Raw genomic sequence first — 144,179 nt, 5'->3', positions numbered from 1 at the left:
TCTAATAGGTTAATTATAAACCTTTGTTCCAGACTAGGAAGCCCGGTAAAAGCTACCACCACTTATCGTTTGTGACTTATACTTGCTCAGGTAAATACATTTTGACTTATTTTCCCTATACGGGCTTGGGGTACGGTATTTAAAATACCGCTTGATCGGGCGCACAAGTCCTGCGCCCTATGGGTGTACAGTCTTGAATAGCTTGTGTGATTTCGTTTAAACAGTCTTGTCTTACTTAAAGGCTTTGGGGGGTTATTGACCGTGTCCCGGATATCCTTGGCATTATCTTACGAGATGGCCACGACCAGAGCACGGGGTGTAGGCGTACACCCGTCGTGTATAACTCTTTGATGTGGTGTGTCAATTAAATCTCTAGCCCGGACAGTAGATCCCGGGCCACCAGAGATATAAGTGCATGTAATTCGTTCACAAGTTTATATTGCATAAATATCCCAAGTTAATAAAAATATTTATGCCTTGTGCATTTAAATAAATTTTCAATCATTTTCAAAATGAGTCAGTCGATTTGTATTTACCAGTGTAAACTGACGTATTTTCCCAAAAGATTAAGTGCAGGTACTATACGGAAATAGGCTGGCTGTTTCCTAAAGAGCGTCCACAATAGTCTCGCAAACTCGGACGACATATATCTGTTGAACTATTTTATTCTTATTTTATTTGATCCGCCTGTGGATCCATTTCAACGACTGTGATATTTATTATTGCATTTTAATTAAAGTTGAAATGTTTCTATTCTGCTTCCGCTGTGCATTATTATATTGTGTTGATTGTCTATGACGATGCCAACTACGTCACTGTACCCCACACCGGGCCCACCGGTGACACGTGGAAATGGGGGTGTGACAGCGACACTCAAACGACATACATTGAAGGGAGGAGTATCTTGGAAGGGCCACTTATGATAAATGAACTAGTGTCTTGGGGAAAGAAACACAAAAAGAAGATGCTTCTATTCAAAGTCGATTTTGAAAAAGCTTTTGATTCTCTAAGTTGGAACTTCCTCGATTCCGTTCTCTCGCAAATGGGCTTCCCCGCACTTTGGAGAAAATGGGTCATGGGCATTTTGTCGTCGACTAGAACCTCCATCCTAGTTAATGGATCACCTACCTCGGAATTCAACGTTCAAAGGGGGTCCGTCAAGGTGATCTGTTGTCTCCACTATTATTCATCCTTGCCATGGAAGCACTACATGTGGCTTCGGTTAGTGCCAATTTGCATGGTTTTTTCAACGGGATAAAAACGCCAAATAACAGTCCGAGAATCTCACATTTACTCTACGCGGATGACGTGTTATTTGTTGGCGAGTGGTCTGTGTAAAACTTTAATAATCTCACAAGACTATTAAGATGCTTCCATCTATCTTCTGGTCTTAAAATCAACTTCAACAAAAGTCTACTATTTGGGGTAGGGGTGTCAAACGATGAAATCACTAGTATGGCAGCGATCATGCATTGTACGACGGGGTCTCTTCCCTTTAATTATATCGGCCTACCGGTAGGGGCAAACATAGGATTGGTTAGAAATTGGAAACCCGTTATAGAAAGATTTGAAAACAAACTTACATTATGGAAGGCACAAACGCTATCTTTTGGTGGAAGGGAGACTCTCATCGAAGCGGTTCTAGGTAACCTCCCCTCCTATTACTTCTCACTCTTTAGTGCACCGGTACACGTGATTAAACAGCTAGAACGTATACGACAAAAATTCTTATGGGGAGGTTGCTTGGAGAAAACAAAATTAGCCGGGTTCCATGGTTCAAGGTGGTTGCCCCCAACGCCTCCACGAATAAAGCATTGATGGTTAAGTGGAGTATTAGATACAAGAACGAAAACTCGGCGCTTTGGGTTAAATTAATAACGGCATTGCACTGCGGGACAAGATGTCATTCTCATGTTCCTTTAAAAAGTTCAATCGGTGGGGTATGGAAATCCATTGTCAACATTGGTAGGGCCACTCACAACCTTACCGTAAACGTCAAAGATAGGTTGATACCGAAAGTGGGAGAGGGTGACAAAACTTTATTTTGGCCGGACAGTTGGGTAGGTAACAGACCTCTACGTGACATATTTCCCAGATTATACGCGCTAGAGACCGATAAAAGATGTAAAGTATAGCAGCGTTACAAATCAACTCATGGTACAACATAATGGTTTTGGGGCAGTTCGATAACTCTGAGTCGATCTGATCACCTTACGAACTGGGCTGCTTGCACCAGCCTACTCCATAATGTCGTGCTTGGGCCGGGCACCGATCTCTGGCTATGGAACTCTGGTTCAGTTTGTGAAGAATTCACCGTCAGTATTTTAAAGGCTGAACTAGACCATATAAATGTCATACCGGAAGCAAAGCTACTCACCTGGTCAAACTGGATCCCAAAAAAAGTGAATTGTTTTTTATGCGTGTCGTACAAGATCGAATCCCGTCTAAAGAAGCACTGCAAACAAGATGTATATCGCTCCCCTTCTTTGACTGCTTCTTATGTCACAATACTTTGGAAACGACTAATCACCTCCTAGTAACATGCGACTTTGCTCAACGTGTGTGGCTCCTTATTTTCCAGTGGCTAAAATTACCCCAGCCTCGGTTTGTTTTAAGCGTTGTGCAATTGCTTGAATATATCTCTTCACACAAATCTCACAAGGCAATGAAAAGTGTGTTTGGAATAGTTCTGGCTGCAATATGCTGGAACTTCTGGCGAACACGAAACGATGTCATTTTCAAGTACAAAACTCGCCAGTTGACGAAAATAATTGGCGACGTCAAGGTGGACTCGTTCTCTTGGGTGAAAGCAAGGGCTGGATACACACATATTGGCTGGGAGAAATGGAGGGGTTTCAAGTTCTCAAATTTTCCCCTCTAGCATGTCTCATTTGCTGTCTTTTGTAATTGTCTCTCTTTTTTCTCTGTACCGTGTTGTACTCTTGAGCATCTTGCTTAATCTTTTTGTGAAATTTTCGCAAATTGTCAAAAAAATATACTTTTATTTTTTTTTCTTTTCTTTATGGGGAAATGGACTGTATCACCCTCAACTAAGCAAAATTGGCCAATACCACGCCCAACTTTCAAGTTGGCTCCCACCACCCCTAACTGGACACTTGGGTTGCTATGTCACCCTGTCGTTACTTAGCCACTAACCTGGTTAGTTTTTTATCCTACGTGGCATGCTGACGTGGATCTGAAGCATATCATTTTAGCTATTTAGATTTTAACAAAACAATAACACAAGGACTAAACATATCACTTAAAACATACTACAAGGACCAAACAGCAACTATTTCCGTACATCTATTATTTCACCACCGATTTTGAGTTTCAAAATCCCTAAATTCTCTCACAACAAAATCCAATTTCTAGAGAGAGAAACAAACTGGTTCGTCCCCACCACCACGTCCTTCTCACCACAGCCACCACCACTTCATTCTCACCGCAACCACCACCACCTTTGCACCACCGCCACCACCATCTTGTCACCACCGCCACCACCACCTTGTCACCACAGCCACCACCACTTCATTCTCACCGCAACCACCTGATCACCATCCCCATCCCCTATTTTCCCCAAAATCAAAACCCTATATTCAACTCTCGATCCACCAAATCCGCCCAAAATCAAAATCCTAAATTCAACCCTCATCCCCATTTTCCCCAAAATCAAAACCCTAAAGAAAAAGCAACGATTTTGCCTGGTTTTGACTCCATCGCTGCTGCCGGAGAACGGAAGCAAAAGAGACCATTTCCTGTGGCGGTGATGGTGGTTGTGGCTGTCGAAGTAGTTGCCGCTGCCACTGCAGAACTAAAGCCAAAAAGACCACTTCCTGTGGTGGCCGTAGTGGTGGTTGAAGTAGTTGCTGTGCCTGTTGGTGGTTGATAAGGGAGCCATGGTGGTGGTGGTGGCGGTACTTGAACATGGGAGCATGGTGGTGAGGTAGATGACAGAGGAGGATGGTGGTTCTTGAACATGGGAGTATGGTGGTGGGGTGGATGGCAGTGGAGGATGGTGGTGGGGTAGATGACAGGATGGTGGTGTAGGGTGGGGCGGATGGTGGTGGTGCTAAGTGTGTATGAGAGAGAGAGAGATGGGTGAAAAAACATATATACACACCTAAACTGATTTGTGTGTATATATAAGAGTTTTTTTAATTTTTAATCACTTTTTTTATTTATTAAATATAAATAGCTAAAATGATATGCTTCAGATCCACGTCAGCATGCCACGTAGGATAAAAAACTGCCACGTAGGATAAAAAACTAACCAGGTTAGTGGCTAAGTAACGACAGGGTGACATAGCAACCCAAGTGTCCAGTTGGGGGTGGTGGGAGCCAACTTGAAAGTTGGGCGTGGTATTGGCCAATTTTGCTTAGTTGAGGGTGATACAGTCCATTTCCCCTTTCTTTATCGGCAAACACATATTCTCTATAATCATAACACTTGCACATTGTAGAATCTAAGTGTGGAGGGTATAATCAATCACCCTAGGGTGTTTGAGTGAAATCCTATCCAATAATATTATGTCATGTCAACTCCCCATTCCACTCCTCATTTTGCACTCAATCAGGGGATATGGTCAATCACCCTAGGGTGTTTGAGTAGGTTAAAAAATAAAAAAATTGTGATTGGTTAAAAGGGGTTGGGACCCACCATTTTCTCAATCACTCTCTCTCCTCCATTTTCGGTAAACACTCACCGATTTCCCCACCATCTCTCCAACTCATCGAACACCCTCAATCACTCGGTATAGTCACCAATCGGTGACTTATACTCACCGCTCAACTCCCCGCTTATTATACCATCCACCCTAAACCCATAAGCACTTTCCTACCTGAAGATTCAATAAGGAATTTTAAATTTTCTCTTGAAAAAGAAAACCAAATCGATTATAAATTTATAATTGGATATGTATATAAAAAAATAAAAAAATAGAGAAATAAAACCCATAAAATTGTTGACATTCCAAGATACATTGAATGATATGGACAGTTATTAGTTGTCTCTCGTAGTCTCGTACCTACTTGCCGAACTCTTTAAATTTATGACTTTATTTCCCCACCTGTATTTTGTGATTTATTTACTCATTTACCCTTTCTTAGCCAAAATGACTCACCACCCTACCTACACACTATAAACAATATAGTCCGAAGCGTTGGGTAAAGCCGTAAATGTGTATTAAATCATAGTGTGCTATTTCTTGGAATAAAAGTTTTTGAATTTAGTTTAACTAGTTTCTTCTAGAACCACACTCTTCAGTTTGGGTGGTCGGGTGGGCAAGTGATGGGACTTGTGATGAGTGATAGCACATCGCTGCGAGTGTGCTATCACACGTGATGGAAGGAAGCCAACCAAGTGATGGGTATTAGGGGTGTGCACGGTTCGGCTCGGTTCGGTTATTAGCATTATCCGTAACCGTAACCGAAGTCATCGGTTAATCGGTTCGGCTAATTTGTCGGTTTTCGGTTCGATTCGGTTAATTTTCGGTTAATAACCAATTCAAACAAAGGCTAATTTTTTTTTTTGCTTAGAAATACATGTAACGGAGATATAAATGTGTGAAATAGATGTATAAATACATGAAATGGATGTATAAATAAATGAAATGGAGGTATAAATGCATGAATAGATGTTTAAATACATAAAATGAAGGCATAAATAAATAAAATGAAGGTATTATTACATGAAATAAAAGCATAAAACATGAAATACATGAAATAGAGGTATAAAAGCTAGAAATATATAAAAAAAGAGTAAACTGCCATTTTGGTCCCTGAGGTTTGGTCACTTTTGCCACTTCAGTCCAAAACTCAAACCTTTTGCATCTGGGTCCCTGTGGTTTCAGTTTTATTGCCATTTTGGTCCAAAAGTGAAATCATGTCATATTTGTCTTATAAAATCCTACAATTTTGTCATTTTCCTCAGGGGCAAAATGTTCATTTTGATAAGGTAGCAGGATGGTTAGGAAAAATGGTCATTTTCCTCAAGGGCAAAATGGTTAGGAAAAGGACAAAATAGCAGGATTTTATAAGACAAATATGAAATGGGTTCACTTTTGGACCAAAATGGCAATAAAACTGAAACCACAGGGACCTAGATGCAAAAGGTTTGAGTTTTGGACTAAAGTGGCAAAAGTGACCAAACCTTAGGGACCAAAATGGCAGTTTACTCAAAAAAATAAATGATTCGGTTCGGTTTGGTTAATTTCGGTTAACCGATGGTAGAAAAAATATCCGTTAACCGACTTTCGGTTAATTCTGTTTCGGTTAATTTCGGTTTGGTTTTGTCGGTTTTTGGTTCGGTTTCGGTTAACGGTTCGATTATTGCACACCCCTAATGGGTATCACGTAGTGATGGAGGAACATGTGTGTGTTTGACTTTGGTGTTGAGGTGTAGGGCTGTAAACGAGCCGATTCGAACCGAGCTCGACCCGGCTCGAGCTCGGCTCAAACTCAATTCGAGCTGGCTCGGCTCGAGCTCGAATTTCAAATCGAGCTGAGATTTGAGGCTCGAGCTCGACTCGATTAAAATTCGAGCTAGCTCGGCTCGGCTCGATCTAGCTCGAACTAACAAAGAACCGCAAAATTTACTACTTAAAAAACCCTAAAAATGAATATTTTCACAGACTAAGGGTCATAATTGCAATTATATTTAACCAAATGGCTAAATATGCAAGTATAAATACTTAAATCTCTTAGTACATTTTCCTTACCTTCTTTTATAGGGGAAATACTCCCTTAGTTTTTGTCTTTTGAGCGATGTGAGACAAAAAAATGAAGAATGTAAACCTTATCGAGCTGGCTCATGAGCTCGCGAGCCGAGCCAGGCCAAGCTCGAGCTCGACTCGTTTACAAACCGAGCCGAGCCGAGCTGGCTCGTTTACAACCGAGCCAATTTCGAGCCGAGCTCTTTTCAAACTTTTTCGAGCGAGTTTCGAGCGAGCTGCGAGCCACGAGTTTTTTGAACACTCCTATTGAGGTGTGGTTGGAGAATGTGTGTGTGTTTGACTTTAGTGTTAAAGTGTTAAGTTATGATTGGGTGTGATGAGTGTGAGTGATGACCACCCCTTGTGTGATAGAGTGAATTGTGATGTAATGTGATACAGTGAGGTGTCAATTGGTGATTGGGTGTTGTGTGTTATGGATTATGAGGCTGGACGGTATGGTCCGTCCTCAGCCCCGTCCTCCCTCGGCGACGCCACGTCCCCATCGTCACCCCACGCCGCCCCCCTCCGTCCGGTCCCCATCGTCCGAATTCAGCCGTTTGCGACGGAGCAAACAGGTGGGCCCCCTTTCTTTCTTCTCGACGTCCTCTCCGTCACCCCATCCCCCCCCCCCCCCCCCCGAGTCTTCATCCCGTCACCATACCGTTCAGCCTGATGAGTGATCCACCCTTTACAACCTTAAGAAGCTTTTTGTTTGATTTCGGAGACCATCTTTTGACATGTGTACCAATATCAACATTCATGAATCTTGAGAATTTCGACACATGGTGACATGCCTAAGATTTTTTACTGGTATCCCTATTCGAAATGTTCGGTGCGTTATCATTCGAGTATCTTTTTTTTTTTTTTGAAAAGAGAACTTCATTAAAAACCACCTCCGACCCAAACGGGCAAAAGGCCAAACAAAACAAACCCCCGACCCAAACGGGCAAAGGGCAAACAATTACAACATATACAACGGAAATTTACACCATTCCTCCCATCTAATATATTTACAAGAAGATCTATTTCTAACCCAACTGTAACCCCTCGACTTAATTTCCCCTAAGATCTCTTGCGGACCCCTTTTAACTTGATTGAAAACCAACTCATTCCTTCCTTTCCATATACACCAGCACGAAATGATCACTAGACCGTGAATGATCTTCTTCGCTTTCTTGCTAAACTGAGAGGAATTGTGAATATCCATAATGTCTTTGAAATCGAAGATAAAAATAGGAGGGATGTTGCACCACACACTAAGACCTGACCAAACCCAGTTAGAAACCACGCAAGCTGAAAAAAGATGATCCACGGTTTCCTCATAGATGTCACAGAACGGGCACATAACCGAGGTTATGTTAACATTCCTTCTTCTTAGATTGACTCTCGTAGCGAGTCTATCCAAGTTGCATCTCCAAGCCATAATGTTACATTTTAGGGGCACCCAAAATAGCACGCAAAAGATACGTATTGGATTACGACTATACCAAAATAGCACGCAAAAGAGTGAGTATTGGATTACGTTAAATCTTTAATGTCGTTTCTATAGGTAAATAACTAATTAACTCCGTCAGTAGTAGCAACCTTTCATCAAATGTCGAATTTGTATCGTTAACTTTTTCTAAAGCAAAAATAACAATATCATGACAAAATTAGAATTTAGTTAATCTATACAAATATTATAATTAAAAAATAGTTTGATTTACTTGTAAAGATAGCAAATATTAATTTTTTATATATTTAATAAACAGTTGACATTTAATAAACGTTAGGTACAAAATAAAACATAACATATTTACTTATTGGTGTATTAATTTGGGACGTGTCAATTTATGATGACTCTAGAAAGTCAATTTCATCAAACTCTTAAAAAACTACAAAATGGCATCTTGGCAATTATCACAAGAATTAAGACCAATTATGCATCTCATGAACTATATAAGTGGCATAACCCCCACCATCACCCATTCATCCCACCCACACAAACAAACCAATAACTATATATTAATACAATATCCACATTCAAATCAAACCAAAAATGTCTCTTGTGACAAAAGCAATTAGGGAAAGTGCATCAGAAATTTATCATGGTGATGCAATTTGTCAAGAAAAATCAAAGGAATTACTAACCGAAATGGGACTACCCAATGGTCTTTTGCCTTTAGAGGACATTGTGGAATGTGGGTATGTCAAAGACACCGGTTTTGTGTGGCTTATACAAAAGAAAGAGAAGAAACACAAGTTTGAAAAGATCGGGAAGCTTACAACGTATGGAACGGAGGTAACCGCATATATAGAGAAGTTTAAGATAAAGAAACTCACGGGTGTTAAGTCTAAGGAGCTTTTGATGTGGATCACACTGAGTGAGATCACTCTTGATAATCCGCCCACTGGAAAGATCAACTTTAAGGCCACTTCTGGCCTTTACAGATCTTTTCCAGTATCGGCTTTTCAACTTGATGATGTGAAGAAAGATGTTGGAGGCGCGAGTGTGGCTAAGGATGCCCAAGTGAAGGAGGTTTGAGCTAGTGAAGAAGTTTAATATAATATATAACAATATGAAGTAATATTTATGATCACTTTCATTTTATGATGTACCATCTTATCAATAATTATAGATCTAATGCATCATGACTTTTGTTTCAAACATGAAGAGTAAATGTTTTTGTGTCACTACAAAATAGTTATCTTGCAAAATATGCTTAATTATCAAGAATCGGTCAAGTTTGGGTGGTCACATAAATCACTTTTCATCAAATGGTCTTCGGCCTAGCGGTATCCAGGTGTGTAAAATGACGTAGAAGTAGATTAGATTGTTGTTTAAAAAATATGATTCAGTTTTCGTTATTATTCTAACCCATTAAGCGGATTTCTTGAATATTGTGCATCAAGTGAAATGAGGAAACTCAAAACAAAGATTTTTAACGGTCGAAACTCTTAACAATCTTACCAAACAATCATGATAAGATCGATAATTGTTAGCAACGATCATAAATTATGATTCTGAGTGTTTTTATTTTCTGGATTCTGAATGATTCTAACTGATGATTCTCAGCATCTTCTAAGACATCTTCAAGATTTAACAAAGATATTTGTTGACAATTATATCTCCACCCCCCCCCCCCCTCCAAAAATCAAACAAACATGTTTGTTTTCAATTGTATTAATCTTTTAAATTTTGTAATTTAAAATATATTTTTGAAATAACGATGTAAAATACTAACTTATATTGTTACTATATATAAACCAACTTTGGATTTTTAAACTACAGTACACCATTTTTATCAATGTATAAATTCAATGCAACATAGTACTAATGTTATATCTATTTAGAACTATGTTGCTAATGTTTTATAGCTACTAGGTTCTTTAACGTTGCACGTTGCAGCGAAACAGAGCAAATGATAATGTAATAAAAACTTAATAATATTTTTACGTGCTTATATTTATGTACGTCAGGGCCAGCTCAACCTTTGTGGGGGCCCAAAGGCCAAAGCAATAACTAAAATAGAGACCTTTTAGAGAAAATAAAAATAGGTTTACTTGCAACCTGTAACAATTACAATATAAAGAGAGATTGTAGGCGGATTACACAAATAAAACTTAATGATACTTCCATGCCTTTGGTTTATGTGATGCTTGAATTGCCATGATTTGGTCTTTCTCAGCGAATTTCCATATGTATACTTACAAGAGATTTTAATTATTGTGGCCTTTAGGGAGGTTAGGCCCAAAGCAATGGCTTGGTTTGAATTACCCTCAAGCCGACCTTGATGCACGCCCCGATATAAATTCAAGTTAATTATGTTTCTTTGAATATGTGTATATAGTTCAACCTCTACGAAGATACAATATACACACATATGTGTAGTGAAATAAAACTATTATATGATCATGAACCGATTTAAGAAACCGCTTTTTAGCCCTTGGATCATATTTTAGTGGATGATTGAGATCTAGCTCTTGTTTCTTTTCCATATTGGAGAATCGCGACGATTGTGATATTGTATGTTTATCAAATTGGTTTATATAGTTCTAAAACTTTTGTGCGTCATAATTGAAGGCTTGAAGCATCACAAATAAAACTTATACATAATACAAAAACTAACACTAGTTATCAAATCTAAACAAATAACATGGGAGGACCTAATCTCATGTGGTGCAACAAACTCACCTTGAGTGCACGGAACACACAAATTCTCAAATCCTCTTGGTGACGTTTCAACTCTTTCCAAACATGTTTCCCCGATACTAAGCGTTCCTAACAAGTAGTTAAGACATGATTAAACGACAACCAGTCCACCTAAATGTTACTTAAATTTGTGTTCAAAGTCATGATATAAAGATTAAAATTTTGTTCATCAATCATCATAGTTTTGTAAGTGAAGCATCTTAGGTATAGACTAGTACATAATACAAAATTAACCCATGTATTGTTTAAACGAGTTTGAAAAATAAGTAACTATGGTGATGCATCATAGTTATAAAATCTAAATGGATAACATGTGAAGACCTAACCCTTATATAGGGTGAACTATAAATAATCAGTTACAATCTCCTATCTAAGGAAACTAAGAATCACAAAGATTACATAAAATAAATGCATAGTCTAATATTTCCCCGAAGTTCGAGTGAGACTTGGATGAACACTCAAACTGGCTCAAAAGGTTTGATAAGTTGGTGTGGCAAACCTTTCGTAAAAATGTCATTGTATTGAGCCGAAGAAGGAATATGAAGAACTCGAACGTGTCCAAGACGAACCTTTTCTCCGAACAAAGTGGATGTCAATTCCATGCGCTTCATACGCTAATATGCTGAACTGGGTTTTCAGATAAGTAGATGGCTGAGACATTGTCACAATAAACGATAGTTGCTTTGTGTAAGGTGCCGATTAAGGCACAGTCCAGAGAACCGTCGAGGAGTAACGCATGGTTTACTCGGATGTCATGCCAGCCTAATGTAGGATATATTTGGTATAAGATGCCTTATATGAGATAAAAACCTGCCTATCAGAGTGGAGGTAAGGCCCAAAAAATTGGTGAGGCGTGCCCAATCCACTCATGGAAATTTTTTTAGAGAGTGTCAATGATTGTTTCAAAAAGAGCCATATTATAATTTTTTTCGGATATTTAATAGAACTAGGTTATAACCCCGTGTATTACACGGGGTTGAATAAATAAATTTTATATACTAAATAATAAAACAATATATCTTTAAAAACCTCATTTATTGTACGGGTTGAATAAATATAATTTTATATATTAAATAACAAAAAGTTATATATATATATATATATATATATATATGAACCATATTTTACAGGTTGAATAAATGTAATTTTATATACCAAATAAAAAGATATCTTTAAAACCACATGTATTACACGGGTTGAACAGCTTGAATAAATGTAATTTTATATACCAAATAAAAAGATATCTTTAAAACCACGTGTATTACACGAGTTGAATAAAGGTAATATTGTTTACCAAATAATAAAATAATGCGTCTTTAAAAACTTCATTTATTACACGGGTTGAATCAATTTAGTGCCTATTGATCTCAACCATTAGATACACTTTAAACCCTTTTTATACTATCCTTACCCTTTATCCATATTACATAAGAATAGATTGCCAAAAAAAGGTTAAAACTCAACAATAAAATAACACATAACAATTATTATCTAAATATACTATTAAATTTATATATTTTTCTGGTTCACATTAATAGATAACTACAAATACATAAAATGAAAAATATAAAGCTGACTTAGTAAAAAAAATTTGGATTTATATATAATGTACAACCTAAGTTCTTCATTTCATTATTCAACATCTCATTTGACGTAAGTCAAGTTACATTATTTTGAATATTAACCCAATGTTTTAAAAACCGGTTTAAATCGCCTGGTTGAACCGGTTAAACCGGATGTTTGGCCGGCACGAATCATATCACTAAACTAAGGAAATAGCAAAGAAGTTGTACCGCCGGTAAATTGGGTTATACCAGTTTAAATTGGTATACCGGTACCTGTTCATACCGGGCAAAATGTCAAAATTTTGAACTTTTAATTTTTAGGTGCCTAAAAAATGTGACTATTTACCTTCTTAGTTAACGTGTAAAACTTAGCGTTTACAATTGACTATCCACATTATTTGAAGGTAAAACCCGGTCCTTTACAAAAAATATTCCGATACGATAAAATCAATACTAATACCAGTTCGGTACTGATACCCGATACAATTTGCTTATTGTGTTAATGTTGTCAAAACATCTGCCGCCGTGGACCAGTTGGTTGTCGCCACTACCATTGAACCGGTTGTTTTTTCTTCACCCAAACGAATCGGAACTATACGAATAAGGATTTTGGAATTAGGGTTTGTACATAGAAGATGAGAAGGGAAAGAGGATATCAATAATAAAAAATACACAATACTAAAAAACTTTCTACGGCTTATCATTAACAATATAATTAAATAAATAACATTAAATAATAATAATAATAAAGATAAAAGAAAAAGACTATATATTAACAATATTAATCCATAATATTTTAAAGTTAAAGTTGATAACTTTATCCTTATTGAGCTACTTGGTAATATAACGTGTAAATTATTATTTTATTATTTTATTTAACATAGATAAATAGACTATTATTAGTTTGATAATAGGTGAGAAATTATTATTTTGTTATTTAATTTGACAAAGATAAATAGGAAATAAGGTGAGAAAGCATGAGGAAGTGACATGTGTCCCAAAATAGGTTTCTTTTATTATAGAGTATAGATATAGATTATCATTATTCATTTAAAAAAAGCTACAATACCATTTTTGTCTATAATTTTCATTTACAGCGATTGATATTTAATAAATTTATTATACAACCCCTTAACTTTAATAAAGTTGTTTTTTTTCCTTTTGTTGAGTGTCGAATCCAGTAAATAAATAATATATAATTCCTACTTGACACACTAAGAATAGTATGAATAGAAGTAAGTGTCAGAAATAACCCGTTGATGTGGCCTTAGGGATCATTTGGTAACATTACCAATATGACATAACTAGTCCCCGACAATTACTTGATGGTAGTAATTGTAATTATTGATTAGTATTAAAGGGTAATTATGATTTCCCTTTAGGTACCATTAATAGAGAAAACATAGAGTTTTATAACGGATCACCATTCATGACCATTATTCATTGATCTTTATATATTGATAACAAGTGGTGATCAAAACTCTAGAGTAGAACACCAATACTAAAATACTAAAAAATTCTCTCTAAGGTAATCCATCAACCTAGGGTATCATAACGGGAATCATGGCCTTATCTTTGTCTTCAAAGATGACCACTCCCACAAGTAAGTGTCTCTAACTTGGTATCTATAATTACGTTATGATTGAATAAACATGATTAGGTTCTATATTTTGACCCATGTTTATAGATATAATCAACATGTGGTATTAGAGCAATGTCGATTATATCTATTCAATCATGTGATTTGATGATTAGTTTCTTCAAAATAATTGTTGAATCATTTTTTATGAATAAGGATATGAAATTGAAGAATGTATTTAATAAAATCCAATCATGGGATTCAAAAGTACACAATGGAAATACTATGGTTGACATTGTTGTCGTTTGTTATCTTCTTTTGTTGATAAAATCAACAGTGATTTAAAACTCAATTTCTTTTCAATTCATTACTCATTACCATGAATCAAAATTATTTTCCATGGCCCAAACTTAATTAATCTAATCATTTATTCAACTTGATTATTATTTTTCCATAAATGACCATCAATGATCAACTTAATGTTGAAACGTCTAATCATCAATTTGATATTATGGATAGTTATTTTGCCTTTACTATGGGCATCAAATAATGATATAGCATTGGTTGTCATATTTTGCAATAATATAGTCAAGAATTGTTTCATGCAAAATGACACCATACTGTATTTTAAATTCATGAAATTGTGTATTAAATAATCAACACAATATTTGGTTGATGATATGAATTTTATTTTTTTAAGTCATGATTATTTCTTTTGAATATATTTAAAATTTTGTGCCTTGCCTTATGTCGATGGCTATCAAAACTAAATCGTATATATTTGTTGGTGTGAATCCTATCTCGAATTTCGCATGGCTCATTTAATTTATGAAATTAATTAATTGATTTTTTTGTATGATCCACAAAAATTATATATTAAGCTTTCGCATGTGATATTTTGTATAAATTACTTCTACATAAATTTTCGCATAACGTTTATACGAATTCACATGCCTTATGTTAACTTTTGGAAGCCTTATTTTATTTGGTTTCGTATGACCATAACTTGCGAATGGACCAACTTTAATTTATGTCATTTTATGTTATTATGTGTATTACTGGATAATGAACCCAACAACTAATTGTTTAATGACATACATAATGAATTATTAGCCTAATTTACATAAATATTTCATTTCTGGCCCAAAGGTGTTATGTTATATTTATGTGTTTTACCTTATTGTGTATGTATGTTCATCATGATACATGAATTTTGGTCAAAGCCAAAGCGAAGCTAGAGTTCATGTAGAACATTGAGACAGTCTATATTTATGTGTGTTCATAATATGTGAATTTTGGTCAAAGCCAAAGCGAAGCCAGAGTTCATGTAGAACACTAAAGACGGTCTATTATTTATATCGTTCATAATGCTGAATTTTGGTCAAAGCCAAAGCGAAGCCAAAATTTAGGTAGAACATTAAGCCGAGGTTTATTATTTTATATCGTTCATAATGCGTGAATTTTGGTCAAAGCCAAAGTGAAGCCAAAATTTAGGCAGAACATTAAGTTGGTTTTATTTATTTATGTTCATAATACATGAAATTTGGTCAAAGCCAAAGCAAAGCCAAATTTCATGTAGAACAATAAGTCAGTCTATTAAGTATGTTCATAATGCATAAATTTTGGTCAAAGTCAAAGCGAAGCCAGATTTATTATAGAACATGAAGACAATACATTCTCTGAATTTTGGTCAAAGCCAAAGCGAAGCCAAAATTCAAGTAGAATCTTAAATTAGTCTGTTATTTTGGTGTTATAGTAGACTATATCTTCAATATAATAATTTGTGTATGCCTTACTTGATTACCTCATAATGTAAATCACTCCAAGTTTCTTCTTAGGTTTGTATCTCATCTATTTCATCCACTCTAATTTCAAAACCTAAAATGTTTTGCTTACTAAAGAGTTTCTACAAAATTTGCTCTTGTTGAATTGTTGATTATTTCTTAAGATATGAGAATCCTACTGCTCTTTTCTGATAAAAAGTATTACAGAAGAAAACTAGAGCATGACTAGTGGGATAAGTCAACCATTATATCTCTTATGATAATCAAGAACTCATTTCATTATTGCTATCATGGGAGCTATTCTAGATTCTAAATTTCCTAAGACTAATTTTTTTTTTTTTTTTGGAAGAATCAAAATAACTCCTAAGCCGCATGCATTACTCTAGATTCTTACTATAAAGTTTGTGGCATATGTGAATACATCATAATGTACAATACCATGACCCATAATTTAAAGGTTTACACATGAAAATCATTACACTTTTCCGGTGCATTACATATAACTTTTCCATTAATACCATAAGTTTTCTTAAGAATCAACTATAACACTCAAGAGTACCAAAGGAAAATGAGTGTGTTGATTAGCTGCATATGTACAGGAAAATGAATGCATGAAACTGGAAAATTAGATGATGTTCATCTCACCGCCACTAAACCTGAAAGGAGGATACTTTTAAGATTCAGAGATAGTGTACAACTACTACTTCCAGCTATAAGTTTCTTCAAAGGAAAGTCTCACAGCAGGTTTATGCCATTAAACTAGGCATGAGCATCGAGACTATCCATAATTCAATGAAACAGCTGGCTAAGATAAATAGTAAGATATTTATGATATTTAAGTCTGCTAATGGTAATATTCTAACCAACATATGACCGGTTGATTCTAGTTCTATGTGTTTCCTTACCAGAAATCAACAAATAATTAATATGAGAGTTAGTGGCAAAATTTTATGTTAAGACTATAAGAACCATAATAAACTGTTTTATAATTGGGCTTAATGATACCTTATATATTCTGTAGATTATTCAGAATTTAGTATCAATATAAAAGCTGCATTATGACAGTTGTGAGGTTTGCATGGTTAAAACAAAGTCACTTTTACCTTAAACTCTCATATTATATGTTATCTCAATCTGGATAGAAACCTTATAAGATAGAACTTGATGATTCTACATTTTTCACAACCTTTGTTATCATGAAAATGAAAATTTAACAAAAGAAAAATGAGACTTACAAATTCCATCCATTAAGACCAAATTTCATGAGAAATCATGACTAGGTTAATGAAGGATGAAATATTATCAAATCTCATTCTTAGTGACTTATGAGCATGTGTTATAAGCCTTAATATTTAAATGGCTAAGGGAATAAATTAAGTTCCATTAGAAGTTATATTTCATTGGAACTTATCCCAAAATGGAATATTCAGACATGATTCATTTATCATAATATTTACTTGTATTGTCTTATATGAATTAAGGTATTAAAGAAATTAATTTATATATACTATGATTCCTTCTAAATATGTCCCCAAAATTTTTATAACATATGGACATTAAGGAAATCAAGTCTAACATATATGACATGTTCCCACAGCACATACATCATTGAAACTTATCTTGTAGCATTCCTACAGATCTAAAAGGTTAGTGGGAGTATTAAGTGTCTTAATCTTAATTTGCAAGAGTTGCAAGAGGTGGGGGAGTGAAAACTTGTTATTACCTCAATTTGCACCTCTTGTACAAGACATTGCTCCTTCACAACTTTTTTCTTTAAGAATATACTGCTACTCTAACAAAAGTTTCATTGTTGCTTAAACGTGGGCACACTCAGATTTCTTGCCAAAATTGTAATCCTCAAACAGAGAAACTACAATGAGTAACTTCTTTAATTTGTTTCTCTATTAGAATTTGTTGGTCTTCTAATGTTGACCATAAGCATTCTAAATTGTTAAAGATTTCTAAGTCAGTGGGAGCAGTAAAAGTCCTTATCAGGATTTGCCAGAAGTGCAAGAGGCGGGGGGAAGAGACCTATTAAATTTTACTCCGATTACACCTCTTGCGCACACTTAGAATTATGAAAGTGATAGCAACTTAGGCAAGAGTTAATCCATAAAACTGAAACTCTTAATAAACCTAATAATCAACTAAGGAGGCCATCTAGGTTTAAAAGCCTACTAACTTTGATGATTATGTATCCTCCTTGACTGAAGTTGAAATGGATTTTAGAAAGTTTACTGATCCTACCTCTTCTAATTAAGCCATTAGCATCAATCAATTTTCGAAATGTAATAAAAATTGTTATTAGCAAATTTGATTTTATGTGTCAAAATAACGTTTGGGATTTGGTTGAATTACCTAAATCCAAATGCAAATGTTAAGACACTAAAAGCAAGATTGATTGTTAATGGTTATGCTCAGAAGAGAATTATTTATCAAAGAATCATCTTACCTTTCTTACAAAAGGTTTCTTTGAGGATCATTGTTGTTCTAGTAGCTTATAATCTTTTGTAGCTACATTAAATGGATATTAAAGCAATTTTCCCTAAACAAAGACTTACATGTTCAAAACAACCTGAAAGTTCTAAACTGAAAGGTCAAGAACACTTAGTTTCTAAGTCGATGAAATCCATATATGGGTTGAAGCAAACATCAAAATGTGACGAAATCTTAATGCGATTCTTTTCATCACGAATTAAGTGGATTTATGTGTACCAACCTCAGGGTGAGTGGGAGCAACTAATGTTAACTTGTCCTTATATAGATGATACTCTTTTGATAAGTATATGTTACATAAGTCAAATAATTTCTCACACATATTTTGATATAATGAATCTCGAAAATACCACTTACATGAGAGATATCAAAATATACCAAGATAGACCCATTGGGGCATTAGTTTCGTGCCATAAGCTTCACTCTAAAGTGGGTCCTTACATATGTAACAAATAATATTGCTCTCATTAAGAGGATAAAATGATAAATGAGATTACTTCCTTATGCTTCATTAATTAGAAGCCTTATGAAGGTTCAAGTCTATACTCATTTAGATATTGCTCACATTGATGAACATTATATCACTTTAGATGATTGTGAAGCATCTTACAATATCTTTAAGAAACGAGAAAGGCCATAAGAAGAGGTTTATTATTCTTACCTTGATTTTATGATGTTCAAAAGAAACTAAAAGTCAATTTGGGGTAATCCTTGTGTCTGCGGACAAATCTATATCATGGAGGAGTCATGAGAAACTGTTAACAACAACCTAAATTATAATGACATAATATGTTGTTAATTAACAACGCAATTGTCACTAAATGTTGTTGAAATTTTATCAGTGGACTCATAAACTTATTAACTCCATATAAATACTATATTGAAGACTTACTGTGAAGAGTCAGCTACCTTATTTTCTCGAACAGTAACAGTTCGAGAGGCGCTGCATTAAACTTCGATACAAAATTATTGTTCGTTTATGAACAAGAAGAGGAACCTAAATACTTGTATCGAATACATTTACATTCATGATATGCTTGCGGATCCGATAACTAAGGTCTGCACCCAAAGTCTTTTTAAGAGCTCATAATAAAGACGGGTTTTACTAAAGGCCTTACATAATAGCATATCGTACATATGAATGATTAGTTATTATTTTTCCTCAATTACACAATTTGTTTGTCTATAAATACGTATGTGCACCTGATGACGTATAGACAAGAATTATACAAATTAATTTCAAAGGGCTTACCTTAGTCATTTTGGTCTTAAATTTACGTATGTTTTGATTTGGGGTTGTAACATGATTAATGGGGGTCTTGAGTTGACAGTAACTCAATGACTGTATTTTTCTGTTGCAATTTCAATTTGAAACATTGATTAATGTTTTAACTTGGCCAAACTTACTTATACTTATCACAAATGATCACTCGGCCAAGTGGGAGAATGTTAGAAATAACCCGTTGATGTGGCCTTAGGGATCATTTGGTAACATTACCAATATGACATAACTAGTCCCCGACAATTACTTGATGGTAGTAATTGTAATTATTGATTAGTATTAAGGGGTAATTATGATTTCCCTTTAGGTACCATTAATAGAGAAAACATAGAGTTTTATAACGGATCACCATTCATGACCATATATTGATAACAAGTGGTGATCAAAACTCTAGAGTAGAACACCAATACTAAAATACTAAAAAATTCTCTCTAAGGTGATCCATCAACCTAGGGTACCATAACGGGAATCATGGCCTTATCTTCGTCTTCAAAGATGACCACTCCCACAAGTAAGTGTCTCTAACTTGGTATCTATATTTACGTTATGATTGAATAAACATGATTAGGTTCTATATTTTGACCCATGTTTATAGATATAATCAACAGTAAGATCATGTCCTCATAAACATAGATTAACTAAATAATGCCAAAAATGATTTTTATGCAGATACGATTGTTTTGAAGATGGGTTTTAGCTTCATTTGTAATATGAGGATTTGTTGGATTAAAAAAATGTTAATTAAAATGGTTGGAAAATTTTAGATAATAAAATCTAATTTCAACACTAGCGTAAATTCTTGATTCAATAAGGCTTACGATCATTAACGGTTACAGTGCAATCATCATTTAACTAATAGTTTGTATCCATACTAAACGTCACTACGTTCGGACATGCACTCAATCTAATGTCTAACCAAACACAGCTCGTAGATTAGAGTCAACCCGCTACTCTAAGCTCACGTCGTTCAGATCTTAGCATGTAGGTTGCGTGATAAAACTATTGATCATAATTAAATACACACGCCGTTCAGTATGTTGAACTAGATTGTATGATTCTATAATAATTTTGTGTTAACTCAAAATACTATTTGCTCACTCCTTATATCAACAATTAAAATCTGATTAGGGTTTTAAATATTAATAAACTTTGTTAGAAAAATTAATAAGCTGATCAAGTTTGTCAACAATCTAATAATTTTTTGGTTGAGTCGGTATTAAATAACAAGAATCATACAAACAAACCATTAAATAGTTGGATCGAACATAACCGTTTCACATCAGTTTGAATCAAATCATAGAAAATAAACCCTAATGTTGAAATCAAAAGGTTCTAACCGGGCATGATGGCAAAATCAATCAAACCAAATACAAAACAACACATAAACTAAAAAACTTACTAAAAAACTAATTCTTGAACTAAATTTCCAATGGATTTCTTGCTTTTGAGGCTGGTGGGCATGGTGACGGAGGGAAGCCGGTGACGGGATGAAGATGGAGGGGGCGGCGTGGGAGGACAGGCGTCGCCGGGGGGGAGGCCCACTTGTTTGGTCCGTCGCAAACGGCTAAACTCGGATGGGGAGGACGGGACGGAGGGGGACGGAGGGGGGGCGGCGTGGGAGGACGGTGGTGATGTGGCGGCGCCGGAGGAAAGCCGGAGACCATACCGAGCAGCCTGAGAAGTCATTCAAGATGTTCCCACGTGTGATCGAAGCCCCATTTAAATAACCCTACATTCCGTATCCAATTGCCGACTTCCATCTAGGTATCCCTCGTTGAGTCATGGGTCATCAGGTTCATTTAATTTATGCTGCAAAATTCGTCTCGATTTTTGCTTTTGATCTCATTTACGTCACCAATATGCTCTATTAAATATATATTAATTAATTAAACCAATTTAATTAATTAAGTCTCATGTGTAATATGATCCAATATAACAAGTCTTGACCCTTCGACTCCAATGTGTTGATCTTCTTGAATACTCATGAATACTTCTAAATCTTTTCAATGTTTATTGTGATCCTTAGTTATCATTCTGCTCCCCTACAAAAACAGTATTAACAATCCACAGTAGATTTCGTTCCACCAATACAAGTGTTGCACAAAATAATTGAATATATGGATGATAAATGCATAATACATAGTAAAAAATGGATGATAAACCGTTATAAAACGTGCCTAAAAATTCAAGTAACAAATCTCCCAAAGCTTAAACTTTTCCTTGTCCTTAGAGAAGTCAAAAACAAAAATAAACCACAAAATAAACATGAAAAATAAAACACATACACATGCTCAATATTTTTTTTTCAAACACGCTTCATTCAACCAGAAAATAAACTTGTCTTGAGATCATATTTGACATTCTTAACTCTTCATTTATACGCAGAAAATATTAACACGTGTAACTGCGATTGTGAATATTTTGGGTCCCTTTAAACCTATACAAGCTTAATCCCAACGAAATGTTTTCTGCTTAATAATATACAAAATTACCATCATGGTTCAATCGTCACTACATCTCAACCGTCGAAGTCATTCAAGATGTTCCCACATGCATTTGAAGTCCCAGTTAAATACCACTACATCTCGTATCCCATTGTTGAACTCCATCCAGATATCCCTAGTCTACTCATGGGCCATGAGGCCCATTTAATTTGTACTGCAAAATTTGTCTCCTTCTTTGCTTTTGATCTTCTTTACATCACCTATCCATTGGGTGTTAGCCCAGTGGCCACCAACCCCACTTTAATCCTGCTCGAGGACCCTGTGAGGTCACGAGTTCGAAACCTGGTAACCCCAGGCTCTTCAGTTCCCCTCGAGTTGGTAGGGGTTTCTCCGCCAGGCAGCGTTGTCGGGTCGCTAGCTTGGGAAGTGGGATCACTCCGCGGTCGGGGGTACCGTGCATCTACCTTTTTTTTACATGCTCAAAATAAAAATATATATTATTTAATTAAACCAATTTAATTAATTAAATCTTATATGTAATATGATTCAATAACCATCTCTTGACCATCCGTCTCAAATAGTCGTTTTGATCCAAATCTTTTCAATCTTTATTGTGATCCTTAGTAATCGTACCGCCCCTATAAAAACATTATTAAAAATCCACACTAAATTCCATTCCACCAACTCAAGTGTTGCTCAAAATAATTGAATTTACGGATGATAAATGCATAATATGTAGTAAAAATTGGGTGATAAATTGGTATAAACCATACCTAAAAATGCAACTAACAAATCTCACCAAACTTGAAATTTTTCCTTATCCTCAAGGAAGTCAAGAACAAGCATAAACCATGAAGTAAACATGAAAAATAATACACCTAAGCATGCTCAATATTTTTATCAAACCCGCTTCATTTATCTTGAAAAGAAACTTGTGATGAGATCATATCCAACATTCTTAACTCTTATTACATTCATTTATATGCGAGAAATACTAACACATGTAAATGAGATTGTTAATATTTGTGTCCCTTTAAACCCATACCAACTTAATTTCAACCAAATGCTTTCTACCTAAATAATATACATAAATACCGACATGTTTCAATCATCCCCACACCCGAGCCATCAAAGTCATTCAAGATGTTCACACAAGCGTTTGAAGTCCCATTTAAATACCCCTACACCCCGTATCCAATTGCCAACTTCTATCTAGATATCCCTCATCTACTCTTGGGCCATGAGGTCTATTTAATTTATACTACAAAATTTGCCTCATTCTTTGCTTTTGATCTTATTTAAATTTACATCACCTACATGCTCCATCAAGTATATATTATTTAATTAAACGGATTTAACTAATTCAATCTCATGTGTAATATGATTCAGTTTAACCATCTATTGACCATCTGTCTCAAATAGCCGTTTTGATCTTCTTGTATAATCATAAATACTTTCAAATCTTTCCGATGTTTATTGTGATCCTTAGTAATCATACCGCCCCTATAAAAAACATTATTAACAATCACAATTAATTCCGTGCCACCAACTCAAGTGTTGCACAAAATAATTAACTTTACGAATGATAAATGTATAATATGTAGTAAAAATTGGGTGATAAACCGGTATAAACCCTACCTAAAAATGCAACTAATAAATCTCACCAAACTTAAAATTTTCCTTGTCCTCAAGGAAGTCAAGAACAAGCATAAACCACGAAGTAAACATGAAAAATAATACACATTTGCATGCTTAATATTTTTTTTCAAACCCGCTTCATTTATCGAGAAAGTAAAATAGTCATGTGATGATATCCGACATTCTTAACTCTTATTACATTCATTTATACGCGGAAATACTAACACGTCTAACCGCAATTGTTAATATTTTGTGTGCCTTTAACCCCATGCTAGCTTAATCGCAACCAAATGTTTTCTAGTTAATATTACACATAATTACCAGCATGGTTCAATCGTCCCCACATCCCAGCTGTTGAAGTCGTTCAAGATATTCCCATATGAGATCAAAGTCCCATTTAAATTCCCATAGATTCCGTATCCCATCCAACTTCGATCTAGATATCCCTTATCCACTAATGCGCCATGTGGCCCATTTAATTTGTATTGCAAAATTTGTCTCCTTCTTTGCTTTTGATATCATTTACGTCACCCACATGCTCCATCAAGTATATATTAATTAATTAAACCAATTTTTTAATTATCTATATATCTTGTGTAATATGATCCAGTTTAACCATCTCTTAACCATCCGTCTCAAATAGCCGTTTTGATCTTCTTGTATAATCGTGAATACTTCTAAATATTTCCATTGTTTATTGTAATCCTTAGCAATCATTCCACCCCTACAAAAGCATTATTAACAATCCACAGTAAATTCCGTTCCACCAACTCAAGTGTTGCACGAAATAATTTAATTTACATATGATAAATGCATAGTATTTATTAAAAACAATATGATAAATCGTTATAAAAATGTGCCTAAAAATGTAACTAACAAATATCCCAAGCTTAAATTTTTCCTTGTCTTCAACGAAGTCAAAACATGAAATATAATACACAGATGCATGGTTAATATTTTTTCTTCAACCCCGCTTTATTTATCGAGAAAATAAACTTGTCAGGATATCATATCTGACATTCTTAACTCTTATTACATTCATTTATATATGGGAAATACTAACATGTGTAACTGCGTTTGTTAATATTTTGTGTCCATTTAAACCTATACCAGATTAATCCCAACCAAATGTTTTTTTTTTTTTGCTGAATAATATACATAATTACCAGCATGGTTCAATCGTCATCGTCCTTACAACCCAGCCGTCGAATCGTTGAACATGTTCCAACATGCGATCGAAGTTCCATTTAAATACCCTACATTTCGTATCCCATTGCCGACTTTGATCTAGATATCCTCGTCCACTCATGAGCCATGAGGCCCATTTAATTTGTACTGCAATATTTGTCTCCTTTGCTTATGTTCTCATTTACGTCACCTACATGATCTATCAAGTATATATTAATTAATTAAACCAATTTAATTAATTAATTCTCATGTGTAAAATAGTCTAATTTAAACATCCATCTCAAATAGTCGTTTTGATCTTCTTTAAAAATCTTGAATACTTCTAACTCTTTCCAATGTTTATTGTGATCCCCGATATGCATATAAATATACATATTTTTCATATCAAAATAAACCCAATTTTTATTGTTTTTGTTGGAAATATATTTGAAATAAGCTTAAATTAAATTATTTTTAATTTCCAGGACAAAGCCAACCAAAACGAACAAATGAAGAAGCAATTCTTGGTGAAAAACAGAGTTCTGCTCATAAGGAGTCCAGGAACGCCCCGTGCCTCCATCCAAAGACCAACATCATCTTCTAAAGATCTTTAGAGAAGCAAGCCATGGGTCGTGCCTCAACCACAAAATATCTTAGAAGATTTTCAAAAATCCAGTGGGTTCTACAATGCTGACCGCGGGTCGTATCTGGGAGACACGCCCCATGTCTGGCACCTATCTCTAGATCTGGTCATTTTGGCTAGGCACGGGTCGTGCCTCGCCACCAGCACTTTAAATAGAGCTCTTTGGCATCCTATTTCACTTGTTCAGTTCTTTCTTTCTTTCTTTCCCACAACACACTTTTTTTCTACCCACTTTCTCTAATCATTTTAACCATTAGGAATTGTAAGACCATAATTAAGTAATTATCAATCTTGTGATGATTAGTATAATCTTTCCATGTTTGTTAAAAATTATCTTTGAAGCTATGCTTGGCTAAGGTTCTTGTGGGTGTTTGGGGAAACAAACCCCTTGATGGGGAGTTAACTAGAACAAGCTTTGGATTAACAAGAGGTTTGTGTATGTGTTAATGACTGTAAGTACTTAGTATCATGTTGAAAGTGAGTTTACTAAATCAAACATTCTAATAACCTTGTGTTGTTGCTAGCACAAAAGCCAAAAACATTATTTCTAGGACTAATTTTTTGTGTGCTACCTTTTAGCCACTCTTCCCAAATAATACACGTCTTACCCCAAGCCTACGCTACAACCCAAATAAAAGACTTCTTGATGCTTGCACATTTTGGTTAAGCGGTTGAGGTTCGATCACTTGTCAAGATTATGATATTTGCTTTGTTCGTCTTGATTCAAATGTTCCTTTTGAGATAATCACTATCCGAGTTTTGAGCGAACAATCTTGTGAGGTGTGTGATCTTGAATAAAAAAATCTGATAGGCTTTATATATTTTTATATTTCTTTTTAGTAATAAAAACTAAAATAAATGGTTGGAAGTATGCAAAGGCCTTTAAAATGCTTGAGGTCTTGGCCCACGAATTTAAACGACTTTGGATGTACGTTAAAGCCCAATATTATAGAGTTTTGTTTGAGGATAAGCAAAGATTCAAGTGTGGGGATATTTGATATGTGTATAAATATACATGTGTTTTCGTATCGAAATAAACCCCCTTTTTATTGGTTTTGTTGGAAATATACTTGAGATAAGCTTTATTTAGCTTATTTTTTATTTTCAGGATAAAACGAACCCAAACCGACCAAACGAAGCAATTATGGGCGACAAAGAGAAGTTCTGCGAATAAGAAGTCCAGGCAAGCCCCGTGCCCCATCTAAAGACCAACAACATCTTTTGAAGGATCGTTCTAGAAGGTAGCCAAGTAGAAGGCGAGACACGCCCCATGCCTCCACACAAAATGACAAAATATTATCTTGGAAGATTTTCAAAGATCTAGTGGGTCCAACAAAGCTAACCACGGACCGTGTCTGGGAGACACGCCTCGTGCCTGGCGCCCATCTCTAGATCCGGTCATCTTAGATAGGAAAGAACCATGCCTCACCACTAGCACTATAAATTGAGCTCTTTGGCTTCCAATTTCACTTGCTCAATTCTTCCATTATCTCCCACAACACACTCCTCTTCTACCCATTTTCTCTAATGTTGTAATCATTAGGAATTGTAAGAACCATCATTAAGTAATTATCAATATTGTGATGATTAATATAATCTCTACAAGTTTGTTAAAAACTATCTCCGAAGCCATGCTTGGCAAAGGTTCTTGTGGGTGTTAGGGGGAAACAAACCTTTTGATGAGGAGTTAACTAAAACAAGATATGGAATTATAAGAGGTGTGTATGTGTATGTTGATAACTTTAAGTACTTAGTATCATATTGAAGGTGAGTTTACTAAATCCTTAAAAACATTCTAATAAAGTTATGTTGTTGCTAGCGCGAAACATTCAGGTTTTCTATGTCTATGTAGATTCAAACATTTTAATTGCTCGAAAGAGTTTTGCTTTTGGTTCGGGACTTTGGGTTTGGTAGAGTCTTGTCAAACCGTGGAGATAAGATCAAGACGCCGAGGACTTGGTTTATATTATCGCAACTAGTGTTGGGGAGATAAGATCAAGCAAAGAGGTACACAATGATGGGTTGTATAAACCACTTATGATATTTTCTTACTTAATACTAAACCAAAATGGTATATAGTTTCCTTGCAGATTCGGCACTATCGTTGTGGTTTGCTCCAACTTTGTGGTGCGGATTTAAACCAATATGGTTAAGTGTGAGAGGGTCCTTAAAAAAGAACTTCACAACTTTATGGAATTAATAGAATACAACTTCTCGCCTAAAAATGTGCTCTTGTGATCGATGGTAACTTTTAGTTAACAAAACATCAAGAGGTAAAAGATATCCCAAACACCCTGTTTCTTATCATTAATTACAAACTATCTTTTAATTTTATTTTATTTTTATAATCCACAAAACAACCCTCACATGCTCCATGAGGCCCATTTAATTTATACTGCAAAATTTGTCTCGTACTTTGCTTTTGATCTCTTTTACGTCACCGACATGCTTCATCAAGTATATATTAATTAATTAAACCAATTTTATTACTTAAGTCTCATGTATGTGTAATATGATCCAATTTAACCCTGTTTTAACCATTCGTTTCAGATAACCATTTTGATCTTCTTGTATAATCATGAATTCTTCTAAATCTTTCCAATGTTTATTGTGATCCTTAGTAATTGTTCCGCCCATATTAAAACATTATTAATAATCCACAGTAAATTATGTTCCACCAACTCAAGTGTTACACAACATAATTGAATTTACGGATGATAAATGCATAATATGTAGTAAAAATTGGATGATAAATTGCTAAAAAACGTGCTAAAAAGGTAGCTAATAAATCTCCCCAAGCTTAAACTTTTCCTTGTCCTCGAGGAAGTCAAGAACAAGATTAAACCGCAAAGTAAACATGAAATATTGCCTTTTTCCAAAGCTTAAGATGTAGCATCATCCTCCATGCTTGGAGACGAGTCTCAAAGGCATCTACTATTGTGGTGGAGGTTCGGGTCGACACATGTGATCAAGAAAGGATTGCAAGGTCATCAACTCATCATTTGTCTCATAAAAGTCTGATCCAAGTGTCCATTTCTTTGAGTATGGCTAACATTTCCAATTCGTTTGTATGGCTAAAAGATGTCCCATGGCTTGATGACATTTATTTGCACGCTTCCCTGATGATGACAACGAGATGGTTGTCACGTGTCATTTTGTTTTACGCATGTCCATGACCTGATTTCAAAGGCATTAATAAACCATCAATGAAATTAGTATTTAATAAATAAGAAATCATAAGGATTGTTTATATACAACCATTCTAGCATCACCATTAAACTTTTATACTAAAACGTGGTTTATTTTTTATTCTTTTGAACAAAGTGTTATAGAATTTCAAATATACCTTTATGACCTGTTTATTTTATCCATGTTTGGATAAAAGTTTTGTTCAAAATCAAACGTATAGAATTTAATTGATTTTATATTTTACTATAACAAACCGAACCGATATTTTCTGGTATAACATGTTCTGGTATAAATTTCATTAAAATCGAATATGTATTTATAATAGAATATTTTCTAATATCATAAATAATGTACTTATTCAAGAATGTTAGTTTTTTCACGATGTAGTGCATCACAACGTGCACAATTTTATTACTAGTTGACATCTTATAAACGTTATGTACGAAATAAAATATTATATATGTACTTATGTACTTATTGGCGTGTTTATTTTGGAAGTGTCATTATTAGAAAGTCAATTTCAACAAACTCTTTTAATAACTATAAAATTGGCATCTTTGTAATTATCACAAGAATGAAGACCAAATGTTTATCTAACAACTTATATAAGAAACATAGCCCCAACCGATCAACCATTCATCCCATCCAAAAAACAAAATAAAATAGGTTACAAAATTCAAATTCAAATCAAACAAAAAAAATGTCTCTTGTGACAAAAGCAATCCGGGAAAGTGCATCAGAAATTTATTATGGTGATGCAATTTGTCAAGAAAAATCAAGGGAATTACTAGCAGAAATGGGACTACCCAATGGTCTTTTGCCTCTAGAAGACATTGTGGAATGTGGGTATGTCAAAGACACCGGTTTTGTGTGGCTTATACAAAAGAAAGAGAAGAAACACAAGTTTGAAAAGATCGGGAAGGTTACCGCGTATGAAAAAGAGGTAACCGCATACATAGAGAAGTTCAAGATTAAGAAACTCACGGGTGTTAAGTCTAAGGAGCTTTTGATGTGGATCGCACCAAGTGAGATAAGTGTTGACAATCCACCCACGGGAAAGATAAATTTTAAGGCCGCTTCGGGCCTTCAAAGATCTTTTCCGGTGTCGGCTTTTCAACTTGATGATGTGAAGAAAGATGTTGGAGGTGCGAGTGTGGCTAAGGATGCCCAAGTGAAGGAGGTTTGAGCAAGTGATGAATCTTGATATAATGTATGACAATGAAGTAATATTTATGATCACTTTCATTATATAATGTTGTACTATCTTTTCAAAAATAAACTTCTAATGCTTCATGACTTGTTTTTAGCATGAAGAAATGTGTTTGTCTCACTACAAAATAGTAAGAATAAACCAAGTTTAGGTCGTCACATAAATTAATCTCTTTTCACCAAAGGGCTTTTAGTCTAATGGTATACAGGTATGTAAAATAGCACCAAGTGGTCAAAGGTTTGAGTCCCACTGTAGACAATAGTGTAGAACTAAAAGTAGATCAAATTGTTGTTAAAAGAGACATAAATCACTTTTCCTTATTATTCCGGGCCATTAAACCCATTTCTGTAATACGCTAAATACCGTTTAGGAATTGCTTAATATCCCGAATAAGCTGAGTAAGCACCAACATAATAGATGAGATTGCGTTTGAAGCATTTCATCGAGCAGATAGAGTGCATCGAGTGAAATAAGAAAACTTAAAACAAAGATTTGGAGTATGATGCGCACCATCATTTTAAAATTTGTTGTATCATAGTTATAAAACATTAGCATCAGAGTTCTAAATATATAACAACTATATTATTATGATGCATTGAACTTATACATTGATAAAAATGGTGTACCATAATTTAAATAAAAATATATAGTTACTTTATATATAAAAACATTATTTGTTAGTATTTTACATCCTTATTTCAAAAATGTATTTACATTAAGCATTCCTAAGGTTGTGTGTTATACATGCAATATGGCATTGAGGGGATGTTGACATGGAGGTGGGGATCAAGGGAACAACACGTCCCTGGTGCGAGAGAGAAGGGGAGCGGTGTGGAGGGGATGGATGTCCCGCTTGTTACGCACAACAAATAAGGTTTTGAAATGTTGTTGGGTAGAAATCTGATGTGGAAGTCGGAGATGGCGGGGAACACCACGCCCTTTGTGGGGGATACAAATAACATCTCACGAAACCATAACACATGGCCTAACACAACACCCAATCCACCAAAATCATACTCAAATATGTGTTCGAAGTCATGATTAAGAAGATTAAACTAGTATCATAATGTTTACCAACAACATAAACGCTTCTGGTTAGCCATTAATACTTCATACCTAACTACATGAAACTTAAAGCAACCAACACAAAAAGTACGTTGACAATAGTTCACTAGTAGCTTTTTGTTTGTTTTATAAGACCAAGTATTTTAATTCTTTTAGAATGGTCAATAGATGAGAGCAGCTATAAATTTAATCACATCAAACTCTTGATAGATGGTGCCTACAATACCATCTATAAGTTAGAAGCTCCCAAAAAAAAGTTAGAAATGGCATTTAGGTAATTACCACAAGAAATAAAACCAATTCATATTAACCTCATAATAAAATCCCAATGGCTATTAAAACCAAATAAAAAATGTCATAAAAAATGTCTCTTGTGACACAAGACAATAGGGCTAGCGCACATACATTTACCACGGTGATGCAATTTGTCAAGAAAAATCAAAGCTTCTACTCAAAGAAATGGGACTACCAAATGGTCTCCTCACTTTAGAAGACATTGAGGAATTTGGGTACGTCAAAAACACCGGCTTTGTGTGGCTTAGACAAAAGAAACCGAACAAAACCAAAAATGAAAAGGCCGGGACAGTTTCATCACAAGCAACTAAAGTAACTACTTACGTAGAAAAGTTCAAGATCAAGAAACTAACAGGTGTTAAAGCTAGAGATCTCATGATGTGTGGTTTACAATTAGTGAGGTCAGTGTTGACAATCCGCCCACATGAAATATCACTTTTTAAACGAGTTCTGACATTGGAAAATCTTTTCCTGTGTCGGATTTTAAAATAGATAACATAAAGAAGGATATACGAGGTGTGGATGAGACTAAAGGTGCCAATATTAAAGAGGTTTGAGCAAGTGTTTACATTTCATAAATAACAATGAAGTTTTTGTTGATGAATTTCATTTTAAGTTGTATCATCATATATATAATTAAAGATTAAATGTTTAGGGCTCTAATTTTAATAGAATCATGAACTTTTATAGTTAAGTTACATGTCACGAACTGATTCGAGTTATAAAAGAGCCGAGTTTGAGCATAACTTCTAGCTCAATGAGAGATTTGAGTCAAAAGTAACATGCTAGCTCGTATAGTAGTTTTGGGTTTAAGCTTGAGTTGAGTCTGGCTCAACTCGTATGTAACCTTATATGCGATTATTTGACAACTAAGTGTATCTTCTATGTATTTTATACATAAGGTAATACATTGGCCCTTGATTAAGAAAAGAACCATAATTTTTCGTTGTTGACTTAAGAGTGTGTGTGTTGGGGGCGAGTCATCTTACCCATCCTTGACACCCTCTTTTATCAACATCAGCGTTACATCATAGTTTTCCATTCCATATCTAACCATCTTTAAACCATGAAAATGTCCATCTTTCGCATCCCTCAATTTTAGGGTTATACTTGAGTTTGTTTGGTAGAACATCACTCTCTCTCTCATCCACTCCCCTCTCCTGCATTGCTAGGCATGCACTTTCCAAATTCATCGGTCTTTACCATACCCAACGGGTTTCGTTGTTGGTGTTCCCTAGTTGTGCCGTGTATCCACATAGGCCACCCACACCGTACCGCTCCCAATTCCCCGAGCCTAGACTCATAATTCAAACATTACTAAACTTATATCAATTTATATCCATCCCCAAACCAATCTAACTATTATAATAAAAGAAACCAACTTTTGGACACGTGTCATTCATTGAAGGTATCCTCAAATTTATATTTATCTAAATAAATAAATAATAAATTAATATAAAATCTTATCATACTTTAATAAAATATTATCCTCAAATCTAAATTGTTAATTTAATATATTTTTAAAACAAATACCTCTCTTATCTACTTATCTTATATTAAATATATAAATAATAAACTAATATTAAATGTTATCCTAATTATTTAAAAACATAACTTTTTTTTATTATTTGGTATACAAAATTATGTTTGACGTTTTTAGTATTTAATATACAAAATTACATTTATTTAGTATATAATTTTTTTTATTATTTGGTAGATTTTTCAACCCGACTATACATGGGTTTTTTTTAAAGATACGACGTTTTTAGTATTTAATATACAAAAATACATTTATTTAATCTGTGTAATACACATGGTTTTTAAAGATATAACTCTTTTTTATATCTATTCAATACGTGTAATATACGGGGTTTTTAAGAATGTAATTTTTTATTATTTGGTAGATTTATTCAACCCGATTATACACGGGTTTTTTTTAAAGATACGCTGTTTTTAGTATTTAGTATACAAAATTAAATTTATTTAATCTGTGTAATACACATGGTTTTTAAAGATATAACTTTTTTTTATTATTTGATATATAAAATTACATTTATTTAACCCGTATAATATACAAGGTTCATAAAGATATAAGTTCTTATTATTTAATATATAAAATTACATTTATTCAACCCGTGTAATACACGGGGTTCTAACCTAGTAAGTTACTAATTGAATTGATTTATAAATTTATAAATTGGTCCGTGGATGTAAAGTATTAGAAGTTTAGAACTAAAATCATTAAATGAATGAACTGAATCATAAGTTCATAACTAAATGCAAGTAACTGTATATTTTAATTTTATACGATAGTCAAAATTTTATAACTTATTACCTAATTTTCTTGTTTCAAATGTAATAAAAAATGGTGATTGATGATACGTTGATAGGTAACCTAAACAAGAGTAAAAATATACAACTTAAATTCCGATTTAGCTTCAAGTTTTATTACATTATTTTTAAATATAACTTGAAAATGAAATAAAAAAATTCCCACCAAAATTAGTAAAATCATTTTGCAATTGACTCACACAAGCCATGTCCCCTTATCCCGCCCGTCACCTTCTAATCTGTTGTATGTCGAAATAAGGGGTTGTTTGGCAATTTCTGAATGGTTAAGTGTTGAACAAGTAAGAGATCTGAATCATTAATGCTGAACCAGTAAGAGGTCTGAACCATTAAGATTCTGTATAATGCTTTACCGTTCAGAGGCAAATGTCTGACAAGTTCAGATTAGAGGTCTTAACCATTCAGACTCTGTATAAATCATAACCATTCAGAGGCAAATGTCTGAATCATTCAGACATCTGCTCGTGAAACAAACAGTCTGAACCATTAAGTGCTGAAGCAGTAAGAGGACTGAATCATTAAGAGCCTCATTAAGAGGTAAACAAACAGCCCCTAACATTCTAAAATAATATTTATTTAACATAGTGTTATCATAACAATATTTTTCTATGCGTCCAGGTATCTCATAGTCTATAGAGTTGTGCTAAACGTATTCATTTCATTCTATTTTTTTACTCAACCGATCCTCCTCCTTAGTTGTTCAACCTTTTCAAATCATTCATACGCTCATATACCACTTTTTATACGCTCATACACCACTTCTATATGCCCATACCCATATAAAAGTGTCATACCCGGTATACATTTGTTTATATAGGGGTACGTTTAGCCACAAATAATTACGTGGCTCTTCTTGGAACACAAGATCCCTATCTTTGTTTTCTTCTTCCGCGATTCCTATGATTCTTATCGAATTGATGGCGACTTTCGATCTCCTGCCTTCCTTTCGTTAGCCTATCTTCTTCATAATTACTACTTTCTTTCATAGAATTGCTTCTATGAAGACTATGAAGTATTGTTCTTAGTTAAGTGGAAATGTGGAATCCTATTATTGTTCGAACTAAGACCCTGTGTAATGGGGCGTTTTTTTTAAAAAAAATTCAAAAAAAACGCTTGAAAACGCCCATGTACCATTACATGGGGCGTTTTTTTAAGCAAAAAATCAAAAAATGCCCCTTTAGCGTTTTATAAACCACGCCCAACACCCTTTGCCTTTGTCCAATCAGATTTCATCCCCCTTGTCCTATCCAATAAGATTTTTTCTTTTTTTTTTCTTTTTTTTATTTAATGCCCCAATAATGCCCAATAATGCCCCATCCCCACTACACCCATTTTTCTAAAACGCCCAATAATGCCCCTTTGCTGACTGGACCGCCACGTGGCGTAAAATGCCCACACTTGGGGGCATTATTTTCCCCTTCCACTACACATGGTCTAATAATGGAACTAGTGATAGATGATATCAGCCAATCAAAACCAATGTTCAATTGGTGGGTCTCACTTTTGTCGGCCAGTAATAAAATCAAACCAAATGCCCCATTATAAAGACTACATTGGAAGAGTTTTTTTGAAATGTAGTTTTCAATGATGTGGTGTTGATCTAATGAATTATTAAGCTAGTTTAGAGATTTCTCTAGTGGAATGGCCGGTACGATACCAGGAGTCGAAAGTGCTCGGAGGAGGAGGTTCCATGGAGGGTCCGATTCTTCGTTTACCATTAATTTAGGTTATCGATCCACGAGGAGCAGGGACTTTTATAATACTCACCTCACCACCACTTCGTTTTTGGTAAAGATTAATGTTGTGTTACTATGAATTTACTCACTAGATGTTGTGTTTGATATGATTAATATTATTGTGACAAGTAATTAGTTTGTCACTTTGTCATGCTTGAAAATAGCAAACATGTATGATAAACAACTCAGATCAAGATGGGAAGCTTGGTTGTGTAGCTAGAAAAGCCAAAGAAAGACTTGATGAGAGGCTAAGAAGCCACAGGAAATCAGAAACCAACAGGTACAATCCTAACCACTAATTTTAACGGTCATGGCGTATGTTAGCATATCACTTCATCACTTGCTAACATGCGCTTGTGACATCAACAAAACTTATAAAAGTTGTCATCTTTGGTTACCCTTTTCTATTATCTGATATGGGTTTCCATTTTTGGAGCTGATTTTGTATCAAAAGTAGCCAAGAAAGATCTAGGGGTGCAAGTCTTGTTAAAGAAATTGAGAGAAAGCCAAGTAGTTCTATGGTGGTTGGAGATTTGCAAATGGAGGGTTTTGGCTTGAAAAGAAGTGGATCAAAGAAGTTCAGTTGGGGGAAGATGGGGTTGATTTGGAAATCATCAGAACAAGACGAGTGTGTTGTTTGTTTGGAGAAGTTTAAAGTCGGCGAGAAGCTTGATCGTTTGCCTTGCGCGCATCGCTTCCATTCCGTGTGTTTGTTACCATGGTTAGAGAGCCATGCACACTGTCCATGTTGTAGAATGAGTGTTCTAGGTTCAAATTAATTGGTTTGTTACTTTGTTGTGCTTATGAGTTATGAAGCTTGTAGTTTACTCTTGTAATGAGCTTGTAATATGGGTTGTAATGTTTGTGACACAAGTATCTTTGTTGTACGTGAATGTTGCTAAATGTGATAAGGAAAAGGAATTATCAAAGTGCATCATGATGAAAATTTAGAAAGAAAAAAGTTGAATTGTGAATTTGTATTGTTGTAGTTGGAGGGTAGTCAGTCAAGTGGACCTATAGTATTTAATTTAGTGGTGGTACAATAATGTATGTCCAAATCAAGAAAACCTAAATATCATGGCTGGATGATGTGTGGATCGATGGGGACGTTAGGGTAAGGCACTCACATTTTTTTCAAAACTATTATTATTCTGAAAATTAAGTATAACTAGTGGTATGAAAACCGGTGCGTTGCGCCGGTAGATTCTCCATGTTACGCGACACGAATCTGATTGGTATCACTTCATCTCGTTAGGTTAGAGTAGTGACGTTCGTTATAGCAACCGAAAAAGGAAAAATAAAAAAAAATAAAATCGTGATATGACCAAAAGAATATCAACATGTAATCTACATCGGTTGAAAACAATTGTTTGGTAGTAATCGGTTCGGTTCGTCAGGGTACCACCACAATACTGGCATGCACTCATATAGCATATATATAAAAAAACAAAATGTACATTTTCTTTTAAATGCACTCGGCTCTCAACAAAATTTACAACGAAACGCTTGAAAAAAAGTTACAGTACCGACGCTGTACCGACGCTCGTTATAGCAACCGAAAAAGGAAAAACAAAAAAATAAAATCGTGATATAACTAAAAGAATATCAACATGTGTTCTACATCGATTGAAAACAATTGTTTGACAGTAATCGGTACGGTTCGTCAGGGTACCACCACAATACTGGCATGCACTCATATAGCATATATAAAAAAACAAAATGTACACTCTATTTTGAATGCACTCTCCTCTTAACAAAATTTACAATGAAATGCCTGAAGAAGAAGCAAAGTTACAAATTTAGTTTTTTTTTAATTATATAGCACACATAAAGAAAATAACAAAAAAAAAAAAGATGACACGTGGCAACGTTTTAATGAGTCAACCGCCATGTAGCAACTTCTTAATAGATCTAATACTATTCATTAGCTTTGTTTTTTAATTATAAAATAAAAATAATAATATATCATTAATTCGTAAATCTCCACTGTGTAGAATTTAAAATCAAAATGGTATCAATCAAAATAATGAAACTATTATTATCGTGAAAAGTATATAATATCATTAATTCGTAAATCTCCACTGTATAGAATTTAAAATCAAAGTCGTATCCATCAAAATCATGAAATTTAGTATTATATCATTAAAGTTAGAAAGGGGTTCCAGATTAGTTTCAATACAATGCTTAATGGTTCTCGTAAGTCTAGACAAATCAAATTTTATTCATGTTTTAAATTGAACGAGTCCAAAAAACTCGTTTCTTTAAGCTCGTTCGGATTTAATTCAGAAAAAAACTCGCTCGATATGGCTCGGTTCAAAATTGAGCAAAGCCGGCTCGACTCATTTAGAAAGCGAGCCTAGCTCGGCTCAGTTCGTAACGAGCCGGATTGGATTGGTTTGGCTCGCTCATTAACTCGGCTCGGTTTGGTTCAAATTGTTTTACTTTTGATATATATCATTTTATATAATTAATACAACATATTATAAAAATAGCTATTATTTGGGATATTTAGGTGTGGAGTTGCATATCTATGACATATTCAGGGGTTGATTAGGATGATAATAAACTATTTTGTATTTCGTTGAAACTTATTTCGTATTTGGTTGAACTTTATTTTGGTTTGTAATGTATTAAATTAAACTTATTTTAGATATATTTATTTGAACGATTGAATGATATTTTAGATCACTGAATTTTAAAAACTATATATTAAATTTTCTTCTTAAATTTGAGTCTAATCAGACTGATCCGAGCTAGCTCGGTTAAAAACCAAGCCGAAGGTTTCAAATCCTAGCTGAGCCAGCTCAATTTATAATCGAGCTCAATTTATAATCGAGCTGATCCCGAACTTGCCCAAACTTGCTTCACCTCGGCTCATAAACAACCCTATTTCTAGTCATCTTGCTTTTATCCTGTTGAAACAAGTATGAATCCGTCAATTATTTGATCAACTCTATATCATAAATATACTAATTCATTTAAATCTATTTTTTAGGGGAATTAGTCTGTAATAATCTCAACTACAGGCCATTGGCCATTGACAGTTTCACATTTGAATATTCCCCCCACCAGTCTCATCTTTCACCTATTTTTCCTACACCGGTCCCCGTGAAAAAGACTTAATGGAGTTAAGTTTTTATCCAAATTACAAACAGATTTTTACGGCTTTTGATCAGAACAACGATATAAGTCCATTTATGTAAAACTTACCTCGAAATGGTGCTCTAAGATACACCTAAAATTTATACATAAAAAGTAACACTACGTTATATTGTCATATATTCTATAACGTTATGCCGATTATATGATTTGTCGTGGTAAACAACAAATGTTGATAGGTGCCTTGAATTATTTTGTCTCGTTGCTACACAAAATCACATAAATTTATAGATATATATTTAATTATTTGAAAAAACAAAAGGTCCTTACATATACCTAACGTCAAAGTAAAAACCCGATTTACATAAATATGAGTTTTACTGGTTTATGGCGAGTTTGATACGTCTTTCATGTATTGACTCTGAGACTGTTTGACGTTTGAAGGGGTATGGTCCCAAAACGACCATTACCCGCATCAAACAAACCCCTACCAGTAAGCAAACCGCACCCATGCGGTCACATCCTTCGAACCCATTCGGTCCGAAGATGAATAGCTTGACCTAAGTACAAAAGAAGATGAACATATCGATGCGGCTGGCACCGCATCATATGACCATTTTCGTCACGACAAGGGAAGCGAGCAAATAGTCTCCACATACGATGATGCGGCCAACACCGCATCTCGCGTGTTTCTTGATCACAAGCAGGAGACGCGGTAACTTCAGGCGTTACCGCATGCAGCGATGCGGCTCGCACCGCACCCTGCATATCCAACAAGTGGACTGACACGCCATGCAAGTGGCTGACACCACGAGGCAAGTGGCACCGGCGACAGTCCCCTGTCAGAGCTATTAAAGCAATGGGCTGACGTGGCGTAACCCCCACGGCCGGCGAGACTGACACACCTGCAACGGTGCAGCTCGTCGTCAGCCCATCCATCAATCTCCTCCTTCACTCCTCGGCTATAAATACCGACCCCAAACCAGGTTTGAGGTATCTCTTCACAACTCTCTCACTACTACTATCCTGCTTTGCTTCCCAAGCAAACTACTGATTCTCACGCCGGAGAGTGGTAACAAGGAGCACCCCTCACCCCATCCTCCTTGTTACGAGTCACGGCTTGTTTCCTTGTGCAGGAGATCATCCACCGGTGACCCAGCCAGCGATCTCCGAGAGGAAGGGATTAACCCTTCTTGACGAGACCAGTGTGTTAACCCTGCCCGGTTAACCATTGTTTCATCATTGGCGCCCACCGCTACTATTAGCACTTTTTAATCCATCCCTCTCCCTCTCAAGATCGTGACTGATAACCAAAACACCAATGCGGATAATCCAAATCCCCCGGTCCCAACAGGGGTCCACCCTTCGACCCCCCAACCCGTACACATTGGCACGTCCACCCAAAGGATCCCATCCTTTGCGTTCGGACACGATTTATCACAGGCCCCAACTGTGCTCCCACCAGGCGTAGACTTACACTCCTGGTACCAACAGCAGACTGACCTGCTGGTAGCGGCTTACAACCGCGCTTGTACGGAAGCAAACGTACAAGCTGGGCCTACTCCAATACAACACACACCTGCCAACCGTATACTCCAATACGATGGCAGGTTACACTCACGTCCGGCTTCCAGAAGCCGACATGACGACCGTGGATCATCTTACTGTTCGGTCAATACACTCAACGAGGATACTTCCTCATATGAGTCCCGCTCCAGAGGGCCAGTGCATACCCGCCTGGGCCCCTATGGCGAAGATAGGAGGCGGTCAGCCTCCAGGCGCGGCCCAGGCATCCAGAGCCGACTGGGCCCGCAACCTTACACGGAAGGGTACGGTCATACCGACCCTGACGATCAAACCTACCGTGGGGAGTCTCACGACACCAGCAGCAGACCGGGGGGACGCAACTATGTTCCTCCCAGTCACCCCCGCACTACATACCTCAGGGCGGCAAAGCGCCCTGTGCACGAACCATACAGGCCAAGGGCCGCGGCCGAAAATTCAAAATTCGTCCCGCACATCGCCAACGCCGATATCACCACGACAAAATTCCCAGTCAACATTGGGAAATACAGTGGCTCGACCGACCCGGACGACCACATGAACATCTTCACAGGCGCAGGCGTCAATGGCAGGTGGGACGAACCCACCTGGTGCAATTTTTTCCCCCAGACCCTCATCGGTCTGGCGAGGGCATGGTTTGATTCTTTGCCAGTGGGATCACTGGATTCTTTCGAGGACTTGCGCGCCAAGTTCCTCGCCCATTTTAGCCAGCAGCGACGCCACGAACGCGATTCGTTGGACGTCATGAACATCTGGCGAAGGGATGACGAATCGCTCGAGGCATTCGTCATCCGTTACAATAAAGAATGCCTAGAGATAGGCGACGTGGCGGACCAAATGGCGCGAAACCATTTTATTCGGGCCGTCAAAGACAGAGAGATGATCATGACCATCTCTGGCAAGGAGGGGTTGCCTAAAAAATGGGAGGATGTTATGACCGCAGTCAAGACATATGCCCAGACACAGCGGTCGCTCGAACCGCACGTTAAAAAGGCAAAACCCCAAGCCGAAACATCCCACCAAGGGTCCAAACGTAACAACAAACGAAACCGGGATGCAGGCAATCGGGATATTACTAAACCGTATTTCCCGCAACCCAACACGTTTGACCCACAATGCTACAACCCTGCCCGAGACACTCGGGCACCAAGAAAAGAATCTCGGGACCGCAAATGGACCGAGATCAACCAGTCGCCAAGAGAGGTCCTCCTCGCAGACCCACAATTCTTGCGACCGGCCCAACCAATGAAGTCCAAGAAAAGTCAGGACCTCACACTATACTGTGAGTACCACAAGGACTCGGGCCACACCACCAACAACTGCATCAGTCTCCGGCTGGAGATTGAGCGGGCGTTGAAAGAGGGGAAACTGCAACACCTTTTGCCAGGTGGACAAAAGCCCACCAAGCATATCACCCCTCACAACGAAGGTACCTCCTCCGGAAAGAAAGCCATGTACGTGGCTTCCACCCACATGATCTACGGAGGCAAGGGTAGGCCGCGCAAAGCGGCACGAAGACCGGACAATGATTGGAAAGACGAGCAAGTCGTCTTCCCAAAAGTCCGAGGCGGACCGCGTGATAGACGCGCCGTCGTCATTTCAGGCCAGCTGGCCCATTACTGCACCGAGCGTCTGTTCATCGACCCGGGCAGTACATCCGATATAATCTACGAGCAATGCTTCAATCAATTTGACCAAAAGGACAAAGATCGGTTGCAAGCCGTAGATTACCCGCTGGCCGGATTCGCAGGGTAAACAGTCTTTCCCCTAGGTCAAATTACATTTCCCGTGCGTCTTACCAATGGTAAACACACGCGGACAGAGGAGGTAAACTTCATGGTTTTACCCCACACCTCCAATTATGACGTCCTCCTTGGGAGAGAATCCCAAGGAGATTTCAATATGATCACATCCGTCCCCCACTCCGCGGTTGGTTTCCCAACCGCATCGGGGGTTGCAATCATCTACGCCCGCAAGGACGTCATGATGACAGACGAAGCACGTCCGACAAAGGTCGCAAGGCCCACCCCCGTCGACCAACCGGAAAAATGGGTTCTCAACCCAACGCATCCGGAACAGAAGGTCACATTGGGTCACGCCTTATCCTCGACCACCAGAGCGCACCTGAAGCAGCTCCTCTTCAGGAACCAAGACATCTTCGCGTGGACTCCCGCAGACATGACAGGGGTCCCACGCGAAATAGCGCAGCACTATTTGAATACCAAACCAGGTATAAAGCCAGTGATCCAAGGCCAACGCCACCTTGGGTCAGCTAAAAATCAGGCGATGCAAGAGCAGATCGAAGAACTGCTCTCCGCAGGTATACTGCGGGAAGTCAAGTACCAGACTTGGTTATCCAACCCTGTCATGGTAGAAAAACCATCCGGGGGCTGGCGCATGTGCGTCGATTACAAGGACCTTAACAAGGCCTGCCCCAAGGATTGTTACGCGCTTCCAGAAATCGACGAAAAGGTCGATAACCTCGCACCATTTAGGTGGAAGTGTTTCCTCGATTGCTACAAAGGGTACCACCAGGTACAAATGGCACTTGAGGATGAAGACAAAACAGCATTCCGGACCCCAACCGGAAATTACTGCTATACAAAAATGCCGTTTGGGTTGCGCAATGCGGGCTCAACCTACCAAAAACTGATGAACGACACTTTCCGCGGTCAAATAAGCAAAAGTGTCGAAATCTATATGGACGACCTGGTCGTCATGAGCATGGAGGAAGATACCATGCTCACCGATATAGAAAGAACATTCCAAACTCTGCGAAGCGTCAACATGAAGCTCAATCCAGGGAAATGCTCGTTTGGAATGGAAGAAGGCAAATTCCTTGGGTTCATCGTCACCAAAGATGGATTCAAGGTAAACCCGGAAAAAGTGCAGGCGATCGAGCGCATGCCATCGCCTGCATCGATGAAAGATATGCAACGCCTGGCCGGAAGGCTGGCGGCACTCAACAGGTTCTTGGCTAACCACGCAGCCAAGTCATACCCTTTCATCAAGACCCTGCGAAGCTGTTCAAAGAAAGAACAATTCCAGTGGACCACAGAGGCTGAGAAGGCCTTCCGGGAAATGAAGGAGTGTTTGATACAACTCCCAACACTAACCGCACCATGCAAAGATGAGCCACTCATCTTATACCTATCCGCTGCAGACAACGCAGTGGGCGCGGTATTAATAGTGGAACGAGCGGGGGTTCAAACACCCATCTATTATATCAGCAAAATGCTCAACGACCCGGAGACGAGATACTCAATAATGGAAAAATTGGTACTAGCACTGGTACATGCTTCAAGACGGTTACGACGCTACTTCGTAAACCACATCATCACAGTGCTAACCAATTACAGGATCGGCCCGATCCTGTCCAAACCCGACATCTCTGGGAGATTAGCAAAATGGGCAATTGAGCTGGGCGCACATACGATACATTACAAACCGCGCCCTGCCATTAAAGGCCAAATCTTAGCTGATTTCGCCGCTGAAGTACCAGCGGATCGCATCCAAGAATGCGAAGAATCCCAAAATCCTGCGCCCCCACCGCCCTCCTCAGAAGTATGGGCACTATTTACCGATGGTGCATCCAACGAGGAAGGCGCGGGCGCAGGTCTGCGACTCGTCAGCCCTGACGGCCAAGAGCTTACATATGCCATCCGCCTCGATTTCAAAAGCACGAACAACGAGGCAGAATATGAAGCACTATTAGCCGGGCTACGTTTAGCAGTCAAAATCGGCGTGCAACATCTGGAAGCGCACGTCGATTCTTTGTTAGTTGCGGGCCAGGTACGCGGCGACTATGCCGCCAAAGGGGATATCATGATCCTCTACCTCGAGCAAGCCCTGCAGCTAAAATCCAAATTCGCTTCATTCAATATTCGACACATTAATCGAAGCGAAAACAAATCCGCGGATGCACTATCAAAGCTTGCATCCACCAGCTTCCAACACCTGGCAAAGGAGGTACGTATCGAGATTTTGCAAAATCCTTCGGTTCCTCTACGCCAGGTCAGTGTCATCCAATACGGAACAACGTCATGGATGACACCAATTATCGCATACCTTCAGTCAGGTGTGACTCCCGAGAGCAAAACAGAGGCACGTAAGTTGCAATACAAAGCGTGCCACTATCAAATGGGAGACGGTATCTTATACCGAAAGTCATACCTCGGACCGCTCCTCCGATGCGTTAATCCACAAGATGCCACATACCTCATCCGAGAGATACATGAGGGTATATGTGGCATACATGCTGGACCACGCACGGTCGTGGCAAAAATCATGAATGCCGGGTATTACTGGCCCGGCATGCACCTGGACGCCGTCAAAGAATTACGCAAATGCATGGACTGCCAGCGCCATGCTCCAAAAACTTTGCGACCAAAGAACAATCTGGTCCCCGTCACTACTGCATGGCCTTTTCAAAAATGGGCAATCGACGTAGTGGGACCATTCCCGGACGCACCAGGTGCAGTTAAATTTATCATAGTGGCGGTTGATTACTTCACAAAATGGGTAGAGGCGAAACCACTTGCTTCCACCACTGCTATGATAACAAGAAAGTTCATTTGGGAGCACATCATCTGCCGTTTCGGTTTACCAATGTACATTGTTACCGACAACGGCACCAACTTCGCTGCCGACGAATTCCAAAAATGGCTAGAAGAGCTGAACATCAAACACATATTCTCGTCAGTCGCACACCCGCAAGGGAACGGCCAAGTCGAGAGTATAAATAAAGGCCTAGTCGAAGGAATCAAAGCACGATTGGGAACAGCCAGGCGTGGCTGGGTCGATGAACTCCCAAGCATCTTATGGGCTCACCGCACTAGCCCAAAAACAAGCAATGGGGAAACACCTTTCAGCCTCGTCTACGGGTCTGAAGCGGTGATACCCGCGGAAATGGGCCTCCCATCTCCTAGAATGTTGGCTATCGAAAAGCTAGACAACAACAGGGAACGTAGGATCGATTTGGACCTCCTAGAAGAAAGGCGCGAGAACGCCGCCATCAACGAGGCCAAATACAAATCCAAACTGGAAAAGTATTACAACGCGCGAGTCCGCGTTTGTACTTTCAATCCAGGGGACTACGTCCTACGTGACAACGAGGCATCTAACGCCGAGCGCCCAGGAAAACTTGCCCCTAAGTGGGAAGGACCCTACCTCATCAGCGAGGTCTTAGGGAAGGGCGCATACAGGTTACAAACACTAGAGGGCGAACCTATCGCCAGAACATGGAACGCACAACAGCTTAGACGCTGCTATATGTAAGCTATGTTCTTACACTCCCCATGTAACCTATCGGACCGCAGGTCATTTGCAAATAAATAAACAAGTCATTTTATACATTATTGTTTGTTTACTACTATTACAAATGCGTGTTTCCACTTCACGGTATCCAAAAAACAGATTGGCAAAATCTTCATTTACGATACCTATACAAAGTGGTAGCCACACGCAACTATTGTAATAGGCCAACACAAGGCAAAAAAGACTTAAGTGCTATCCAACCGGATAAACATATTTCTTACCTAATACAATTCCTGAGCCCAGAAAGGCAAACAATGGAATTGACACATGCTCATACCGCAATAGTATAGAGTATACTCAACCCCATTCACAATGGGTAGAGACCCGCATGCATACGTTTCAAACATACAGGAACTGACAATACTTGTATAATGGAACAAAACACCTTATATTCAAAAAATTCAGGCACCAACATGATGCTTACACAGATTTACATAAGGTTTCCTATTCTATACAAGAGGACAGCAAAAAAGGGGCACACCGGCCAACCTAAACCCTACTTTGTACCACTGGTCCCCGCATCATCTCTAGCGTTACCAGCAGCGTCGTCCTCTTCCACATCCGGATACAGCATCCGCAAGCGGTCTACATAGTCCGCGGCATCCAAACAACTGTCCAATTCCTGTATACAAGCAAGGGACGCGTCATAGAAGGAGGCCTCGGCTGCTTTCAGGTGCGACTCGGTATCCATGCCACGGAACCCCGATCGCTCATCCGTATGACTACCCTTGGTAATCACGTTCAGATGGCCAATGCAGCGGTTGTACCCTGCCTTAAAACCGGCATCCCGAGCGCGATCCCGGACCAGATTCAAACCAGCAGCAGTCTTAGGGGCATTCATAATCGCCTCGACAATCTGCAAATTCAAACCAACACGTAAGTCCCATGTGCTAGTCTACAGAAAGCTAAAACACGAAGATACTTACGCGCGAAATACCGCATGACCGCATCCATTCACGGTCAGCCTCCAACTGATTAAGGGAGGACACCAAGGCATCCTTGGCCTCCACAGCGGAGTCAGCACGTTCCTCCGCAGCAGACACGCGGGCAGTAAGATCTGTAACCGCGACTTCCCGGGCTTGAACATCAGCCTGTCAGCAATAGCAAGCAGTTCACAAGGGTAAACATTTACGAACCAGCGATGAAATATCAAGCACAGTTAAAGAGACATACCTGCAAGCTGGTAACGACTTGGTCTAAACGGAGGCGCTCTACATTTGCCTCCTCAAGGGCCTTCGCAGCACGAGCCCCGGCCTCTTTGGCCTCTTCAAGCGCCTTCAGGGCCTCGTCCTTCGCCTGCAGCGCTTTAGCCGATGCGGCCTCAGCCGCAGCTTTTTCATTGCCCAAGGCAACATTTGCCGCCTTGGCGTTTGCTAGCTCCTGCCGAGTATGAAACAGAAGATTGTTCTGCTTAGCCCAAGATTCGTTCCACTTCTTGCGCTCGTTGGATGAAATTTCCTCCCAACGCTTACGCTCATCAGCAAGGAGTTTAGCAAGGGTACGCACCTGTTTCAGTTGGGCAGTGGCAGCCCACTCAGCGGTCTGTTTCTGCTTCTCAAAAGCAGCTTTATCTTTTTCCAGCTGCTCTGCACCCGCACGAGCAGCTTGGACCAGCTTTTCCGCCTCCGCCCGCAGGCGGACAGCCTCTTCTTCACGACGGCTCAGAACTTTATAGTCTTCCAACATGGCATTCGCCACAATGGAAGTCCCTACCAACATGGTCGAGAACTGGTTTATACGCAGCTCCCGCGGTGCGGCACGAGCTCGCTCAACTTCAAAAGGGGTCCCCAGACCGCCCAAGATCTCCCTGCAGGCCGCAGGGTCGTTAGCAATATCATCCCCCTGCAATACAGTCCAGGGGGGTCGATGGTACACCACACTGCGATCCTGGGAGTAGGTGCGGTAGTAATACTCCAATTCAGACTCCCCAGGCTGAATTGAAGGCCCGTCATACCCCGCACCACCGGCAGACGAGCTGGTACCCTTATCAACCGCAGACTTCTGCGGCCCAGCATCATGCTGCCGCACTTCAGCGCCAGTTTTTTGCGGTTCAGCATCAGAATGTTGCTTCCCAGTAGCAGTGAACCGCAAACTCAAATCGTCTCCCTCATTGGGAGAGATCAGGTTGTTGGACGAGTCGACAGTATCAAATATCTGGGCCGCAGCATTCTCCGCGGTACCCTCCTTCTGCACGGTTGACTCAGGTACCACCTTGACGGGAGGCGTCGACGGCACCTCCGTTCCACCCGCACCCATGGCACGCGGAGGGGACTCCGGAGCATCGAAGATAGAAAAATCTTCATCTTGACGCTCTGCAAAAAAGTCAAATAGCTATCAGAACTAGTTACACAACAGTTAAGACTAGATAGCCTACACTTACCAACGACAACCGCAGGTTTTTTCTGCGCCGGAGCAGACCTTTTGGTTACTAGTCTCCGACGTTTGGTTTCAACACCACCAGCAGCTTTCTGCTCTGGCCTCCTCTTCTCACCAATCACAGGGGGACCCGCAGCTGTCCCTCCCGCAGCCGCCTCTTCTGCCTGCTTCTTCGCAGCACCAGAACGTGACTCCGCGGCTGTACTCAAACCCTCAAGGGTATCAGATACTATCACATAATCCTTGTGTCGACGAAAAGAGGAATGAGAGATACCTGCTGCCTGCGGCACCAGATGAGGCACAGTAGTGACCTCCTTTATCTTCTTTTGGCGAAAGCGCACGCCCTTCACAGTTTGCCTCTTCGGCACACCTTTCGCTTCAGGGTCCCCCAAGGCCCCAAGATCACCTGCATGGAATCAATACGTCAATAACACAACATGATCAACACAAGTAGCAAAGCTTCGATAGTATACCTTTGCCTACTGGCAACTCAACTGCCAGTGCAGCCGCAGTAGGCACCCGGAAGTTACTACGGATGATAGTGTTGTGATCCTGTTCACCATCCGCACAAACTACGGTCTCAACCGTACCCTCGAAATCCGGAGCAAACATCCTCCATGCGGGAGCATCTTCTGATAGTAGACACAAAAGTCAGTAACACACGTAAGGATAACGAACGTAAAGAAACAAAAAGTACGTACCACCGCTCTTTTCCCGCACCACGGGTTTCGAGTTCTTGCCCCTCCTCAACATCATACGCAACAGCCATAGTTGCGTGTTGGTCAACTTCACAGACTCAATAGTCTGCAGCTGCGGGAACCATTGCACTGATTTCAAACTGGGCATCGCAATGGTCTCTGCTATGATCGTCTCGGTCACATTCCGAAACGTCATATCCACAGCAAGGGCAGCAGACTTGATATAGAAGAACTTCTTCTTCCACATCGTCATCCCCTTAGGGGGAGTCATCAGCTTCGGGGTACCGTCTCGTTGACGGAAAGAAAAGAATCCCATGAACACCGTCATCTGATAAAACCGTCGGAAATCTCCGACGGTAGGCTCTATGCCAAGAGCACGAAAGGTAAACTCAAAATTACGAATCCGAATCATCCCAAATGGACTCACTTGAGAAATGTGGACCTTGTACCACTCCAAGATATCAACAACAAACACAGTCAACGGTAATCGGAGGTTACAATCTCCGAAGAAATCGGACCACATGGTCACGTAACCGGCCGGAGCGTCGGCACCAGTATCACCCTCTGATGGGTACCGAGCCCCATACTCCGAGGGCATTTGGACCTCAAGCATAAGGCGATCAAAGCTTTTTCTGGTCCACTTCAGCGCCGGTAATCCACCACCGGCAGCCCCCTCTTCTTCTTCTTCGGCCACTAAAGGCTGTTCAGGGTTTTCACCCTCCACATTATGTGGACTAGATGGTTCAGCCATCAAAAATATCAAAGAAACAGAAGATGGTGAACAGAAACACTAGAAACCTCACCGGAATTTCAGAAAAAATCGTCGGAGAAGACAGATGACAACTTTCTCTCAAACGGCAAATTTTTTGAATTTTCGACCAAGTGAGAGGAAACCACGAACGGTTTTCCCCTTATATACCCATCGCAATTAATGCGGAGGGAGAAAGCAAATCATCACGTTCAAAAAGAGCGTATCTTGCAACAACACGTGTCGAGCGCCGTTTTAGCTGACGGTTATCACGCGCGCGTGGCCGCCACGCGCCTGACAAAGAAGACGTTTACACTCCCTGCTACAGTGCATTTAATGCCTCGGGCAGTGTAAGTGTCCTTTCATTTCAGAACATGCAGAAACGTCTCACCAACTTCTACCAACTCACACGGGCGATCAAGCCACGTAGGCAAGAAAAAGCGACAACATTATCCATACAAACCATAAGCGGCATGCGGTTTCTCTGGTTTACCGCACCATAACCCATACCGCATGTCGTTTTTTTATATACCCTAAAAAATAGGTAGAAATATATCTATCTATACTATAAAGGGATATATTACCTTTTCCGCATCACTCACGAGCACACGTGAAATATGCGGAAGTGACACACATGAACCCATTCAGATGTGTCAGATGCTCAGAACCAGTGTTGTTCTTTGGACTGAACCGCATCTCAGGAACAGGCAAAGCGCATTGCCTTCATTCTCTTCAAGCTTCAAATCCCTCCTGTCCGGTTCACAACCACAGAGGGTGCATGAACAACTTCTTCAGAAAAAAGAAGGAACGGAATCTACGCGCCCGCACATCAGCAGCCCTGACTCCTGAACCTTCAAGAGTTACATCCGTGCAACAAGCACACTTTGAGCGAAAATGGGACTGCAACATCGCAGACACCCATGAAGAGCTACAGACATAATCATAGCTTCCGCAGAGTGGTTGCTACGGAAGAGCAAAGCTCACTCCACATCACCGAACGAGGCTACCTCGTTATAAACTCGGTATTGGAGCGTGAAGGAAAGTGGCTCCAGAAAGAACGCAGATACGTGCTCTAAACAAGCACTTATCAAGCAGCAAGTGTCCGAACAGCGGTAACAAGTCTGCCTATGACTTTGTTTACCTGCCAACGGACCGCGGTAACAAGTCTGCTTAGGACTTTGTTTACCTACCAATGGATCGCATGGAATAAACAACGATGGGCATCCCCTTGACTATGACCATGTTTATTTACCCATAGTTTAGATCCACATTGTTCGACCAAACAGGGCCAACAATGACGCAACGAGGTAACCGCAAAGAACGTACGGTTACTTGAGAGCTATCAAGATGAACACGAACACCCCACAAAAAAGGGATGGTCATCTCATCATAGGATGCTGAACATAGAACTTGAGCAAAGTTCTAACACAACATCCAAAACCTTCAAACCCGACCGCAAAGGTTGGTTTAAAAGCTTTTCTTTTCTTCTTCGTGCACCATTCTGGCAAATGGTTCGAAGAAGAAACCACCTCCAAGAGGTTCGAAACATGTGCAAACCTTCGAACCACCTTCCCAGAGGTTGGTTCGAAGTTTGTGCAGCATTACTATGAAGGTCCCTAACAGGCCTTCAACACAACAACAGGTGGCAACCCACCTGATGACATGCAACGGCTGAGAATTTCGCATCAAGCGAAACCCCTTCACCGGTACGGAAGAGGCATAGCCGGATTTTTTACCAGATCACCACCTTGATCTGGCCTAGAATTTTCTCCAGACTGCCAAACTACCTTCCTACACCATAAGTCCAGTGTTCCTCCCACGTGCAACTTGCACAAGGTAGCAACACTAGACTGGGGGGACTTGAAGGGGTATGGTCCCAAAACGACCATTACCCGCATCAAACAAACCCCTACCAGTAAGCAAACCGCACCCATGCGGTCACATCCTTCGAACCCATTCGGTCCGAAGATGAATAGCTTGACCTAAGTACAAAAGAAGATGAACATATCGATGCGGCTGGCACCGCATCATATGACCATTTTCGTCACGACAAGGGAAGCGAGCAAATAGTCTCCACATACGATGATGCGGCCAACACCGCATCTCGCGTGTTTCTTGATCACAAGCAGGAGACGCGGTAACTTCAGGCGTTACCGCATGCAGCGATGCGGCTCGCACCGCACCCTGCATATCCAACAAGTGGACTGACACGCCATGCAAGTGGCTGACACCACGAGGCAAGTGGCACCGGCGACAGTCCCCTGTCAGAGCTATTAAAGCAATGGGCTGACGTGGCGTAACCCCCACGGCCGGCGAGACTGACACACCTGCAACGGTGCAGCTCGTCGTCAGCCCATCCATCAATCTCCTCCTTCACTACTCGGCTATAAATACCGACCCCAAACCAGGTTTGAGGTATCTCTTCACAACTCTCTCACTACTACTATCCTGCTTTGCTTCCCAAGCAAACTACTGATTCTCACGCCGGAGAGTGGTAACAAGGAGCACCCCCCACCCCATCCTCCTTGTTACGAGTCACGGCTTGTTTCCTTGTGCAGGAGATCATCCACCGGTGACCCAGCCAGCGATCTCCGAGAGGAAGGGATTAACCCTTCTTGACGAGACCAGTGTGTTAACCCTGCCCGGTTAACCATTGTTTCATCAACGTTAAAATTTAACAAGGCATACAATAAATAATAAATGTCTTTGGCAATAACTTGATCACTTCAATGCCAATTATCACTTCACCGTACAAGTATTCCATGCATGATTAAACGAAGATCATGCTTATTTTTGTATTTTATGGTTGGTTCAATGTTAATTTGATTATATTGCACCAACTATTTAATGTACCATACTAAAGTAAAGGCAAACATCAAAGTAATAATTCTATGAAAAAAAGTTGTTATACGGATTACACTTGTATTTTCATTAACTTTAAATATAAAACATAACATGATGTGTAGCAAAATTTAAGGATAACGTATTCTTTTGTCATGGAGCTTTTCCTTTTGTATTGAAAGGTCTTTGTCTCTATATCTCCACCCAACATAAACAATTGTAACTTTTTTGTCATTAAATCTTCATAGATTCCACCATGTACATTTGATACACCCCTAGTGGAATATTGATATATAAAGTTATTACTTATATATATAAAGGCTTCTGATTGCGGTAGGTTAATCGTTCTTGACTACTAATAATACTAAAGGGAAGCGGAAATAAATCAACCTTTTTACGAATCCTGGTTGTATAACAAGCTCAACCAAAACTAGGATCACAATGTTCTTGATCATGAAACTTCCGAACGGCTACTTTGTTGTTGCGACCCTACGATTCACGGTGACAGAATTAGTGTAGGATCCGTCGCGTGACGCGTCGAGGATGAATCCGCAGAATGTTGTTTCTTGGTTGCAGGTTGGTCACATTTTCCACCTCTCTTCTTCCCCAATCACCTTATAACTCCATTAAAGCAAAAACCCTACTCACCCACTATATAAACAACCTTCCCACGCCTTCATTTCACTTTTTCAACACTCTAAACTCACCCAAGGCACTCTCAAAATACTCAAACATCAAGATTTAGGGCAGATTCTTGCAAGCTTCAAAAGTGAGCTTCAAACTCATGTTTCTTTCTATTTTTGATGAATTTTTGCTTCAAACTTGTTTGGAACACCTCTAGGAATGTTTCCACAAGTTTGTCATAGTAAACTAAGGCGGAACATCATCATTTTGAGGTCCAAACTTTCTGCTTTGACTTAACTTTTACAAACTGTTCACAAACTTGTTATTTATGTGGTAATCTTGCACCAACCTTGCTTCCAACCAAACCTATAGTTGTAGGGCTTGAGTGTGGTCAATTCCCATAAGTTTAGAGGTTCAAACCACTCCTAAACTTTCTGTTTTAACAAGGTTCCAAGCAACCTACAAGTGTTAAGGTCATCCAAGCTCACCACATTCAATGTGGTGAGACTTGTGATTTGATAATATGTGAACCATGGAAGCCTTGCCTTTCCAACTATGTTCCACTACCTCACTTGCTTGATTTGTTAGCTTAGCTTCATACCAATAAATCTCAAAACAATTTCCAAACAAAGGGACAAGGCTACATCACGTCCCCAAATACTCTCCATGTCTGGGATGCACGCATCTAGCTAGTTTACTTGGTTGGTTTTAGATTTAGTAGTATCATGTTCTTATTTCTACATTCATGACTAACCGAATTCATCAACAAAGTTGGTGAATTTGTACTTTGGTAAATCATATAATGAGGTTTAATGGATGGAAATCATCCTACATCCTTACATGACATACTTGATAATACTTGACTATAGGACTTAAATATATAAATCTATATATCTATACTAAAACACTTATAACCGAACGTTAAACACTAATCAATCCATGGATTGTTGTTAAGAGATACGGTTTTAATATCTTAGATTGAAACATCTCACGTTTGAACTTCCAATAGGCAAAATTGTGCCTATAAAGAACACATAATCATGGTGTCCAAATTTGAGTGTCTGTCAAGATGACCTTTTATGTATTTTCATACTAAAATTAAGCATCTGCATACTCATTCCTAATCCAAAATCCGTTTTACTCATACGCCTCATTTATCCTTGTAGGATAACTAGGCGGTCCTCTACACCTTTAACTCATCAACTCACTTTCGTGGAATTTCTACGCAAACCGTGAGTATACTCGAATCCTCTTTTACGTTTTAACTCACTTTTGGGGTGTAACATGTATAGAATAATCAAGCTCACATAAGCACACAATCAAACTTATGCAATCACTCAATCCATCAAACATGTTATTTTTTATGCTTAGGTTATTCATGCTAGATACTCGAATACTCATACATGCGAACTATTTGTCATTTACTTTGCGCAAGCGTACCTTAACATGTATAGCGCTATAGAATTAGTACACCGCCCGTTGTGGGTCATTGTTAAGTATTCAATTATTCTTTACGGTCTATTCATTGCGATGATAAGATTACGCTAGTGGACACTTTGGCTTGAGTTCTAGTTTTGCATGCTAGTATGATAGTTAACTTAGTATACAATATGTAGGGATGAGCATTTGGTACTGGGTACCGGTACCGAATTTCCCGTATCGATTTTTTTTGTACCGGTACCCACCTTTTGGCATTTTAGGTATCGGTACTGGTTCGGTACGATACCGGGAAAATATTGAATTTTACCTTCAAATACCGGTACCATACCATACGGAATAATTCAGTAGCGGTACCGGTACCCAGTTTTGACGAATTTCGGTACCGGTATTTTTGGTCCCGGTACCACACTCATCCCTACAATATGCCATGTTGGATCTGAGACAACCCTTTTTTACGTATGCTATAACTCGCCAAACTTTCGTTGATTGTATTTTAAATACATGTTGCAGGAAATTGATGATAACATTTGAAGGAAATCTACTTAGGGTGGAATATAAACACATTTATTAATTTATGTTTTGTATTTCCTTGCCGTGTAATTTTGATATGAAAAAGTTGTTGTATTTTATTTTTTCCAACGTTGTACTATGAGTAGAAATGAAATGAAATTTTAGTATTTAAATTATTGTCACAAGTTAGTCTTTATGAAGTCTCGAGCAATCTTGTTTTCGTCTCACTCCGATGTTTCCGCCATCGGTTGGGGTGTGACAATTTAATCATGACTTGTACCCGCCCATGTCATCATAACCCAACGTCACAACGTGACTTACATAACCATACAGTTAATGCCCACCACACCACACGAGTGAAGTATCGACAAATCCCACCGTAGCGGCACATATAAGGGATCACAAATATCATGTGTATGTCATGCTTATGTTATATACATGCGTACAACAGTCATGTCATATTATTACAGTTTAGGACAAACATATTCACATTTGGAAAGCATTCATAAAACTCATCTCTTGCTAGTTGTGTAACAATTGATAACAGTTGCTAGTATGTTCAGGCGCTATCTCAAGGTCCTGACAAAATTTACATAATCCTAAGTCAAGTAACAGTACACCGAACTAGTTAGTATCATGGTTGTATATTGGCTAACGTTGTCTTGTTTAAGCATGTGTGATCAGTCCATGCCTAAGCAAGGGTAGACTACCCAATACCCACCCCTAATAATAACCCTAATACCTAAAAATAACAAAACTAATACTACTAATAATAATAATAATACTAATATTAACTACTAAAAATAAATAATAAATAACTAACCATAAACTTAAACGAGAGTATACCTTAAAACTATCTACGACAATTTGATGTAGAATCGTCCTACTCGAGCTTCTACTCGTGCTCTAAAAACGACTACTAACAACACCCAACCAGGGCTGTTCAAATCGCTCGTCGCTCATAGCTCGCTTGCCGTTCGCTCGGAAAACGCTCGGAATATCGCTCAGTTTGGTTCGGTTTGCAAACAAGCCAAGCATGAGCAAAGGTCCGCTCGGCTCGGTTCGGCTCGAATTAATTTTTATTAGTTTATTACATATATAATTATATATGCACACAATAGTGTCATTTATGTTCATATTTTATACATACCGCTCTATTAGATTTGGACCACTATACTAAAATATACAATTATATTTATCCATACTAGCCTAATCAAACCAATAAAAGATTTAACACCAAATTTAAAACTAAAACTCTAAGTCGTGAAGCGACAATATTTGACATCTTTCTCTCATCAATCGTCTCTCGCTTTCACCATACGCCACAATGCGACAATTGTTCTTTGTTGTATATTCATCGCCTCACCTAGCTCAACCAGAGCCTCAATCTTAGTGTCATCCTCGGACAGTTGGACCTTACTCGTGACACGATAGCGAAGACATTAAAGGAAACATGCTAAATCTATGGTTGTCTAAATTACGCGCTCGAATATGCTTGTTCGGATTTCGCTCGGTTGTAAACGAGTCAAACACGAGCAAAGGTTCGCTCGGTTCGAATCGACTCGTGAACAACCCTACACCCAACAGGGTATCGTATGCTTAAAATTCTCTTATACTAGAGCGTTCACAAGAATAAACTTATACTCTAAAATTTTCATATGTAGTGCTATTCATAGAAAGGAAAGTTGGCTGAGTTTTTGATCTGAGGTTGTTGTGGAATAAATGACATGCCTGTTAGAAATCAGTATCTTTTCTCTATCATTTTCAATTAAATATTACTTTTTAATAGCTTTATCATTATGTTTTCTCTCTCTAACTACTTTCAAAATATATTAAAAAATTATAAGGGGTGAGCAATGTCCTCTTAAATTTACAACCACTTTTCATAAAATAAAACCACCCTCGCATAATTTGGGGTTGGATGCGAATGCTCATACGGTTCGTTCTGTTGTTTAGAATTATATTATTTTATTATTATAATTAATTCAGTTTTTTCACTCGTTTTTCTCGTATAACTTTTAAAATATAACATTTTATAAAACGGCGAATATGTCATTAGAATGAACATATTTTTATCTACGTTTCGACCTAAGTTTCGTTAAAAACGGAGAATGGTCAAGTATAATATTTTATTATCATTAAACAGTCTCTTATAACCCTAAATATCGTCTAGACATCTCACACGTTACTTACTCGTTTGATAATGCATGAAATAAAAATTTTATATATTTTTATCGTGTCTACAAAACGAGGTGTTACATTACTCTACAAATATACTCTACAAAAATTACAGATTTACTCTATTAGTCTAAAAGTATGAATTTCTTTTTAGATTGTGAGACTAAAATTGTAGAGTAGTCATAATTATGTTAAAAAATTAGAGAATTACTCAACTTGTGTAAAATTACAAGTTTTTAATTTGTTTTGAAACTAAAATACGTAATTAATAAAATGAGAAAAAAAAGTTAAAAAAAATCCTTTTCATTTCTCACATGAAACAAAACAGAAGTTAACTATTTTTACCATTGAAATTATGGAGGTAATGATCGAACTCAATGGATTGTGAAAGGCCCAATAGCCCGCTAACCTGAACCGACCCGTCAACCCGGTACCCCTGACCCGCTCATCTCTGTGTTTATACCCCCATGAAATCTACCTGATTTATGAAGCCGCACCGCCGCCGGCCCGCCGAGCACTCGTCCATAGCCACCAGAAAATCGAATCAACCAATTACGAGCACGGTATCTTCTTTTTGAATCTCATACGTCACATACATATAACGTTTGAAATAATTGGGTTTTTATGATTTTTGAATACCGAATCTTGGCTAATTTGGATTTTTAATCTTAGCGAGTCGTTTAGCATAAAAATACAGTTTTTAGGGATTTTAGACATGTTTTAGGCGGCTTTTTTTAGGCTAGTTTAAGTTGTTTTTGGTTGTTTCCATTTAGTGTTCTTATAATTGTTTCAAACATGTTTAAACCCAATGTTTTAAAAACCGGCCAGTTATACCGGTATTTCCGTTTTCGGATTTAAATCCGGTCCGAAACACCCCGGTAAGTAGGAGAAACGGCTACCGCCGGTAAAATCCGGTATACCGGTTTGAACGGTTTTACCGGTGCCGGCTCAGGTCTGTTTTTGGGTTAGGATTTTACTTTTTATCGGCCCATCTTAATGTTTACTCTCAACTTTAACCTAACGACTTTTAATATTTTATCTCCTTCGATCAAAATTTACATCAATCCATCATTCGTGACTTGTTCCTGACTTCCATCACTCCATCATTTGTTCGAGATTTACATCTACATCCAATTTTGGATTATTTTTTGAGTTGATGTTGTAATTTATGGAATTATACAGTTAACTAGTAAACCCGGTTGAACCGTCCGATACAACCCGGTTCAACCGGTGAAACCATTTTTGTGCGTAATCCGGTATGATTAAAAACCGGATTTTAAAACATTGTTTAAACCTGTTCAAGCGATTTTTGACTGGAATTTCGCTGGAATTTGGCCTGAAAAGTGGGCTTAGGCGCACGTCTGGGTGAGCCTTGACAACGGAGGTTTTAATAAGCCCATACCCTTGGTGCGACGCACGTTTTTAAAACCAAGGTTATAGTAACTATGATTATATTTGATCCATTTTATATAAACACGATAAATCTTCATAGCATGTACCATTTATCAGAGTCTTGATCAGTAATTCACCTTTTTATACAATTTGTTTGTGTTTTTACTTGTTATCTTTTAACTGTTAAGTATACTTTTATTGACAAACACATGCCTATGCTCACCTCTAATTGTCAGTCAGATTAAAAATGGATAAGAGAAAGCAAGGAAACAATAAGGAAGAAACTTCAACATACATGGATATGAAATCCACCAGGATGGAACTGAAATCGATATCGAAAGATATCGAGTATATGGGTAACAATTTCATTTCTTTGTGTCTGATGATATCTTTGCTAAAAGTTATGTTTATTGATTATTATCATTTGATTTTATTTGTATATGTATATCTAGGCCCCTCTCATATGACATGGAGGCAGAAAAAGGCTTTGGAAAAAAAGAAAGTAGTTTCTCTTGGTGGGAAGGTGAGATTTCTATATAAGCAAGTAGGGGGGTAATGAGCGGAGCCGCTTGTTAGCTAGTCGAGATAGGCTCACTCAAACCTTATATCGAATCGAGCTTAAACGAGACCGAGCGTAAAAATAAGCTTGTTTAATAGATGAGCCCGAACTTCGTTTAAAAGTGATTACATAATATATAGTTATATATGTATTCTAAGAAAATGGTTAATTAATAAAGGGAAATTGGATTTTAATAATCCCACATAGAGGTGGTCGGCCAATATTGGACCCACTTGTGAATATTGCCACTAGCAATCCCACCTTTTAAACATTTTTTTTTTCTCATTGCACCCCGGTTAAAATAACTTAACGTTGTTAAGTTTTTTTCCGAATTTCAAACTGATGTTTTAGGGCTTTTTTATCAGAACGAGGATACCAGTCGATTTATGTAAAATTTACCTCGAAATGGTGCTCCAAACGACGGAAACTGTGCCTCAATTAAGGTGTTTAAACTTCCAATTAAAAAAAATCAAGCCGTTTGGAGCATTGTTTCAAGGTAAGTCTTACATCAATCGATTTCGTATCCTCGTTCTGATTAAAAGCCCTAAAACGTCAGTTCGAAATTCGGAAAAAAAAACTTAACGGAACGTCAGTTCGAAATTCGGAAAAAAACTTAACTCCGTTAAGTTTTTTAACAGAGGTGTAGTGAGAAAAAAAATTATTTAAAAGATAGGACTGCCAGTGGCAATATTCAAAAGTGGGTCCAATATTGACCAACCACCTTTAAGTGAGATTATTATCAAAATTCAATTTCTCATTAATAAAAAGTGAGCCGAGCTCGAGTGTTGGATTTAGAGCTTGAAACAGCTGAGCTTGTTTACACCCTTGACTTAACGAGAGTGTGTGTGTGCGTGTTTTTTTTTTTTTTTTTTTTTTTTAAATGGAAACCAAATTATGCAATGAAATATATTTAATTTTTTTGATTATTCTAATGTCATAGCCTCCCAAGAAGCAAAGGCTGCCTTTAAGCGTAGCGCGAGTAGCAATGAAAAATCAGAAAGAAAGGGATCAAAAGATGTTACAAGAGGTTATTTAGTTTCTTATGCAACACTCATCAGTTTTTTAATAGATTAAAACCTTTATATACAGCATAACTGATATTGTCAACATTGTTTTTTTTTAAATAACAGAATATCTTACTTGGACTTGTTGGAGGGAAGCGTGGAAACCGTAGCAAACGGACGTCAGTCTCACGTAAACCCGAGGACAGAACACTGATGTCAAGTGCTGGGCGTTTTAGAAATGGTGTACTCGATGTTAAAGATTTGTTGAAATCTAATGCGTCTGCTAGTGACCGTGGTGGCTCAAGAAGTTATGGATTTGGTGGTGGTGGTTCTAGCAGCGACGGGTTTGGTGGTGGTTATGGGTTGGGTAAAGGCGGCAAGAAAGGTGGCAAAAAGAACCATGGAAAGAAAAGCAGTCGTCGGAAAGGACATTAGAATATAGGATGTATGGATAGTTTATAGGAATCTATAAGCTTCACAAGTTTGGAAATGAGGGTCAAATGGAAATGTAGTATTTTTTAGAGTGAGCAATTATATGTTTATAATCTTTGTTCATGTGTTTTGTTGCATACAAGGTCAGGGGCGGACCTACCTTAGGGGAAGGGGTAGCCTCCGCTACCGCTTGATGCTTCGGCGGTAGTGTAAATTTTGGAAAAATTTGACGTTTTTTCGATTTTGTTACTGTTTTTTATAAAACGTTACCGCTACGAAGATTTTCTAGATCCGCCACTGTACAAGGTGTTTGATGATATTTCTGAAAGAGTATACACTCAAGGATGCTAAATGGGTTGTGTTCATGGGTTAATCTCGACACAAACCTGAACACTTGGTTACAGTTTTTTTTTTTCGAAAATATTCGCAAACCTATTTACAATCATTGATTAAGGTCTACATTTGATCGTGATTTCAGTTGTTTACATTGACTGGCGGAAGCCACTAAACGGGTCATGTAGATGAGGGGAATGAAGTGGCAACGGTTGTATTGGTTCGCGAGTGTTAGAATACCAAGGACACAGATTTCATAATCTATTGATAGAGGAGAGTTGTCCTAGTATAATGCACATTAGTTGATTGTAAGGTCGACAGTGGCGGACTTATAGTACAAATAGGGGTAGCACGGGCTACCCCTCAACACCGTCTCCGTAGTGTAAAAATACCCCTTAACTCCATTTCCGTTGTGTAAAAATACCTCTGAACTCGGGCTAGTTCCGCCACTGAAGGTCGAATCGGATTTTATTCGTAGCGTTGCACATGTTGAAGCCGAATCACCCCACACCATTGTAGAACTTAATCTATGGTTGTTTTTTTTTTTTTTTGAACGGCAAATTTGGATCACTGACGGACCACTAGAGTATCATCGTGTCACCAGCAGAACCACCCGATCATATCCATCTCCACTAGGCAATAATGCCTATACACCAATTCAGGAGGAAACCCAATAAATCTGGGAAAAACCCCCTTTGTAGGAATCGAACCCATGACCTAATGGTCATAAGCCTTATCACACCACCAAGATACCACTAGGCTATAATGCCATGGGTAATCTATGGTTGTAAATAGCTTAATCCGCGATGTACATACTTAGGTAGTATTAAATTCACAGAATGAAGTGAATTCTTTATGTGCAAAAAAAATTATACTAAAATAAAATAAATAAAACTAAAAAATATAAACGGTCGGTTCACCTCCTTCTTTCTTGATACAAGATAGCTGTGTCATAAGATTCCGTCAATACCCAACAAACAAAAAGATTACATAAATCATAGGTTATGCCGGGTAGATGAGTTCCAAGAAGGAAAAAAGTTCATATATTTATCACAACTAATTGTGTCACACATACACATGAATTATGAATATATGATACACAAAAAAATAAGGCAAATTGGAAATAAATAATCCCGCCTAACTCAATTTGGCCGATAATAATCGTAAGTCAGTTATTGGCTGATAATAATCCGAACTGGTCAATTTTTTTTTTTTTTTTTTTTTTTGTAAAATAGTCCGTCGTTAAAATAGTTTAACGGAGTTCAGTTTTTTTTCCAAATTACAAACCAATGTTTTAGGGCTTTTGATCAGAACGAGGATACGAGTCGATTGATGTAAAACTTACCTCGAAATACTGCCCCAACCCACGAAAACAGTGCTTCAATTCGGGTGTTTAAACTTCCAATTAACGAAAATCAAGCCATTTCGAGCACAATTTCGAGGTAAGTTTTACATCAATCGACTCGTATCCTCGTTCTGATCAAAAGTCCTAAAACATTGGTTTGTAATTCAGAAAAAAACTTAATTCCGTTAAGCTATTTTAACGGCGGACTATTTTACAAAAAAATGACTAGTTCGGATTATTATCGGCCAATAACTGATTTGAGATTATTATCGGCCAAATTAAGTTTGGTGGGATTATTTATTTCCAATTTACCAAAAAAATAAAAGTATATAATAAAGTAAGGCTATATTGTGTTTATCGTAGCTTATTTGATTGAAAACATTACTTCAATAAAAATGCTATGTATATCTATAGTAAAAAAGTTATTTTTATTGCATAATAAACCAAATAAATATATTGGATACAAAGTTTTAGAGTTAATTGCCAGGATGGTCCCTGTGGTTTCACGTTTAGTACCCACCTTTTGAAAATAGCAGGTATGCTCCCTGTGGTTTGTCATTTTGTTACTCGGATAGTCCCCCAACATTTACTCTGGGACTATACGAGTAACAAAATGACAAACCATAGGGAGCATACATGCAATTTCCAAACTAACTGACATCTACTCAGGGACTATCCAAGTAACAAAATAACAAACCATAGGGAGTATACCTGCTATTTTCAAAAGGTGAGGACTAAACGTGAAACCACAAGGACCATCCGGGCAATTAACTCCAAAGTTTTATTACATTTTATTTTAATAAACCAAATAAATATAGAAAATAAGTATTTATTCAATCATTTGTCCTCATTCAATTATTTGTCCTCTTTATGATTGGTAGATGTGCCACCTAACCCATTAAACGTTGAAAAATTGAAATAACTTAATGATTAAGGACAACCCTTATATATTCAAACATTTCTCCAACAAGCCACAACCACAAAGTTCAAGATATCACAAAAGAAAAATGACTAAACCAACACCACCATCAAGCCACCACAACACCCCACCACCAGCCCACCACACACCACCACCACCCGTCGTTCACCACCCGTCTCCACCGGTGGTTCACACCCCTCCACCTCCCGTGGTCCACCACCCAGCACCACATGATAAACACCACCACTAATTATGAGATCTAGCAAGTAACACCATATGTGTTGTATAAGTCTTTTATCTATATGATTTGATCACATATGTTGTAATTTTCTTTTGTTACTTTTGGTATCAATAATTGTGGTGTTATGTAAGATCTTATGATATATGATGTGTTGTAACATGTATTAACTAATTGTGTACGTGTGTGTATTCATGCTTTATTAATGAAGTTATTATTGTTATGATTATGTTTGTGAAACATGTGATCTAAACTAGTTTCATATGGTTGGTGATCCAACAATGAACTTTTTTGTTTATGATCGGGTCAACAAACCAAACCGATGATCCAACAATGGGTTTCTATACGATCGGGCTTTTCAAGGTTATATATATGTTTTGGATATCAATTGATTGTGTGATTTGAAATGAACTGTCTGGTGAAAAAACATGATCTAATGTTAAAGCATGTTAGATAAAATTTATTTTTTTTCGATTTTTTTTGGGATAGAGGTCAGTAAAAACATGGTTTAAATTTTTTTTCAAAGATTTACATTTCTTCTTCACAATCCTTTATCTTTTGTGAGGTGTGTTTTGTTTCAAATCCATCTGTTTTATTCTACTTATTGAACATTTATAAAGAAAATAAGTGTAAACATTTAAATTAAAAAAATATACAAAATCAAACAAAACAAACCGATATTAAAGAATAATAATTTATAAAGTTGTTAACCATGATTAATCATTTAAAACAAGTTCAGAAATTCTAGACTAAGGATGTAAATGAGTCGAGTTGTTCATGAACACTACAATAAAGAAAGCTTCCAATGATATATACAACCGTCGCATCTCCTCAGTGAAAGAGTGAAAGAAGGTTTCGTTTGAAAAAAATGACGTGGGTTTAGAATTTACTAATGAGTTACCAAGACATCATGACCAACCGATGCTATCATCGACACATTGCCAAAGAAACTTGCTAGCAGTTTACATGGCTAATATCACCGAGGAGTCACACATGAATGCTTTAGGAGGGACTATCGACAAAAGCAAAATCAGCGTATTAGTGACGGGTTATCCATTAGTGTTTCTTGTAAATTGAAGTAACAAATTACAAATAGTATAAAATCAACACTGTAAATAAACAATCTCTCATTACACTTAGATTATTTAGTTATACAATAACAAACTATCTAGCTAAGTAGGGTGAGGGTCGTTAGGTGGTGATGGTCCTGAAGGATGTTAACGAAGTGTATATTTTTGACAGATCACCAACGGATAAAAGCCACTGCAACGTTGTTCGTTGAATGTTCAAAGATATCTCATATATGTGCATGAAGTACACCAAAATGTTGGCGCGAGGACATTTCTTCTAAGTCGTGCATTGTGTTAAGAGTCATTGATAATATCCTCCATTCACTCGGAAGACTCTTCAAAAACTTCACATTCACTTATTCATGGGTCTTTACAATTGTGTTTCTCTTTAGCTTGTTGACTAGAAGGCAAAAATGTTCATATGTAGCACTTAGTTACTATCCCACGGTTGCCTTGAATGATTCATATTATCATCACTTTCTTACTTGTTTTGACTTTTCTTTCAAGTAGATTTGCAATTTCTTATATTTTGGATATTTTTTAATATTAGAAGTATTAGATCATTTTGATTGTGGGCACTAACACCCCCTTACTAGCTTTGACGAAGATTGGTTGATCTCTTCACAAAATATAGATATACAAATCATTATTTTCTAAAACACTTCGAGGGATTAAGCCCAATTTTGTTAGCGTCGTTGGCTTGGTTAGGGTAGAGGAGGGCGCACCTCAGGTATGCATGCGAGGGTTGATACCTGTTTAGGGTACACCACCGTCACACCCTTGGGTAAGGCAGGTGGGTATGGTTGTTGAGTAGAGAAGCCACGTATGGGTGAGTTTTTTTGACCATTGAACGGTCAAATTACCGCTACCAACATAAAAAAATATCTATATACTATATATAATGCATATCCGAAGGGCAGAAATGGTCATTTGCCACCTTTTTAACATTTACAAGCTATTAAAGCATATTTTACAACTCTTTGTGCACTCAACTTCAACTTCAAAGGGTAGTACACCAATTTTGGTCGGCCAAATGTTATTCCAATTTTTTCACTTCCCGCTCATCCCCACTTCCCCATACATCATTCTTTCTTTTCATTTGAAAACCTTTCAAAATTCAAATCAGCGCTTTTCATCCCAAAACTCTCATTATCCTTCTCATTTGCAAGAGAGAACTAGAGAAAAAAGAAGAGTTAGGGCATGTTTGGCTAAGCTTTTTGTAACAACTTATTAACTTATTGGCTTTTTGAAAAGTCACAAGCTCTAAAATGGTGTTTGGCAATGAGAGTGTATGTGAGTGGGAAAAGTGACTTTTCCAAGAAGTCACTTCATATTCATACTGACTTTTCAAAAAGCCAATAAGTAAACAAACACTTTTCAAAAAGCTTAGCCAAACATGCCCTTAGAGAGAGAACCCAATTGGCGGCTAGGGTTTATGTTATCTTCTCAGACAGACAAGCTGCTTCTTGTGTGGAGACTCGATGAACATGGGTGGCCCGACATCAACAACATGCGGCGACTAGGGTTCCGATATAGGCTTAGATGTAGTGAAAGAAACCGTCTCAACTGAAGGATCAAGCACACGGTTTTTAGGGGGTGTTTGGCCTAGCTTTTTTAACAAAGCTTATAGCTTTTTTTAGCTTTTTTTACAAAATAAGCTTAATTTGATGTTTGGTTTAGCTTTTTAAGCTTATGCTTATTAGCTTATATAAGCTAATTTGAATAAGCTTATGTGATGATTGTTTTTTAGCTTATTTGAAGAAACCTTCTTTGTGTAAGGGTAAATGATATAAATAAGCTATAAGTTAATTCAAACACATTAAAAAGAGCTTATCAAATGATAAAAAATAAGCTATAAGCTAGTTTAAAATATAAGCATAAGCCAAAAAATAAAAAGTAGGCCAAACACCCCCTTATTACTCGATTGTGAGTAAGTTTTTCAAATTACATGTGGTTTATTTTCAATAGTATAACAAATTTTGCTTTTTTACACTATAGATCATTTAGGAAAAATAACATCCGAGTTTCATGTTAAATCTGGTGGTTGTGGTGGTGTTGCTTTTTGATTGTTCGGTTTTTTATGGTCTACAATGGTTAGGTAATTTCTTGAGCTTTTGATTTTACAGTAACTTCCCCTTATTTTGTAGACTCATTTGTTGTGATTATTGTTTGATTCTTGTGTTTCCTGTACTATTATTTCCACTTGTAGTGAAATGTTTGGTAAAAGTGGTTAATTAATAGAAATCCGAGATCCATTGATAGATGTCGCAGGCAAGTTCCGATTTCGGTGGTCTCTCATGGCAGCGATGGTGGTGTTGTGTGTTTCTCACCTTCATCTGTCGACCATCTTAGTTTTTGTTCAATTAGGTTTCTCACCTTTTATGATTTTTTGTGGTGTTTCTATGCATGTGGATGTTAGTACTATGCCGATCTCTGCATGGAATATTTGAACTTCTTAATTTTTAACATCGAATCTGGGTTTGCCTTTTTTAGCGTTGCTGTAAGTGGGTTGCAATTGTTAATGATATTTCGATGTGTCTTTTAATGCATGCCTGAGGATCTTCGGAGGCCGTTTGGACACTTTGGTCCTTTAAAGGACAATTACTTGCCAAGGGATTATTATAGCGGGTAAGCTGGTGGTTGTAGCCTTAATTTCTATAATTTTAGTTATATCGTCAGTTGTTTTTGCCGAGGAAAATCGAAAGAAACCAACTGATATGAGAATGAGAGGGCGGAGGTAAGTTATTGATTTGGCGAAATTTAGATAATGGGTCAAAAGGGTTTCAGGTTGAAGTAAGTTTTTTTTTTGGTAACGGGTCAGGTTGGTTTGACAGGTTAACATATTTTTCATTTTATATAAATAGTTAATGAGTGCTATATGGTTTTGATTTTTGTAACTGTTATTACTATAATTAAGTACTTAATTAGAATTGAACTTTGGTAGAATTCTCAACCTTTTGACCAGACTGACCTATTCGTAAGTTGGTCGAAATTGCTTTTATTTTTGTTTGTTTGTCTGCAGTTAATGTGGTAAAATATCGGATATCGGCGAAGGACCGATTTGACAGATATTTGAGATATAAGTTATCTTGGTGAGATCTCGGTAATTTTAATATTATGCAGAATTTACATATATAGCAATTTAACACTAACGATAGCAAGTATGAACTGATTAAGACATAAAACACTAGCATTAAACACTAATAATTAACTATTAAGACTTAAAACACTAATAGCAGCAATAAGAAGAAAGACAAATGGTAGAACTAAAAAGATAGGTACTGATATTGGTGATATATCGGTTATATAAGTTAAATATCTTATATCGGTCAATATCACCGATAATATCAGTACCAATATTCTGATCGATATTTGACACCGATATTTTACATGGGGATCGATAACCGATATATCACCGACGATATTAACTGCATAGGTTTATGCATTCATGAATTTTTGTATATATTGGTAGAAAGCCATTAATATATGCTAATTCACTAAAAAATTGACACGCTTAATGTTGTTGCAGAGGTGGTGGCAGATATAATGACCGCAGACGATCACGACCACGTCGCTACCCTCGTTCACCTTGTTGCTACTTGCGCTCTCCGCCTCCTCGACATGGCAGATCGCGTTCCCGCAGCCGTGAGTACTCGCCTGCTCCCAAGAGAAAGCATCACTTGAGGTAGGCGTTCAATTCTCTTCTATCAGTCCTTGTGGCTCTAAAAAAAACATATGATTTATTTGTTATCCATATTTATGAATTGTTTAGGTCTATTTCACCTCGCGGAAAAAGGTACAGTTGAGATAGGTCATATTCACCCTCGCCAGCGAGAGAGGGTTCTCCACCTTACCACGGTGGGTCCAGGAGTCGTAGTCAAAGTCCTGTTAAGGACAGGTCTCCTCCACCCTATAATGGCTCAAGGAGTCCAAGCCCGGGTCCCGAAAGAGCGAGATTGCCGCCAACGAGCCAAAGCCCAAGCAGAAGCCAAAGTCGAAGCCCTGATCTACGCGACCGAGGATAGGGTTTCATGATAAAGGAAGAGCGGTGATTGGCAGTGGTGTTGAGCTCCAGTAACAGCGGAAACCTCATGCAAGTATGGTTCTACCCTAGATCCTGATATTGTGCTGTGTTTGATCTTACTAAAAGTCTTCAATTATTTATTATGGTGATAACATAAACCCTTTAGTTTCTTTCATATGTTCTGTTTGAACTGTTTAAAAATTTGAGGACGATCCTTCTTCTCCGGAGGATATCTGTAAAGATTTGTGTTCTTGATGAACTGATTTGTGGGTATAATCTATGCTCTTTTGTCCTTTTAGGTGCAGCATTGTATGGACCCAATAAAAAACCGAACATAGTGTTTTTGGTGCTTTAGGGTGTTTGTTTCGCTTTTCGTGTTTATCAGGTAATTTCTATCTCTAGGCATAAAAAAAGGGGCGGGTCATGCAAGTTTAGTTGCGGTTCACATTAGGTTTCGGTCAGAAGTGAGCTGTTTTTTTTTTTTTTTTTCATAATTATAACTTCTTAAGTGGGTTGAATGGGTCAAAAGTGACCTGCAGTGTGGGTCAGATAATCAGATTCACAAAATTGTTTTAAAAGCTATCTTTTTTTCTATCTGGTTAATGATGATTATTGTGATTTTTAGCTATATATAATCAGTTTTTAATATTTGCTCTAACAGATGATGATATCAGACGAAGAAGCCTGACCTCGAGGATTGACGTTAAAATTTTCCTGATGGGTACATATCAAAACACCGTCCAGGTTAGTACATTACGGGTCAAGTTTGGATCTCGACTCATAAGTCACATGTTGGAAAGAAAAAAGATGGGGTCAAGTTTCAAAGATACAACTTTGTTGACCATTTGGGGTCAAAATCTGGCAAAAAAAAAAAACTGGTTTGTTCCAGAAAGATGATACTGGCGCAATGGGGTATCGTCTCTTCGCTATTAGAACCGAGTTGACTAACAGCGCCAAGCCGCCACGCAGCTATGACTTCGAAGTGTTAACAATCGGCGTCAGTAGTGGCGGCGTAAGAGCTTCTCGTTTTACCGCCAATTTTGGGGCTTTAGTTGCTGTTTCGAGCTTCCGTTTGCTACTATATCTTCTGAGACTATCGCAAATGTAGGCGTAGGCGGAACATAAGTTTCTAATTTTATTGTTTTATTTTTTAAATTAGTTATAGTTGGTGTTGTTACAATAACAGGGGTCTTGATACTAGATTTTATTAGGTTTATGATGCTTAAAAAGTATTGTAATCGAGTTACTATGATATTTATTGTGTTCCTATCAACGAGTTAAGACTATGTTGGTGATTACTTTGTACACGGAACATTAAACGGGCTTGTTGGAAATGACCCACTTATAGACAATTCTGGAACCGCTAATGCCATGGCTATTGGCTAGGAAGATGTTAGGTTTGGGCTTTGGAATGGCTTAAAGACTGGTTTTTGTTTCATGTTCTTATTGATTTGTTATCAATCACTTAACTCATGCATAGTTTCTAGCTTTTCAAAGAAAGAGGCAAACTTTGACTTTGAAAGTATTTTTTTTTAAAAAAAATTCCAGATATCAACGAACTTTGACTTGTCCAAATCATTTTAGATATGTCTACCGCAATAATGCTACAACAAATACTACAACCGTAATGCAATCGTAGTGTATCATTTTTTTGGTATTGGTGCGAACTAGCCAAAGTTAACTAAAATCCGGCTAACAGAAAAACGAGTGCCAACATATCACGAATAAGAAAACTAACTTAAGTACTATAAAATATATCACGAGACGACTGATAAACTAACGGTAAATGAGTATCCTATTGTAAATCGCCACTACCACTGCATCGCGCAGGTAAATGGCTTGTAAATAATAAATAATCAAGTTGATTGATGCCACTGATTTTATAGCGTTAGGGTAAAAATGACGTGCCAATCCAAGATTGAAGGGGGCTAGGGTTAGGGCTCACTAAATCGCTCGCTTGGTAAACATTTAGAAAATGGCTGTTCGATTTCTCGCTCGGTTGTAAACGAGCCAAACACGAGCAAATGTTTGTTCAGTTCAACTCGTGAACAACCCTAGCTAGGGCAAATGATAGGAGTGCCCCTCTACCCTAAGCTATTTCAATGTAACTCCGCACTATGGGTGCAAACGAGCTGAGTTACTCGAGCTCAACTCGAAAAAAAAAAAACCCGAAACCAGCCAAACTGAAACGAGCCCAAACTCAATCCTAAAAACAAGCTTGTTTACTAAACGAGTCCGTACTCGAGCTTCGCTTATCAAGCTCGAGCGTACTCGTGAGCTTAATTAATCATGAAATAACAATGAAAAATAATTAAATTTTAGGGTTTAAAAGTGTAGTTACTAGAAGGGGCTATAAACCGCCCAAAATTACACTGAAAGAGGCTACGAATCTGAAACCTCACACCTTAAACCCTTCTCTCTGAAACGAAACCCTCACACCGTCAGTCTCTCCGGCAACGATTCAGGTTATGTTTCTTCTTCATTATTCTTCATAATCATCCCCAATTCTATCTTCTTTCTTCCTGTAAATCCTCAAAGAAAACCTAATAATTTTAACCTAATTAACCCTATAATCATTCTTACACTATTTCTTCTTATAATTTCTGCTACTGTTTAATTTCACGTTGTTAAACGTAGTGTAAACATTAGTTTACTGTAACTATTTCATCGATTATTTTTAATTTTCCTTTAACTTCGACGAATTAGGTCAAATTTTAAGTTTAGATCTCATAAAGTCTCATAACAGATGCATAGTTATTCAACATAATTTTAGTTTGAAGTGAAAATTTAGCGATTTGTTGTTAGCTTGAGCTGAAAGTTTGAAACATTAGTGTTTTGGTGGTTTCAGGATGGATGATAGTTTATATGATGAGTTTGGGAACTACATTGGGCCCGAAATCGAGTCGGATCAAGAGAGCGATAGAGAGGAGGAAGACGAGGATCTTCCGGAAAAGATCGAGGCCGACCGGGCTGGTTCTGATGAGGAGAATGCAGTTGCGGGGCCCAATGGGTGGTTAATGAACGGTGAAGATGTCGATATGGAGAATCAGATTGTTCTTGCGGAGGATAAGAAGTATTATCCTACTGCGGAAGAGGTTTACGGTGAGGAAGTGGAGACGCTGGTTATGGATGAAGATGAGCAGCCGCTTGAGCTGCCGATTATTAAGCCTGTTCGGGATATTAAGTTTGAAGTCGGGGTTAAGGATTCGTCGACTTACGTTTCGACGCAGTTTCTGTTGGGGCTTTCTTCGAACCCGACTTTGGTTCGGAATGTTGCGTTGGTTGGGCATCTTCAGCATGGGAAGACGGTGTTTATGGATATGTTGGTGGAGCAAACGCATCATATTTCGACTTTTGATCAGAACAGTGAGAAGCATATGAGGTACACGGATACGCGAGTAGATGAGCAGGAGAGAAGAATTTCGATTAAAGCGGTTCCTATGTCGCTTGTTCTTGAAGATAGCAATTCGAAGTCGTATATGTGTAATATTATGGATACACCGGGGCATGTTAATTTTTCCGATGAGATGACGGCTGCTCTTAGGCTTGCTGATGGTGCTGTATTGATTGTTGATGCCGCTGAAGGAGTCATGGTAAGTCTTATGCATAGGGGTGTTCTTTGGGTTTTTAATCGGGTTTTGGGTTATTTGGATTTTTGGTTATATGAAACCCAAATAGGATTCGGGTTAATCGGTTTCGGGTTTATTTGGGTTGGGTTAATCGGTATGCGGATTTTTAAATACAAGTTGCAGTGCGTGCTTTACAATTTAACTTAACATGATTATTATCAAGTAAAAAGCACAATCTGTCCATAGTTGTCAATAGCGATCGTAGCGATCGCTATAGCGCGCTATGTAGCGTATAGGTATAGTGTCGCTATTAGGGTTGCAGCGATGGATAGCGACACCTTATTTTTATTTTTTTTAAATATAAATAGCAATTAAATATAGCTATAAAATAGCTGGATTTTAGGTTTTTGTTAAATATACGTGTAAAATAGTACATATACCAGGGTATTTTTATATAATATATACATATACAATTTTTAAATTTTTTTCCTAGTGTATCGCTATTTATAAAATAGCCGTCCGCTACTTGTCGCTATTCGCCATTAACAACTTTGATAACACACATCCAAACACCCCATAAATGTGGCTTAAATATAAGTGCAATAGGCTTTGACTTTTTATTAGGCAGTGCAATAGACCAAACCACGTAAAATTTGGTGTTCTCTATTTTTCTGTTTGTTGTGCATCGTGTTTGTGGTTGCGTGTGACTGTATTTCAGTGGAAACATCACAGAGCCGCAACAGACAGCACCCCGATGCTGCTGTGTTTTGTTTCATCCGTGATACCCAATCCTAGCACCTAGTTCTGTCAACAACCGCCAACCTTGGTTTTAAAATGCGCGATGCGCTCCGATGCGTTTTGATCCCAAAAGCCGATGGGCAATGCATGATGCGCGCGCATCACGTATGCGAGGCGTTTGTTATTTAAAAAAATATATATAGATATTATTTTAACTTGTTAACTTTAAACAATAAAAGTTTAGAGATTAAAATAAATAAATACAACAAAATAGCTCTGTTACCATGAAAGAAGTTCAATATAACCAAAGTAAGCCTTGAACTCTTAAGTGTACAAGTAGTCTATGCAAAAGGTACAAGTAATCTATGTAGGAACTCATTTAACAACTTCATCAGCTCATTGTACAAGCTTGTTAAGCACATTCTACAAGCTCCTTGTACAATTTTACTCAATATTGGTCGATTTCAGAAAAAAGCGCGCCCCAGGGCGCATCATGCGAGCGAATCAGGAGCGCATTACGCGATTTAGAGTGCATCAGCCTCGTATCATGTAATCGCAGCGCATCGCATCACCTGATACGATCTCATCAGCGCATCGTTCGCATCATGCATTATGCGCGTGTTTTAAAACCAAGCCGCCAACAATCGTCAGCCGCTGCCACATCAGCAGCCATCGCTGCAGCCGACAGCCCTTTTCTCCGCAACTGGAACAGCAGCCGCTGCTGTTCTTCTGTGTTTTCTGCTCCATCTTTTTCTGTTACAGCCGTAGTAACACCCAACGCTTTTTTCTAACGATATATAGATTGCGCTTCTGTGCATTTGAGCTCCGATTTATCTTTTTTGTTCTAATAATAGCTAGGTAGTTGGTTGGACTAATGCATGACATGCTAGAACCTTTGTTGTTTATAGTATATTTGTGGAGGGACGGATGAAGTCAAACCTTTCCTCTATCCCGGAAGATATTTCCCAATGAACATGAGTAAAAATATGTGGGAATTTACTAGGTATATGTTTGTCTGTTTATAAAAAGGTGGTTAATTTTAATAAGTAAAACATTTCTAATATTTTAACAATAATGTAGAAACTGTTTGCTTAATTAAGATTCCGTTCATCAATGATTTCACAAATGTGGAGTCTGGAGAATGTTATTTCCACTCCCTTGATGGCATTCCCTGTAGACTGATTACACAACCTAACTTAATGGATCAAGCTTAACGTTGTTTGAAGTTTTGCTTGTAATAGTTATTGCTTGATGCTTAGAATTGTGTTTTTTAGTTTGGTAACAAACTAACATAGTTGGCTACCATAGTTGTCAAGAGCGAGCGTAGTGATCGCTATAGCGCGCTACATTGCGTATAGGTCTAGGCTCGCTATTAGGGTTGTAGCGATAGATAGCGATAATAGCGATTTTTTTTTGTTTTTTTAATATAAATAAAATTAAATATAGCTATAAAATAGCTGGATTTTAGGTTTTTGTTAAGTATACATGTAAAATAGCGTATATATACCAGGGTATTTTGATATAATTTACATATAAATTTAAAAAAAATTCTAGTGTATCGCTATTTATAAAATAGCCGCCCGCTATTTATCGCTATTCGCTATGTAGCATATAGGTACCTTATCGCTATTTGTCGCTATTCGCCATTAACAACTATGAATCTGTCAAATAAAGACATTCTCAATATGATATTGCGTTTAAACTCATGCATTAAACATATATATTAACTAAATAAACGTAAAATACAATAAGCACAAAACCAAATCGTATCAATTAATCGCATAAGCTAAAAAGAAACCGTCATATCTATCAACCGAACCGAATCTTTTTAGTCGCTCAAACAACTACCGAAATAACGAAACAAAACACCATGTTCAAAAAAAGAAACAAAACATATGGGAGGAAATTTAGACTTCTATAGTTATTATGTAATTCAGGTTAATCGAGTCAACCCGATTAACACTTTTTAATCCGATTACCAACCGAATACTACATAAGGGTTCCGGGTTCCATCTTGTTCGGGTTCGGGTTATCAGGTAACACTATAATTGGGTTCGGGTTGGTTTTTATTCGGGTCGGTTTTCGGGTTTCGGTTAAAAAACACCCCTGCTTATGCTAGTTTGCTACATTTGTTTATTTGATCTTGCAATATATATATATAGAAAAAGTATATCGTACATTACGGCTTAACGTACTTCATGTACGACAACGTGCGTGATTTGTTATATAACATGCGTGATTAATGTTTTCAATATGCGTGATTATTGTGTTTCAACATGCGTGATTTTGGTTTTTTGAGTTATAACGTGCGTGATTTTAAAATGAACGTGCGTAATTACCTGTCGTACGTGATGTACGTTAAGCCGTAATGTACGTCAACCTTCTTCTATATATATAAATATATAATTTTTACCTAGTTTTATAAAGATATTATTTGACATCAACTCATGAACAGGTGAACACCGAAAGAGCAATTCGGCATGCAATCCAGGAGCGTTTACCGATAGTGGTTGTGATTAACAAGGTATTCTTCTTAATATCTCATTATCGCTATTTGAAGTCGTGATAATCATTATTTAATGTTTGAATACATATATTATTTGTAGGTTGACAGATTAATAACTGAGCTTAAACTACCGCCAAAAGACGCTTATCATAAGTTGCGACATACGATCGAAGTCATCAACAACCACATTACCGCAGTCTCTTCGACAGCTGGCGATGTCCAAGTCATTGATCCAGCTGCCGGAAACCTTTGTTTCGCTAGCGGTAGTGCAGGATGGTGCTTCACTTTACAATCATTTGCAAAACTATACGTTAAGCTTCACGGAATCCCTTTCGATGCCAACAAGTTCGCATCTCGACTTTGGGGAGATTACTATTACGACCCTGCTACTAGAACCTTCAAAAAGAAACAACCCGCAAGTGGCGCCGAAAGGTCGTTCGTACAGTTCATTCTCGAACCGCTTTACAAGATCTACAGCCAAGTTATCGGAGAACATAAAAAGAGTGTCGAGACAACGTTAGCGGAACTTGGGGTTACGTTAAGCAATGCGGCGTACAAGTTGAATGTGAGACCTTTGCTTAGATTAGCGTGCAGCTCGGTTTTCGGGTCAGCCACCGGGTTCACCGACATGTTGGTTCACCATATCCCGTCTGCGAAAGAGGCTGCGTCTAAAAAAGTTGACCATATTTACACCGGGCCGAGAAGTTCAACAATCTACACTTCCATGTCGAATTGTGACCCGTCGGGGCCGCTTATGGTCAATATTACGAAACTGTATCCGAAATCGGATTGTTCGGTTTTCGATGCGTTTGGAAGGGTGTATAGCGGAGAAATCCATACCGGTCAGACTGTGCGTGTTCTCGGAGAGGGTTATTCACCTGATGACGAAGAAGATATGACGGTAAAAGAAGTAACAAAACTATGGGTTTATCAAGCGCGTTACAGGATCCCTATCAATAAGGCGCCACCTGGCTCGTGGGTTCTTATCGAAGGTGTTGATGCTTCCATTATGAAAACCGCAACACTTTGTGATTCTGAATATGATGATGATGTGTACATATTCAGGCCTCTTCAGTTTAACACTCTTCCTGTGGTGAAAACCGCAACTGAACCGTTAAATCCTAGCGAGTTACCGAAAATGGTCGAGGGTCTTAGGAAGATTAGTAAGAGTTATCCTTTAGCGATTACGAAAGTCGAAGAGTCCGGAGAACATACTATTTTAGGTACCGGAGAATTGTATCTTGATTCTATAATGAAGGATCTCAGAGAACTATATTCAGAAGTCGAAGTCAAGGTACCATAATCCGTAATCATTTTCTTTGATATATTTCTGCTCATGACTTGCTTATATATTTAAATGCAATTTTATGTATCAAACAGGTGGCGGACCCAGTTGTCTCGTTTTGTGAAACGGTGGTGGAGTCTTCGTCAATGAAGTGCTTTGCTGAAACGCCTAACAAGAAAAATAAAATTACTATGGTATGTGCTGACACACCTAGGTTTTTTAAGAATAAATTACACAAATTGTCCTTTATTTATATGCCAGATTGTACTCTTTGTTCTTTGTCTTCAAAAAGCACACAAAATGTTCTTCATAATTAAATTTTGCATGCTCTTTGTCTTTTAAGCTAACTGATGTTAACTTTTCAGTTAACTTTAAGGTAAAATTTGTGTAAATAAAGGACAATTCTGCGATGTAGGACAAGTTGTGTAACTGATTTGCAATCTAGTATATAAATAAAGGGCAATTTGTGTAATCTAGTATATAAATAAAGGGCAATTTGTGTAATCTACTCTTTTTTTAATTTCTTTTACGGCTTTTGGAATTTATGTCTTACGTTATTTTATTGGTAAGATTGCTGAACCACTGGAGAGAGGACTTGCAGAAGATATCGAGAATGGTGTTGTAAGCGTTGACTGGCCCCGAAAGAAGCTAGGGGACTTTTTTCAAAATAGATACGATTGGGATCTGCTTGCTGCTAGATCTATATGGGCGTTTGGACCCGACAAGCAGGTATTATAAATTTTATATACTTTTATTATATTAGTTTTTTCTCGTTTATTGTTATAAGTTCTAACATATATGTTCTATCATTATGCAGGGACCTAATATCTTATTGGATGACACACTCTCGAGTGAAGTCGACAAAAGTTTGTTGAATTCCGTGAAGGATTCAATTGTTCAAGGGTAAGTTGTTTCTCTGTTAGAACTATACTTTATTTAATTTTATGTTCTTTAATGTGAATCGGTAGTAATATAAGCTTTTCACAGGTTCCAATGGGGTGCACGTGAGGGTCCGCTGTGTGACGAGCCGATTCGTAACGTGAAGTTCAAAATAGTTGATGCGAAAATTGCACCAGAGCCGCTACATCGCGGAACCGGTCAAATCATTCCAACCGCTCGACGTGTGGCCTACTCGGCTTTTCTTATGGCAACACCACGCCTTATGGAGCCGGTATATTATGTGGAGGTAATAACTCCGAAACTTATACTAGATTAATAACTAACTAGTGGGTCGAAACGTTGATAAAAATAAGCAAATCGCGAGAGTTAAAGTTGTTTGATGTTTTAGTTAAGGAGCTAAACACGTCATTATTAAAGTTAAGGGGCTACACAACATATCATTACTAAAGTTAAGGGGCTAAAGTTTATTATTAAAGTTGAGGGGTTAAAGCTGTTTTAGTTAAGGGGCTAAACATGTCATTATCAAAGTGAAGAGGCTAAACATGTCATTATTAAAGTTGGGGGGCTAAAGTTGTTAATGTCAAAATTGAGGAGCCAAAGTTGGTTGATGTGACAAAATAGCATATATATAGTATAGATAATATTGATGTTTTCCAGGTTCATCCTAATTTTTGATTAAGTTCGGCATTTACGACAACGAGCATATTTGTTAATATAACTCGGGTCTCTCCTGTATGAACTAACATATCATGCGTGCGTATATATATATATTTCAGATACAAACACCTATCGATTGTGTTTCCGCTATATACACGGTGTTATCTCGAAGACGTGGGCATATAACTGCCGACGTTCCTCAACCGGGGACCCCTGCATACATCGTCAAGGCGTTTGTTCCTGTAATCGAGTCGTTCGGTTTTGAGACGGACTTACGGTACCACACACAGGGGCAAGCATTTGCGGTATCGACTTTCGATCATTGGGCTATTGTTCCTGGTGACCCATTGGATAAGAGCATTGTGTTACGTCCACTTGAGCCTGCTCCGATTCAGTATCTTGCACGTGAATTCATGGTGAAAACGAGGCGTAGGAAGGTATAACAGTATACCTTTTGTTTTGTTGTAGTAGTTTGTAGTGGAATTGATGTGTTGAATGAAATGGTGTTTGTGTTTTTTGGTAGGGTATGAGCGAGGATGTGAGCATCAACAAGTTTTTCGACGAGGCTATGGTGGTGGAGCTTGCTCAGCAGGAAGCTGATCTACACCAGCAGATGATTTAGACACCGCGATGAATGATTTGTAGCGGTTTAATGGAGTTTTGGCGATTTGTTTTTAGCTTTGATACCAAAAGAGTTTAGACTTGTATTTCTAAGCACTTTCTTTGCTACGTCGAAGAAACTGATACTGTTTGATGGACTATGTAAAACAAGGTTGCTTGAAAGATTTAATTAATTTTAGTTTAAGTATCAAGTATCAACTGCCATACATAAAACGGTTATGTAAAACAATGTTTAGCAGCATTTTGTTAATGTTCCTTTTTGGGTTACTTGAAAAGGGCCCGGCCATATGCACTTATTATTACCACAGCGGTTTTAAAGGAATTCTAGAGCGTTAGCTTAGTTAGCGCATTCATAGATGGTACACACTTGGTTGTTGCAGCCCTGCGCCCACTTATAGTCTGCTGGTTTGTTATTGGTTTGAGTCGCTAGAACTGAGATTAAAGGGATAGTAAGAGGGAAAGTGGCTTTGGTTCAGTGGAATTGCAGGGTGTTGAAATGCTAGATTTTGCAATCCAAAGCCATTTTTTGAAGTAGTTTTCATATGTTCTGAAGCTTCTTCAGTATCATTAGGTTTTTGTATCAAGTAATTTTAAACACACAATCTTTGTGTATTCTGGATTGTTTAAGGATCTAGAGTAAATTCATGATATATTTACGCCACCTATGAACGATGATCACCAACCACCATAGCAAACCGCATCTCCGCCCTTGTATTATTTTTCAATTTCGCCAATGAGGTGGTGCTGGAGTGGTAAGGGAGAGTCTTGGTGTTCTAAGGGACTCAAGTTCGATTCCTGCCCTCCCCATTATTTTCTGCGGCACCTAATGATGATGGGAGACTAGGCGAATAGGTGGAGATCACTAGTTCGATCCTTGAACTGAGCGAGTTTTACCTCACCGCACTGTCATGCCTTCGGGCGAGTGTTCACGAGCTTCGGCCCTAGGTGAGGGTTTTCCCCGGTTCGGAGGCGAGTGTATCCCGATGTGGTGAATTTCGCCAGTAGCCCATTTGGAGGATTCGTTGGCTGTTCAAAAAAAAAAAAAAATATTGTTTTCAAGTTTGTGAATAGAAGGTAAAAGAAAAAAGTGTTGACCATCACGATGCAGAAACACTCGTAACTCTACCACCACATTTAGTGCCGGTTCTGCTATGAATAAAAAACTAAGAGAAAGACGCTAGAAGGAGGGCTTGAACCTCCGACCTTGTGGTTAACAGCCACACGCTCTAACCAACTGAGCTATTCCAGCTTTTTGTTTGTTATGATTTTAATATTTATTGTTACTCGTACCTATAGAAATAAGTAGGATTTTTTATGAAGATAGAAATACTCTTAGCAAATTTCTATATGAAAATTTATATTCTTGTTTGTCGGTATCAATGAATGTGATTCAAACGATGAAAGACTTGCTAATCAAAATCAATATAAATAAAGTTATAGGATGGTTTGTTAATAATTACATAATAGAAAACATGTAAATATTATATCTATTACAACATTCAAGCGAGTGGATAATCCAGAAACTAATGTAGCCATCGAAGTAGACGTGATAGTCAACTTGATCTGGTTCCTGTTTAGGATGTATATGAGTAATGGGATTAAGAGTTCGTTAGGTTGAGGAACTCGTGGTTAAGGGAGAGAAAGGAGGTTGATTTTTGTGATGTTAAGACATGTGTCTACGTTTAATCCTCTCTAATTATCTCCTAAAACCCACACAATGGAAAACCCTAATTAGTTATGAAAGGTAATACAGTTTATTAACAATTACCAACTAATATAAATAAAGTATAATTATTATTTTAATTCATTATAATATAAATGACTATGATAGTTACATGATTGCCAATGAGGTAGTGGTAGAGTGGTTGAGGAAAAACTTGTTGTTCCCTGTGACCCAGGTTTGACTCCAACTCCCCCCATTATTTTCTGTGGCATCGGTGAAGGATGAATACGAGTGGCGCCGGTTCGTCTTGGATGGAAGGCGAGGTTTTACAGATTATTCCACTGTTGTGCCTTCGGGCGGGTGGTGATTGGGTTTTCACACATCTGGGAGAGCCAAGGGGCTGGTGGTAGAGGTGTACAAATCAGTTATTTTACTCTAAAGCAGTACACATCCTAAAGACAACTAATGACGAGTTTTTGTTAGTTGGTTCATACCAAGGTTAGTAAAATTTTAAATGATATAATCCTATAAGACTAGAATTAAATACAAAGCACAACGTAAATAAAAAAGTAAAAAAGCTAAGAAGGATTCTAGTTTATTGATCTTACATTTGGAGTGTTGAGTTTAATTTTAAGAAAAAGAAAAGAATGGAAGGGTATAAAAGAAATCTAAGACCATCCCTAATGCAATGCACTTAGGATGCATTTGATGAGTTGGAGATGATGTGGAGGTGAGAGGAGATAATCTTGTATTCGAGATGGTCTAAGACTATGGGGTATGGGGCTTGGGTTGGAGGAAAACGCCCAAGCCACCATCCCGGGTGGGCTTGGGTTGGGGCGTGGCTCTTGGGGCTTGCGTTTGAAGCCGGGCGTGGGGCGTTCTTGACATCCGATGTGGCGGCCTCCTATTGACTGTCCACCGCCATGTCATAGCGGGCCATTTGAATGTTTGAATTTTAAATTCAAACCGTTTGGCCAAGGCCAAGCGGTCACCCCAACCCCAACATCCCCTATAAATGTAACCCCCAACCCCACCGGCTACCCACTTGATCCCACGAACCCGCTACCCCAACCCGAAGAAGATGACATTTTGGATCCACGAGGAAGAATTGGCTCTCGTTACAAGCGTCGTTGACGCTATGAAGGGGCGGCAACCGGGCCAAACAAAATATTGGCCGGAAGTATTCGCAACCTACCGACATAACGTCAGACACGACCGCCACAACCTCAACGCGTGCCAACATAAATGGCGCGAGCTACGGCCCAAGCTCGATCGTTTCAAGGCTTACTACGAAGCCGTTCCGAGCGGCGAGTTAAGCCACGAGGACCGGGTGGCGGTGGCGAACATTGCGTTTCGAGGCAAGGAGTGAAAGGCGTTCGACAAGATCGCCCTTTTTGAAATTTACCTAACGCTCTAGGTTTTTTATTTTGTAATTTTTAGGAATTATGTAATTTTTAGGATTATGTAATTTTACGACTATGTAATTTTTAAAATTTTAATGAAATTTTAGGTTTTATTTTATAAAAGTTGTGTGAATTTTATAAATTTTTTGTAATTTTTTTAAATAATATGCCAACCCAAGCGGTGCACCCACGCCCCGCCACACCCCACAGACACGTCACTAGGCGGTGGGGGGGGGGGGCCTCCAACTCCACGTGTCAACTCATGCCCCAAGCCTAAGCCCCACCAGTGGCGGAGCTTGACCAAAAGTTTCGAGGGGGCGTAAAGTGATGGGACCCAAATTTTTTTTCCTATCGTTATGTTTTGGATCAGGTCGGGTTGGCTATTCGATTCAAGTCGGGTCAAATAATAATAGTTCCAAATAAAACAAAGTGTATATTTACCAAACTACCCATCATTTATATACAAAGTTTATAAATCTTTAGGATATACAATTTAAGAAAAATAATCGGGAGGACGATCCTATATAATTTTAAAATTTTCGGACGAAAAATTGGAACTTATACACTTCTAACTGAAACATTGGGGTGGGCGGGTGCACCCCCGACCACCCACAATCCTTCGCCACTGAGCCCCACCATACCCCACGGTCTAAGGGAGGGCGGGGCGTCTTCGGGGACTCACCTCGGGGAGGCATTTTGCCGATTAGGTGGGTACCGCCATTAAGGCGGGGGAGTGAATCGGGGAAGCTTGTAGGTGGCGGCTCACCGAGAGAGAGGGGAGGAGAGAGAGAGAGGAGAGAGGGAGAGGGGACCAATCACAAGCTTTCCTTTTTTTTTTTTTTTTTTTTAAAAAAAAAAAACCCAATTCACCTAAGAGGGGAGTGGCGCCATCAAATGGGGGTGTTAGGGGAGTTTAAGAGGGGAGTTGACGTGGCACACGGGGATTGGTTTGGCGTAAGAGAGGGCACTCACCTATTAGGTGTGCACCCCCTTCACCCTAATATATATTAACTTTCTCTCTCCAAATATGCAAGACACATGTCAATTCCCCTATTAATTTTAAACGTTCATAAATTTTTTATACGAAATTTGTTTTTAAAAAAAAGTTTCACCATAAAAAGAAATAATTCTATAACATATATAGTACTAAGGTTTCTATATATTGTGTTATTATCAAAACTTATAATACAATGTTAATTTGGGTTATGTACATTACGTTCTTATCAGAACCTATAACACCAAATATGACACAATGAAGATAGTGTTGTATTTGAGTTTTCTATACTTTGTGTTATAGGTTATAGTCATTGTGTTTATTATTATTCTATCGATTGTGTTTTAATCTGTTAATAATTTGTGTTATAAATAAATTCAAATCTAACTCAAATATATATAATTACAATTATGCCATAGTGTTTTTGTTATCCTTTGATTCGTATGCTTGGTACACTAAGTATATTTGTACATGAGCTTAATCTTATTTATATATATGTGTGTGTGAGCGCACATTTTTTCCTTATATTTTGCAATATATTTAGATACTATAAATTTATAACAAGTTGAGATATTGAGGTGTTGTATCCCATGTTTTGGGGGTTTTTCAAAAAAGTAAAAATAAAATAAAATTGATGTTTCATTTTAAACCCAAAACTACTTGATTTTGTAGTTTTAACCCAAAAGTTTTTAGTGTTTCCAATTTAAACTCGCAACCTTTTTACTTTCAACTTTGATCCCATATGTTTTTTATATTTTGCAAATTTTTTCGTTCTACGTTTAGATCTAAATTTTGCGACTTAACACGGCACAATGTATGTGTATGGTTCAACGATTTTACGTTTTCTTATACGCTTCATTCTAAATTTTGCGACTTAACATGGGGCAACGTACGTGTGTGGTTCAGTGTGTTTATGTCATCTATATTTTCCCTTTTAATAAGTTCGTCACACCGCGCGAGTTCTAAATTGAGTTAGTTATTATTTTCTATGTTTTATATGTCGGTCTAATTTTTCCACGTTAAGACGCCGCGACTTCAATGTTGGTGGTCGTTGGTTATAGTGTGGCATTGGTGCTATTTGTCACGGTTTTACGCCCCCGCCGCAACACAGTGAGCTTAATACGATAGATTATTTATATGGATACAAGTCATGTAACGTAGTAATTATGATACCATTAATTGCATTGAGGTTATTGAGTGAATTACTTATTTGTATAAGATAGTAATACAGACTTAACCAACAAAAACATCTTTAACACATTGTAAATGTGAATCTGATCGACAGAATGTCAATTTCGTTGGCCGCAGCGCAACGCGCGCGGGTCAATCTTCTAGTTAATATCAAATATTTAATAAAAAGAAATAATTCTATAACATATATAGTACTAAATTTCTATTATTAAATTACTAAATGAGTGCATAAGCTTGTTCCTTAATCCTAAACACCTGCAGCATTTCCGCCAATGCTGTCCAATTTAATTTCCCGTAACTTTAAATTAATTTATCTTACTGTGTATATGTTAGTATCTATGTGCTTTTATTAACTAATTCCTTCTCATTATTTAGTCTTTTAGTTTTTCTTACTGTATTAGTCTATGTCGTTCTTAGTCTGAACGTAGTGGGGCGCCATATCCAGCCAAACATAGCGCCGCATGGCGCCATGAACACCGGGACGGGGGGCGGTATGGGACGAAAAAGAGATGGCAGCGCCATACATATCGCGGCGTGATGGAGGAGCTCTTTTTTTGTTTGACCAATCAAAAATTAGTCTGTGTTTTTTTAATCAATTAATAAAAATGAAAATTAATAATTAGGTATTGATGGGTAGGGGCTTTATGACTACGGGCTTAAATGCATAACGCCCCATAACGCCCACCCGCACACGTGGCGCGCCACGTGTCGCATAACGCCCACAAAGGGGGTTATCACTACACATGGCCTTAAACATGAAATTATCTTTGTATGCTACTGATCCATGAACCGACTTGATCTCCGGGTCATGTTTATTTTCTTCATTCTTGTGATTCTGTACAAAAATAAATTGAACTTATATAATCTAGAAAAATAAGTTTTTTTTATAATCTTTAAAACCAAATTTGCTCCTAATTAATAATGTAATTTTTGTCATAAGTTTACTCCTGCAAAGAGGTTAAAATAAAAAAGAAAAAAAAAACAAGTAGTGAAGTACAAGAGAAAACAAGTAAAAGAAACTATGTAGTTGATGTAAGATTTTCCCACAATCAACTTTTGATCAAATTATCCCCCGAGTACAATGAGTTAGTGTTTCAGCTATTACAAAATTAAGATGTATCATGTCATCCCCAAGACATACTCAAACAAAGAATATTAATATAACATGAGACATATGTTAGAAAAATGTAAACACCTAGTGTTTGTGATATGTCATATTATGACACTTATGCATTTTTGTTGAAATGAATTACTCCATGATGTTTTCTTGAAAGATGATCAGTTGATAGTGATTTCAATGATGTCTTGGCCGGTGATGTTTCGGTCCATAGTAGTCTTCATGAATCTTTGGTAACCAGTGGTCGACATGATGAGATTTCTTGGTTACCACTCTAGAATTTAATTTTCTGTTCTTTAACGCGGTATGTGATGGAAGTTCATCAGTTTTTGCTACCATTGCTTGATCTTCATTGATTCTTTTTATCGACGAAATCTGTAACAAACGAGCAAAAGACCATGAGCTATAATCACATACCACTTAAAAAAGTGTCAATGTTTTGACATGAAATCATGATTAAGATACCAACCTTGATGATTTCTTGATTAGTGCTAGTTGATAAATTGAGCATTCTACCCAACCTTTTACCTTCATAACATCAACAAGAAAACACAATTAGATATACTCCATGATAATTAATCTCTTTGATCCACTTTACAAATGTAATTATGTAATTTAGGGCCAAGATTATTTTAGCAATGCCAAAATGAGTTTAGAAAAAGTTTACACACCTTCAACTTCATAACCATGGAGGCTTGAGAGAAGAAACACAATAAACATGAGATAAAGCTTCATACTTTGTGAGTCAAACTAAATTCAAGTGAACCTCTTGAGAGTTTAGGGTTTAGGCTCTCTCTCTCTCTCTCTCTCTCTCTCTCTCTCTCTAGAATCTTTATGCAATGAATGAGAAACTTAGAATGGTTTGTAAGATAGGCATCATCCCAACTTATTTATACAAACAAGCTTAGGGACCCATGGTCATGCTGCTGACCAACTATAGGTAATGCTATTTTCTCCTATTCTTTAATGGGTTACATGCTTTGTGCTCCATTAACTTGATTATTAAATGAATTGGTGGTTTCGAATAATAAGATAAATGTGGAAGCAGGGGACAAAAGTGGTCGTACAAAAAAGGTATTGTTTCCATTGTCTTACTAAACATATATTCTCAATTCCTCATACAACCATACAAGACAAAATTATTCTGTTAGAAGATGAACATATATAATGTTCAAGTTTGACCTATTGGTATTGACTATGATTTGTAAACCATAGACTCGAAGGTTAAGTATATGTGTTAACTTAATAGGAATTAGTTATAGTTTTCTAATGAGTGATGATATAAGTTCTAGATTTGATTTCAAGATAAATTTGAGTGTCTTTTGGAAGATACTTTTAAGGGTCATCTGATCTGGATGACTTCTTTACCCTTTTAGGGTATGATGTCCGCTCAAAAGGTATTCGAATATTCATATTATATTTTCTTTATGATTGCAAGTACAACATACAGACAGACGCACGAGTGCATCACAGCTAGCTAGTTCTTGTGGTCCTACCATTTTGTTGACATCTCATGCCACCAAAATCGGCTTTTTATGCTTATTTGTCTCACTCTCCTATTTGTAATTTGTTGAAGTAACTCTTGGGCAACCTTTCATCAAGCCATCAAGGGTTAACTGTAGATTAGAATATTTGATTTTACTCTTGAATTTAAAACTTGGATAATTTACTGGAAAAAGAAGAGCGAAAATGTAGTTACGTTATGAAACAGTTATGTTAGAGAATCATCAGAAGGTCTTAGTTGGCAGTTGGCGATTATCACCGTTGGTGGTGGTTATTTAGTTACATCGATGACAAAAACCAATGTAAAAAAACTCAATCACATGTAACTCATTTACTACTGATCTTCCAAGTTTCCACTCCGGGTAATTGCAACTAATTAATTGGTGTTAACGTCCAAGTTGATCAACTTACTAGTGGCGATCACTAATCATGGACAAAGTTGTTGCTGTTACCACTAACGAGCAATAACAACTTAATACGGATAATAAGTTATGCAACTTTCCATTGATCAACTCGACCCTCACTAGAGGTGTTGCTCCTTGGACCCAACCACCATGCAACACCGAACCGTGCTAAGGTGGCAGTGCCCCTTGAAAACCCCCATGGTCGAGTGGCTTCGCCTCCTCGAATCCCTAAGTTCTATATTGGCATAATTCTAATTAGACATCAAGGAGAAGTTAATGCAAAGATTTAAAGTGTAGACCAACAATTATATTTAAGCTTTATAAGTATACACATAAGGCTGTCTACATCGAAAGCATCCTCCCTATTCCTACGGGTAGAGGTAAGGCTGTCTACATCTTACCTTCCTCAGACCCTATCTTAGATTTGCTATTGGTGTGATTTACTGAATATGATGATTGTTAGACAGGTCATCATTAGCTTGACTATACAACTCATCATTTTATAAACTGTTTTTTTTATTAACTGTTTTTTTTTATATAAAACTGGTTTTTCTATAAACTGTTTTTTTATATAAAACTGTTTTTTTATAAACTGTTTTTTTTATAAAAACTATTTTTTTATATAAACTGTTTTTTATATAAACTGTTTTTTATATAAAACTGTTTTTTTTATAAACTGTTTTTTTATAAAAACTGTTTTTTTATATAAACTGTTTTTTTATATAAACTGTTTTTTTTAAATAAAACAGTTTTTTAAATAAAACTGTTTTTTTTAATAAAAAACATACCTTTTGAATGAAACAAGCGTTGAACTTGCTAATTTTCCCGTTCAAATCCGTCCACTTCGACGTCATTTGGTCCATGTTTCGTATCCTTGCACCGGGTAGTTGCCTAAAATGATTAATTACCCGTCTCCAAAACGCATCCTTTCATTGCTCGTTCCCGTGTTTCTTACTCTCCGAGATGTGCAAATACGCCTTCGTCAACGAGACCTCCTCCTCGCTCGTCCAAGGTTGTCGGCCGATTGGAGCGATTTCTTGAACCTCAACATTTTGTTCTTCTTCCTCTTCCTCCGCTTCTTCTTCCTCTTCCTCTTTCTCGTCCTCGTCAAGACTTTGTTGTGGTTCACGTGGTTCATGCCACGCTTTTGCAAAATGATGAATGAGGGTGTTGTCTTCTAGTAGTGGGTCGAGTGTGTGAGGTTGGGTTTGATACGTTTGTGATTGAAATTGGTGAGGTTGAAACGGTGGAACGAACGGTTGGTTATGGTACGTTTGCGATTGAAACGGTGGATATTGTTGGGTTTGAAAGGGTGGATATTGTTGGTTTGGAAAGGTTGGGACTTGGTCGGGTTCGTCTTGCAACCTAAAGCGCGCCGGCTCACCAAGATTCGCTCGAACCCTTGGCCTTACGGGATTTTTCTTCGTACTCAAACCTCTTTTTTTCGATCCGCCACCTCTCTTGCTTGAACCTTCCATATTTCTTGTAAAATTATTTAGATTGAGTTGGAGAGTGTTTTAGTTTTTTGTATTGAGTGTGAGAATAGTGGAGAGGTTTTTGAGTTTGTTTATTGATATAAGTGGGATTTATATAAAAAATTTAATCAATTAAACGGTCAAAAAAATTTACAACGGTAAAAAAAAAACCGTTCCATTTTCAAAAGTTCAACGCGTTGTGTAGTTAACGCGTTAGAAATATAACGCGTGGTTACTATACCGGCGGCGGTGTGCCGTTCCATCATAACGCGTGACCGGCTCTCATCACGCTCCCGCCCCGAGTGGCCTTAGCTTGATACTTTATTTTTGATAGATATACGATTGTATTGTGATTGTATTCTTTCCCTTTTTATTAGTTTATGACCTCTATATAAAGTGTCTGTGTATTGTACTCAAATATATATAAAATACAAAAAGTCTATTCCCATTACAAAGCTCTTCAATGATAATGGCGATGAAGTATACATATATTTAGATGATTAGGTGATAGTATTTGTAAGTTCTTTTTGATTCAATTTTATTAATAAAAAGTTTGAGGGTGAGGTGTTCCCAAATCTTGTTTGTTTTGTGTTTTTATATATCATTGTATGACTTTAGTTGATATCAAAGCTTAGGAAACACGTTCAATCGTTTAAAGGAGGAACATGTAGGTCAAGCAGTCTTAGTCAAGAACCAAAAGATTAAGAGTAGTTTGATCAACAACAATAGACCGATCATCATCGATTATCAGCAACATGTGATTATCATAACAACATTCGAGCAGAAAAGCAGAACAAACAAAGCAGAGTAGATCGGTCGATCAAAAAAATAGCATCAACACAACATAAGGATTTGTTTTCGTTTATTCTTTTTATTCGATTGTCAGATCTCTATTAATTAATAAAACTGTATGGACAATGGCAACAAATAACAAACAAGCAAAGGTTGCTTGAGAGGCATTGAAGGCAAGGTATCTTGCAAAATATAGGGTAAGCAAGATTGCAAACCCTAAGGAGTGTTCTAGAGTCCTTTGAAATGAAGGATGATGAAAACCATATCCACAAATTATTTGGGAAACTTGGCTGATTAGTGGCCTAGTTTAAAAGTTCGCTTTCATAATTGTAGACACTACATTGTTAAAAAAATGTCAATATGATTCCTGCATAATTTCTACAGTTGGTAGCATCAATTATATAATATTGGACTTCGATATGATGCCATCTAAAGAAGCAATAGACCGGTTAAAGGTCTTCGACCAATGCATTCAAGTTTGTGATAGAACTGACTAAAATCAAGGTAAACACATGTTTACTTGTTCTTATGGTCAAGAAGAACAAAAGTACCACAACTATGATAAAAGGCAACATGTGTTAGTAATAGAACATGTGAATCATAGGTTTTGAATATGAAGGATTGAGAATCAAAAGAACAATAAACTTGCTTGTATTGAATGAAAGTGATGATTACAATTTACATACATGAACCTTATATATACTAAACGAATAGGTGCGATGAATGGTTGCGTCTCCTCATGAATCGATGTGTCTGATGTAGAAGCATCGCGTCTTCTTGATGATTGCCGCCCTTTCTGAAGAGTCACGTCCGTAGGAGATGTCGATCCCTTTAGATGTAGGTTTCAATCTTTCACCTTGTCGCATCCGGTCCTCGCACTTACTAACTAATCTATTTATAACATAAACAAACTATCTACTAATTACAGAACGACTCCTATATTTAGTTTAAACATCAATACTCCCCCTTAAACTAAATAAAGGTCTTCAAGTTGCTTGACTTGCAGTAGCATTGGTTCCTCTTCCAATGCGAGATTGACTTCTTGCTTTAAGTCTTTCTCCCATTCCTTCCATTTGGTGCAATCTTTTGCAAAATGACCAAGTTCTCCGTAATCATAACATCTAAACTTGCTCTTGTCTTGGTTTCTTGGACCCATATCTTTTCCACGTCCTCTTCCTTCTTTGAAAGATCCTTGTCCTTGACTTCTACCATGGTTTTGAACATCACGACCCTTTCCATGATGCAAACTTTCAAACTGATTATCTGCACTTGCCATCATGAGTCCTCCTTGATTATTATCTTCTTGCTTGTCTTGACTTTTGAGACGTTCTTCAAAAGCTATTATTCTTCCCACTGCTTCTTCAAATGGCATTTTGTCTATTTCTGAATACTGTTCGATATTTGCCACGATGGGTAGAAACTTCTTCGGAATGGAGATAAGTAATTTCCTTACAAGTTTCTTGTCTTTAATGGTGGTACCTAGGGTTTTAAATTTGGCTTTTATACCACCCAGCTTGCTCGCGAAACTACTTACTGTTTCATTCTCATCCATCTTTAAAGCTCCTAGTTCGCTCCTCAAAGTTTGTAGACGTGCTTTTTGAACCATATCTGCTCCAAGATAACGAACTTTGATCGCATCCCATACTTCCTTTGCTTTTTCGTATTGTGCAACTTGCATCAGAACATCTTCCGGTAGCGTTTGGAAGATAATTGCTTTCGTTGTATGCGCCTTCTTTTCGTTTATCACTTCCGTTGAAATAACTATTTCCCAAAGACTATATGACTTCAAGATTGTTTCCATCATAACTGCCCATTGGGTGTAATTCGCCTCTTTCAATTTTGGGCATTGAAGAGACACATTCCCTTGCTCGTGGAGTGACGTTGATGCACTTCCTTCTTTTTCTGCCATGCCTCCTTTCTTTCTCGCCTTGTTTATCTTTTCCATCTTGCTTATGTACCCTGACCCACTTGCTAATCAGGTTCTGACCGACTTGCTGATCAGATTCTTGCTAACTTGCTGTTGCAAATTTGATCAAAAACTATCCAACCAACTTGCTAATTGGACTTAATTTGATTGACCCGATGTACTTGATTTTTCTAGCTTTGACCGAGAATGGTCGTTTCTTGCGAGACTGAATCGTGATGATTCGACATGCTACTTGCTATTTTGAACCAAACGGCCCGTAACTTGCTATTTGAACCAGGAATCGGTTTGACTTGCTATGAACCGATACGGGTTCGATTTCTTGCTACGACTTTTATGGTTCGATTTTTTTACTTGCTTTAATCTAAAACATGCTATTATGATCCCCTTTCGAAGTATAAAACTTAATTTCTTTGTGACTCAAACGAAATCAGAATCTTAAAACAAGAACCTGGTTGTGATGATTCCTTCTAATCGACGATTGCACAGAAACATCACTCCTCGTTTCTAAAAATTTGATTTCGAACTTGCGCTTCTTCTTCTTCCAGATTTGAAACATTGTGCTCTGATACCACTGCTGGTAATAGAACATGCGAATCACAGGTTTTAAATATGAAGAATTGAGAATCAAAAGAACAATAAACTTGCTTGTATTGAATGAAAAGTGATGATTACAATTTACATACATGAACCCTATATATACTAAACGAATAGGTGCGATGAATGGTTGCGTCTCCTCATGAATCGATGTGTCTGATGATGAAGCATCTTGTCTTCTTGATGATTGTCGCCCTTTCTGAAGAGTCACGTCCGTAGGAGATGTCAATCCTTTTAGATGTAGGTTTCAACCTTTCACTTTGTCGCATCCGGTCCTCACACTTACTAACTAATCTAATTATAACATAAACTAACTATCTACTAATTACAGAATGACCCCTATATTTAGTTTAAACATCAATAACATGGACAGGGTTGTGGTCGCGTGTTTGATCTAGGAAGGGACTGTCGAGGCAATTTTAACTACTATATGGAGCAAGAAAGTAACAAAGATAAAGGACACAAAGTGTTTCAAATGTTAAACGTATAGACACTATGCATCCAAGTGTCCCAAATCGAAACAAAAGGAAGACAAGGTAAATCTCACTCAAACACAAGATGATAAATTGACATTGCTCATGAGAGTATGTGTACAAAAAAAAATACGAACAGGGCGATTGTTGGCATAATTCTAATCGGATATCGATAGAGGATAATGCAAAGATTTAAAGTTGGGGATTGAAGATATTTACAAATATATTTAAGTTTTAACTTAATGTTTATCAGTTTAGTTTAGTTGTTTTTTATTAGGTAATTAGGAATTATCTGTTAATATACATATAAATACATGATTGGGGTGATTGTATTTGTAAATTCGTTTTGATTCAGTTTTATAAATAAAAGAGTCGATAGCATGGTCTTCTCCAATCTAGTTTTTTGCGCTTTTATGTACCATTTTACGACTTCAGTTTCTAGGTGTTCAAAATTTGAATTTGTCTTGAATGAATGTGTACTACACAATTTCTAATACATATCAACGTTTATACAGATTTCTCATACGTATCAATGTTTATCGCAACTTTATTTTTTAGGTTTTCTCTTTCTTTTGCTATAACGTGTGTTGGTACCAAGCCGAAACAATAAAATATGTATTATTTATACCAAAAATCAAAATTAACCATTTACGTTTTTTTTAATATACTTAAAGTTTCGCTTCTAATATAGTACTACTAAAACATTCATAATCAACATTTTTTCGTAAAGTGTGGGCTAGTGTCCAACTGACAATGGGCCGGGCTTGGGCCGGGTATTGGTGATCCCAGGCCCGTACCCGGTTGTAATTCTTTGTCCTATACCCGACCCGTTACCTGTCGGGTATTTTTCGGGTAATTACCCGTCGGGTATCGGGCATACCCGCGTGTATCGGGTATACCCGTTAATTTCTTTAAAATACCCGTTGGGACAAATGTGCAATTTTTACTTTGATGTTTATGTTTTCAGGCGCTGTCCTTTATGTTTAAAATTGACGAGTTTTATCCTTTATGTTTTCATATCATACACGTTTTGTCTTTTTGGCCTAACCCAGTTAGTTTTTTTCAGTTAAATTTGGTCATATGCTTTGCACATGAGGGCATTTTTGTCAATTCAAATGTAAGTTCAACAGCATATTTACATCTCAAAGCTTCTGCAACATTTGAATTGACAAAAATGCCCTCATATGTTGCACATGACCAAATTTAACTGAAAAAACTAATTGGGTTAGGCCTAAAGGACAAAACGTATATGATATGAAAACATAAAGGACAAAGCTCGTCAATTTTAAACATAAAGGACAACGCCTGAAAATGAGTATAATGATAAAGGACAATCTTTGAAATTCACTCTATAATTTACTATTTTAATGACTATAACAAATGAAAATATCATTAATAACTTACATATCATATTCTCAGACCACATATACTAAACTAAATTAAAACGATTACTTAATTAAGTGGTTGGTTTGGCCCTTGTTCCTGTAACTCGAATCCTAGCCAGGTATGTATTAGAAATTAATCGATTTCTATATATGTTTTTTTATATTTAACTTAAGAAGATTCAAGATAAAAGTTCAAGTGGAAGACAATACTGATGATGTAACACTAATATTATTTCATCATCTGGTTGATGAATCATTGAAAAAGTTGTTCTCAAGTCGGCTGAACAATTGCTTCAAGAAAACACCACACCTGTATGTATAAATATTTTTTACTTCTTCTATATTTTTTTTCTCATTATATTTAAATATTTTGTTATATTAACTTTATCATAAAATATTCTGATTCACAAGATGTTGAAGAAGTAATGTTTCCTGTGGATTTAAACAAGTTGATTGGAAAGATGTTTGCTTTTAAAATTGAGATAACAACTTATAATCTGACTAATTTTGATGAAATGTATGTTGTCACAAACATGACTGATGATGAGTCAATTGTTAATGAGCTCAAAGAGAAGATGAATATTACTGAGGTATTTTTTATTTCAATACATGATTCATATTAATACATTAATATTTACATCATATTTAATTCTATTATTAGTTACATAATTTTGACATTTCTTTCAGGGAAACGTTAAAGAATTTATCAAAAAAAGAAGTCACATTCCAAGTGTTAAGAATGATGATGCTAACATGAGTTGTGATATCAATAAAATCAACAAACGTAAATTGGTTGATGTCTACAAGTCTTCAACTCCAAGTAATTTCAAGGATTTGGACAAAGTTAGCAAGAAAGATACTTAGCTCCTATCTCTATTAATTTATATCAGTTGTTATGATTTTTGCGTTTTTACCAATATGTATTTTCAATGTTTCAGTTTGTTTGATGTGGTTGTCTGAACTTTATATGTTTTTTTTAATATATATGAATAAATCTATCATTTTTAATCAATATTTTTTGTTATATGTTCACTAAACATTTGTCAAATACATATCTACATATGACTATATAGAAGGTAATAAGTACATGTACTAAGTTTATATATATGGAAATCTATAATATGATATTTTCGGGTATTATTCGGGTAAATGAGCCGTGTATCGGGCATGTATCACTAAATCCCATACTCGTACCCATACCTGAATTTTCTCTATTTTTAAGCCCGTACCCGGCCCATACCCATTGGGCTTCGGGTATACCCGGCCCGTATGTTTCGGGTTTCGGGTATACCCGTCGGGCTTGGGCTTTTTTGCCATCCCTATGTCCAACTCGTTAGTATACATTATGATTCATAAATAATTTTAATGGACAAATAAACTATATGGGTATTAAAAAAACTAAAAACATATTGTTTTGACATTTTTGCACACATTCGAGAATCAGGAGCAAGTTCCATTGGAGAAGTTACATTAATTGCTAAATCAGTTTTAGCAATATTAAGTGCAAAGAAAGAATTGAAAATGGAAAATCACGTGGGCTTAGTTAAATCAAGGATATGTTGCATTGATTAAATATTGGGCTGCAATTAGTGTTATATGAGCCCATATCGAACTGTAGCCCACAAAACGGATTAAAAAGAAACAGCAGACCATAAAACTCTTTTGTTTGGGGTAAGTGGATTAAAAAGAAACAACAGCCCACAAAACTCTTTTGTTTGGGTTAAGGGTAGATCCAGATTTTTGTAATCTAAGTTCGGAGAAGTGGTGGTGAATCCCGATAAAATGCAACATATTTGCTTGAAGGGCAGAAATGGAGAGAATTCCTGCGGCCGTTGCGTTAAGAAGAAAGATTGTTGCCATTGATGATGTGATGTGTGCGTTATGTGATTTTGGAGAGGAGACGGTTGACCACCTTGTCACATCTTGCATGGTAGCTTCGGTTCTTTGGCAACTCGTGAGGTCATGGCGCCGGGTCCCAAACTTTTTTACTTTCTCCTTTAGAGATATCTTTGAGCTTCACAGCCATATTGGGTTATTGGAGCTGGTCAAAGAGGTGTTTCACGACATCATTATCATTGGGTGTTGGAGCCGTTGGAAAGCTAGGAACGAACTTAAGTTTAATAACAAGATGGTTCAGATTAAAGATATCATCAGCAAAATCAAGTCGGTTGGTTTTCTATGGTTAAATAGTATATCTAAAGTTAAGCCGACCTCTTGGTGGAATTGATGTAAATTTATAATTGTGTAATGTTTTGTTATAAAACTGCCCTGATTTTGTAAAATTAGCAACAAGAACAAAAAAAAAGTAGTTTGTAGTTACCTAATTTTAAAAGAAACTGGTTGTGGGGTGCACCCCTTAATCACCATGATGTTCTATTGGGGGTAATTATGGATGTTTTATGTATTTATTTTGAGTATCAAGAAGCCTCAAAGTCAGATTTTTCTTAATTCAACTTGTTGAGTTTTGGTCATAGGGTTCAAGCAACCGACATCACACATAATTTCGCCCCTCCTCTCTCTCCATTACTACGAGTTCTTCAACCCTAAGGACTCGGTACTACCATCAAGAACATACATCCTAAATGGGAATCAGATCAAGCTGACAACTATGTCGAACTTCATGGTTGCGTCTCTGGCTGGATTCTCTGCTGGTTTGTCTGCTGTATTAGGTATTATTTGCATGTTTCCCATTATGTTTAAGCAGAACCAATCAACAAGATTATTTAACAAAAGCTAATGCATATCATACACACGTTTTGAAAAAAAAAAACAACACATAAAGTATAAAATAGTTTGGAGAAGAATTCTTGCAGTGAGAATAAAAATGACAAAAGTACATACTTCGGAAATGGATCAAATTGTGATAAACGTGTAATTAATATTACTATTGTCGGTTGCTTGAACCCTATGACCAAAAATTTTGGTACGAAAATAATGCATGCATTTTTACATACAAAAACCGGTGTGGGTAAAGTTTCTGGGCCACTGTGGGAGCATCTAAATATTTGAACCTCTCAAAACATATTAAAAAGGGAATAAAATGTGGCCACATATATGTTCACAAGGCAATGAATACTGGAATTTTTTTTTGAGTTTCCTCACTCCTATATACGTCACAGGAAAGAAAAGGAAATTCACACCAGGACCAAAACCGGGTCGCCTATAAAGTGACTATGCACTGAAACTGCAAGTGACGGAGTTAACGGTTACTCATATGGAATGCACACTTAGTTTTTCTTTTAATACTTTGATGAGTCACATTGTCAGCAACAAGAAAATTCGGGATCTTAATTTTCGATGCACTCTAATTGATGATAAATCAAAATTTGAGATTCTTCGTGAGTGTATGCTAAACAAACATTTAAAGAAAATTTTAGATTAGCTTTGGAATGATTTTCTTGGCCCTAAACAAAATTATAAAAATCTTATAATTGAATTATTTGGTTTATTGGCATACTTAAAGCCGTAAGATGAGATTTTTTAAATTTTTTTTTTTTTTTCGAAAAAGAAGAATATTTTTTCAGGAATTTGTTCCCAAATAAATAAATATATACATGACAACCATAGTGACCGTTTCAAATGTATTATATAGTATATACATGACAACCATAATGACCGCAGACCGTTTCAAGTTTCAAATCTATATATATTAATAAATGAAAAGGATTTAGGCCATGTGGCATGTGATGGTGGAACAATTTGCTGATGTGGCATGTTATGGTGAAAGATTTAGGTGGGAAGCAATCTCAATGTTCCATTCTCTATTTTGGACACGGGATCCGATAATGGGTCGGATTAATGGATCCTTTATATTTCTTTTTTTCTCATTCTTCTTTCACACTACTCATCCACAAACCCTAAAAAAACATAGTTGCAGCTCTCTCTCCCTCCTATCGCCACCGCCAAGATCCTTCATCAGTTCCATAAAATCTCACCTACCGACAATCATCTTCTATCACTTTAACCTAATGGTGTTCTTGATTCTTTGAAGCATTCGATAGAGATCCATGGTCGCAACTGTGTTTTTATATGTTATTTAGATGTTTCCAAATCTTTCTTTTATTCGATACTAATTATTTTGTTATTAACTTCATCTACGATTATTTTCTTTCAGATCCGAACATAAAAATTGCAGGTATGTTGTTTATTCAGATGAGAGTACAGGAAAGGAGGACAAAGCCTCAAGTAAGGATTCTGGTGTTTTGATGCTTTCATGGACTTCATGTAAATATGATTTGTTTCATGCTTCCAGATCTGAAGATATCGATTTGTTTGTTGTTTATTAATAATTACGGTGTGTTTTATCATATCTAGGGTTTGCTTGGATTTTTTTAAGCCTGCACTGACGTTTGCCTGGATCCTAGAAAAATATTAGGTCACAAGCCAGAGCGTATTCACAATAAACCCTAACATCAGCCGCATCTTCTTCGAATTCATCCTCATCGCTACATCTTCTTCTTCAATCCATGATTACAAGGTTCGTTCTTTCAAACTAGGGTCATATTTTTCGATTTTAAATTTCCTTTGATGTTAATTGCAATACAATCCATACAAACTTGGTTGATTCATATGAATCGTCCATCGATTTGAGAAGATTCATGATGTACTAATCATATTTAGGATTAGGGTTTATTTGTGTTCAGATTCATGATGTATTCATGATTCATTTAAAATTTTTCCTTTAATTAGGCATGTTATCTCTCCATATGCTTCTTTCTTCTTTAGGATTAGGATTTATTTGTGTTCAAATTATGTTTTTTTTTTACAAATCAGTTTAGATTAGTTTTTTTTTTTTCAGATTTATTACATTGATCTGTTTCTCCTTTTCTTCATTGTTTAGCGATTTAGACTGGTCTTTGTTTCTTGATTGTTAATCAAATATATCTTTGATGTTTTCTTTACAGATTCAACAACCTTTATTTTGGCGGACTCTTGTAGGAAATATTTTATTTTTGGACTATGAGTCATGATGTCAATTTTAATCTTGCTTTCCTTCAAAAAAGGTGTGTCGCTTTATCATTTGTTTCGTTCGACCAGGAGCGCATAATTGTTATTATGTTTGTTGTTTTAATCTATAGTAATTTGTGTTTTTTTCTCTGTTAAATATTAGACTAGTAACTGCTTTATATGTAAATCCCGGTTGTATAAATGAAATTTTGAATTTCAAATTCAAATTCAAACCAAAAATAAAGGGTGTGCCTATTGGCACACCAAACCCTAGCAAAATTAGGGTTTATCTACGCAGCGTATAGGGTTAACCCTCTACGCTGCGTATAGGGTTAACCCTCTACGCTGCGTATTGACCAATACGTTGCGTAGATAAACCATGGATCTCAGTGCCTGATAACCAATCATTACACAGAAAACAAGGGTCATATACGCTGCGTATAGGTCTATACGCAGCGTATATAAACCATTAGATTTTTTGGGTCATTTTGGTAGGTTTGAGGGATCATTTTTTCACAAAGTTTAAATACGCTGCGTATTGGCCTCTAAGCAGCGTATATAAAGGTCTGAAAATGTCTTTTATACCCTTATGTTGAGGCTATACGAAGCCAAATACAAGGGTAGTTGTGTCATTTTTGTCTCATACGCTGCGTAGGGATCTATACGCAGCGTATATAAAGCTTCATTTTTGTATTTTTTTGTGTATTCCTTTGTTTATTTATAAAAAAGAAAATTATTTATAAAAAACAATATTATTGATAAATAATACAAATCTAAATTATAAAAATTAAAAATAATACAAATATTATGAATTATAAAAATTAAAAAAGAAAATTATTTATAAAAAAACAATATTATTGGTAAATAGTACAAATATAAATTATAAAAATTAAAAATAATACAAATATTATGAATTATAAAAATTAAAAAAGAAAATTATTTATAAAAAAATATTATTGGTAAATAATACAAATATATTGTTTTGTTATCGTTTAAATTAAATTATCGTATTCCTTTGTTTATTTATAAAAAAAGAAAATTATTTATAAAAAAACAATATTATTGGTAAATAATACAAATATATTATATTGTTATCGTTTAAATTAAATTATCGTATCGTATCGTATCGTATTGCATCGTATCGTATCATATCATATAGTGTATAATATAAGTCTCGTATAGAGGCCTCTAAGGGTGTTATTGTATAGTATAGTATCGTATCGTATAGCGTAGTATAAGTCTCGTATAGATTTCCTATAGGTCTTGTATATGCATATAAGATTATACGGGACCTAAACCACACCTATACGATACAATATCACACTTATAGGCTTATACGAGGTTAATACGTGACCTAAACAACACCTATGCGATACGATACGATATCACACTTATAGGCTTATACGAGGTCAATAAGTGACCTAAACCACACCTATACGATACGATATCACACTTATAGGCTTGTACGAAGTCAATACGTGACCTATACTACGTTATACGATACGATATCACACTTATAGGCTTATACGAGGTCAATACGTGACCTATACTACACCTATACGACACGATATCTCACTTATAGGCTTATACGAGGTCAATACGGGACCTAAACCACACCTATACATTATATGATACGATATCACACTTATAGGCTTATACGAGGTCAATACATGACCTATACGACGCTATACGATACGATATCACACTTATAGGCTTATACGAAGTCAATACGTGACCTATACTACGTTATACGATACGATATCACACTTATAGGCTTATACGACGTCAATACGTGACCCATACTACACCTATACGACACGATATCTCACTTATAGGCTTATACGAGGTCAATACGTGACCTATACTACACCTATACGATACGATATCACACTTATAGGCTTATACGAGGTCAATACGTGACCTATACGGCGCTCTACGATACGATATCACACTTATAGGCTTATACGAAGTCAATACGTGACCTATACTACGTTATACGATACGATATCACACTTATAGGCTTATACAACGTCAATACGTGACCTATACTACACCTATACGACACGATATCTCACTTATAGGCTTATACGAGGTCAATACGTGACCTATACGACGCTATATGATACGATATCACACTTATAGGCTTATACGAGGTCAATACGGGACCTTATATTTGTATTATTTTTAATTCTTATAATTCATAATATTTGTATTATTTTTAATAATATTGTTTTTTATCAATAAACATGGAAATAGCCCAAAATACACACAATTAATTTCCTTTTTTTATAAATAAACAAAGGAATACACAATAAAAAAAATACAAAAAATGGAGCTTTGTATAAGGTGCGTATAGATCCCTATGCAGCATATGAGACAAAAATGACACAACTACCCTTGTATTTGGCTTCGTATAGCCTCAACACAAGGGTATAAAAGATATTTTCAGACCTTTATATATGCTCCTTAGAGGTCTATACGCAGAGTATTTAAACTATAAGGGTTAAAAAGATAATTTAACCACATGTTTGGGGTTAAAAATAAAAACTACCCTTTGTATACGCTGCGTATAGACCTATACGCAGCGTATATAAAGGTTTGAAAATGTCTTTTATACCCTTGTGTTGAGGCTATACGAAGCCAAATAGAAGGGTAGTTGTGTCATTTTTGTGTCATACGCTGCGTAGGGATCGATACGTAGCGCATATAAAGCTTCATTTTTGTATTTTTTATTTTGTATTCCTTTTTTTATTTATAAAAAAAGAAAATTATTTATAAAAAAACAATATTATTGGTAAATAATACAAATATAAATTATAAAAATTAAAAATAATATAAATATTATGAATTATAAAAATTAAAAAAGAAAATTATTTATAAAAAAACAATATTATTGGTAAATAATACAAATATATTGTTTTGTTATCGTTTAAATTAAATTATCGTATTCCTTTGTTTATTTATAAAAAAAAGAAAATTGTTTATAAAAAACAATATTATTCGTAAATAATACAAATATATTATATTGTTATCGTTTAAATTAAATTATCTTATCGTACTGCATCGTATCGTATTGCATCATATCGTATTGTATAGTGTATAGTATATAAGTCTCGTATAGAGGCCTATACGAGTGTTATTGTATAGTATAGTATCGTATCGTATCATATCGTGTAGTGTAGTATAAGTCTCGTATAGGTTTCCTATAGGTCTTGTATATGCATATAGGATTAGACGGGACCTAAACCACACCTATACGATACGATATCACACTTATAGGCTTATACGAGGTTAATACGTGACCTAAACCACACCTATACGATACGATATCACACTTATAGGCTTATACGAGGTCAATACGTGACCTAAACCACACCTATACGATACGATATCACACTTATAGGCTTATACGAGGTTAATACGTGACCTATACTACGTTATATGAAACGATATCACACTTATAGGCTTGTACGAGGTCAATACGTGACCTATACACCGCTATACGATACGATATCACACTTATAGGCTTATACGAGGTCAATACGTGACCTATACGACGCTATACGATACGATATCACACTTATAGGCTTATACGAGGTCAATACGTGACCTATACTACGTTATACGATACGATATCACACTTATAGGCTTATACGAGGTCAATACGTGACCTATACTACCCCTATACGATACGATATCATAGTTATAGGCTTATACGAGGTCAATACGTGACCTATACGATGCTATACGATACGATATCACACTTATAGGCTTATACAAGGTCAATACGTGACCTATACTACGTTATACGATACGATATCACACTTATAGGCTTATACGAGGTCAATACGTGACCTATACGATACGATATCACACTTATAGGCTTATACGAGGTCAATATGTGACCTATACGATGCTATACGATACGATACCACACTTATAGGCTTATACGAAGTCAATACGTGACCTATACTACGTTATATGATACGATATCACACTTATAGGCTTATACGACGTCAATACGTGACCTATACTACACCTATACGACACGATATCTCACTTATAGGCTTATACGAGGTCAATACGGGACCTAAACCACACCTATACGATACGATATCACACTTATAGGCTTATACGAGGTCAATACGGGATCTAATATTTGTATTATTTTTAATTCTTATAATTCATAATATGTGTATTATTTTTAATAATATTGTTTTTTATAAATAAACATGGAAATAGCCCAAAATACACAGAATTAATTTACTTTTTTTTTATAAATAAACAAAGGAATACACAATAAAAAAATACAAAAATGGAGCTTTGTATACGCTGCGTATAGATCCCTACGCAGCGTATGAGACAAAAATGACACAACTACCCTTGTATTTGGCTTCGTATAGCCTCAACACAAGGGTATAAAAGACATTTTCAGACCTTTATATACGCTCCTTAGAGGTCTATACGCAGAGTATTTAAACTTTGTGAAAAAATGATCCCTCAAACCTACCAAAATAACTAAAAAAATTCTAATGGTTTATATACGCTGCGTATAGACCTATACACAACGTATATAACCCTTGTTTTCTGTTCAATGATTGCTGATAAGGCTCTGAAATCCATGGTTTATATACGCTGAGTATAGCTCTATACGCAGCGTATTGAGGTAACCCTATACGCTGCGTATTGACCAATACGCAGCGTATGTAAACCCTAAGTGTGCAGATAGCCTGCCAAGGTGTGCAAATAGTGAGGGCCAAAATAAATTAGGAAAGACTTTATGTTATAGAAATTATTGTCTATTAATTACCTACCAATCAGCTATATATTTACTATAATTATCAATTATTTACGGTTTTTATTCATCCAAAACTAATTAAATCAAATATTCTCTACGTTGTAATAAATTTTGTGTTTATTTTGAACTTTTGGAGTATTTTGAAATTCAAAAGAAAAAAGTTATATAGTTATTGAAACAATCGATAAGAAAATGATTATAATTCAAATTAAAATTGACTTATTTTTTATATAATGTAAATTTATAATATTTAATTCAAGTCATTATAATTAACACAAATAAAAAAAGCACATAATTGAAGAATGGTTGTTTAACACAAAAACGGACATGATTGAAGAATGGTTATAAGGTAATAAAATAAAGTATAAATCCGAAATTTGAAATTCAAATAAGATATAATATGGAAAGTATTGATTACTAATTAACTACAAAAAAAAAACTTTATTTTAAATTTCAAATTAGAATTAAGATGAACACTAAATTAGAAGAAAAGGCAAAACGTGGAAACTATTGTGTAATATCAATGATTCAATGTTTTTACGTTGAATCATAAATTTAATTAAATTAAATATACTCACCATTATAAAGAAAATTCGTGTGTGTTTTGAAATTTGAAATTTAAAAAAATATTACAATATTGAAGTATTTATAAATAACGTAAAACTTAAATATACAATACAAATCATTACAATTCAAAGGCAACGTAATGGATATTAAACCCAAAGGAAAAAGCGACATGATTGAAATGCATACCAATTATCAACCTTTATATGTCACATATCAACCAAAATATACTAAATATGTTTACAAAAGATAAGCTTAATACTGTTTAGATACACCATAAACCAAAAAAAAAAAAAAACATATAATATTGTTTAGAAAAACAAACGATTAGCTTAATGCGAAATACTAAAAGAGTTTGGACCTAAAATCACACCACAAACTACTTGGAGACTTTTTTCAAAATCAACTTGTCGATATCCAAACAGTAAACAAAGGTGCATTTTTGAGGTGCCTTTAAACCATTCGGATTGATGAACTTCTTTCGCCATTCATTTGCAACATATCTGAACATAAAATAGATATATTTTTAGTAATAAAATTAGTATGTGAACATGGTTAATGGATTAAATAAGATGTTGGAGTGAATCAATTGAGGTGGGTGTGCAAGCTAAAGACTTGAGACATAGTTGGCAGTAAAAGAGAATTGTCAAGTCTGCAAGTCAAGAGGATTACCTGCACGCCAAGTGTTTGTATTTTGTAAACTTTATATAAATACTATTTTTTTTTCAAATATTTGACTAATATTGTCAATAAATAACTTTGACTTATGTGGTGTAGGGAGTTGTGTAGTCAACTAACTAAATGTTGTTAGTATCTTTAAACTTTTGTATTGTTTAGGTTTAAGTTTTAGATTGGATTACGAACATATCTTTCATTTGGAGGTTAGTTACTTTGTGATGTTATTTAATGTTTGTCTTTTAGTTTGTAGATCTATAGTGATGGCCGTAGCCAGAAGTTTTAGATGGCCTAGAGAAATAGTAAAGGTTGTTTGTCGAGTGACACCTTAATCCTTAATAAAAGTAAAAAAAAAGTATAATATTTTATAATTCTGTGCATTTTAACTGTATTTTCACTTTATCAATAAGTAATTTATGTAATAAATATGTCACTTTGTTTATATTTATATTATTTGAACACTTTGTGATAATGTATATTAAATTTTTCGACCCGCGAAGTTCGCGGGTTCTAACCTAGTGTATTATATAGATATATCAATCATATAAATGAATATAGGCCATCATGGCGTTTAATTTACACACAAGGAATCTATATTTTTAGTGATCGTAAAGGTATGGGTTCGTAATTCATGTATGTTGTTATAACTTATAAATATGTTGGTGCACTTGTGTCTGTACTTTGTCTGTATTCAGTCATGATGTAAAACGATGTCCTTGTTAGTCCTGTAAGTTTGACCAAGTCAACCATCCTCCTGGTTTGACTTGGCCAAACAGTCAACACTAAGTATGTAAGTTTGTTTGCTTCGAAGGATGTGATCGAAGGATGGTTTATATCCTTCGATCACCTCGAAAGACAACCTTCGATGGATACAGATGGACCTCGAAGGATACATCATCCTTCGAGGTATGTATGGATCCTTCGGTATGATTCTGGTCGATAGATGATCCTTCGACCTGACTATCTTATCCTTCGAGCATGCAATCTGTGTTGGGTATATAAACCCATGCAGTGTGTTCATTTCAGTTTAGACAGAAGTAAGACACGAGAGATAGAAAGATACACTCGAGAGATAGAGAGAACATTCTGTCAAGAACACACACACACACTTAGAGAGTTTGCAAAGCTGATTTGTAAACATTGAGCTTGTAACCGAACCTTTCATACGTATTAATACAGTGGTGTTAATCGGTGAATCTTGTGTGTTTTGTGTTTGTGCTTGTTTCATCTCGGTTTGCACTCTAGCTTGGATTCCGCACTCGCTAGTGTGTTAAACATAACAAGGATTAGGTTTAACCTCAACCTCCGAGGGACCTACAAGTGGTATCAGAGCTAAGGCTCTTTTCCTTGTTAAAACCGAGTTTGTACAAGGTCTTGGTGTGTTTGGACACTTGGTTTAGTACCCGTTTTTGGTGGTTTTTCTTGCATTTATAAACATAAAAACGTGTTCTAGACTTACCGGGTGTTTTCAAGGACGGGTTGGGTAACTTAAAACTTGTTTTTAAGAAACTTGGTGATTTCCGGCCATAATTCCGGTGTGTTCCGGTGACCGGATTCTCTGGATAAGATTTTCCTTTTTAGGAATATTTTATTAGTCAAATCTTGTTTGGTGAAAAGGTAAGGTCTGACCATACCCTTTTGCCGAAAGTTGACTACCAACCCATCACCTTTTTCACCAACCTATCATCTCAGTGTCAGCTGTGTCAGATCCATTCGAAAGATATCCTTCGAAGTCGAAAGATTATCTTTCGATCAAAGGAGGTTCGACAGATAACCATCCTTCGAACATCTTTCGAAGTTTGTGATCTATCTTTCGAGCTCAGGGGAATCTTTTCAAAGGATACATTTACGAAAGATAAGGATCTTTAAATTGTGAATCTTTCGAAATCGTTGTTCGAAAGATAAGGATCTTTCATTGTGAATCTTTCGAGATCAGTGTTCGAAAGATAAGGATCTTTCAATTGTGAATCTTTCGAAGTCGTTGTTCGAAACTCAACAGTGATCTTTCGAACACTGTTGATCCTTCGAACAAATAGTATCTTTCGATTCTTGTCTGTTTGAATTTAACAGTTTGTGTTTGTTTTGGTCTTCTATTAGCATTTCATCAAAATGAGTTGTACAAGTCCTTGGGACTGGAGTATTGACTCACAATCTAGTCAAGAGCTAACCTCTGCTGCAGCTTGGGCGAAAAGTATGTTTCCACCGCCATCAATCAGTCCAAGTCAATGGGCATTGGTATCCAATCAAAGTCAAAGCATTCAAAATCTTTTGATTAGTGAAAGCGAAACGGGCAGCAACAATCGTCCACCAAAGTTGAACCACATGAACGACTTTCCATCATGGAAAAACCGCTTTCACACGTATGTTCAAGGGCAAAGCACCGATCTTTGGACATGTTTCATCAATGCATTCAATGCTAATCTTGAGGTTGCAGCGTCCACTTCAGAAGGTTATGCTAACATGCTCGAAAATGACAAGAAGGCTTATGAATTGGAGAAAAAGGCTTTTGCTACACTTACACAAGCACTCAACAAAGATATCTATCATCAGTTCTCCTACTGCAAGACCACGAAAACATTGTGGGATGCCTTAGTTGCTAGAGGAGAAGGCAATGCAACTATTCGAAAGTCTCGTCATGATTTGTTGAAGAAAGAGTTTGAATCGTTTCAATTTTTGGAAAACGAAACTCTAAATGATATGACAACACGTTTCTATCATCTGATTAGTGAAATGTGTGCTTATGGGGTTGTCTCTACTCAACAAGACATGGTGAATAGGTTTGCTGACGCCTTACCTCCAAAGTGGAGTTCTTTTATTGAGTTGTTGAAGCATACTGGAACTCTAGACACGGTTAACATCTATGAGTTCATTCAGAAGCTGGAACATAAAAATGATGAAGAAATCAGGAAGGCAAAGCGAGCTCCCGCTCCTCAGAATACAGAAATGTACCTTCCAGGCTTCGATGTTTTGGCAAGATCCGCTGCAGCTCAGCAACCTAAACTGCAAACTGCATTTGTGTCCAACACAAGTTCTCTTCCGTTTCCTCAATCAAATGCTGCTCCGGCTTTTGATCCGAGGTCTTACATTCCCGTCCCAACACAGCCACAAGTCCAACCACCACAAAAACAACAGCAGGCTCATTATACAAACAATCCTCAACCTCAAAACCCTAACACAATCCGAGTCGATAATTCAAACCTTTCACACCTCAGCATTGAAGTTGCTAAGGAGCATATGGAAATTATCAATACAATGGTCAGTGCTTACTGTGGTTTGGTAGCAGGTCAGCTTGGAAACATCAACATGACCAATGAAGATTATCAACAGATCGACAAGGAAGAAATGGAGTTGATGGATATCAAATGGGCTTTTGCTAGTGCAGTGAGAAGGGCAAAAGATTTCATGGCTCGAACTGGAAGAACTTCGTTGGAAGGAAAGAAAGATACGAAGTATGGGTTTGATATTAACGCCGTTACATGCTTCAATTGTGGTAATAAAGGGCACTTCAAACGTGAGTGCACTCGACCAACAAAACAAGGCAATCACAACCCTTTCAGAAACCAGACGAGTAATACAAATGTGAATGCCCAGCAAGAAAACCGTGATAGGAGGATTGTGGCAGTTAATAACAATCAGGGCCAGTCTGGAACTTCAAATCCCAATCGGGCTTTGGCTGTTCAAGCTGATGAGGGATGTGACTGGTCTGTGCAGTTTGGTGAAGGTGATCAAGGAAGTGGAACAACTTGTTATGCAAAGATCATCAATCACATCGAGCATGTTCATAAAGAAGAGTCCACTGAAAGTGATGACAGTTCTGGTTATTCTGGAAGTTCTGATGAAGAAGGCTCTGTTTCTGGGGATAATCAATCAGAGTCTGATGTGAAGGAGGAAGCAGGTTCTGATGTTGAGGATTTATTGAATGAAGCTGATGATCTCATATGTCAGAAATCAATTCTGATCAAGAAGGCTGCTACTACATCCAGGTAAATGGAAAAGTTCTTTTCTGAACGGATCTTTTTCTTTTCAAACTGCTTTTATGACAAATGTGTCAGCCTCTTCGAGTCAGGTAAATTCTGAACCTCCTGCTCCTAGTGTTTGTGAATCATGTGCTGAGTTGAAGCTTGAACTAGAAAAGCTTCATAGTCATAATCAAAATTTGGTTATTGAACTTTCCAAATGCAAAGAGGCAAATATGGCTTTAACTCGGAACGAAAAAGATTTTAAATCAGTAATTGAAACATTAAAGAAAAATGTGTCCGAAGTGAACAAAGTAGTTTACCACAAGCAAGTAAGTATAAATGAATACATTAACATTGTGGAAGAAACTAAGAAGCAATTAGCCATTGCCCAATGCGAGCATGATGCGATCAAACAAAAATTGGAGAGTTATTCTAACTCCCAATTTGTGCTTGATCACATCATCGATGTTCAACAACCGAAGGGAAATCAGAAAGGCATAGGGTATAAGAAATGTCCGCCCCCTTTGATGAATAATTATACCAAGATGCCTGATGAGGAGGAAATGCCTCGGTATGAACCCAGTGTGCCTCTTGATGTTGAGGAATTTGCTACTGGCCTAGGGTTCAAACCGGACAATTCTTCAAACACATCCTCTAAGCAACAAGAAACTTTATCATCCATGAAGCAAAGTCCTCCAATTATCGAGGACTATGAGACATCGGATGATGAATCAGAAGTGGATGTAAGTGATCAGGATAAATCACTTAACAAGATGAAAGGAGTAGTTATTCCACGAGAGAATCACATTCTTTGTGATCCTGATACTCCTGATGTCTCATCGGTTAAGAAACAAGTGATTGATTCTGTCAAAGTTGATAAGACATGTGTGTCTACTGTTAAAAGCAGTAATGTGTTGTATACATTGGTTGGAGATAATAAAATCTACTCAGATCACGTTTTCCCAATTAAAAATGTAAATCAATCTTTGATTGATAAAGTCTTTGAAGACAACACAAACAAATTTTTGGGAAAAACACTTCCGGGAATTGTTGTAACACAATGTGATCCAATTCCTAAGGCTGAGATTAGAAAACAGTTTGGTAATAAAAAATCTTCAACCACTCAACAACCTAGTGCTTCTAATAGTAAACAAACAGTCAAACGAGCTCAAAAGCATAAAGTCTCTCAGATGAAATCTGAAACAAAAGGAGCTCGATCTCAAAAGAAAGCAAAAAGTGTCAAATTCGTGGCATCCACAGGTACTGATAAGATTGAGACTTTTGAGAATAAATCAAACACAGATTTTGTACAACAGGTCACGATCTTAAAACGTAACATTGATAACAATTACACTCAACGCACAAATGGGTGTGATGAAAAGGCTAGTACCTCAGGATCCACGGGTTCGACATCTTGTGGTCAATCAAGTTCTCCTAAATTTGTTGAAAGGAGAACATGTTTTAAATGTGGAGAATTTGGGCACATCATCAAAAACTGCCCAAATGCTCCAAAGAATAAATTTGTTGAGAAAGCTCCACCTGAAACAGTTCATCCTCAACGTCGGTCAGTTTCACCTAAACATGATAAACGAACTGTAAAAGAACAAGAAACTAAACAACGACGTAAGAACATGAAAACTGTTGAAAAAGCTTTGAAATCTGAAGTTAAAACAGTTAAAAGGGAACCAAGTGTGTCACAACCTGTAAAACCAGAAGTTTCAAAAACTGTTTACAACACTCAAACTGGTAGGCAAAAACAAACTTGGTTACCTAAGGCGGGTGACAATTCAGGGGGAGCAGTTGTTCTTGAAAACCATCAAGAGATTGATATCACGTTTCGTGATGCTCAGGGACGACCCAAGACCACTAAGGTTGGGTCCCCATCCTCAACTGATGTTTTTAAATGACATGTGCAGGGCGTTCTAGGAGGAACTATTAATAGTCACTGGATTGTTGATAGTGGAGCATCCAGGCACATGACTGGCGACTTACGGCTCCTATACGACGTGAGAAACATTAGAGGAGGGTATGTCGCATTTGCGGGTGACAAAGGCGGATTCATCACTGGAGAGGGAAGTATCTCCAATGGTTTTGTGTGCTTCGATAAGATCAATTATGTTAAGCAAATTGATCATAATCTTCTCAGTGTGTCGCAAATCTGCGATAAAAAATTCTCCGTGCATTTTGATGATGCCGGCTGCTATGTGCTGAAACCTAGATTCAAAATTCCACAAGAATGGATTCTCTTATCGGCTCCGAGAGTTAATGATCTTTATATTCTCGACATGAGCCAAGCGATTACAACATCTGCACAAGTCACTTGCTTTGTCTCAAAAGCCACGGAAAAGGAGTCTATATCTTGGCACAGAAGAATGGGACACATTCACTTGAGAAAGATGAACCATTTGGTGAAAAATAATCTTGTGAATGGTGTGCCTGTGAGAAGTTTTCATTTACAAGATATCTGTGTCTCGTGCCAAAAGGGGAAGCAAACAAAGAAGTCTCACCCTTTGAAGAAAATCAACACTGTCAGCATGCCTCTCGAACGTCTTCATATGGATCTTTTTGGACCTATGAAACACAAGACAACATTCGGAGATGCTTATTGTCTAGTTGTTACTGATGATTATTCTAGATTTTCTTGGGTATCCTTCATGGCACACAAGAGTCAAACTCCTGGCATCCTCAAGGATCTTCTTACAATGTTGGAGAATCTCTATTCGTTGAAAGTGAAGAGGATCCGAAGCGACAATGGAACCGAATTCAAGAATCAAGTTATGGATGAGTTTTGTACTTCTAAAGGCATTCTTCATGAGTACAGTTCTCGTTATACTCCACAACAAAATGGTGTCGCGGAGAGGAAGAATCGAACAATTATAGAAACTGCAAGAACAATGTTAGTAGAGTCGGAACTCCCTATTCAATTCTGGGGGGAGGCTGTATCGGCTGCATGCTACACGTTAAACAGAGTTCTTACAGTAAAGAGACATGGCAAAACTTGCTTCGAACTCCTTCAGAAAAGGAAACCGTATCTTTCTTACCTAGAACCGTTTGGTGCTCCATGTACTATGATTGAGCCGGATGGAAAGTTTGGAGCTAAAGCTATCGAGGGTTTCTTCCTTGGATATGCTACTCCGAATTTTCGTGTTTGGAATCTGGCTACCAAAAAGATTGAGCTATGGAGTGAAGTGAGGGTTCAAAGGTACACGAGTCCTGTTAGGGCTCCGGGTGATCCGTGGATGTTCAACTATGATGGGCTATTTGACTCCTTCAATCTGCCAACCTTTGACGAAGAATCAACAGCGGCTAGGATGTTGTTGGAAAGTGACAACGCTGTTGACTCGCCTTTGGTTAGACCTATTGTTGTTGACCCACAAGCTTCTTCGTCTGTCAACAATATGGTTCAAAATGAGGTTTATGAAGATGCTGCTGATTATAATGAATCTTCTGAAGATGATGAATATCATGATGCAGCAGAAGGATCTTCGGCTCCAGCTGCTCCTGTTCAAGGTGCCTCTGTTGATACACCTCATATGCAGAATGTAGACACTGCTGAAGGGAATGCATCCACCTCTACACACATTCCTGGTGTGGAGTTGGTTGTTGATCTTAATCTTAACAATTTGGGTATCAATGCACGTGTGTCAGAAAATCCTGAAATAAGGATTCACGATACCCACCCCCAGCAGAATATTATAGGAGATGTCCATCGCGGTGTGCAGACGCGTAATCAGCTGAGAAACAACCGGAATGCTGGTTTGTATTCAGCTATAAGAGAATCTGGTCTTCAGAATGACTGGTCCTTCGCGTGTTACGTGTCACAAGAAGAACCAAAATCGTGGAAAGAAGCGTTGAAAGACAATGCTTGGGTTGAAGCCATGCAGGAAGAATTGCAGCAATTTCAAAAGCTTGGTGTTTGGAAGCTTGTTGAAAGACCTGAGAACTACAAGAAAATTGGCACTCGATGGGTTTTCAAATGCAAGAAAGACGACCGTGGAGTGGTTATTCGGAACAAAGCACGTTTAGTCGTTCAAGGTTTTCGACAGATAGAAGGGATCGACTACAACAAAGTCTATGCACCTGTTGCACGTCTGGAAGCAATTCGGATCTTTCTGGCTTATGCCTCATTCAAAGGATTCAAGGTTTACCAGATGGACGTCAAAAGTGCATTCTTACATGGTGTGGTTGAAGAAGAGGTGTACGTCGAACAGCCTCCAGGTTTTGAAGATCCTATTCATCCCGATCGGGTTTGGTTGCTCAACAAAGCTCTCTATGGTCTACATCAAGCACCGCGAGCTTGGTATGCAACCTTATCTACCTATCTGCTGGAGAACGGTTTTCGAAGAGGTCTTATCGACTGTACTCTTTTCATCAAAGAACAAGATGGAGATCTTCTTCTGGTACAGGTATACGTTGATGATATTATTTTTGGTTCTACTAATAATGTCTTGTGTAGGAATTTCGAGCGCATTATGCAGGATAAATTCGAGATGAGTGCTATGGGGGAAATGACCTTCTTCTTGGGCCTACAAGTGCAACAAACTGAGTCTGGGATATTCATCCATCAGACTAAATATGTTGGTGACATCTTGAGCCAGTTCCAGATGTCTGATGCAACGCCCATTGGTACCCCACTGCCACAAAATCACGGAATTACTCCAGACTTGAAGGGTGAAGCTGTTAGCCCCTCATACTACCGCGCAATGATCGGATCTCTTATGTACCTCACAACATCAAGGCCAGACATAATGTATCCAACGTGCCTGCTTGCCAGATATCAAGTCAACCCGAAGGCCTCACATCTTGCTGCTGTGAAAAGGATTTTTCGTTATTTGAAGGGTTACCCTGACACCGGTCTATGGTACCCTAGGGATAATAACTTTGACTTGATCGCATTCAGTGATTCTGATCATGGCGGATGCAAAATCGACGGCAAATCCACAACGGCTGGATGTCAGTTTTTAGGAAATCGCCTAGTCACATGGCAGTGCAAGAAGCAGACGTGCGTCGCTACATCAATATGCGAAGCTGAATACATTGCTGCCTCAAGTTGTTGCTCCCAAGTTCTTTGGATCCAACAACAATTACGCGACTACGGTTTTGAATTCCTAACTACTCCTATTTACGTTGATAATTCTGCTGCATTACAGATCACTAGAAATCCTGTGCAGCACTCAAAGACCAAACACATCGACATCAAATATCACTTCATACGTGATTGTTTTGAGAAAAGGCTAATCGATGTTGTTAAGGTCCACACCGATGACCAACGTGCCGACCTTTTTACCAAAGCATTTGACAAATCAAGATTTGACTTTTTATTATTGGTAAACGGCATTAAGGTCAAGCAAGAGTAAACCAACATCGGAAAATCATTTTTGTAAATACCTTTGTGTTTTAAATTTGTCTTAGTTTATTGATTTTAGGGGGAGTAAATCCAAAAATCGAAAAATCCAAAAACATCGAAAAATTTCAAAAACACAAAAACAATAGAAAAACAAAAATGAGTTTCCTGGCGAGCAAAAGAGAAAATGATAGTACATCAGTGGTCTATCCAAACCTCTTTAAACCTTAAATGAAAAACGATAAACAGCTCTATATAAGATGTATCGGTAGGCTCACAATCATTTTAAAGTGTGCAGGGTGATATAAACTTAAATCGACTGAAGACCAGGTGGGAACCATCCATTGGCATATGGTCTTAGTACCGAAATTTCGTTTGATAGATTGCCGAGGTTCTGAGATATTCGGTCTTTATGCTGCTTATCATCTGGGTATCATGGTTGTATCTTTTACCGAAAAATAACGGGGACGCAAGTCTAGATCTTCCATGATACTATACATACGTGTACATATTACATACTGCATTCGACCTCAATAAGTGATAAACAATCACATGTCCAAACAAATAAGTGATAAAATATCACATTTATCCGGGAGTCAAGTTCGTCTCTCTGCTGTACGAAAGTACTGACCTGTTCACGGACTTGCTCCTGTGCCCTCATGCATATGAAAATCAAGTTCCTCATCAATAAGTGATTCTATCACATAGGGCTTGTTTTCAAATCAAAATAAGTGAGTATCTCACATCTTATACGGTCAAACAGATGATAATCGGTATACTCACCGGTAAGATGAACCCTCGTGCATACCTTGATACGGGAATGTGTCGTGATGTGGATGAACACCGATCGGTAAGTATAAATCATACATTAACGTATCTCCTAAACATGATTACATCTGATAAGTTGAGCTTAAGTGGACAACAATACCGATAATTGTTACAGGATGCTTATTTTAATGTTAACTAACTGAACAACAAGAGTGTTTTGACATGACTGTACACTGATATGATTCTTTTACCCTCGAAACTCGCAAAAAGAATGTCTGTATATATTTATTTACTGCTTAACTTTTATTGTTTTATTTTAAACAGTTTCGTCGTTTGGTGCATATCAGCACGACATTAGCGGTGATGTCGTTTGATAACACTCAAAGGATATTAAAATTGTTGTCTTTTAATTTATTCAAAAATACCAAAAAGATTTTAGGTGTGTTTTAATATAAACTTTGTAAAAGCCAAAAAGATTTTATTTCTACTTTATTTTCGATCGTACGATGTTGGAGCTCGAGTCTTCGTTACCTGAAACCTGTCTGAAAACCGAATTGACTAAATCTTCATAAACGGTCGAAATTTGCAAGTCTTTGAAAGTTAACACTAAATTGACAAATGTATTAAACTTTCAAACTGTCGGACGGTGTTTGATTTGTGACATGGTCATTCGTGTGTCATTTGTTTATACTAACTATTCCAAGCAGTTGTTCTCATTACGCGTTTAGATTTCTTGCATGTGCAGATTCTAAAGGCTAGGAGAACATGGTCGATGACAAGCTTTGGAATGAAGACACGACGTGAAGGCACTCAAAAGATGAAAATGATCGAGTTGCCGCTGACCATCATCAACACCACAAGGATCTCAAGCATTGAAGATCAAGTCATTCACGAGCATAACTCAAGGGGGAGCTTATGTTAAGGGGGAGTTTGTCAACACACTTCCTACATGATACGGGGAGTTTGTTGATACACTTTTTGCATACAAGACGTGAAGACTTTGAAGATCCTCCGACATTGAAGACTTAAAAGGACATCAGAGTGTTGAAGACACGAAGATCAAGGATGATCAAGATCGAGACAAAGCTACAGCCAAGGGGGAGTTTGTTGGTGCACTTGTGTCTGTACTTTGTCTGTATTCAGTCATGATGTAAAACGATGTCCTTGTTAGTCCTGTAAGTTTGACCAAGTCAACCATCCTCCTGGTTTGACTTGGCCAAACAGTCAACACTAAGTATGTAAGTTTGTTTGCTTCGAAGGATGTGATCGAAGGATGGTTTATATCCTTCGATCACCTCGAAAGACAACCTTCGATGGATACAGATGGACCTCGAAGGATACATCATCCTTCGAGGTATGTATGGATCCTTCGGTATGATTCTGGTCGATAGATGATCCTTCGACCTGACTATCTTATCCTTCGAGCATGCAATCTGTGTTGGGTATATAAACCCATGCAGTGTGTTCATTTCAGTTTAGACAGAAGTAAGACACGAGAGACAGAAAGATACACTCGAGAGATAGAGAGAACATTCTGTCAAGAACACACACACACACTTAGAGAGTTTGCAAAACTGATTTGTAAACATTGAGCTTGTAACCGAACCTTTCATACGTATTAATACAGTGGTGTTAATCGGTGAATCTTGTGTGTTTTGTGTTTGTGCTTGTTTCATCTCGGTTTGCACTCTAGCTTGGATTCCGCACTCGCTAGTGTGTTAAACATAACAAGGATTAGGTTTAACCTCAACCTCCGAGGGACCTACAAAATACACTATTACTAATTCTTTTAAGTAATTAAGAACCTAATAAAAACCGTGATAAACAGACTAAAAACGAGTACAACACTATAAATTGTCGACTTTGTCACAACGTGTGAGTTTCACATTAGTAAATATTAATGGATAAAACAAAGGTGACATTAGATTGTTCGTCTCCGGTTAATGTATGATGGTTGGTGTCTTGAAGGATTATTGAGTTTGATTCTTTTCTACGAGCTTCTCAATAGTTTCTTGTTAGGGGACCCAGGGTGGGGAATTATTTGTGCATGATATATTAGTTTCACGCGTGGAAGAATCAAGCAAACCACTGCCGCCCCATGAATTTCATGCGTGGAAGTTTATTGGCATGATATTTTTGATGCTTTATAAGGGGAGTGGGGGTGGTCACTAGTGATAGAATTCCATCACTCACAATATCCAATCATGTTCCGTCATGTCAGCAACCATTTTTCCATCACTCACAACCTTTTTTAGTGGCGGTGGTCATCACTCACCACCACACCCAACAATTTCCCCCAACCAACAACTACCCTCACAACTAACAACTATCACGCCGTGAAAAAAAATCACGGAATCGGGTTTACGTTGAACTATCACGCGTGGAACTTGGAGTGGCAGTGGGAATCTTGTTTTTTCCACCCGTTATTTTTGTGTATCACGGTGGTATAACGCACCGCCCCACCTACCTAAATGGAAGGATGTGAGGGGGTGTGAGGGTTTATTGTTGGGTGTTGTGAGTGATGGGCATTTCCACAAAAAAGGTTGTGAGTGATGGAATAACACTACAAGAATTGTACACCTTTAGCGGCGACACCATTAGCGGCGACAGGCCAAATGTCGCCGCTGTTGGTCGATCCGCGTCACAGCTGCTGAAACCAAACACCAGCCGTTGATCAAAAACATGATCTAACGGTTGGGGAATTAATACACAGTAGCGGCGACAGGTTAACATCAATACCGGCAACAGCTGGTCTCCGCTAAAAGTGTGTGTCCGAACTTTAATCCCTAGCCACACAAACCTTATCTCTGGTCACACCTTTACCGGCGACAGGAATCAATACCGGCGACAGGCCGTCGCCGCTAATGGTGAAACGATAATAGTCCCATATCAGCGCCATTTTTTCCCTCTTTCTTCACTTTTCCCCCAAAAACTCGAGAGCACCGCTGGATTTCAGCGAATTTCGACTAAATCGGTAACTACATCTTTGTTTTCGTTAGATTTCTTCTATATTTTGTTATATACATTTGATATGCTTTAATTTTTGTATATTTTTGTGTGTTTTTGTGTTTATGGTAGTGAAATCGGATCATCACCATCACTTCTCCGATCACCACCGTCACTTCTCCGGTCACCACCTCGTCTACACGGTCTACATCTCTTGGAAACTTGAAAATACGGTTAGTTTTATATGTATTTTTTTTTCAAAGTTTAGATATTGAATAATTTTTTGTTTAGCTATGTAAATTTATAATGTAGGTGTATGTTAGTATGTCAAATGTATAATGTAGGTGTATTTGGGGGAAATGTGTATATGAAAATCTATGTATTTGTGTATGTAGGTGTATGTAAGCATGTATGTGTGTATGCATGTCTATGAATGTATGTATGTAGGTGTATGTTAGTATGTCAAATTTATAATGTAGGTGTATTTGGGGAAAATGTGTATATGAAAATTTATGTATTTGTGTATGTAAGCATATATATGTGTATGTAAGTCTATGAATGTATGTATGTTAGTATGTATTTGTGTATGTAAGCATGTATATGTGTATGTAAGTCTATGAATGTATGTTTGTAAGTATGTATGTGTAAGTTGATGATTTCTATGTTTATGGTCATGTTTGAAAAAAAATATATGTTTAAGTTGATAATTTCTATGTTTATGTTTAGGTTTGAGAAAAAAAATATATTTGAGATGATAATTTGAATGTTGTTTATGTTTAGGTTTGAGAAAAAAATATATTTGAGATGATAATTTGAATGTTGTTTATGTTTAGGTTTGAGAAAAAAAATATATTTGAGATGATAATTTGAATGTTGTTTATGTTTAGGTTTGAGAAAAAAATATAGTTGAGATGATAATTTGAATGTTGTTTATGTGTAGGTTTGAAAAAAAAAAGTTTAAGTTTGATAATTAGTATGTTTGTGTTTAGGTTTGAAAGCATTTATATTTACCTTTGAAAGATATATATTAGTTAGGAAATACCCTCCTTGAATTAAAATTATCATTTAAAACATAACGAACATAGAAAATACCCGCCAAAATTGAAATCACCATTTAAAACAAAAGGAGCTAAGAAAATACCCGTCAAAATTTAAACCACCATGAAGAACATTACATATTTAAAAAATCATGCCTGATATTGAATTCATCATTTCAAACATAACGAGCTAAGAAAACACCCAATCGAAATTTAAATCATGATTTAAAACATAACGTTCCGCCCAAAATTTAAAACAATCATTAAGAACATAACAAGCTTAAGAAACTGTGCCCGTGTTTAATTAATCATTTTAAACATAACGAGCTTAGAAATACCCGCCCGAAATTGATTTAGAAATTAATTTCGGGTTGTCCCCGTTTATCTTGGGACTGCTTTTTGAATACTTTATCTCATTTAGGATGTGAATGTGTATTACATGATTGTTTGTTTAAGAAGGATTCGGTTATCATTTTCTCTTTGCTCCTCGGGTATATATATCATTACATATATACTTGGGAGCTAAGAGGAAATGCTGCCGAATTTTTCTTAAACAAACAATACACATTCACATATGAGATAAAGCGTCCAAAAAGTGGGTTTAGCAGCCTACCCTTGTCTTGTTAATCCTAAATTAGATTTTCTTTCAGTTGCATAATGCCTATCGATAAAAGTTGGATTGATTCCCCACGTCATTCACCTCACTAAAAGCAAGGACTCAAGTCATTTATTGAGATGTGTGAAATAGTGATAAAAAACCACGATGAAGTTAGATGTCCGTGTACCCGATGTAAAAATTCCGGCTTAATAACTATGGCAGAAATGAAATACCATTTGCGTATTAACAGTTTTTGGAAGGAATACACAAAGTAGACCTATCACAGGGACAAGACTCCAATTGCAGAAGTAAACGATGTTGCGCCACAAGACGGTATGGTTAACGTTATTGAAGACATTAGGGGGGAGTGTATGGAAGAAGATACATACCTTAACCAAGAGAACTCGAATGGAGATAGTAGCGGTGTTGTTGATGATTTTGAATACCTGGTAAAGGAAGTTGAAACAGAATTATATCCTGGTTGTACCAAGTTTTCTTCTATCAACTTTTTAGCAAAGCTTTTGAATATAAAGGATACGTACCATTTGCAAAATGAAGCAGTAGATCGACTCCTCTCGTTGTTGCGAGAGTCAATGCCAGAAGGCAACAAGATTCCCCCTTCGTATTATGTAGCTAAGAAGACATTTAAGAAGATTGGTTTGGCATATGAGATCATAGATGTGTGCACAAATGATTGTGCTCTCTTTTGGAAAGAAAACGAGTCCTTACAAAATTGTCCCGTTTGTAATGAGAGTCGATGGGTCGATAAAGACACAAAAGGCACGAAGGTGGCTCGTAAGGTGTTACGATACTTTCCTTTGACACCTAGACTACGACGTTTGTATTGTTCAAGGCACACATCGAAAGATATGATATGGCATAGTACCGGACGATCGGAAGATGGGAATATACGTCATCCAGTTGATGGATCTGCATGGCAAGACTTTGATAAAAGTACCCAAACTTCGCGATGGAGCCACGAAATGTTCGCTTAGGGCTTGCAGCTGACGGTTTTAATCCCTTTAACAACGGTAGTGGTTCCTCGACTCATAGCACGTGGCCGGTTATACTCACCACATATAATCTGCCTCCCTGGCTATGCATGCGAGAGTCCACATTCATGTTGACCTTGTTGATTCCTGGCCCTAAATCACCGGGGAAAGACATGGACGTTTTCCTTAGACCGTTAGTGGATGAGCTTAAGCAATTGTGGCAGACAGGTGTACGTACTAAAGACGCAGCAACAAACACATTCTTCACAATGAAGGCGGCGTTGTTATGGACCATAAATGACTTTCCAGCCCGTAGTAGTCTATCAGGTTGGAGCGGACAAGGCTACATGGCATGCCCAACTTGTAACCAAGACACTCCTTCAATACGTGTAACTGGTAAATATGCTTATGTTGGTCATCGCCGGTTCTTAGATGCCAACCATCCTTGGAGAACAAGTCTCGACTTTAACGGGAGACCCGAGACACGAGACCCTCCGAGACAGTTTAGCCCAGCTGACATAGAAGCTCAACTCGGTCGTTTAATTAATCGTCTACCAGGCAAGCATCCAGATTTTGGAGGTGGGAGGATAACCCGGTCAGATTTCGAGTTGAACTGGTCCAAAAGAAGCATATTTTTTGACCTTGAGTATTGGTCTTCTCTGCCACTGAAACATAACTTAGATGTAATGCATATAGAGAAAAATGTGTGTGACAGCATGCTCGGTACTCTTCTAATGAACGATAAGAGCAAAGACACGCCAAATGCGCGGCCCAACTTGGAAAAACTAAACATTCGGCCGACACAATGGCTGAAACAATCGGGTGGCAAGTTCTTAAGTCCTCACCCAAAGTACTCATTCAAGTCCGATGATCGAAAACTTTTTTGTCAGTATATAAAAAATGTTAAATTACCAGATGGGTTTGGATCTAATATCAGTAAGAGGGTGACAGATAACAATGCTAACATTACCGGGTTGAAATCTCATGACTGTCATATCCTCATGCAACGTTTGATACCGATTGGGGTTAGAGGGATTTTGACTAAAGATACATCTACACCAATAGTAGACCTTTGTATGTTCTTTAAGCAACTTTGCTCTAGAACACTATCGGTGGATGATATGAAGAAAGCAAAGGATGACATTGTTACCATCTTATGCAAGTTAGAGATGATTTATCCACCTGCGTTTTTTGACATTATGGTTCATTTACTTGTGCATTTACCTGATGAAGCGATTGCGGGAGGTCCAATAGCTTTTAGATGGATGTATCCATTTGAAAGGTACATGAAAAAACTAAAGAACTATGTCAAAAACCCGGCAAGGCCTGAAGGTTGTATAGCTGAAGGTTATGTGTTTGAAGAAGCTCTAACATTTTGTTCAATGTACCTTAAAGATGTTCAGACTAAGTTCAATCACCCAGATAGAAACGATGATGTCGTTGTTGAAAAAGAAAGTTATGGGTGTTTGAGTCCAAATGTCGTCCTGTTGGCGCAAGAAAGGACAAATATCTATCATTCATCGAAAAAAGCAAGATGGAATGGTTTGTCCTCGAAAACTGCGCAGAAGTTAGGGAGTACATGAAGTGAGTGCTTCTATCTTTAACTTTTCATAATCTGTTAATTGGTATTTTTCATTCCTTTCTTATATTTGTCATCAATGTAGTGAATTCAAACATACACATCCCCAAGATGATCTTAAAACCAAATTTCCGGGATGGTTTCTCCATAAGGTATAATACATATATAACACTCATTACTCTACACTTGCTAGGTAATACATATATAACAAACATTATTACTCTATATTTGTTAGGTTCATTCGATGAAAACAAAAAATTCTCCAGAATTCCACCCGGAGTTGTATGCTCTTTCAATTTGTGCGAAAATGACTGCTTACACTTACACTGCTTGCATAGTCAACGGTGTTAGGTTTAAGACACTTGAACGTGATGCAAAATGCGCAAGGCAAAACTCTGGGGTGGAAGTGGTTGGAGAGAACGGTGTGAAATTTTATGGCCAATTAGAAGAAATTATTGAGTTGCGTTATACAAATGATTATTCCACTGTCCTATTTCGGTGCAAGTGGTTTGATACTCGAAGGGGTGTAAACCATGACAATAATATCACCAGTATAAGCACTGAACATGAATGGGACAAAGACGATCAACTCATATTTGCTTTGCAAGCCAAACAAGTGTTCTTCATCCAAGAAACGTCTCGAAACCAAAAAAATAAACATAGGTGGGTAGTCGAAAATGTTAATCATCGAAGAATTTGGGATCGGCCATTAAGTGATGACCGCGTCAATAAGGTTCAAAATGTTGACAAAGGCTTAGAAGATATTGACGTTGTCGACAACAACTCTTCATCTGAGTGTCCATTTGTCATTGACTTGACCCAATACTTTCAAATTGGATCTTCTCATGTTACTACGGGTGAGCCTTCAATTGAAGTTGATCCCCCAACGGCTACCGTCGATGAAGTGTTTGAGGTCTAGACTGATTGTGATGAGGTCGAGCCTGATTGTTATGAGGATGATCCCAATTATGTGGAGTCTGACTAAAAGAAAAGTTATTGTAATTTATATTGATTTGTAATTGATAAAGACTTGTTTGAAATATTTATTTGAATTTGAGTTACACTTGTTGTACTTTCCCTTAATTTCTATTAGATACACATGCTGTAACATTTGTAACTTTATAGGGATTATGTTTTCGGTATTGCTGATATTCGCTTATCTTATGGCGATGTGGCCCCCTGGGGACATGGGGGTGACGACGCTGGTGATCCACCAATTCCTCCTGGTAGATTTCGTGGCACACACGAGACAGACGGTAAGTCTTTTACTAAATTATTTTGTAGTCCTTATATTTTATATATTATAAATGTTGTTACTAATTATTTTTGTTAATTGCAGCGGTTCCCCCAAAGAAGGTTAGGGGGAAAGCCAAAACCGAGAAACTAAGGCGTCTGGTAAAAGCGGGGGGGGGGGGGTGGGGCTGTATTGCTTAAGTTTGACAGATAGGTCACGTATACCCCTGTTGGTAAATCAAGAGATATGTTTTCACGGGAGGCTGTCCTGTATATGTGGCGGACCATCCCGTTCGATAAAATTGGATGGGATAACGTTGAACAACATTACAAGGATGCCCTCATGAACCACTTACGGGTAAATAAGTTATATGCATAAAATTTTATCAAACATTGAAGCACATGAAAATCTAATTTATATATGATATTTTAACTTTTTTATTTAATTTGTAGGAAAATTTCAATTTTGATGAAGTGGAACGTGATTTAGAGGCCAAAGAATTGACGGGTGGTATTAGGGCTGTGCTTATGAAGCGGTACTCTGACCGCAAGTACGACGCTAAAAAATTATTTAAGAGCAAGGGAGGTTACAATGATATTGCGAGCGCAAGGGCATACCATCCCCCGGATATGCCCTATGATAACTGGTTGAGAACCATCGAAGGTTTTCGGGACGAAAAATATATTAAAAGAAGCAAGGCCAACACACTAGTATGCGAGAAACAACAATTCCCATACCGTGGGGGGACATCGTCGTACGGTAGCACCGCCTATAAAAATGTAATGTTTTATGTATGCGTGCGTGTGTGTAAGCTTTTGTTTATTTAATGTCTAATCTAAGTTTAATGTTAAACAGGAGATGGATTGGGTACCTACGTATGCTAAAACCCACACGGACAATCAAGGGAATTGGGTTGATCCGGTTGCTAAACAAAATTATGTAAGTATTTCTTTTAAGTATTATTTTCTATAACAAATATATATATATATATATATATATATATATATATATACACATATATATTTAATCATCTTCGTAAAATACGGCGGAACATACAACAGGCCACAAGTGAATGGAGTGGTGAGGGTCCACCAATTGCCCCGTATCAGGAAGTGTTGGGTGAGCGACGAGGATGGTACCGCGGGATGAGGCCTAAACCTTCTTCCAACACGTCCTCGAACTCGTCATCTAACATGTCGTCTTCGCAAGCTCGGACGCAAGAACCCTTTTCCGAGGTAAACTACGCAATTTATAAAATGACAAACGAACGCATGTTTCCTTGTTAAATATATGCTAATATACGTTTTGATATCTATTATTGTAGGATTTTGTTAACAGCTTGTTTCAAACCCCGTCCTTTTTAAACCAACTTAACAACTACGTTGCTTCACAAGGAAAAGGAAAAGGAAAGTCAAAAGACTACGATTCTGATGACTTATTCGATAGGGAATCCGACGAGGAGTGACTTGTTGTTTTTAATGTATGATTTAATTAAACGTTGTAGGATTATAATGTACGACTTAAACGTAGTTTTTAACTATATTACCTTTAGTATATGTTGATTATGTTCATGGCGTATGTTTGCGTTGTTTGAAAATAGGCAGGTTCTATTTTTCGGCCATAAAACTGGTTGGGCAGCTGTATATATAGCTGCTGTATTAAAAAAAAACAGACTTTTAGCGGCGACACTTTTAGCGGCGACAATTGTCGTCGCTAAAAGTGGAAGATCAATACCAACGACAACGGTCAATACCGGCAACAACAGGTCAATAGCGTCCGAGCAATACCGACGACATGTCGCCGCTAATAGTCAATAGCGGCGACAAAAGTAGTCAATACTGGCGACAGCTGTCGCCGCTAAAGGTGCCCCGTTCTTGTAGTGTAATGGTTGATGATATGGCTGTAGGTCCCTTTTCGCGGAGGATTACGAACCTAAACCTTGTTATACAAACCTACTAGCGAGTGCGGAATCCAAGCTAGCAAGCAAACCGAGTTAGTAGCAAGTAGAGAAACAAACACACAAAGATTCACCGATTAACACTAGTCGTATTAATGCAAATGAAGGTTCGGTTACAAGCTCAATGTTTACAGAAGTGTTCTATAAACTCTCTAAGTGTGTGTGTGAGTTCTGGGCAGAATGCTCTCTAAGCTTCTATCTCTCGGGTGTGTGAAAATGGCAGAACCCTGGAACTCTCAACACATGCATGGGTATATATACCCAGCTCAGCAGGTCTGCTCGAAGGATTCGACAGATGGTCCGAAGGATCATCTGTCGACCACATGTTACACGAAAGATCAGCGTGGACCTCGAAGGATCATCCTTCGAGGTCTAATGGTCGAACCATGGTCGAACCATATCTTTCGATCACCTCGAAGGATCAGGTGTATCCTTCGAGGCTATCCTTCGATCAGAACATCTTTCAACTGTTGTCCAAGTCAAACCGGAGGATGGTTGACTTGGTCAACTTACAACACAAATCAGGACATCGTTACATACAGACCGAATACAGACAAAGTACAGACACAAGTGCACCAACAAACTCCCCCTTGGCTGTAGCTTTGTCTTTGATCTCTAAGCTTTGTCTTGTTCTTCTAAAAGTGTAGACTCGTCTTGAACTTCGACGGTCTTTGGTTTTCAAGTCTTCAAGACTCTGATGTCCTATCATGTCTTCAATGTCGGAGGATCTTCAAAGTCTTCACGTCTTGAAAGCAGAGAGTGTATCAACAAACTACCCGTATCATGTAGGAAGTGTGTTGACAAACTCCCCCTTAACATAAGCTCCCCCTTGAGTTATGCTCGTGAAAAGACTTTATCTTTATGAAGTGAGATCCTTGTGGTGTTGATGATGGCCAGCGGCAACTCGATCATCTTCATCTTTTGAGCGCCTTCTCGTCGTGTCTTCATTCCAAGGCTCGTCATCGACCATGTTCTCCTAGCCTTTAGAATCTGCACATGCAAGAAATCTAAACGCGTAATGAGAACAACTGCTTGGAATATAGTATAAACAAATGACACACGAATGACCATGTCATAATCAAACACCGTCCGACAGTTTGAAAGTTTCATAAATTTGTCAATTTTAGTTTAACTTTCATAACTTGCAAATTTCTGACCGTTTATGAAGATTTAGTCAACTCGGTTTTCGTTCAGGTTTCAGGTAACGAAGACTTGAGCTCCAACATCGTACAATCGAAAATAAAGTAGAAATAAAATCTTTTTGGCTTTTATAAAGTTTATATTAAAACACAGATTTTAGGTGTGTTTTTGAAATTAAAAGACAACAATTTAAAATCCTTTGAGTGTTATCAAACGACATCACCGCTAATGTCGTGCTGATATGCACCAAACGACGAAACTGTTTAAAAGAAATAATACAAGTTAAGCAGTACATAAATATATACAGACATTCTTTTTGTGAGTTTCGAGGGTAAGAGAATCATATCAGTGTACGGTCATGCCAAAACACTCTTGTTGTTCAGTTAGTTAACATTAAGATAAGCATCCTATAACAATTATCGGTATTGTTGTCCACTTAAACTCAACTTATCAGATGTAATCATGGCAAGGGGATACGTTAAGGTATGATTTATACTTACCGACCGGTGTTCATCCACATCACGACACATTCCCGTATCAAGGTATGCACGAGTGTTCATCTTACCGGTGAGTATACCGATTATCATCTGTTTGACCGTATAAATTGTGAGATACTCACTTATTTTGATTTGAAAACAAGTCCTATGTGATATAATCACTTATTGATGAGGAACTTGATTTTCGTATGCATGAGGGCACAGGTGCAAGTCCGTGAACAGGTCAGTACTTCCGTACAGCAGAGAGACGAACTTGACACCCGGAAAAATGTGATATTTTATCACTTATTTGATTTGGACATGTGATTGTTTATCACTTATTGAGGTCGAATGCAATATGCAATATGTACACGTATGTATAGTATCATGGAAGATCTAGACTTGCGTCCCCGTTATTTTTCGGTAAAAGATACAACCATGATACTCAGATGATAAGCAGCATAAAGACCGAATATCTCAGAACCTCGGCAATCTATCAAACGAAATTTCGGTACTAAGACCATATGCCAATGAATGGTTCCCACCTGGTCTTCAGTCGATTAAGATTTATATCACCCTGCACACTTTAAAATGATTGTGAGCCTACCGATACATCTTATATAGAGCTGCTTATCGTTTTTCATTTAAGATTTAAAGAGGTTAGGATAGACCACTGATGTACTATCATTTTCTCTTTTGCTCTCCAGGAAACTCATTTTTGTTTTTCTATTGTTTTTGTGTTTTTGAAATTTTTCGATGTTTTTGGATTTTCTGATTTTTGGATTTACTCCCCCTAAAATCAATAAACTAAGATAAATTTAAAACACAAAGATATTTACAAAAATGATTTTCCGATGTTGGTTACTCTTGCTTGACCTTAATGCCATTTACCAATAATAAGAAGTCAAATCTAGATTTGTCAAAATCTTTGGTAAATAAGTCGGCACGTTGGTCATCGGTGTGGACCTTAACAACATCGATTAGCCTTTTCTCAAAGCAATCACGTATGAAGTGATATTTGATTTCGATGTGTTTGGTCTTTGAATGCTGCACAGGATTTCTAGTGATATCTAAAGCAGCAGAATTATCAACGTAAATAGGAGTAGTTAGGAATTCAAAACCGTAGTCCCGCATTTGTTGTTGAATCCAAAGAACTTGGGAGCAACAACTTGAGGCAGCAATGTATTCAGCTTCGCATGTTGATGTAGCTACACACGTCTGGTTCTTGCACTGCCATGTAACTAGGCGATTTCCTAAAAACTGACATCCAGCCGTTGTGGATTTACCGTCGATTTTGCATCCGCCAAAATCAGAATCACTGAAAGCTACCAGTTCAAAGTTATTATCCCTAGGGTACCACAGACCGGTGTCGGGGTACGCCTTCAAATAACGAAAAATCCTTTTGACAGCAGCAAGATGTGAGGCCTTCGGATTAACTTGATATCTGGCAAGCAGGCACGTCGGGTACATTATGTCTGGCCTTGATGCTGTGAGGTACATGAGAGATCCGATCATGGCGCGATAGATAGAAGGGCTAACAGCTTCTCCCTTCAAGTCTGGAGTAATTCCGTGATTAGTTGGCAATGGGGTACCAATGGGCGTTGCATCAGACATCTGGAACCGGCTCAAGATGTCACCAACATATTTAGTCTGATGGATGAATATCCCAGACTCCGTTTGTTGTACTTGTAGGCCCAAGAAGAAAGTCATCTCCCCCATAGCACTCATCTCGAATTTATCCTGCATGATGCGCTCGAATTCCCTACACAAGACATCATTAGTAGAACCAAAAATAATGTCATCAACGTATACCTGTACCAGAAGAAGATCTCCATCTTGTTCCTTGATGAAAAGAGTACAGTCGATAAGGCCCCGTCGAAAACCGTTCTCCAGCAGATAGTGTGATAAGGTTGCATACCAAGCTCGTGGTGCTTGATGAAGACCATAAAGAGCTTTGTTGAGCAACCAAACCCGATCGGGATGGATAGGATCTTCAAAACCTGGAGGCTGTTCGACGTACACCTCTTCTTCAACCACACCGTGTAAAAATGCACTTTTCACGTCCATCTGATAAACCTTGAATCCTTTGAAGGACGCATAGGCTAGAAAAATTCGAATTGCTTCGAGACGTGCCACTGGTGCATAGACTTCGTTGTAGTCAATCCCTTCAATCTGACGAAAACCTTGAACGACTAAACGAGCTTTGTTTCGGATAACAACTCCGCGGTCATCCTTTTTGCATTTGAAAACCCAACGGGTACCAATCTTCTTGTATCCAGCAGGTTTCTCTACCAGTTTCCAGACACCCAGCTTCTGGAATTGTTGCAGTTCTTCCTGCATTGCTTCAACCCAAGCATTATCTTTCAAGGCTTCTTTCCACGTTCTTGGTTCTTCTTGTGAGACATAACACGCGAAGGACCAATCGTTTTGTTGCCCGGATTCTCGAATAGCTGCATACAAGCCTGCATTGTTGTTGTTTCGCAACATGTTTCTTGTTTGTACGCCACTTTGCACATTTCCAATGATGTTTTGTTGAGGATGGGTATTATGAATCCTTGTTTCTGGATTATCTGGAACTGGAACATTTATACCCAGGTTGTTAAGATTAAGATCAACAACCAATTCAAGACCCGGAATTGACGAAGAGGATGATGCAGTAGTCTCAGCTGTTCTATGTGTATCTACTGGAGGAGTACCCTCTGAAGTACCATGAACCGCTGTTGCAGGAGCTTCTTGATCTGCATCTAGAAATTCATCATCCTCTGAAGATTCGTTCAATTCGTTTGCATCATGAAAATCCTCATTGTTGAGAGTATTGTTGTTCACCGAAGACGATGGTTCTTGATTCACAAGAATTGGACGAACCACCGGTGAAACTGTTGCATTGTCACTCTCGAAAAACATCCTAGCCGCAGCATTTTCTTCAACGGCTTCAACATTGATCGAATTGAAGAAGTCATCGTACTCAAACATCCAAGGTTGACCCGGATTTTTGACTGGCAAGGTGTGCCTTTGTACTCTGACCTCAGACCATTCCTCGATCCTTTTAGTCTCTAGATTCCAGACTCGTAAGTTGGGAGTGGCATACCCAAGAAAGTATCCATCAATTGCTCTTGCCCCAAACTTTCCATTAGGATCGATGATTGTGCATGGAGCTCCAAACGGTTCGAGATAAGACAAATCTGGTTTCCGTTTTTGAAGAAGCTCAAAGCAGGTCTTGTTGTGTCTTTTTACTGTAAGGACTCTGTTCAATGTGTAACATGCAGAGGCCACAGCTTCAGTCCAGAATGGAATGGGTAACTGTGACTCTACCAACATTGTCCTAGCAGTCTCGATCAATGTGCGGTTCTTACGTTCAGCGACACCATTCTGTTGAGGAGTATAAGCTGCACTAAACTCATGAAGAATACCCTTTGAAGTGCAGAACTCCGTCATGGAATGATTCTTAAATTCAGTACCATTGTCACTACGTATCCGCCTAACCTTCAACTTATACAAATTCTCAATCTGAATGATTAAGTTTTTGATAATACCAAAGGTTTCACTCTTGTGTGCCATGAACGCAACCCAAGAAAATCTTGAATAATCATCAGTAACCACGAGGCAGTATTGATCACCCCGAATACTCTTGTGCTTGACAGGACCGAACAAATCCATGTGCAAACGTTCAAGAGGAACTGCCACTGTGTTGATCTTCTTTGTAGGGTGCTTCTTCTTTGTTTGCTTTCCTTTCTGGCACGAAACACAGATGTCTTGAAGATGGAAATTTTTGAGGGGAACACCATTCACCAATTCATTTGAAACCAAATGATTCATTTTGCGTAAGTGAATGTGACCCATTCGTCTGTGCCAAGAGATAGTGTCTTTTTCTGTGGCTTTGGAAACGAAACAAGTTGCTTGTGCAGACGTAGTAATAGCCTGGCTCATGTCAAGGACGTACAAGTCATTTATCCTTGGAGCCGACAAGAGAATCCATTCTTTTGGAATTTTGAAGCCGGGTTTCAGCACATAACATCCATTAGCATCAAAGTGTACTGAAAATTTCTTGTCACAAATTTGAGAAACACTAAGAAGATTGTGATCAAGTTGTTGCACAAAATTGATCTTGTCAAAGCTGACAATCCCGTTAGATATCATTCCTTCTCCCGTTATATATCCACCTTTATCTCCAGCAAAAGCAACATAACCTCCTCTAATAGATTTAACGTCGTAGAGAAGCTTCATGTCGCCTGTCATGTGCCTGGATGCCCCACTATCAACAATCCAATGACTACTGATAGTTCCTCCTGAAGCACCCTGCACATGAACTCAAATGAATTAGTTGGAGATGGGGACCCAAGCCATTGTGGTCTTGGGTCTTCCATTTTCATCAATGACAACAACTTCTTGTCTTTGATGGTTGGTGAATTGTGATGGTCCCCCTGATTCAACAACCGTTTTTGGTTTCCAAGTCTGTTTGGTTTCACCAGTGTTTTTCTTTAAAATTTTAACTTCTTGATGATTTGAAGTTTTAGAATTTTCTGGTTTTACAACAACAGATTGTTTATGAACCACATCGGTTTTAATCGCTTTTTCAATTTTCTTGACCTGTTGCCGTTTCTGTTTCTTTTCCCTTTCTTTTACAAGTCGGGGATCTTGTTTTGTGGAAACAGATGGCTTACGGTCAGTCTTACCACGGGGATCATCAACCTTTCCTTTCTGCTTATGAAGATATGGGCAGTTTCTAATAATGTGCCCAATGGTTCCACACTCAAAACATGATCTTCGTTCTACAAACCCCGAAGAATCATGTGATCGTCTAGCCGATGATGTTGAACTTTGTGAGCCCGAGGTACTAGGTTTTGAACTACTTGGTTCATTTCTTTTCTCGACAATAGCTTTCTTGACAAAATCTAAGTTAGATTGATTTTCAAACTTCTCAATTTTGTCTGTTCCCGTCGATTTCACAAAGTTAACATTCTTCTTTTTCTTTTGATTCGGCTTCTTTTGCACTGGAGCCGGTGCTTTACCTTTGGGTTTGGTGTGATTTTGCTGTGTTGGCACTGTTGGCAATTTCTTGTTGCCAAATTGCTTTCGAACTTCAGCCTTTGGGATTGGAGGACACTGTGTAACTGTAACTTTAGGTCCTGCCTTTCCCAAGAACTTACTCGTCGAATTCTCAAAGACTTTACAGATTAAGGATTGATTAACATTCTTAATGGGAAAATCTTTGTCTGAGTAAATTTTATCATCACCAACAAGAGTGTACAGCAAATTCACACTCTCCAACTCTTCTGCAGATGAGGACTCAGTTGCAACAGTCTTAGCGGGTTGAACAGGGGGATCACATAGAATGTGATTCTCAAGAGGTATGTCCTCATTTTTGGCTACCGCATCAGACTTTGCTGGGACAGTATCATCAGATTCATCATCAGACGAATCAGCATCCTCAATTACAACTGGAGGATCTTGATTCTGTTCAGCACTCACAAATGTATCTGCTGACACATCTGAATCTGAGGATACTTCCTTTTGGTATCCGAGTCCTGCAGCAAACTCCTTAACATCCAGAGGCACAGAAGGTTCAAAGAAAACCCTGTCCTCTTCATCAGGCATGGCATCATAATTATGTCTCACTGGTGGTGGACACTTCTTGTAGCCAATGCATGTGACATCTCTCTTTTCCTTCTGAACGTCAATGATGTGATCTAACACATAGCTAGAACTCAAATAACTGTCTAGCTTGAGCTGGATCGCATCACTTTCGGTTTTCACACAAGCCATCTCTTTTTGCATACTCTCAAGGCGAGATATATACAAATTAATATCAGTTTGTTTTCTTGAAACCATTTTAGTCAGTTCAGTTTTATCCTTCTTTAATGTTTCAATTACTGACTTAAATTCTTTTTCATGGTTTTCATAAAACATGTTGGCTTCTGTGCATTTAGAGAGATCCACAGTCAATTTCTGATTGTGGAGAAATGTCACATCATATTTCTCTTGCAAAGCCTCATGCTTGCTTTGCAAGTCACACCTATCAGCACTCAAGGAACTATGTTTGTCTTGCAAGTCAAACAAACTAGCTTGTAAAGCATCATGTTTGGCTTGCAACTCAGACATGTTTCCTTCCAAATCAGCACACCTAGCATGTAACCTAGCACATTCATCACAATTAACAGCAGTGGGTTCATCGACACATACCTGACTTGATGAACCGTCGACATTAGCCATAAAGGCTGAATGGAGAGAAGACGAAGTATAAGCAGCTTGATCCACCAGAATAGATCTTCTTTGAGTTTCTGCTGCAGCTTCCTCCAAGAGTTCATCAATATCTGCATCGATTGCTGCATTCGATGTCTCACCCACATAATCATCACCAGAATTGGATGATTCTTCATCAGCACTCCTGCTATAACCAGAAGAGTCTTCATCTTCAGACGATTCACCACCACTGGCAGAAGATTCTCTACCACTGGTGTGAACCAACTCTTTCACAATCTGAGCAAAACATGCTGTTCCATCAGGAGCATCACCACCCAACTGGATTGACCAGTCACAACCTTCATCCACCTGAACTGCAAGTGCTCGGTTGGTTTGGTTGTTGACAGGCACCAATGTACGATCATTGTTTCTGTTCTGCTGGTTGCTTTGGTTCCTGAAGGGATTTTGATTCCCGTGCTGGACTGGCTTTGTGCACTCCCTTTTGAAGTGACCCCGTTCACCACAGTTGAAGCACTTTACAGCTTGTTTATCGAACCCATACTTGGTGTCTCGCTTGCTTTCCAAGCTGGTTCTGCCGGTACTTTCCATCCAATCCTTTGCTCTTCTCACTGCACTCGCAAAGGCCCACTTGATGTCCATCAAGTCCATCTCTTCCTTATCAATCTGCCTGTAATCTTCTTGTGTCAGATTAATGTTTCCAATCTGACCTTCAATCAATCCACAGTACGCGCTCACTACAGTGTTAAGCAGCTCCATGTGTTCCTTAGCTACTTCTACACTGATTTTAGAGAAACTTGACGTGTCGAGCTGTACTGTATTTGACTTTGATTGTTGACCTGCAGCAGATGATGTTCCTCCATAACACGCATATTGTGGTTGTTGAGCAGGAGGAGGAGGAGGTGGTTGTATTGGATTTCCATACAGATCTGTGGTTGGAGGCGGCTTCACAGGAACTTGCACTGGATTGCCATACATATCCGTGCTTGTGACAAACGCCGTTTGAAGTGGAGCATGTGAACCGGCTTTTGCAGATGACGTAGTGGAGGTGCCATAATACATCTCTGGATTCTGTGGCACTGCAACTCTCTTTGCCTTCAATGTTTCTTCCTGATCCTTGTTCTCCAGAAGCTGCACGAAATCGTTGATATTTGTGGTTCTCAACGTTCCGTTGTACTTCAAGATTTCCAGGAAGTTGTTCCATTGAGGAGGCAATGCATCGGCAAACTTCTTTACCACCTCTGTTGGAGTCGTTGTGACTTCAAAGTTTGTCAGCTCAGTAAGCAGGTGATAGAAACGGCTTGTCATATCTCCCAAGGACTCCTTATCCATACATGTGAAGCCATCAAATTCTTTCTTCAGTAGATCTCGTCGTAGTTGACGTGTGGCTTCATTACCTACTCCTCTTGTCTTCAATGCATCCCACAACTTCTTCGTAGTCTTGAAACTGACGAACTGATGATAAATATCCTTGCTCAGTGCTTGAGTGAGGATAGCGTATGCTTTCTTTTCTAAGTCATACGTCTTCTTTTGTTCATCAGGAAGATCGGCAAATGTAGCTGTCGAAGAAGCAGCAACCTCGATAGTTTGATCGAATTCCGTAATGAACCGTAACCACAACTCTGTATTTTGACCAAGAATATATGTATGGAAACGATCAACCCATCCCGGATATTCATGAAGATGCATCAACTTTGGAGGCCTGTTTAAACTTCCGGTTTCACTTTCGCTTAGTAGAAGACTTTGAATACTCGGAGTTTGATTTGAAACAAACGCCCATTGACCAGCTGGAGTGGCATTTGCTTGTGAGGATGTAGAAACTGGAGATTCGGCCCATGATGGAGATTGACTGGTATTCATGTATTTTCCACTGTCTGGAGCCGGACTTCCCCACCAACTCGGATTCATGATAGATAAGCAAAATAAATGCTTAGTAAGAATGATCCAAAGATACACAGCCGAAGGATCCTGGTCGAAGGATCTGAAATCACAGAAACTCGTTAACAATAAACAAACCTCAATCGAAAGATATAACCTTGTTCGAAGGATCAATAGTACTCGAAAGATTACTGTTGACTCTCGAACAATGATTTCGAAAGATTCAAGAACTCGAAAGATTCCCTTTGAAAGATCCTTATCTTTCGAGCCAAATCCTTATCTTTCGAATAACAGATCTCGAAAGATTCACCAATACGAAGGATCCTAATCTTTCGGACACTAATCTTTCGAAAAGATTCCTTTCTCGAAGGATATGTTTCAGACTTCGAAGGATGGGTCGAAGGATATTAATCTTTCGAGCCCTCCTTGGTCGAAAGATATCGAAGGATGATCTTTCGATGTCGAAAGATATCTTTCGAGAGCTCTGACACAATCTGATCTGATGTGAAAGGTTGGTGAAAAGGTGACAGGGGTTGGTGAAGTTGCTTTCGGCAGAAGGGATGTTTCTGCACAACTTTCCACCAAACTTTTTGACTTTCAAAAATTATACCCAAAAAGGCAAAACCTTATCCTCAAGTTCAGTCACCGGAAACACACCGGAATACCACCGGAAAACACAAAGTTTTCTAAAAACCAATTTTTATGTTACCCAACCCAAACTTGAACACTCCCGAAGGTTTAGAAACCGTTTTTCAGTTTAAACAAGCAAGAAAAACCACCAAAAACGGGTGCTAAACCAAGTGTTCAAACACACCAAACACTTGAACAAACCCGGTTTTAAACAAGGTAAAGAGCGAGGCTCTGATACCACTTGTAGGTCCCTTTTCGCGGAGGATTACGAACCTAAACCTTGTTATACAAACCTACTAGCGAGTGCGGAATCCAAGCTAGCAAGCAAACCGAGTTAGTAGCAAGTAGAGAAACAAACACACAAAGATTCACCGATTAACACTAGTCGTATTAATGCAAATGAAGGTTCGGTTACAAGCTCAATGTTTACAGAAGTGTTCTATAAACTCTCTAAGTGTGTGTGTGAGTTCTGGGCAGAATGCTCTCTAAGCTTCTATCTCTCGGGTGTGTGAAAATGGCAGAACCCTGGAACTCTCAACACATGCATGGGTATATATACCCAGCTCAGCAGGTCTGCTCGAAGGATTCGACAGATGGTCCGAAGGATCATCTGTCGACCACATGTTACACGAAAGATCAGCGTGGACCTCGAAGGATCATCCTTCGAGGTCTAATGGTCGAACCATGGTCGAACCATATCTTTCGATCACCTCGAAGGATCAGGTGTATCCTTCGAGGCTATCCTTCGATCAGAACATCTTTCAACTGTTGTCCAAGTCAAACCGGAGGATGGTTGACTTGGTCAACTTACAACACAAATCAGGACATCGTTACATACAGACCGAATACAGACAAAGTACAGACACAAGTGCACCAACAATGGCGGAATTTGATTGGATGTTGTGAGTGATAAATGGGTGGTGAGTGATAACCACCCCTACCCCCTTTTATTTTTGGCTTTGTGTGCTAGGAAGATTCAATCACAAGAATACAAAGGTTTAACGTAGTTCACTTGATTAGTGTTATTGGCAAGTAGGGACCATGTATATCTTTGTGAATCAAGTTGTTATCAAGTAAAACAACTATTATGTCGGGTTTATACAAGAAAATGCTAATCAATGACTGAGGTCGGGGCCCTATACATGGGTGTTTGAAGTGGAAACATGGAGAATGATAAGCACAGATAAAAACATATTTTTGAAAGGAATAGAAAGAAAACTATATATTAAAAAAATCAAAATTTAACGAGGCTATTTATAAGTAAAAGGGTATTAGGAAGAATAGAAACTTATATTAAATATGTACGTAATACTATTACAAAACCCTGCAAGGCTGACATGAGATTATGACTATCAAAATCATCATCACATAATAACATGGTAATCTAAAATGCAATTCTTATGCACGGAACTATATATTAACATAATTAACCCTAGAGAACTTGCAGCATTTCTTCAATGTGCTTATAACTGGTAATGCCATCCATTGTATTTTTTTTTTCAAAAATATTTATATGCTTTTGAATAGTTATTCCTTATTATTTGTCTGAAACTCAGTTGTGAATTGGAGACTTTTTCCTAGCTGGAGTATAATCCATTTCGGCAATATCTGTAATGACGTCCGGATATTGCTCAGTAATGACAACCTTCTTCGAGTTTTTCGCATTTTCTGGCGAAGAATTGGATGCCTCTTCCTTCCTTGCTAATTGATGAGTAGATTTGACTTGTAGTTTTGGATCATGTTTATTCTTCTGATCCTGTGCATGAATATAGCTTTACAAAGTTAAAAACAAAAAGTCTGATTGATTTAATAATATTTTTAGTCTGTTATTTTTTTCCTATGATAACTTTAATGATAAAAAAAAAACCAACCTGTGGGTCGATGGTCTTAGGACTAGCAGAAGTAGCTTCTGTCATTAACTTTCTATTTATGCCTGCAAAAGTAAGAGAAAGGAGATAATTATTTTTTAAACGGCAAATTTGGATCACTGACGGACCACTGACACTGGATTAAAAATAATAAGGATCATCTTCATGACAATCAACATCAATTAACTTGACAAAGAAATTGATCAAATACCTTGAGCTTTATAGGTTAGGAAACTTGAAACAACTAAAAAGATCATGAGAGAAAGCTTCATACTTTGTGAAGGTGTAAGGCTGAATATTAGCAAGCTTAAGCTGGTTAACAAATGAATGTGTGTAAGAAGTTCGTTATCCCGGCTAGTATATATATACAAATGAAGTAGGGGACCCACATCAGGTTGCTGATTATTAGGGTTTCTAACTGTTTTTCCTACTTCTTTAATTTGCTTATAAGCTTTTCTAGTATTATTAATAACATATTTGTTGACTTAAATTAAATGGGTTGGTGGTTTCACTTAAAGTTCAGTGTGGAATGAGGGGACAAAAGTCAAAACTGTCCCAAAAAAAATTGGGTTTCCATTCTCTTGAAGCTATATATTTGTCTCTCACATCTGACATGACAAATAGTTAGAAGATGGATCTATCTATAGTGAGAATATTGGGGTTGTCCTAAACTTTTAGGGGTCGGCTACAAGACTTCATTACCCTTTTAGTGCATGTTGTCCCCTTAAAGAGGTGTTGCAGAATCCATATTAGATTTATTTATTGACCACACACTAAAACAGACACACATGCCAAGCTAGTTCTTGTCAATCAGTGCCACTCTTTTTCACACCTCTTTCATTAAAAGAAGCCTTGGATGCTTCCTGGTCTCACTTCTATTGGCCAATGAGAGTCTATCTTTGGCCTTCTTTAATTTATGGACCAATTATTTAGTGTAGAACGTATTATCTTAACATATAAAACCTTGTGTCTATGTTCAAAATCTTTAACAGGAACAATTACTATAGATGATGCATGTTCATTCTCGAGATGGGCGGTCGAGCTTGCACACATAAAATAACTATTCTATGCTATCATGTTAAGCTTGTAAAATCCAACTAAAAGATGCTTAGATATATGAGTGAAACTAGTTAAATTGATAATGTCACAAGAGATTAGCATCGTTTTTCTTGAATGGCAATGATGATATATGTTGCTACAAGGATCCGTCGAGATGATAATTTAGATTGTCATCACACTTGGAGAGATGAATTAGTCACACTTTGTTTTCTCCATCTTTGATTGGCCGGATGTTGTAAAATACCACAAATGATTGGCCGGGTCTGCAAAATACCTCAAAAAGCTCGTTAGAAGGGAACAAGGCTCAAGTGAAGAACGAAGTGTTAACCAAGTTCATCCGAGTACAAGAAACGGGCCTCTCGAGCCGGTGATGTTTATATTTTATTTGTTTAGTTATTATGGGTCAAACATTAGTATGGTTATGTTTATTTGTTTTGGGCCGTAGGCCATATGTAAATGGGTCGAACAGAATTCTTATGTCCAGTAGGGTATTAGCAGGACAAGAACAAGCAGTCTGGGCCGAGCATCATGAACCGGCACGTCTTGGAGAATAACTACCGAGCGGTTATTTCTCAAACGTCATATCTTTTCAATTTGAAACGTTGTGACTCTTGGAACGTGCCTGTTCAATGCTATAAAGCCGCTGCACAACATCCATTGTTCTCGGTCAGTTAGTTTGTAATCAAACGTGTTTACAAGTTATCATATTCAAGTTCTAGTTATCATTCAAGTTCAATTCGGTTAGTTATTTTTGCAAATCTGTTTTCGTTCAATTCATCATGAACTATTGTGATTGTTGTGGGTTGTTCAAGAACGATTGTGTGTGTGGTCACAATACCATCCGTTCCGATTGGTCCTGGGTTTCCGATGACGATGATACCAACATTGGTATTAGAGCCAAAGGTTTAACAGGAAGCGGAAGGGATTGTGATCAAGAAGAAAACCGGGTTCATGGAAACAAAGGGAAATCGGTGGTGACCGATTATGGTGAAGAGGATTTTGTTCGTAGTGGAGAGTGCGGCCGGGCGGCGGAAGTGGATGAGTACGCGCAGGGGAAGCCAACCATGCGAACCGGGATATCACAAATGAAAAAGTTTCCAAAGAAAGTGTTTCAAAAGGGTTTCGTGAAGAAGTCCGGGAAGAAATCTAATGCACCAGTGGGTAGGCCGAGAAAACCGGGGGTTCGGTGTTTCAAGTGCAAGAAATTCGGCCACATCGCGTCAATTTGCCCTAGTAAGTATATCATATTATCACCACTGCCAATAGAAAGTGATTATATTGTGAAAGATACTTGCGGGGGTAAATGGGATTCAATCTGGGTTGTTGATCCCACGTTTAAAACGCATATGACGGGAAATCGAAATTTGTTTAAGTGTTTCAAGAGACACTTTGGGGTTGTAACGAACGAAAGTAGGAAAGACTTTTCGTTTGTACATGGAATAGGAGAAGTGAGAGTGCCGGTGGACGGCAAGGATAAGACAATCCCGTGCGTAAGTTACGCACCAAGACTTGACAAGAATGTTCTAAGTCTAGAACAACTCTTGTTTCAAGGGATTGAGACGGTCACTATGGGTGAGAAGTGTGTATTGAAGAAAATGTTTGGTTGTCGATCAAAAGGGTTCGACATATACGAAGACAAGTCGGAAACCGATTTGGAACAAGATTATCTTAATGCTTTCTACGATAATCTTGGGGTTGATAATGGCTACAAGAAGGAGAAAGAGGAATTCCAAGAGTGTCTAGGGGATTATTATGAACGGGAATTTGAGAAGTCGAAAAACAAAAAGAAAGTGTACGGTGAACGTTCAAACGCTAGGAAAGAAAAGGTTGTGTACTCCAAGAAAGCGAAAAAGGCATTGTTAATCTACATTGAAGGCGAGAAAGATAATCCGCGCCAATCTAGAGAAATGCTTCGGGAACGGGCAATAACTCTCTCTCAACTCGAGGAGGACGTCGTTGAAAGAGATTTAATTATGGAAAGTTGCGTGGAACCAGGGGATCTCATCACACTACACGAAGAAATCAAGAAACACCCAAGGTTCTTCGACGCACCGTTCGAGGAAGTTTTGGTTTGGTTCATCACGGATTTTCTAGGGATTGTCTGTGAGAAAGCAATGCCGCCAGAGTTAATTGATGGGCGTGATCTTAGTCTCATACTACTACACCGCATCGTGAAGCATAACGGTGGGTTCGAAGAGATAATGGAGAAAAACATGTGGGGCGATATTTCGGTGAAGTATGGCTACGAAGCGGATGACGCTTACGAGATAAAGGTCGCCTACGTTTATTATTTGGAGTTGGTCGAATGGTATTTCGACTACATCAAGAAGGAGCGTGCAAGAGAGAAAGTTGGCATGGCGGAAAGCTCAAGCAACAATTGCGGTTGGTTCGACGATTCAAGCGATGACGACGTGGTGGTCAAGATCGAGGTCACCAACAATCGCAAGGAGTGATCGTGATCGAAGGACTCGGATGTTCTTGCTTAAGGGGGAGAATGAAGAACGAAGTGTTAACCAAGTTCATCCGAGTACAAGAAACGGGCCTCTCGGGCCGGTGATGTTTATATTTTATTTGTTTAGTTATTATGGGTCAAACATTAGTATGGTTATGTTTATTTGTTTTGGGCCGTAGGCCATATGTAAATGGGTCAAACAGAATTCTTATGTCCAGTAGGGTATTAGCAGGACAAGAACAAGCAGTCTGGGCCGAGCATCATGAACCGGCACGTCTTGGAGAATAACTACCGAGCGGTTATTTCTCAAACGTCATATCTTTTCAATTTGAAACGTTGTGACTCTTGGAACGTGCCTGTTCAATGCTATAAAGCCGCTGCACAACATCCATTGTTCTCGGTCAGTTAGTTTGTAATCAAACGTGTTTACAAGTTATCATATTCAAGTTCTAGTTATCATTCAAGTTCAATTCGGTTAGTTATTTTTGCAAATCTGTTTTCGTTCAATTCATCATGAACTATTGTGATTGTTGTGGGTTGTTCAAGAACGATTGTGTGTGTGGTCACAATACCATCTGTTCCGATTGGTCCTGGGTTTCCGATGACGATGATACCAACATCAAGCCTCGGATCCGCCGATACCCAAGTCAGTCCAAAATTTATCATTATCATATCCAAGTAATAAGCTAGAGGAGTACTAGATACTACCAAAAATATAAGAACCAAAAGAATATGAGGACAAAACACACTCGTCATAGAATACAATAGAACCTCAGTACCTCGGCCTAACATTAGAAAAAGAAACAGCAGCCGAATTGATATGATAACCTCGGCCTAACATTAGAAAAAAAAAAACAGCAGACTGAAATAAATTGCTATAAAAGCTAAACAATGAATTATATATAAAGGATAAGTTGATCATAGGTTTTTACTCCGTAGAGGCCAAGATATACGGACTCACCTTCTTAGGCATTAGTATCATCGTTTTACAATTTGTCAGATTCAAAATAAAATAAGAACTCTCCTAAACTATAGTTTCTTCAAATTAGTTACTTTATCAGACGAACACAAAATATATATTTATTCCATATCGTTAATAAACATATTCTTGATAAAAGTTGGCCCTTTATCGCTTTATACTCAATTACCTACTCATTTATGTATTAATCAAATCTCATGGACATGTTTATATAAAAATAACGTGTGGTCCTAACTATGATGCCCACACATAGATAGAGCAATAAGTTCCAACTAAAATAAGCATACTACTACCCATAGAATATAATATTACGTCTGTTATTTTCCATGTAATAAAAATAATTAACAAGAAATTATTCTATTGGCAAAGTATATTCTGCAACTTTTATTCATAATAATGGTTCCTTTAGAGTACCAATAATTCCTCTATCATTAAACTCTTCCTTCTCATTCTTTGATCACACCAACTTTTTTGATTGGTTGATTTTCAACTCTCTATCCTTCTACTACGAGATTGTTAAAATTTGATGAGCTTTTGAAGCCGATTAAATATATAAAATGTCAGTTTTTTAACTGTGTTTCCTGACCTAAATACTAACTTGGGTAATAAGTGACAAGTAACTAAAGGCACAATGGTATCTCTCATTTTCGGAGTATAGTCTTTGTCATTTCTCCCCACTGCACGTTCTTTATAGAGACATATTTGTTGTCTATATATTTAACATCTTATTAGATTAAATCTATTGCTTATAACCGTTTGATCAAATATTGTACAATTGTGATTACTCCTGCCGCTCCCCCTCACACGTGTGTGTATTGATCTTTGATTGCATCAAATTGTGTCTGGATGCACAATGTATATAACGGTATAACCTATTATAAGGGCGAATCTACTTTTTAGGTCTGATTCAATGTTATAATTAGTTTTGATGCACGTTTATATAACAAGTACGTCTAACCCAATATATAACCCCAGTCTCATATTCGATATGGCATGGCAATGGGCCAAGTATAACTAATTTCAATCCTATATTCGATTTTAAAATCATCTTCCATACTCGGTCTAATCCCATCGGGAATATTGTAGGTAATTCTGTTAGTTATCAAGTATACCCATTAGTTAAAAAAAAAACCACTGGGATTTTCATGTATGTGTGCATGTGTATGCATGTATGCATGTATGTATGTATGTATGTATTGAACGTCAGATTAGTTGGTTTTTACTAGCTTACTCCGGAGAGCCAGACAAGTTTTTAAACTCTCTCCCCAAAGTTCGAATCCATCCTAGCGGTGCTCACCCATATATAATGATTTGCTCGTAGAAGGAATCGAACCGGGAACCTTCTCAGAAGGAAATCACTTAGGCTAAAGGGTATGGAGAGCCTCATAGGCTCGGCTTGGAGGGGATGGACCTAGAGGGGTGGGAGATGAGCCCTTTATATATATATATATATATATATATATATATGTGTGTGTAGGTCCCTTTTCGCGGAGGATTACGAACCTAAACCTTGTTATACAAACCTACTAGCGAGTGCGGAATCCAAGCTAGCAAGCAAACCGAGTTAGTAGCAAGTAGAGAAACAAACACACGAGTTCACCGATTAACACAACTTGTATTAATGCAATGAGGGTTCGGTTACAAGCTCAATGTTTACAGAAATGTTCTATAAACTCTCTCAGTGTGTGTGTGAGTTCTGGACAGAATGCTCTCAACACTCTCTATCTCTCGGATGTGCAAATGACAGAACTGACTCACACATACATTGCATGGGTATATATATACCCAGCCCATGATGCCAGATCGAAGGATCCGAAGGATGGTCCGAAGGATCATCTTTCGGATACAATGCTTTCGAAGGATTAGCAAGGACCTCGAAGGATAGTCTTTCGAGGTCTATCATTCGAAGCATATCTTTCGATGAGATCGAAGGATCCAAATTATCCTTCGATCTCTACATCATCCTTCGATCAGAACATCTTTCAATATACAAACTGTTGTCCAAGTCAAACCGGAGGATGGTTGACTTGGTCAACTTACAACACAAATCAGGACATTGTTACATACAGACCGAATACAGACAAAGTACAGACACAAGTGCACCAACAAACTCCCCCTTGGCTGTAGCTTTGTCTTTATCTTCTATGGTTGTAAACTCATCTTGAACTTCGACGGTCTTTGGTCTTCGAGTTATCAAAACTCTTATGTCCTTTCAAGTCTTCAATGTCGGAGGATCTTCAAAGTCTTCACGTCTTGAAAGCAGAGAGTGTATCAACAAACTACCCGTATCATGTAGGAAGTGTGTTGACAAACTCCCCCTTAACATAAGCTCCCCCTTGAGTTATGCTCGTGAAAAGACTTTATCTTTATGAAGTGAGATCCTTGTGGTGTTGATGATGGCCAGCGGCAACTCGATCATCTTCATCTTTTGAGCGCCTTCTCGTCGTGTCTTCATTCCAAAGCTTGTCATCGACTATGTTCTCCCAGCCTTTAGAATCTGCACATGCAAGAAATCTAAACGCATAATGAGAACAATTGCTTGGAATATAGTTAACATACACACATGACACACGAATGACCATGTCATAATCAAACACCGTCCGACAGTTTGAAAGTTTAAATTTGTCAATTTTAGTGTTTAACTTTCAAACATGCAAATTTTTTTTTTGACCGTTTATGAAGATTTAGTCAGTTCGGTTTTCAGTCAGGTTTCAGGTAACGAAGACTCGAGCTCCAACATCGTACGATCGAAAATAAAGCAGAAATAAAATCTTTTTGGCTTTTATAAAGTTTATATTAAAACACACCTAAAATCTTTTTGGTATTTTTGAGATTAAAAGACAACAAGT

General features: G+C 37.7%; 9 protein-coding genes, 1 long non-coding RNA gene and 1 other non-coding gene across 17 annotated transcripts; 8 read left to right on the top strand and 3 right to left on the bottom strand.

Moving 5' to 3' along the window:
* Positions 1-8,673: 8,673 nt before the first annotated feature.
* Positions 8,674-9,360, top strand: LOC118483238. The gene has a single exon (XM_035978814.1). It carries the CDS (start codon positions 8,752-8,754, stop codon positions 9,235-9,237), a length of 486 nt encoding a protein of 161 aa, XP_035834707.1. The 5' UTR covers positions 8,674-8,751; the 3' UTR covers positions 9,238-9,360.
* A 20,032-nt stretch (positions 9,361-29,392) lies between these two features.
* On the top strand, positions 29,393-29,878 carry LOC110883414. Its single transcript, XM_022131177.1, has one exon. The coding sequence runs from the start codon at positions 29,393-29,395 to the stop codon at positions 29,876-29,878; it is 486 nt and encodes a 161-aa protein (XP_021986869.1).
* Positions 29,879-31,426: 1,548 nt separating this feature from the next.
* LOC110883415 lies at positions 31,427-31,753 on the top strand. The gene has a single exon (XM_022131178.1). It carries the CDS (start codon positions 31,427-31,429, stop codon positions 31,751-31,753), a length of 327 nt encoding a protein of 108 aa, XP_021986870.1.
* A 3,291-nt stretch (positions 31,754-35,044) lies between these two features.
* Positions 35,045-36,280, top strand: LOC110886692 (probable E3 ubiquitin-protein ligase RHY1A). 2 transcript variants are annotated; one of them, XM_022134533.2, is made up of 3 exons: positions 35,045-35,398; positions 35,511-35,626; positions 35,804-36,280. In XM_022134533.2, exons 1-3 carry the CDS (start codon positions 35,252-35,254, stop codon positions 36,123-36,125), a joined length of 585 nt encoding a protein of 194 aa, XP_021990225.1. In that variant the 5' UTR covers positions 35,045-35,251; the 3' UTR covers positions 36,126-36,280. The 2 variants fall into 2 exon arrangements, with proteins under 2 accessions (XP_021990225.1, XP_021990224.1); XM_022134532.2 differs by having other exon boundaries at positions 35,801-36,280.
* A 20,732-nt stretch (positions 36,281-57,012) lies between these two features.
* LOC110886693 lies at positions 57,013-60,571 on the top strand. 2 transcript variants are annotated; one of them, XM_035978812.1, is made up of 6 exons: positions 57,013-57,302; positions 58,368-58,487; positions 58,584-58,654; positions 59,631-59,717; positions 59,821-60,269; positions 60,433-60,571. In XM_035978812.1, the coding sequence occupies exons 2-5, from the start codon at positions 58,379-58,381 to the stop codon at positions 60,127-60,129; spliced, it is 576 nt and encodes a 191-aa protein (XP_035834705.1). In that variant the 5' UTR covers positions 57,013-57,302; positions 58,368-58,378; the 3' UTR covers positions 60,130-60,269; positions 60,433-60,571. The 2 variants fall into 2 exon arrangements, with proteins under 2 accessions (XP_035834705.1, XP_035834706.1); XM_035978813.1 differs by having other exon boundaries at positions 57,094-57,302; positions 58,372-58,487.
* A 5,447-nt stretch (positions 60,572-66,018) lies between these two features.
* Positions 66,019-69,353, top strand: LOC110886694. Of its 4 annotated transcripts, none has more exons than XR_002562920.2 (6): positions 66,019-66,659; positions 67,054-67,123; positions 67,561-67,716; positions 67,804-68,128; positions 68,355-68,440; positions 68,717-69,353. It is a non-coding gene; the product is annotated as an uncharacterized LOC110886694 (long non-coding RNA). The 4 variants fall into 4 exon arrangements; XR_002562921.2 differs by having other exon boundaries at positions 66,026-66,129; positions 66,525-67,123; XR_002562919.2 differs by having other exon boundaries at positions 66,022-67,123.
* Positions 69,354-70,389: 1,036 nt separating this feature from the next.
* Positions 70,390-78,529, top strand: LOC110886695 (110 kDa U5 small nuclear ribonucleoprotein component CLO). Of its 2 annotated transcripts, none has more exons than XM_022134535.2 (10): positions 70,390-70,520; positions 70,904-71,648; positions 74,818-74,886; positions 74,969-76,162; positions 76,249-76,347; positions 76,724-76,882; positions 76,971-77,056; positions 77,141-77,339; positions 77,830-78,147; positions 78,234-78,529. In XM_022134535.2, the coding sequence occupies exons 2-10, from the start codon at positions 70,905-70,907 to the stop codon at positions 78,330-78,332; spliced, it is 2,967 nt and encodes a 988-aa protein (XP_021990227.1). In that variant the 5' UTR covers positions 70,390-70,520; position 70,904; the 3' UTR covers positions 78,333-78,529. The 2 variants fall into 2 exon arrangements, with proteins under 2 accessions (XP_021990227.1, XP_021990228.1); XM_022134536.2 differs by having other exon boundaries at positions 70,414-70,520; positions 70,887-71,648.
* A 977-nt stretch (positions 78,530-79,506) lies between these two features.
* TRNAN-GUU lies at positions 79,507-79,580 on the bottom strand. The gene has a single exon. It is a non-coding gene; the product is annotated as a tRNA-Asn (tRNA).
* A 10,260-nt stretch (positions 79,581-89,840) lies between these two features.
* LOC110883416 lies at positions 89,841-90,818 on the bottom strand. Its single transcript, XM_022131179.1, has one exon. It carries the CDS (start codon positions 90,816-90,818, stop codon positions 89,841-89,843), a length of 978 nt encoding a protein of 325 aa, XP_021986871.1.
* A 4,244-nt stretch (positions 90,819-95,062) lies between these two features.
* LOC110883418 lies at positions 95,063-95,479 on the top strand. The gene has a single exon (XM_022131180.1). The coding sequence runs from the start codon at positions 95,063-95,065 to the stop codon at positions 95,477-95,479; it is 417 nt and encodes a 138-aa protein (XP_021986872.1).
* A 40,839-nt stretch (positions 95,480-136,318) lies between these two features.
* On the bottom strand, positions 136,319-137,171 carry LOC110883620. Its single transcript, XM_022131341.2, has 3 exons — positions 137,052-137,171; positions 136,844-136,905; positions 136,319-136,728 (listed from the first exon to the last, which is right to left on the bottom strand). The coding sequence occupies exons 1-3, from the start codon at positions 137,110-137,112 to the stop codon at positions 136,525-136,527; spliced, it is 327 nt and encodes a 108-aa protein (XP_021987033.1). The 5' UTR covers positions 137,113-137,171; the 3' UTR covers positions 136,319-136,524.
* Between the last annotated feature and the right edge of the window lie 7,008 nt (positions 137,172-144,179).

The sequence above is a fragment of the Helianthus annuus genome, chromosome 10 (genome assembly GCF_002127325.2).
Source record: "Helianthus annuus cultivar XRQ/B chromosome 10, HanXRQr2.0-SUNRISE, whole genome shotgun sequence".
NCBI classification, from domain to species: Eukaryota; Viridiplantae; Streptophyta; class Magnoliopsida; order Asterales; family Asteraceae; genus Helianthus; species Helianthus annuus.
The sequence above is the reverse complement of the archived record's forward strand: the minus strand, read 5'-3'. Positions and strand labels throughout refer to the sequence as shown.

Coding starts and splice junctions, on each gene's coding strand:
- LOC110883415 (XM_022131178.1), top strand. CDS start 31,427: ATGGGACTACCAAATGGTCTCCTCACTTTAGAAGACATTGAGGAATTT.
- LOC110886693 (XM_035978812.1), top strand. CDS start 58,379: ATGGATAAGAGAAAGCAAGGAAACAATAAGGAAGAAACTTCAACATAC. Junction 58,488..58,583: donor GAAAGATATCGAGTATATGG/GTAACAATTTCA, acceptor ATGTATATCTAG/GCCCCTCTCATATGACATGG. Junction 59,718..59,820: donor ATCAAAAGATGTTACAAGAG/GTTATTTAGTTT, acceptor TTTAAATAACAG/AATATCTTACTTGGACTTGT.
- LOC110886695 (XM_022134535.2), top strand. CDS start 70,905: ATGGATGATAGTTTATATGATGAGTTTGGGAACTACATTGGGCCCGAA. Junction 76,163..76,248: donor ATTCAGAAGTCGAAGTCAAG/GTACCATAATCC, acceptor TGTATCAAACAG/GTGGCGGACCCAGTTGTCTC. Junction 76,883..76,970: donor CGTTTGGACCCGACAAGCAG/GTATTATAAATT, acceptor ATCATTATGCAG/GGACCTAATATCTTATTGGA.
- LOC118483238 (XM_035978814.1), top strand. CDS start 8,752: ATGTCTCTTGTGACAAAAGCAATTAGGGAAAGTGCATCAGAAATTTAT.
- LOC110883414 (XM_022131177.1), top strand. CDS start 29,393: ATGTCTCTTGTGACAAAAGCAATCCGGGAAAGTGCATCAGAAATTTAT.
- LOC110883418 (XM_022131180.1), top strand. CDS start 95,063: ATGGAGAGAATTCCTGCGGCCGTTGCGTTAAGAAGAAAGATTGTTGCC.
- LOC110886692 (XM_022134532.2), top strand. CDS start 35,252: ATGGCCGGTACGATACCAGGAGTCGAAAGTGCTCGGAGGAGGAGGTTC. Junction 35,399..35,510: donor TCACCACCACTTCGTTTTTG/GTAAAGATTAAT, acceptor GCTTGAAAATAG/CAAACATGTATGATAAACAA. Junction 35,627..35,800: donor AGGAAATCAGAAACCAACAG/GTACAATCCTAA, acceptor TTGTATCAAAAG/TAGCCAAGAAAGATCTAGGG.
- LOC110883620 (XM_022131341.2), bottom strand. CDS start 137,112: ATGAAGCTTTCTCTCATGATCTTTTTAGTTGTTTCAAGTTTCCTAACC. Junction 136,906..137,051: donor CCTAACCTATAAAGCTCAAG/GTATTTGATCAA, acceptor TTACTTTTGCAG/GCATAAATAGAAAGTTAATG. Junction 136,729..136,843: donor CTAAGACCATCGACCCACAG/GTTGGTTTTTTT, acceptor ATTCATGCACAG/GATCAGAAGAATAAACATGA.
- LOC110883416 (XM_022131179.1), bottom strand. CDS start 90,818: ATGGAAAAGATAAACAAGGCGAGAAAGAAAGGAGGCATGGCAGAAAAA.